Consider the following 144,179-nt stretch of genomic DNA (forward strand, 5'->3'; position numbering starts at 1 on the left):
CTCTCTCTCTCTCTCTCTCTCTCTCTCCCTGTCTTGCATAAAGAAAATATGAAAATAATATTTTGCCTTGATTAAGAAAAATTGAAAATTTTATCAGTATTAAACAGGGAGAAGGAAAGGGGAGGAAATTAATCAAAACAAACACTGAAGAATCCAATTCAGTGTTCTTTCGTGATGCATAAGAATGAAAGTACATTAAAAGGTGAAATAATGAATTGAAGAGCAATGATGAATCAATTCTTTGACGTTGATTGATTGAATAAAAAATAATGAAACAATATGGTCTGAGGATCATATATCTTCGAATATTAGAAAGTTTCATCCACCATCGTGTTGTTGAACACTATTTGCAATTTAATTTTAATGCGGTGACTTGTCGGTTACGAGCGGAAGGTCGTATCAGGCTTCTATATTTTATAGTACTATCAAGAGATATCTGGATAGAGACACTTCGTCACATCAAGCTACGAGAAAATATATCATCATCTCACAGAATTCTACTCGAACACGGCATCCAAATTCTTTTCACCCTTTTTTTCTTCTTCTTTTTGGTCACTTTTAGCTCTCCTTTTTTCCTTTTCCTTCCTTCTCTCTCTTTTTTTTTAGCGGGGGCGGGGGAGGCAAAGGCCTTTTGCCCCACCCCCATCCGCAACTTGTTGGCGGGAAAATTGCAAGTGATATCTCCCTTCTTTTCTTTACTTCTTCCTCAATTTTCCTTCCCTTTATCTCCTCTTTTCCTTTTTCCCTTCCATTTCCTTCCTTCTTTCTCTCTTTTTGTTTTATTGGGGGGAGGCAACAGCCTGGGATGCAAGGCCCTTTCGCCCCCCCCGATCTCCTTCTTCCCCATTTTCTTCTCTTCTTCCTCTTCTTTCTTTCCCTTTCTCTCCTCTTTCCCTTTCCCTCTTTTCCTTCTCTCTCTCTCTCTCTCTCTTTTGGGGAAGGCATCGGGGAGGCAAGACCCGCTCACCCCCGCTGGATCCGCGCCTGCATCTACCTTATATCTACTAACGTTAGACCCTAATAATGGATCTAGAAGATTGATTGACCTGGTCTCAGTGACGGGTAAACTTTTTTGTTCTGAATTACTTGGTCTAACCATGAAAACCGTCTAATTTTACTTTAGATTTTCAAACAGTAACAGTTACGACCTAAATTAGGCCTAAGGCCAAGGGCTGTACTCTACGTTTAAATAACAAATTAACGTTAACGTTAGATTTAACTTAAACTGTTGTTTCTCTGTGATACAAGTGGGAAAGGAACACTTTTTTCTCCCCAAAAAAAAATCTTTCCCCTCCCCCCCCCCTTTTTTTTCCAAGTGAGGGGGGAGGCCGGAAAAATTGCGACTGATATCCCCCTTCTTTTCTTTACTTCTTCCTCAATTTTCCTTCCCTTTATCTCCTCTTCAGTGACTGGTCCCTCAGAAACTAGTGCTAATCCAGTCACAGAGAAATCATGATTTCAACTGATGCCTGTCAGTGCATTGTAAATTTGATTTTTCTTCAAATTTCATTTAAAAATCTTTTCATATTTGATAAATACGGTGCATTGGCATATGGGCTATGGTTGGAGCGTTGGTGTATTATATGGATTTATCATATTCATACTCTAAATATATTTACAGCGAATTGAATAATATTGAAAAGGATGCAATTCATAGTTGTACTTGATAATTCTCACTTAACATATTCTCTCTCTCTCCCTCTCTTGCATAAAGAAAATATGAAAATAATATTTTGCCTTGATTAAGAAAAATTGAAAATTTTATCAGTATTAAACAGAAAGAAGGAAAGGGTAGGAAATCAAAACAAATATTGAAGAATCCAATTCAGTGTTCTTTCGTGATGCATAAGAATGAAAGTACATTAAAAGGTGAAATAATAAATTGAAGTACGATGATGAATCAATTCTTTGACGTTGATTGATTGAATAGAAAATAATGGAACAATATGGTCTGAGGGTCATATATCTTCGAATATTAGAAAGTTTCATCCACCATCGTGTTGTTGAACACTATTTGCAATTTAATTTTAATGCAGTGACTTGTCGGTTACGAGCTCAAGGTCATATCAGCCTTCTATATTCTATAATACTATCAAGAGATATCTGGATAGAGACACTTCGTCACATCAAGCTACGAGAAAGTATATCATCATCTCACAGAATTCTACTCGAACACCGCATCCAAATTCTTTTCACCCTTTTTTTTTCTTCTTCCTCTTTTTTGGTCTCTCTCTCTTTTTAGCGGGGGCGGGGGAGGCAAAGGCCTTTTGCCCCACCCCATCCGCAACTTGTTGGCGGGATAATTGCAACTGCATGATATCCCCCTTCTTTTCTTTACTTCTTCATCAATTTTCCTTCCCTTTATCTCCTCTTCAGTGACTGGTCCCTCAGAAACTAGTGCTAATCCAGTCACAGAGAAATCATGATTTCAACTGATGCCTGTCAGTGCATTGTAAATTTGATTTTTCTTCAAATTTCATTTAAAAATCTTTTCATATTTGATAAATACGGTGCATTGGCATATGGGCTATGGTTGGAGCGTTGGTGTATTATATGGATTTATCATATTCATACTCTAAATATATTTACAGCGAATTGAATAATATTGAAAAGGATGCAATTCATAGTTGTACTTGATAATTCTCACTTAACATATTCTCTCTCTCTCCCTCTCTTGCATAAAGAAAATATGAAAATAATATTTTGCCTTGATTAAGAAAAATTGAAAATTTTATCAGTATTAAACAGAAAGAAGGAAAGGGTAGGAAATCAAAACAAACATTGAAGAATCCAATTCAGTGTTCTTTCGTGATGCATAAGAATGAAAGTACATTAAAAGGTGAAATGATAAATTGAAGTACGATGATGAATCAATTCTTTGACGTTGATTGATTGAATAGAAAATAATGGAACAATATGGTCTGAGGGTCACATATCTTCGAATATTAGAAAGTTTCATCCACCATCGTGTTGTTGAACACTATTTGCAATTTAATTTTAATGCGGTGACTTGTCGGTTACGAGCTCAAGGTCATATCAGCCTTCTATATTCTAGAATACTATCAAGAGATATCTGGATAGAGACACTTCGTCACATCAAGCTACGAGAAAGTATATCATCATCTCACAGAATTCTACTCGAACACCGCATCCAAATTATTTTCACCCTTCTTTTTTTCTTCTTCCTCTTTTTTGGTCCCTTTTAGGGGAGGCAAAGGCCTTTTGCCCCACCCCCATTCACAACTTGTTGGCGGGATAATTGCAACTGCATGATATCCCCCTTCTTTTCTTTACTTCTTCCTCAATTTTCCTTCCCTTTATCTCCTCTTCAGTGACTGGTCCCTCAGAAACTAGTGCTAATCCAGTCACAGAGAAATCATGATTTCAACTGATGCCTGTCAGTGCATTGTAAATTTGATTTTTCTTCAAATTTCATTTAAAAATCTTTTCATATTTGATAAATACGGTGCATTGGCATATGGGCTATGGTTGGAGCGTTGGATGCGTTGAACAGCGTTGGTGTATTATATGGATTTATCATATTCATATTCTGAATATTTTCAGCGAATTAAATAATATTGAAAAGGATGCAATTCATAGTTGTACTCGATAATTCTTACTTAACATATTCTCTCTCTCTCTCTCTCTCCCTGTCTTGCATAAAGAAAATATGAAAATAATATTTTGCCTTGATTAAGAAAAATTGAAAAATAATATTTTGCCTTGATTAAGAAAAATTGAAAAATTTATCAGTATTAAACAGGAAGAAGGAAAGGGTAGGAAATTAATCAAAACAAACATTGAAGAATCCAATTCAGTGTTCTTTCGTGATACATAAGAATGAAAGTACATTAAAAGGTGAAATAATAAATTGAAGTGCGATGATGAATCAATTCTTTGACGTTGATTGATTGAATAAAAAATAATGAAACAATATGGTCTGAGGGTCACATATCTTCGAATATTAGAAAGTTTCATCCACCATCGTGTTGTTGAACACTATTTGCAATTTAATTTTAATGCGGTGACTTGTCGGTTACGAGCTCAAGGTCATATCAGCCTTCTATATTCTATAATACTATCAAGAGATATCTGGATAGAGACACTTCGTCACATTAAGCTACGAGAAAGTATATCATCATCTCGCAGAATTCTACTCGAACACGGCATCCAAATTCTTTTCACCCTTCTTTTTTTCTTCTTCCTCTTTTTTGGTCCCTTTTAGCTCTCCTTTTTTCCTTTTCCTTCCTTCTCTCTCATTTTTTTTAGCGGGGGCGGGGGGAGGCAAAGGCCTTTTGCCCCATCCACAACTTGTTGGCGGGAAAATTGCAACTGCATGATATCCCCCTTCTTTTCTTTACTTCTTCATCAGTTTTCCTTCCCTTTATCTCCTCTTCAGTGACTGGTCCCTCAGAAACTAGTGCTAATCCAGTCACAGAGAAATCATGATTTCAACTGATGCCTGTCAGTGCATTGTAAATTTGATTTTTCTTCAAATTTCATTTAAAAATCTTTTCATATTTTTTCATAAACGGTACATTGGCATATAGGCTATAGGCTATGGTTGGAGCGTTGGATGCGTTGAACAGCGTTGGTGTATTATGTGGATTTATCATATTCATATTCTGAATATTTTCCGCGAATTGAATAATATTGAAAAGGATGCAATTCATAGTTGTACTCGATAATTCTCACTTAACATATTCTCTCTCTCTCTCTCTCTCTCTCCCTGTCTTGCATAAAGAAAATATGAAAATAATATTTTGCCTTGATTAAGAAAAATTGAAAATTTTATCAGTATTAAACAGGGAGAAGGAAAGGGGAGGAAATTAATCAAAACAAACATTGAAGAATCCAATTCAGTGTTCTTCCGTGATGCATAAGAATGAAAGTACATTAAAAGGTGAAATAATAAATTGAAGTGCGATGATGAATCAATTCTTTGACGTTGATTGATTAAATAAAAATAATGAAACAATATGGTCTGAGGGTCATATATCTTCGAATATTAGAAAGTTTCATCCACCATCGTGTTGTTGAACACTATTTACAATTTAATTTTAATGCGGTGACTTGTCGGTTACGAGCTCAAGGTCATATCAGGCTTCTATATTCTATAATACTATCAAGAGATATCTGGATAGAGACACTTCGTCACATCAAACTACGAGAAAGTATATCATCATCTCGCAGAATTCTACTCGAACACGGCATCCAAATTCTTTTCACCCTTCTTTTTTTCTTCTTCCTCTTTTTTGGTCCCTTTTAGCTCTCCTTTTTTCCTTTTCCTTCCTTCTCTCTCATTTTTTTTAGCGGGGGCGGGGGAGGCAAAGGTCTTTTGCCCCACCCCCATCCGCAACTTGTTGGTGGGAAAATTACAACTGCATGATATCCCCCTTCTTTTCTTTAATTCTTCGTCAATTTTCCTTCCCTTTATCTCCTCTTTTCCTTTTTTCTTTCCATTTCCTTCCTTCCTTCTCTCTTACTTTGTTTTATTGGGGGAGGCAACAGCCTGGGAGGCAAGGCCCTTTCGCCCCCCCCCCCCCGATCTCCTACTTCTCCATTTTCTTTTCTTCTTCTTCTTCTTCTTTCTTTCCCTTTCTCTCCTCTTCCCCTTTCCCTCTTTTCCTTCTCTCTCTCTCTCTCTCTCTCTCTCTCTCTCGTTTGCGGAAGGGGGGGGGGCAAGGCCCGCTCACCCCCGCTGGATCCGCGCCTGCATCTACCTTATATCTAATACCTAATAATAATGGATCTAAAAGATTGATTAACCTGGTCTCAGTGACGGTTAAACTTTTTTTCTCAATTATTTGGTCTAACCATGAAAACCGTCTAATTTTATTTTAGATTTTCAAACAGTAACAGTTACGACCTAAAAGGCCAAGGGCTGTACTCTACATTTTAATAACAAATTAACGTTAACGTTAGACTTAACTTAAACTGTTGTTTCTCTGTGATACAAGTGGGAAAGGAACACTTCTTTTTTTCCCCTTCTTTTTTCCCAGGGGGGGGCCAGGGGGACGGGGCCCAGGGGGGGGGGGGGGCGGGGCGGCCCCCCCCCCCCCCCCCCCACCCCCTGGATCCGCCACTGATTACGGGGATAAAAGTATACAGCTATGTAATAAGTAAATTTCTAAGAGGGAGAATGCCGACTTAAATAAATGATAATGATAAAATACCAAGGAATTTAGGAGTTTCATAGGTACCAATCCAATCGAAATTTGTATTAAAATAAGAGCCCCCGTGAGAAGGTTCACGGGTGCTATTTTTTTTGGAAGAGCCCCCGTGGACAAAAATTTAATTTGAGCCCTGGTGGGGAGGAACTTTAACCGGACCCCCCCCCCCCCCCCCCCCCTTTCCCCCAAAAGAGGGAGGGGGAATCCGGCCACAAACTTTCAGATAGAGTTGACCTTAATGAATGCGGCCGAAATCATGGTCGGAGAATCATGCATGATCCGTTTGCGTTACTCTCTTCGCAGGAACAATTTACATTTATTTTGTTAATATCTACGTTAATTATAAGTACAATCGCTATTTGTGTTTTATAATAGTATTTCAACGAAATGTTGAGTCAAATAACCTAACCATTCGTAGATAAGAAAATACTAAATACGGGATAACGTGCTTGATCGTTAAAAGCCAAATATTTCCTTAGGTTTGAATTTAATCTAGTTTAAAATTTGTTTATATTCCCATTATTTAGCAATTCATGAACAACTTTCTTCTTTTAATTCAGATTATTTAAGTAAGGAAATTCAACTATATCGAGTAACGTTGTATACATGAGTTACTTTTAATAGCTTTGAAAACTAGCAATGCGTCTGTCAGTATTGAGAGCAGATTTACATTTATAATATAAATGATCCTAAAAGTATATTTATTATAAATGTCATTTCTGTTCGATGCTTCTGTTGGTAATTTTTTTTTTTTTTTTGGGGGGGGGGGGGCTGGATGAAATAATACATTTGTAAGCATATTCTATTGTATATGTATATGTATTGTGTGAAGAAAAATTATGTTTTTGCATTATATTAAAGAGTCGACACTTGTTTTCAAACACAATTTGTTCAGGAAAATCAAAAAAAAATTCTACAAAAAAAAAATCTTCTTTATGATCAAATGCATATAAGTGGTCCCAGTCTGAAGAACATATTACATGTCATGTAGTGTTGAAATAACAATTTCAATCTACCTACAAGTTAGACCTGAACTATATAATAAATGGAGTTACTTTTAAGAATGCACATCAAAACACAAATTCAAATTTAGATGTTTGTTTCGAGGAATGAATTTAATCATTTATTTATTCATTTCACATACAAATTCATGAAAAAGCATACTTTTGTTTTAATAATTTTAACAGGGGAAAACAGCCACACACATCATACAAACAGATGTGCTATAATAATGTTTATGTTTTTATGTGGATGGAAATGTTTCTTGTGAACTAACTCCTTTAGCATTTTCTGGACAACCTGAAATCCCCATAGATATTTATTTTTGATAGAATAATGCATATAAATACAAAACATAGTATTATTTACATAATAAAACTTTCATCTTTTGTTTATTTACTTACAATATATATACATACAAATATAGATTGATATTTACATACATTAATTCAGGTATGGTGAATACATGTCTGAAATGCTTAAACTAATTATTTGATTTAGCCTTAATACTAGGCAGTTGAATGGTTAAAAATCGAAAAAGTCGGTACCACTTCAGTGCATTGTCAATTGTCATACACAGTGAGTTAAATGTAAACAGTTTGCATGGTTAAACGGAAGTAGTGATATTCAGTTGACTAACAATAGGAGTGGAAATTAAATATACATCAATAACATTTCTCTCTTTGGTCAACAAATTCATTGTCTTCCCAGAGTATTGGATACAAGGTGATAAAGGGGAATACAAACATATAACAATAATATTAATAGCTACATTTATTTTCTGCACCATCCCAGGGGATGCCGAAGGCACCTACAAACTACAAAGTATTATTATTACCCTGGCTTTAGCATTCAAGGAATACATTCCTACCAGGTACCCATTTACTACACCTGGGTGGAGAGTGGATAATGTAGGGAAATGTCTTGCCTAAGGACATTAGTGCTGTGGCAGGACTTGAACTGCGAACCATGTGATGCACAAATGCAGTGACGTATCCGCTAGACCACAACACCTCTATAAGATACACTTCTTGGTGAGTGTGGGGCTCAATGAAACATCATATTTACAATCAAGCATTACACACAAATCCCAAGATAAAACAATGCAAAAAATGTCTGAGCAAGCACATCAAGTTTTTATATACACTCAACTTATAAACCATAACAAATTGGGAATTCTTTGAATATTCAAATGCATGTGATTTATCAATAAGACACCTCAGCACAGCTTTAGCAGTAAACCTGGCATGAATATTCTCTGGAAATTCGATCCCTCGTATTCAATCTCAGTGTAATGAATTCAAATTCCTTTAAAAAGTGTCAAACTTGATAGTTTGGGCTCAGGCATGAAGAAAAATCAGAATCCTTACGACTATCTCTTAGGTGTTGTTCCATTTATATTCTTGTAAAAACCTGACCAGGTATTTAATTCAATACTTATCTCAGAAAATATTAGTATTTAACTCACTTTCCGGCTTCGGTAAAATGTTTAGCCAACTTTGGTATTCAGTTGAAGCTTTTGGCTAAGTATTTTACCCTGAGTTTAAGACAGCTGTCTTAAGCCATCAATTTCGGATGCCTTGATTGACAGTCCTGTGATTTTCATACACAGTCATTATAAGCTGCGCAAAATTGTATTAGCGTGCATTAGTTGCACATTATTTTTGATTGACCATGTGAGGTCACAAAGCTAATCAGTAAGTATTTTGCCTTAAAGTTGGCTAGCTTATGCTACGGTCACAAAGGTTTGTACGAACAATAATTTTGTACGAATTTCCATGTTTTTCCATTGTCTTCCGAATTTCCATTGTCTGAAAATCGTTCGTACGGCGTTCGTAGCCTTTCGTAATGGCATTTGTGACCGAGGCTTTAGGTAAAATTCTCAAATGTAATCTGAATATGAGTCAAGATACATTACTTAGCCAAGGAAAGTGCTAACTGAAATAATGACTTAATCCCCATATTGAACTGAATATGGGCCCTATTTTTTTAAATATCAGTCGTTTATAATGAAATGTTATGCTTGAAGTTCCCATATGATAATCTGGATAGTGTTGGCTTAGTAATCTAGGTGCAAATTAAAGCCCACTCCTCTTAATCCAGTAGTTATGTTTCATCTGTATTTTCATTTCCTCTGCATATGAATCTTAGTACTACATATTTGAATGTGATGTATTCAAGGGTCCTTTATGACGGTATTCATAATGTTGGCTTAGTAATCCAAAGCACAGATTAAAGCCACACCCCTCTTAATCCAGTGGTTCTGTTTCCTGTCTGTAGGCACCTCCACGGCAATGACATAGTTGGTTGAATGACCAGTGGTTGAGAGGGTACCTGTAGGGCAAAAAGAAAAAAATATAATAGCATAAGCAATAGAAAGATTAATCAAAAGAAAAAAAATTCAGGATTAAAACAATACTTCACTGTACACCAAATTATGCAGCCATCGACATGCTGTCACGCATTTTTATGACAATTTTGTGAAAATAATAGATTTTTAGAATAAAGCAATTATATATATTACACACTTTAATTTAAAAAGCATTATTACATCAAAACCCTGCAGCTATGATTACATCAAGGGCTCTAAGCTTGTGCCAGGGCGTATGTCAAGCAATGGCTATTTAGCTTAGCAACACAAGGGTAATGTCTATATAAAGTCTTCAGGTGGAACTGTAACATAATAGATTTAGGATGGCCAAGCGCTGGAAAATGTAATTTTTTTTCTTCTTTTGAATATTTCTTTCTGTATGTCCATCATTTAAGTTTCCAATATTAATATAAATATATCCAAATAATGGAGCATTTTCAAATGTATCACCGGATGATGATTATAGTCCAGGGGTGACTTAAATATGAAAGCCAAATGGGATGCCCAATCATTTTTAACTGCATCAACTAAAATTGAACTGTGCAGATGTGGATACATCCTAATTATAACAAACATGTTTAATGCAAAGTATATTTTTGGTCATAATTTAATTGAGGTTATTGGAAATGTAGTCACACTTTGTTAAAACATCAGGAAAAACTTTGGGCATCCTATCTGGCACTTCATATTCACGTCGTAACTTTACGAACAGCTTTATGAAACACCCCCTGGCTGAATGACTATATACACACCTGCTCTTGTGAGAGTCTTGTAGACTGGACAGACATAGATCCCACTCTCAGGTTCCTTGCGGTTGGCTGCCGGGATGAGCTGCATGACAGGCATGTCGGTGTAGAGTTCCTTGGGCCGGGACTCTGCCAGGATGTGAGAATCATACTCCCAGCGAGCTCCTTCAAGATACAGGCCTCGGATGAAACAACCACTCTCAGGACGTTCGGTCAGCTGCTCAGCCGGTTCTTTCCTGACCTATAGATTTCATCAATGAATCAAGAGGATACAGATTGACTTAACAGCAACTTACAAAATAGCCCTAGATTTAAAAACTGTCTAAAGCTTTGTACACATATAGCTGTAGGAAAACAACACAGCAAAGTACAATGCCATATAGGCCTAATGTGCTTCAAATGTATGTATCTTGTAACACACCAATAATTGATACACACATCAATATTTTTGGATTCCTGATTTATGGATATCAAAGAGGTAATAAAGATGAAAGGATTAAGCCATTCTCATTTGCAAGTTTATGAAACAGGGATCTGGCAGTCAAGTAAAATAACCACCACTACATACACTACAAAAGCTGAGAGCAAATTCCTTACAGAATGTTGGCATTTGTTTTTTATCAGAATGTTTTATGAGTCAGCGGGTGTCCTACCTGGAAGTCAAATCCAATGGTATCGATGGAGATGATGGCACGACGGGCGTAGTTCTGCAGGGTTCCAGTCAGGAAGGCTTGAGGGAAGAAGAAACCAGAGATCCAGAAGACGCTGGGGATGCCTTCGTAGATCCAGGACTCGACAAACTTCATCCTCTCCACCAGATCGGTTACCCAGGAGGACAGTGGCTTCAGGGATGGGTACGCCTAAGCAAGGAAGATGGAGAGAAAAGACTGTTGGTAATCTTTCTTGAGCTTATAGTTCTAAGCAACCCGGTGACTTAAGCCCACGCAAGCCAGCTATTCCCACTCCCGACGAGGGATAGTCAGCCTATTTGAAACGTTGAGCCACTCCTACTACCCATCCTCTCCAACCGGTGCTGTGAAGTAACAAAAAATGTTACCAAAAGTCTTTTTCAAGACTACCAACAGCCATTTTTAGGACTCCCCAATCCCCCCCCCCCTCTCACATGGTGCAACCACAAGCCTACTGTATATCTACATCATCACGCAAGCCGATACTTATAAGCAGCATATAAATAATATTGATGAACGTTTTTTAGTAGAATTTTAACTATAAACTATCTTTATGCATATTTAGTCAGATGAATAAACCCTATCCCTTACGCTAACCTTGTCTGGATAAGTCTGAATCTGAGTCTGACTTAGAGAACAAGTTAATGTGCCAGTGTCTTAAGGCAAAAAAAAAAAAAAAAAAAAAAAATCGTCTTAAGGCAACAGCTCTACATAACGTAGTATCTCTTACACATGTAGAATCTCAAACTGTGGCGGGTCATGTAGAGTTTACTTACAAACCTATACTTGCTATCTCAGAAAATATTCATGTACCATCAACAATCAATTGTGAATTAAGACAATAATTAAGACAATAATTAAGACAATAATTAAGACTGAAACAGCTAATGAAAATACTGAGCTACAGCAAAGCAATTTGATTGGCCTGTATGGGAATCTCCATACAGGGACTGCTGGGGGGTGTTTCACAAAGATCCTAAGTAGAACTTAACTCTAAGTTGGACTTAAAAATTATGGACAGCCATTAGCATCCTTGAAAACATTTTGTAAAAGTTATTTTAAAAGGCATTAAATGTTGATTCAAATCAATCATATTTTCTATTATCAAAGAGAGTTCATGTTCTGGATGAGGAATTTATAAAAAAAAGTCTAAAATACTTGAATTTCTGATTTTGAATACATTTCATTTTAAGACTCCAATGGCTGTCCATAATTTTTAAGTCCAACTTAGAGTTAAGTTCTACTTAGGATCTTTGTGAAACACCCCCCCCCCCCCCCCCCCCCCCCCCCCCAGGTGTGACCAGCAGGAAACAGTTATATGTTGATACCTGAAGTGGCTATTTTTTGCAATTGCACAGTAAATACAACAAAAGTTAATGGTAATACAAAGTTTTGGGAAATTTTGAAAATTGGCTGGATAGTGATTCTTAACAATTTTGATATATTTGGATGCCCCTGTGGATCTATTATAAGCACTAGAAAATTTAGCCCTTACAATTTAATATCAAAATTTACTGGTGCTCCCAGTAAATTTTGATAAATTTCTAATAGCGCTTACAGCCATAAAATTGTGGCTGCGACCATGAAAATCTCAGAATATGTAGTTGTGATTTATAATTTCCAAACGGAAATAGCCAATCGGTCGATTTTAGCCAAAGAACATTGTTTTATGGCTTAATTAATGTCTTGACCTTGAGAGGGACCTATACAACATAAAGAGTTTATTATATCAATTTCATAACTTTAGACTCAATTACAACCACGACAACGATCACTTAATATTGTAGGATCACATAATATATGTTCATTTAAACCAAATTCATGACCCCATACCAAAACTTTGTATTACTTTTAATCAGTTAGTTAGTCAAGTAATCAATGTGTGTCTGACACCTACCTTGCCAGCCCACATTTCTGGGACAGTGTTGTTGAAGATACTGTTAGACATGGTCTCCAGCTCCAGAGAGAGAACCACCAGACCCTTGAGAGCCTTCAGAAGGTTCTTCACAGTGCTATGGATGGTTGTCAGCAACCGGTTGTACCTGAATGAATATAAATAATAATAATAAAAGTGGGTTCTTGTATAGCGCTCATGTCTGTCAGACTTGACACTACTGGCGCTCCCGATTATTACCCTCGCTTTAGCCCGGCTGCCATTACGGCGCTCTAGCATTTCCAGGAATTAATTCCTGCCAGGTACCCATTTACATCACCTGGGTTGAGTGTGGCAAATGTAGATCAATGGCGGGACTCGAACCGCGGGCCTCAACAGTCCGATAACATATCCACTCAACCACGACACCTCTACATGAAGGTACAATGTACAAGTTGATATCTCCTATTTTGAAGAAGTACAGTGTCCATGGATTCCTCATACATTACAAGATGATTCTTGTTACCTTAACAGATAGCAGAGCCGATGGGCTAGGAAATCTTGAATAAGAGGCAGAAGGAGAGATAGAAGGGGAAGAGGAGGAGGGATGGATGAGGGAAGTGGGATAGTAGAGGATGCTCAAGGAGGGGGTAGACAGGGAGGAGTGATTGATTTATTTGATAACTTCTTTATTGAGTACAGTGTCCATGGATTCCTTCTTGGACACCATGACAGCATCGATGGACTGGGAAACATTTGCTAAGCGGGAGGGGTGGAGGAGGGAGGTGGGATAGTAGAGGGTGCTCAAGGAGGGGGATAGACAAGGAGGAGGGAGAGATGGAGGGGGGAGTGTCAGTGATTCATTTACCTGATTACTTCTTGAATAAGTACAGTGTTCATGGATTCCTCATACATCACAGGATGTTTCTTGGACACCATGGCATCGTCGATGGGTTGGGGAACCTTGGCTAGGATACTGATAGCTGACTCCTCAATAACCTAGGGTTAAAAGGATACATTACAAAACACAAAGTTCTCAAAACCATGTTGTCACAGTATCTATGCAATGTGATCATAGGCAATTTTTTAAATGTAAGCTAATTCATGCATATGCCTTTGTGAAACTCCTTGATACAAATTATTTCATTCACCTGTTCACGAATAAATGTATCTCAATAGTCAAAATTTGTTGCTAGGTAGGACAAACAGTATGGCTTGCCCTACCTAACAACATGTAACATATACAATACAATGATTCATGAAATAATTTGTATCGAGGCACTTAAGTATAAATTTTATTACATTATTAAAATGGTAATTTTTATCATCATGGTGATTTTGTTACCATCAATGGTAAGTTTTATGCAACGGGACCCTGGACTGGGAGATCATATTGCACTCATATCCCTTTTTCTTATGTTAATACAGAGCTGATTTGATGAGATAACTACATGTCAGTGACCTTGCAGGGAGGTCTAATCCCCTGGCCAAACTAGTGCAGATGGGCTTTAACAGCAACATGTTATATGAAAGAAGAAGACTGTGTGTCCCTACATCGCATCTAAGGAATCTCTAACCTACCTCTTCCCGTGACTTCCCGCCTCCCGATGCTGTCTTGGGCTGGAGCTTCATGATGTTAGTGAGGGTGGTGAAGGTCTCGTTCTGAGCGAAGGTGATGTTGGCGTTGTCATGGAGAGAGAAGATCTCCGGGGTATCGTTGATGGGGAGGCTTCGAATGAAGGCCATGTAACCCTGTCAAGTGAAACAGTCACACAGATATTATACAAAGATATGTTAACATTTTTCTTTTAAAGCCCCACTGCACTACTTAAAGCTACTTGCGCCCTCTATAGATCAAACAATGCCCAATCGGTGCCTGTTGGTCACCCATGATCCCCTTATTCTTATGTTAATTGAGAGCTGATTTGATGAGATAAGCACCTGTCAGTGACCTTGCAGGGAGGTCTAATCCCCCTGGCCAAACTAGTGCAGACGGTCTTTAATACATCAATCTTGTCTGAAAAGCTTTGTTTTGAAGTTCAAAAATTCAATAACAAAAAAAAAAAGGTAAAGGTAATTTATGATATCATGGTATGGTAAAGAATAAATATATTTGTTTCTCATGGTTTGAAGGTTTATCATTGCAATCGTAGAGAATAGAATGAATAATTCAGCGATATGACTGGAAAAACAAAAATTCTTAAACATGCAGGCATGTAGATAGAGCATCTTTTCCTGCATCCGCCCATTAAATTTCATATCGATCTTCCATGCAGTTTGGAAGAATCATTGCTAATCACTTACTTTAATACATACATACATTTACATATTTCCCATATTGACAGATCTGCATAGAAAATATTTCACTAGATTGCTTGCATGGCGGCAGCTTTTGAAAGTGCACAGTACCTGAAGATTTGAATTATGTAAATTTGGTATCAAAAGATGTTCATGATTCTACACCACAGTCATGAAAGCTCAAAGTATATATTGTATTTAATTCACTGACATATCATGAAAGGCATACAGGGGACAGATTCTGCTGCTCCACAGCACTTTAAGGGTTAAATAAGAAACGTCTTGACTATAGTGACTCACGTTGTGATCGTGGTTGGTTGGGATTTGATTGTAGATGCCTGACTCAGAGTACTTGTGGCCTTCCTCCAGAACATCATCACAGTAGTAATCAGCCAAGATGTTCATGATGCAACGTCTGTCTCGATCGTCTGTCACACGACCACCGTAGTTGATATGACCAGCTGTGTACTTCAATACCTACACATAGGGGTTGGAAATTGAAGTATAAAGATGATTAAGAATGCATAAACTTGTCACTCGACCATCTCACTGTCAGCTGACCGGTATATACTTCTGGTGAAAAATTAAATGTTCTTCAGTTGTCACTTTTCCCATTCTCGACCCATTGTATTTGCATGGGAACCGGAATTGCCTTTGCAAAATATACCCATGATCTGTGCTGCCCTCTAAGGCCAAATACCGTTGCGGAAGCGAAAATTAAGGTAATGCAGTCAAACCTGCTTTAGTGACCACCTGTCTACAAAGACCACCTGTCTACAAGGACCACACTTTTTGTTTCCCTTGAAAATGGGTTTATCATTGAAACGTGTACTAAAGGAATCTGTCTACAAAGACCACTTTTTGTGTTTCCCTTGGGCGGTCGCTGTAGCAGGTTTGTAGCAATATCCCATTTTGATGTAGGACTGAGTTTTACCTTGAAAGGCACATGGTCCTCGTACTCCATGAGGAACATCTTGAGCTGACTGATGCAGATCCTCAAGTCTCCGGTGGTGAACTCATAAGGGATGTTGAAACCGAGGGGGCCAAACTTGCGCCTCTCTAGGGCGATGGCATGGAAGAGAGAAAGGGACAGCAGCAGACTCTTGAACTCATGTGTCTGTAAAGAAGAGATAAATAGATTAAGGCTGTGCAAGACCATGTAATGAGGTACCCGAGTACACTCCCAGGCTTACAAGCGAATACTCGAATATTTGGACGCCATGTTTTTTTGTTTTTTTTTTTTTAAATTTCAAACAGATATCTGGACATTTGGTCCCAGTTTCTGAGTGGTGAGTTTGACAGTGATTGAGCTGGGAAACATTTTTACTGACGATACCATGCCGGCAGCCGGCGATCTCCCTGGCACGGGTAAGCGTCGGCCTGGACAGTGCCAGGTGACCGGGATTTTTTTTTTTTTTTTTTGCGGTCGAATATTCGAGTACGAGAAATCGTACTCCAGTATTCAACTACCCGTCGCAGCCCTAAAATAGATCAGAACAAGATTAACGGATATTGTTCTATCATCCACACAATAAGTTAGTTTTTGCTGTCCAATAAAGTAAACTTAACATAAAAAACAGCCAAAGAGGAAAAATCCTGACAGCTTTGAATAAGAGAGAATTTTTTTTACAAATACATTTATTGTAAACCACATATCTGAACTGTAAACTCTTCTGACACTATCTGTTCCATTTTTCACTAGTAAACAGTTGAGTATAACATGCATAATTTATTAGCACTTAGGGATTAATGATACAAACTAAGAACGTTGTGATGATATTCGTATGATAGTATCATCCATAAACTGACAACTGCAGGGTACTGATCAAGCAAATTATCATATGCAAGCAATAATACTTGCACAGTTTTCCTTCAGACAGTCAGGTGTATTATGATATCTTCAATGTAAACAAGCCACTCTACTCACCTTGCCAATGCATGAGTTGAGGAAGTCATCGTTCAGACTCGTGTAACTCTGTAGGAGGTTAGCCTTGAGACCTCTAGGAGGTTCAATGGTCATCTTAGAGCTGTTCTGAAGGATGGCTACTGGAAACTTGGGGCTGGGCATACTGGTCAGCCACAGACGGAAGTCACGATGGACCTAGCAATAATCACAAGAGGAAAAGATTTGTTTAATTGAAATGAAATATGACAGATTTTCGAGTCTCACCTACAGTTTTTAAATCTAAACCGAACAATACAAATGTAAGAATTTTTTAAAAGATTTCTTTTTGATAAAAAAACCCTGACATATCAGATTATTCATGATTGTGATTGACTACAAAGATTTGATTGATCTAATATTATTCTCAAAGTCCAAAGGCTGAAAGGCATTGGATACAAAGTGTTAATACAAGAATCATGGTGTTCAAAGCAATAGAAAAGACCTGTTGAGGAACCTTTTGCTTATCACTCATTCCTGGTAATACAAAGTTTTGGTATGGGGTCATGAATTTGGTTCAAATGAAAATATTGGATGCATATGTGATCCTACAATAATCAGTGATCGTTGTCGCGGTTGAAATCGAGTTTAGAGTTATGAAATTGTAAATAATATACTATTTATGTTGTATAGCTCCCTCTTAAGGTCAAGATTTTAATTAAGCTATAAAACAATGTTTCTGGACTAAAATCAACCGATTAGCTATATCACAACTATATATTCTGAGATTTTCATTCTCGCAGCTACCATTGTACGGGAGAACCGGTAATTTTGTATATTCAATTTTTCTCAAAAGCAGAAGTGTTTTAGGGGCTAAATTTTCTAGTGCTTATAATACATCCACAGGGACTTGCAAATATATCCAAATTGTAAAGAATCAATATCCACCCAATTTTCAAAATTTCCCAAAACTTTGTATTACCTTAAATATGGAGCACAGTGACAAGTTCCTGCCAGGGTGGCTTTTTCTAAAATATGACAACTATAATGACAATGCTCCCCCCCCCAAAAAAAAAAAAAACCCTGATGAGCTGCACGTGGCAAATGTGGCTTAGAGGAATCATCTAGAAGCCCTGCAAAGTTTGAAAGCTAAACCACTTGTGATGTAACTCACATACTCTGCAGGGTCACATACCCCATACCTGCCAACATTTGAAAATAAGAATTAGGAATTTCTAGCCCGGTAATGCCTTCGAAAATAAGAAATCTGTACCTTTAACAGGCGTTCGCACATGCAGCCACAGTGTACATGTAACTGGCAATACGTGGTAAATCTGTACAAAAAACAACAAATACTAATTCACTGCTCGATCATGCAGCCATTTAACGGACGCAATACGTGAACTCTCAATTAGGTCCTAAGAATCCAGAAAATCAGAATATTCTGGATTATTCGAAAGAGTTGGCAGGCACATACCTTGTCAGAATCAATGTTCTCAATGAGTCTCTCAAGGGCAGGCATCCAGGAGGGTGACAGATGGCAGTTCTGGAAGAACACCCATTTTCCACGATCCATGGCACTCCTTGCAAGAGCCTCTGCTCTTGGTCCCTGTACAGTATAAAGAGTATAGTAGAGCTGGTTGAGTGATACTGCACAATAACAATTTTCCACCATATTCATTCAATCGACTCGCTTTCATTTTTATTTGTGTTCCAGGTATTCCATTTCACTTCTTTACTGAGAGAAATTCACATACAAATGGGAACATGTTTGAAATAACTCTGAAGGTGGTCTACTCATATTTGGTCCTCTGTGTCTACCTCCTATGCTGACTTGCTTCCATAGTCATTAAACTGTTTTCTTAGCAAGATAAGGAAACCTCACAGTTGAAGAGTTTTTCTTCTTCAGAACATCGAAAAGTGGAGCCAAGTTAGATACAGTAATTTGGGCTTCAACACAGTCAAAATGTTAGGAATTTACCATGAGAATTTGTTTCACGATATCTTGGTACAAACTGATGTGTATGCAACATAAGTGTTAATAGCAATGTTTGAATACAGCAGATATATATTCACACCAAATCCACATTAAAAGACAGAATACATTATAATTTAAACTCTGACCTGTCCTTGACCCAGAGAGATAGAGGTCAGCTTCTTGGAGAACCTCATCTCCTCAGCAAACTTGTAGAGGTCGGCAGCAGGGTCAGTTCCCACGGACAGGACGAAGACCAGGGGCGTGGTCGGAGATGACTCCTTGTACGCCACGCCCAGATCGGCGGTCTGCGGCTCGATGAAGCGTTGGCCGAGGTTGGTGGCAACGTAGTCCTGCATGGCATTGGTGACACGGTCCGCCCGGATGCACTTCAGGACCAGGATCTTCTGGAAGTCGTCAAGGTCCGTGTTCCAATTTCCCGGTAAAGGTTCCCTACAAGAAGAAAAATGTGCAATATTTTGTCTAAAGTATACTCTTAGAGTCTCTAAAATAACACTGAATGTAACCTGTATTGAGATGGCTCAGTGGCAGAACAGCGAATTAGAAACAAAGGCAAATTGTTAATGCCCTTTGATGAGATACTCGTCCCCAATTACCTACAAAAGCCGTAGATCCATTGACTTACCTTTTAAAAAGTCAAGATAATAAAAAAAGTCATCAGTCATCATAATCTTGTATATAACGAGATTTGAAGACGAGATAAGCCCTTGTGAATTTTTAATTTTGTGAGATGCATTCAAACGTATAATGTGTTTCATACAATTCATTTTTGTAAATTCTTATCAGCAATAAGCATGAGCAGAAATAAACATCAATCTACATACTTGTGGTATGGATACAAACATTCATAAGGTATTTTTGCAGTGCATCTCTTTACCCTCATGTTTTCAGAGAGCAGACGAATCCGACAAATTGCACAAAACTCATTAAAACTTCAAGCATAAGATAAAATTGCAGCTGATTTGTTTACCTGTGTGGCTCAGTACTGTCAAAGATGGCTTTGTAAGCTGCAGAATGGTTTCCAAAGTCTTTGGCAAACTCTACAAATGTATCCTGAAAGAAGATTGGAGTACGTGATTAAAAGTGAATAATATCAGATCTATGGTATAATGGAGGTAAAATTATGATGATCTCACATACAATCCCTTGGACAAAATATCCTTTCTATATCTCTATTTTCAAATATACACACACTATTTTCTCTCCCTAACTACAGATAACTGATAATCTGTTTTCTATGAATAGGAATTATATCACATCAGGGGTGTGAGCAATAACCCCCCCCCCCCCCCCTTGAGTGATAAAAATGGCATCTAACAACATATTAGAGTGCAAAAATTGGGGAAAATCAGGGGAAAATCAGGAAGAAAACAAAAATGGGGGGAAGATAAAAATTTGGGGGAAAAAAAATCAGGAAACCCACTTAAATTGGGTAATTATCAGGCCTGCATACAGTATGTGCATGTACTGTATTATGGTCAAGTTTTCTTTAAAGAAGTGTTTCCCTCCATATTTCGATCCATCTTTGTCCTTCTACAGTGTACCTCTACCTCTCTCCAACATATCTTACCAGGGCACTAAGCGAGAGAATCTCCATCCAAGCTCTCTCTGACAGCCAATCCGGTGTTGGGTTGGGAAGCTCTACTTTGATTGGGCCACCAGATAACAGGTACCTCCACTCATCCTATACAAAACAAAACAGCATACAAAATAAATTAACACAACAAATCTAAACACTTAAATACATGTGAACATTGGCACAGCTGAGGGCATCCTATGAAGAAAATAAAGCTGTGTATTACAATAAACATAACCTAAGCTGTGATGTAGCTTGGAGCATGAGGAGGCACCCCCCCCCCCCCCCTTTGCATGGTGACAAGATGAGTAGAGGAAGTGTGTGTGTGAGAGAGAGAGAGAGAGAGAGAGAGAGAAGGGAGAGAGAGAGCCAGAAAGAAAGAAAAGGAAGAACATGAAAAGAGGATTGTATGACTCTTTCCCACATTTTCCCCTAATAATCTCATCAATCTACCATTATCTTACCCACTATGAACTTCCCCACGGCACTACTGCATGTCATATTTACATTTTTTATAACACAAGATGTAAAATTACTTATTTAATGGAGAGCCAGGAGTGACAACGTGCCAGACAAGAGCACTATAAAAACTCTTTTATTATTATAATAATAATAATAATAATAATAATAATAGTGGGTTCTTGTATAGCGCTCATGTCAGTCAGATTTGACCCTCCTGGCGCTATTATTACTTTTATTATTATCATTATCATTAGTATTATCATCATTATCATTATAATTATTACTATTATTAATATTACTACTACTCATATCATTTCACAAATTATTATATTATTACTATTAATATCATTATTATCATCCTTATTAACATTAAACATTCCTATCCTTCTACATCGACTCTAAAACAATTGATATAGTTTCAAGATTTTCTTACTTCTTTTCTCATTTGTATCTTCTTTATACTTACCATGTTAATCTTTCCCTCATTCTGTAGAATCCTGACACAGAGCAGGAAAGCAAACATGAGCTTGTGCTTCTCAAACAAGCTACGACACACATTGGAGTAGAGACTGAAGGTGAAATATTCATTGATGTTGATGATACGCTGTGGCAGGTTGTCTGTACATAAAAGAAAATAAAGAAAACCATATGGTTGACATTTTATCAAAGAAAACATTAGCTTACCTATGACAATAATAAACATACAAGAAGCGCAGGAGAGTATATTCAGTGCAGTAGGGTATATTTCTATAATAAATGCACTATATAAATTGATTTGAATATTTTTATTATTATTATACATGTAGGTGTGAATAAATGCTTTATTGAATATCAATAGAAGGTTAAATAGGAACAGATTTAGTGATAGTATTTTGACATTATTTTCACATCCTGAAATGGTTAAGATTTGTATTTATTTCACTGTTCACACTTCTGTTTTCACTGTTTCACTTTTCCCTGTCTTTATTTATGATAAATAACATGATAAATAAAGCAATAAAAAGAATCTACATCACTCCTGGGCCTCGTCTTATAAAGAATTTTGATTGATCCAAATCTTTCGAAAGTCTTCCAATCAATCGCAAGTTTGCAGTCTCCTATCTCTTATTTACACAATTGCAATTGATGCGATTGGAAATAAGTTGGGATTAATCGCAACTCTTTATTTTTAAAAACACCATAACACTCATCTATTCTTAGCTCCCATTCACCTTGCTTTACAATTTTCATGGTTTTGTATTGTAAAGAAATTACAAATAAATATTATTGTAATATGCAGTCTTACCTGCCCTCTCTGAATTGGCAATGCCAGCTAAGAAGATACCGATGAACCAGCCGAGTGAGTACTGGTACATGGGATCCACACTGGCCAGGTCCGTGGTACAGAAGAAGAGAAGCTGTGTCCTCACAGCTACAGGGATGTACTGAGATCGGGTCTCGTCAATCTCACGCTCTGTCTGCTCAGCAACAACCACTTTAGCCTGAAAGATAGATGAAATTATAGTAATAATAATAATAATAGTTGCAATTTATATATACCGCCTTTTCCCCCGGTTTAAAAATTAATTTGAGATTCCATCCATGAGTCGGTGCTCGAGTTAAAATATATACAAGTTCCACTATGCAGTTACAGTGTGAGTTCAATGAATGAATACACTCTCAGGGGGGTGTTACACAAAGATCCTTAGTTGAACTTATCTCTAAGTTGGACTTAACATTTATGGAAAGCCATTAGCATCTATGAAAATATTTTGTAAAAGTTATTTTAAAAGGCATAGAATGTTGATTCAAATCATTCATATTTTCTATTATCAAGGAGATTTCATGTTCTTGATGTGGAATCTATAAAAAGTCTAGAATACTTGAATTTTCGCTTTTGAATATATTTTATTTTAAGGCTACAAATGGCTCTCCATAATTTGTAAGTCCAACTTAGAGTTCAGTTCAAGTTAGGATCTTTGTGAACACCCCCAGGTTAGGTAGTACATCTTATTGCTACATGCTGACCTTGATCTCCTGGGCCTTGACCTTGGACGCCTCAAGCACCTGGATGAGATCCACATCGTCCACTGGGTTACCCTCAGACGAGCTCAGTCGCTCAAGGATCTTGTCCTCAATCTCCTTCAGTTCGCTCTTCATCTTGGCGTTACTGACGATGAGCTGGTTCTTGGCCTCTTCAAGATCGGGCCTCTCCTCAGCTACCACACGGGCCAGGAGCTGATCTTCAAGACCACTGCACACGGTTAAATTGAAATGTAATTGGACTATCAGACTTGGTATCTTGGATTTAGCTGCACCGATACTTATCCAAGCATCTGCACCACTGTACTAGATCTTGGCCCTCTTCCATACAACTAACAAATGCTAAATATTTACGTGCAAAAAAAAAAAAAAAAAAAAAAAATTATGAAGAAAGAACGTACCCCTTCTACCATAATTGGGAGAAAAAAATGGAATAATTTCAGGAAAAACGTAATGGTCGGCAGCTCTGGCCAGGATCTTACCTTGGTGACAGGGTGAAGTTGACCAGTGTGACCTTGGTAGAGACCTCAGGAGTGTAGTGAGGATTGGGAAGCTTGGTGGTGATGTAGAACTTGAAGTCTTCATGGTAAGGGATGACAGCATCTCCTAGCTTGATAACGGTGCTTCCTTGCTGCTTAAAGGTCTGTATGGATCGAGGCAAAGATGAAAGGTTGGATTCAGTAAAGGACATTCAGATAGTAGTCACAATGATTCATCAAAATCATCATGTAGGTCAAGTAACATTTAGCAGAAACAAGTTTCCATCCTCATTAAAGAGAAAAACAGTTTTTATTCAACAAAGAACCAGCCAACAAATGTTGGCAAATTGATGTTAAATAAATATTTTTGATGCAATCTCAATAAAATATAATAAACAAATCATCATAAAAATCAAGTGACACAAGCAAAAATCTATTAAGCCTCAAAAAGATGCAATGCTCTGATACTTTTTTGAAACATTTTACAATCATGCATCCCTTCTGTACAATATTAAAGACATCAACCATATAAGGAAATGAAACAATTATAGACTTATTTGAAGGCTAAACATGAATATAGAAAGAATCCTGAACCTGTAAGAGACTTTCAAAGTAAGATTCATCTGAAAGCACTCCAACTACAGTCAACCTGCTTTAGTGACCACCTGTATAGAAAGACCACCTGTCTACAGAGACCACATTTTTCTTTCCTTTGAAAATGATTTCTTATTGGAACATGAACTAAAGGAACCTGTACATAAAGATCACCTGCCTATAAACCGAGACACTTTTCTTGTGTCCCTTGGATAGTCCTTATAGGCAGGTTTCACTGTATTAACAAGTTTCTTTCATTATATTTAGTCAAGAGCAAATTGGTGAAGAAGGTCTGGGGGGGTGTTTCACAAAGAACCAAAGTTGAACATATCTCTAAGTTGGACTTAAGAATTATGGAAAGCCGTGAGCATCTTTGAAAATATTTTGTAAAAGTTATTTTAAAAGGCATAAAATGTTGATGAAATCATTCATATTTTGAATTATCAAGGAGATTTTATGTTCTGTAGGTGGAATTTAAAAAAAATCTAAAATACTTCAATTTTTGCTTTTGAATATATTTTATTCTAAGGTTACAAGTGACTCTCCATGATGTTTAAGTCCAACTTAGAGTTAAGTTTGACTTAGGATCTTTGTGAAACACCCCCCTGTTCGTAAAATTACTGAAAAGATCTCTCGGTATATACCTGTCTCAAGAGGATAGGCTCCAAGGCAGGGTCCAACTCCTCCGCAACATTCTCCAGGAGACAAGGTTTGCCAAAGCGGACAGCATTCTCCAGACTGCGCAGGAAGTCACGATCAGACAGCTTGATGATATCAATGCCATTGTCTTTTTCCTGCAAACAAAACAGAGAGATTGTCATTAAAGGGATCCAGTAACTTTGTCTCAGATTCTGTAACAAAATCCGGGATTTAGCTCATGCTGCAATGATAATTATAAACCTTTAGGTCAGTCAGGAACCCCATGTATTTTACAAGCTGATCGCCTGTCTGATTATTAAGATATTTATGATTGGAAATAGAAATCAAATTTTGCGTTTTCCTAATGGTATTCATAACACTACAGTCTAATGGGAAAACAAGTATGGTAAAACCGGTCACTCAAAGATTTTAAATTTTTGGGGGCACTTCTTGATGATTTTGAAGGGCCATATTTTTTTAGGGCTTCAATATTACACATCACAGACGCTGATAACACGTAGGGCCGTGCACCTCAGATTTAACATTGTTAAACAATGCTTTTAAACACTGTTTTTCCTTTCCACATTTTATCGGTTGAAGTTACAAAGAAACCATGAAAAATTAGTACTGAATGAATTCACAAGCAAGAATATTAGTAGCTTCAAAGGCTCAGAGTTAAAAGTCACATCTACACTAACAAAAATTTGTAGCACGTTTACTGAGAACTTATAAGGCTTGATCACTATGTAATACTCTCTTATCAGTCTGGACAAAGTCATTAAAGCCCAGAAAAGAAGAATGTAAAAAGTTGGGGATAGTATATCTAGCTTTTAGGCAGAAAAGGTTTTGGTATGTGTTACTTTCAATGAGTAGTACATTATGTATCAGTATACCAAAAAAAAAATTCAAGGTGACATTTGACGGTTTTGTCATAGCAAAGGCATGATGGCTTAATGGTAGAAAAATGGAGACATAACCAGGAGGTCCTAGGTTCAAAATCAAATTGATGAGCTACTTCCCTTTGGTATGATGCAAAATCTTCAGTTACCAAGTGTATACAAAAGAAATTATGGGACTACCAATCATGGGTCCTCTCTGTGCCTATCTTTGAGGCCAAAGCAGAAGTAGGTAGAGTGAAGAAGAAAAAAAATCATCACTAGGCCTGTCCTCATCAGCTCGAGATTGTTAAATATCCCGCTATTTCAACTATCCCGATCGCAAATTATCCAGTTAATTTGCGTCTTCATCAGCTGGAAGTTGCAATTAGCAGGATATTTGGTGGAGAAAATCACCCCAAGATATCTTGGGCTAGTTTGCAAAATATCCCGGTATTTGTACGTTGTGTCTTTACCAGCCTGAAGACTCGCACTATGCGCGAATGCTGAGCAAAATATCTCAAGCTCGAGTTTCAAGTTTCGAGGTCGAGTCTCGAGCTGATGAAGATGCGATTTGTAACTTCTGGATTATTTCCCAAATCAGAAATAGCGGGCTATTTGGTAATCTAGAGCTGATGAGGACAGACCTACTATCTAATTCTTACCATTGCTTTGATCCATTTGTTGGCTTGACCTTGGGGGTCAATGAAGAGCGGCCAGCGACGTGAGAACTGCATGATGACACCATTCTCTATGGAGAGATTGTCACGGGGGAGACCAGCAATCTGCCACGTCCTGATCTTTACAGGGTCCCCAAAGGCCTGGATGAAGCCAGGGTCGGACGTACAAGGCACCTGGTATTCACCGCACTTAGACTGCCACTCCTCTGAGAGGGATGCTCGGTATTCACCCTGTGAGAGAGAGAAATGGAGAGAGAGGGGGGAGAGTGCAAGATAATGAAAGAGAGAGAGAGGAAGACAGGGGAGTGACGGAAAGAGGGGAGTGACGGAAAGAGGGGAATGAGGGAAAGAGAGAGGGAAAGCGGGAAGGAAAGAGAGACGAGAGAGAGGAGAGAGGAGAGAGAGATGTACGGTGTATGGCAAGAAATTGTTTAATACTCCATGGTTAATTTTCATAAGTGTACATTACTACTGATGAGTTATATAGCGTAAAGACTATTATTATCTCATTGAGGTATAATAATCAATTCAAAGTTTGGAATAAAAAGTAAACAGGACATCAAATCTTTTTCATAATTTGGTACAAATAACTATTTTGCATGCCCAGATGTTGTTATTTAAATTTGGAACTACACAGAACTTTGGGTAAAAGTGCATCACATAATTTGCCAAATCTAAATATAACAGAAAGAAACATTAGCATTTAAAAATTCTAAGTGAAAGATCCTGTTTTACCAGCTTGATTCTATCTGAAAACTATCAAGCATAACAATTTTCAAATGTACTTTTTATTTATTTTATTTAACATGTAGGTCCACAATCTACATGAAAATAATCCATAACATATTGACCACATGCACTCTTCTACACAAAAACACTGTGAGAGCTAGAGGAAAGAGATAATGAAGAATAACACCTACTGTGAACGGTCCCAGGTATGCTATATAGCCGGCCGATATCAGCACATCTCCCGTGATCTGGTTGATGACCTTCTCCAAGAAGTCAACGGACTCTTGCCATCGACCCTTCTCATCAGCTAGACCACCGATGAGCTGCGAAAAGAACATCGAGAAATTGAAATTCACATCTAAATAGTCATCAGGAATTAATCCTGATATATTCATTGCTCCAAGAGCTAGCGACTTTTTAGAGTTCAGAATGGCAGGCACATTTCTGATATCTTTTATTGACAGAGCATGGCCACTTTTGTTATACTTTTAAAATGACCTCTTATGTATATATATATATATATATATATATATATATATGACTTCATGTGGGCCCCTGTAATGAGTTGTATACATAACATTAACCTATATATTCACAATGCATATAAAGGCATTGGATAGGTCAGGTTTGTATCCTCCACTTTTAATCAAGTTTTTTTTAACTGTTTCACAAGTGTACAGTACCAAGTAGACTCTTTACTTGGTATGTTAAAGGGATTGGGTAACTTTGTCTCAGATTCTTAAACAAAATCCTGGATCTAGCTCATTCTGCAATGATAATTATAAACCTTTAGGTCAGTCAGGAACCCAATGACTTTAACAAGCCGATCACCTGTCCGATTATCAAGATACTTAAAGATGAAGTTGAGTTGTGGTCATGCGATTGCATTATGAAAGAAACGGTGTGGAACCGACCAGAACAGGTTGATCATCTAGCATATAAGAATGTGTGTGTATTGCAAGGTTCTGGAATCATCAAAATGATAAGAAATTTGGCCAAGTCTTGGTTAAGTTACAAACACTTGCACAGAAAGATGTATATGGGATTATACGAACACGTGGCTTAAAAAGACGGCCCCCCGATTTTTACGATGTTACATGCATATTTAGAATATGAAGGCATTTGAAGAGCCATGCTTTTCAGGGAACATGTCTTAACTGATGTTCTTCCACACTTGCATAATAAGAATGAGTAATGCTCAAAAATTATTTTTCACCTCTTCCCAGAACTCAACCTTCTCTTTAAGATTGGAAATCGTAGTTTTTTGTAACACTACAGTCTATTGGGGAAAATGAGTACTGGTATGGTAAAAATGGTCACTCAAAGATTTTTTACTCTTTTGAGGCACTTCACGATCATTTTGCAGCACAAGTTTTTTTTAGGGCTTCAATATTACACCATACCACAGACACTGATCACACGTAGGGCCATGCATCTCAGATTTAACATCGTTAAACAATGCCTTTAACTTAAATTAAGACATTTGATCACATCCTTATTTTTTTGTATAAATAATATGTGATCAATCTGGTATTAAAGCTTCTGGAAGAGGAGGACAGCTTGTATCTACCTTGTCAGCCCTGACAAGCCTGGCCTTGCAGAGATCACACTTGTTCTCGAGCTCCTCCTTCTTGGCCACGGTGTCCTCATACTTGGCCTTGAGGGTAGCGATACCCTCCTCTACCTCTCTCAGGTTAGCCTTGGCTGCATCCAGGATGCGCTGGGTCTTCTCAAGGTCCTCTCGAGCAAGACGCAGACTTTCCTGTGGGAATTAAGATAAGCAGTAATAAGATTATTTATTATTGATAATTACTGATCATAACAACAATAGTGATAATAATAATAACAACAATAATAGTAATAATAAGATTAAGGAGGAGAAAAAGAAGAAGGAGAAGAAGAAGATGAAGAAGATGAAGAAGATGAAGAAGAAGAAAAAGAAGAAAAAGAAGAAGAAGAAGTAGGAGGAGAAGAAGGAGAAGAAGATGAAGGAGAAGAAGAAGAAGATGAAGAACAAGAAAAAGAAAAAGCAGAAGAAGATGAAGAAGAAGAAGAAGAAGAAGAACGAGAAGGTAATCCAATCCAATCCAATCCAAAAGATATTTGATATAGCGCCTTTTCCTTGCAGTTGCAGTAAACCATAGTAAACCATATTTCTACAGCATATATCTCCTATGATGCATTCACTGTCAGATAAGAGAAAGGGGTATAAATGGAGAGACAGGAAAAGGGGACAAAGGTGAGGATAAAGATGATGAGAGAGGAAGAGAGAGGAAAATGTACATATTCAGAGTGTGTATAAAAGAGAGACAGACAGACAGACAGACAATCAGACAATCAGATAATCAGTCAGAGGTGACAGACGGAGAGAATTAAGGGGAGCGGAAATAGGGGGATCAGTAAACACAAACAAGAGTTTTAGCAAAAGGAAGCGAGGGTATACACTACAACTTACCCTCTTTGGTGCCACGTTCTTGGCCACAAAGTGGTACTTGTGCATGGCCCTGGTCCACTGGCAGAGGGAGGTACAGGCCTTAGAGACCTTAGCAATGACTGCAGGAGTGAACTCTTCGTTGTCAATGAATGGCTGGATCTTGGTGATGACTGAGTCAGGAATGTTATCCTACACAATCAATCAAAAGGGGAAACAGAATGTTTTATAAAAAACTTATATAAAGAACATTAAAAGTATATAATGATATCACTTTGTACAGTTTGAATGGAGATTCATACATGTGCATTTATACTGGGAATCTCGGTCAACAAGCCTAGCTTTTCTGAGATTCCCTTTTTCCTCTCTCAGTTAAATCAAGCAATATAAAATATTTTGTCTTATTCTCAAACTTAAATGTACTCTGTAAACTTATTTTATTACGTACAAACTTATCAGTATTGCGTTACTTGAATAATTCATTTGTTCTTTTATATATTGTAATACTGTATGGTTCATATATGTCATTTTAATTTGTGGATATTTGAGTGGAAAAATAAATCACATCAAATCAAGAGACCAAAAATTGGGATTTTCATACCACTCTTACTGATTTGTGTTGTTAAAATATCTGGGTCCTGTATGTATATCTTACATTGTTAGTGTCATTACAGGAGAATATATTAGTCCTTTTTTCATATGACAATCATTTAATCAAAAATACCCCAGTCATAATCTGTGATGAAAACTCTCACATTGGAACTGCAGCCCAAACATAAATTTGATAAATTTCAAGACATTTCAAGTGCAGATTTTCCATCATAAAAAGGGTACCGTAACTCATAATTCAAATGGATAGATATGGAGCATATCATTCAATGTGAACAGACATATATGCTTCACCAACATTTGATCTGGGGTTTATTTTATCAAAGAATGAAGGTTGCCTTTGGTTATTATCTTAGAATTTGTTTCAGGGTCAATGTTAGGTATAGTATTAGGTCCGATGGTACAAAATCAATTGGTGTAAGAAACTATATTCAGAGCATTTGCCGCTGGAGCATGTATCGTACAACCCATCATCCTCATCCAACTGGGGGGTGTTTCACAAAGATCCTAATTCAAACTTAACTGTAAGTTGGACTTAAAAATTATGGAGAGCCATTTGTAGCCTTAAAATAAAGTATATTCAAAAGCGAAAATTCAAGTATTTTAGACTTTTTATAAATTCCACATCAAAAACATGAAATCTCCTTGACAATAAAATATGAATGATTTAAATCAACATTTTAAGTCTTTTAAAATAACTCTTACAAACAAATTTCAAGGATACTAATGGCTTTCCATCATTGTTAAGTCCAACTTAGAGATAATTTAGGATCTTTGTGAAACACCCCCCTACCTTCAAAATATTGAACATAACAGGGAATTGCTAATGAAGATACTGACCTTATCATATCCGAAAAGACTCTCCAGAAACTTGCCCGGGTCCTGCAGGAGACCCTTGCCTGCATCCCAGTAGTCATCGATCTTGGAGCCTGGCTTCTCTCCAGCCACCTTCTTAGGCTTGACCCCTCTCATGATGCAGACGGCGTCAATCACCATACGCACACCATTGGGTGGCCGCTGAAGAGCACGAACCTGTCATAGAGAGCAAAGAAACAGAAGGAAATTATTGAGACATGAAGTAAATGTTCTCAAATGAGTTATTAGATGCTGCTTGTAAGTATCGGCTTGCATGGTGATGTAGATATATAGTAGGCTTGCAGTTGCACCATGTGAGAAGAGGGGAGGATTGGGGAGTCCTGAAAAAGACTCTTGGTAATCTTTCTTTCTTGACTGTGTGTAGTCCTGAAAAGGACTGTTGGTGTAGTCTTAAAAAATACTGTTGGTAATCTTTCTTAGCTTATAGTTCTAATGAGAACTATAGCCCCGATTGGAGAGGATGGGTGGTAGGAGTGGCTCGACGTTTCAAACAGGTTGACTATCCGTCGTCAGGAGCGTCGTCAGGAGTGTCCTTTATTCTCTACAGGCCATACTCACTTACAAATAAACCAGAAAGCCAAGTCAAAGTCATGTAATACACACTCACCTCTACGACGTCGTTACGGTTGAGCGATTTGAGTGAGGCCAAGGCAGCATCTAGAGCAGGGAGGGCTTCATCCAGGTCTCTCTGGGCGTCGGCAGCGATCTCCTGGGTGTCCTTAGCCTTGGCCATAGCCTGCTGCTCCTCCTTCTGGACAAGCTCCATCGTCTCGTTAGCTTTCACCTGCAAACAAAAATCAATTAAGAGGGATTGTCAATTTCAAATTCAAAATGATTTTTTAGTGATATATAGCCAAAGGAACAAATAACGACGAGAATATATTATCTCTCCCTTTGACTTTCAGTTATTAAAAAGTTGGAGACTTGATTCACGTGAGAAGCTTATTTCCTTGAAGAGAAGCTGAATATTGAATTGCAATTGTCTCTCTCCAGCAGAAGTTGTAAAAATGCCTGACATAAAGATACTCCTGGAATCTGTGAGCAGTATATGGCAATTAAAAAAAAAAAAGATAACTGAAAAAAACAATCATCTTTAATAGCAAAATGTGCTTTCATCAGTCCAATTATAATTTTGTTATCGAAGTGATGTTGAAAATGGCAGACTTGTTACAGGCTTTTGCGTTAGTTCACCGATGGAAAAAAAGGGACTGCCTGAGTCACCCAATGTCACACATATTTTACCCATGTATAATCTATTCTAATTGATGCGGCAGCCCAGGGTTTTAACCTATTGCAAAAATAGAAACAATAACTACATGCATCTAGTTGATTGAAAGGGCGAGAAATTCAGGTCCATTAAAAATAGAGAGAATATTTTCCATCAAAGCCCGTCTGTACTAGTTTCGCAAGGGGGGGGGATTTTACCTCCCAACAAGGTCACTGACAGGTGGTTATCTCATCAAATCAACTCTCAATTAAAATAAGAAAAAGAGGATCATGGGGGACCAATAGGCACCGATAAGGCATTGTTTGCTATACAGAGGGCGCAAGTAGCTATAATTAGCGCAGTGGGGCTTTAATTTAGTGACATGACTTACGGTATCCACTTTGATCCTCTCCATGGTGACCAAGGTCTCCTTGGATGCCTCCTCTAGCATAGGCTGCATAGTCTCCAGCTCCTCCTGCATGGCGGCTACGTCATCGGCTGTCCTCAGGAGCTACCAGGGAGAGATGGACATTCAAGAATAGTTACAACTCAAATTCAAATTCTGAAATAATAAAAATTATAATAGTGGGTTCTTGTATAGCGCTCATGTCTGTCAGATTTGACACTCCCGGCGCTCATGATTATTACCCTGGCTTTAGCACGGCTGCCATACGGCGCTCTAGCATTTCAAGGAATTAATTCCTGCCAGGTACCCATTTACATCACCTGGGTTGAGTGTGGCAAATGTAGATCAATGTCTTGCATAAGAAAATAACTGGAGCTACTCTAGAAGAATAAGATAGAACTTACAATGATAAGCATCTTGTCATCATGAGCTACCGGGAGAGATGAAAAATTCAAGAATGACGTTATCTGAGAGTATCTTGATGATCATCAACTAAAACCGATAAAAACTGATAAATCTACTTTGAGCTTATCACTCCTGCGTGAGGTCTTTAAAGTTTTGTCATCTACTTGAAATTCTGCTAGGAAGACTTGACATTTTGAATCATGTAAATTTATTTCGTTAACAGTCTTCATTTTATAAGCAACTAATTGGCTTTGGAAACTATGAAAGGACTCAGAAGAATATCAAATGCATGGTTTCCTACATTGATATACTGCCAGCTATATAAGACCATGCAAACGTTTCTTGTGTCAACAACATCTTACCTTATCCAAACCAGTCTTGGTGCGGTTCCTGGCCGTTTTCAGTTCGTTCTTCTTGAGCCCGAGCAGCTTGCCGTAGATACCCAGTAGCTCCAGATAGCTGGTGGGCGTCACGTAGTTATGACGGGAAAGCTCAGCCAGGAACTGAATGGACTTGGTAGCAACAGACTGATGGACCACCACACACATTCTGACCTGTAAGTAAACAGTATGGAATAGATCAAGAGAATTTGTCAGCTTAAGTAAGACCAGAGCCATTGATAGGGACAGTTTGGCCAACCCGTTTTGAGTTGAGCCTAATATGGCGAATGCTGCTTTGTCGGGACCAAGAGAAACCAACTTGGCCAAACTTGGCGTACAGATGGCTCTGAGTACAGGGCCTTCAGAATTCAGATGCATTTCATAATGTAAATGGCAAGAAATACACCTTCCATTACATTTCATAACAAAATAAGAAGCATGAGATAGCATAAAAGTATAGTTCCATGGTGTTTTTTAGGTGAGGCAAAGCTTCCTACTTTAAGCTAATGAACAATGTAAGGTAAAAATCAGATCATATATAGCAGCATTAAAAGGAAGAACTACATCTATCCAACACCCCTTTACATATAATGTCAAATGTAGGCAAAACACCTCGTCAAAGGATGTACATGTATGCACCAAGCAAGGTTCGAACCCGGAACCTCTTGTATGAAAGCAAACAGCATTTACCAATATATCATAATGCAGTATGGAACAACAATTAAAAAACTTACCAGACCATCTACAATCTCCGGACCTTCATCTAGATCCGGGATGTCATTGAGGAAGTTCCTGGCTACAGAGAGCAGGGCTTCATCCGGCCACTCACTGAACCAATCTATGGTACAGCAGTTGACCAACGATGGGAACTGACGCAGACGGGCTCGGAAGACCTCACCAATGGGACTAGAGAGAACAAATAGGGTTGCATTACACGATTACAATCTTAGTGATATCAGTTCTATGATCAATGAGACTCAGTCTTGATATGTTATGCAATAAAAGTCCTCTTCAGGTTCATTTTAACTACTGTACTTTGGTCCAAATGAGTTGAATAGTATGTGGAATTTAGGTGCTTGCAATTCACAAGTTAAAACTATTTGAAAATGATATTCAAAATCAAACACCTTTTCTTTTCATTCTTGGCTGGTAAAAATTTACCTTTACACCCTGCGTGAAATTATAAGGAATGAAACAGGTGCTTCAAACAAATGTATCACTGCAAATGACTCCTAAATAAGAGTATAGAGTATCACACTCCACTAAGGGGTGCTTTAGATTAAGGACAACATCAATGAAAGTTTCAATGGAAGGAGTGTGTTCCATTTGATTTGATTTGATGATGTGACAGTATGATTCCTACATGTGCATGTATATCAAATACATTGTATATTGTCACCATGGTTTCAGCTGATCGCCATGATAAGGCACTAAAGCATTCAAAGAATTACTTCCTACTGGTTACCCATTTTGCTTCACCTGGGTGGAAAGTGGCAAGTGTAAATTAACGTCTTTTCAAAGGACACAAGTACCGCAGCAGGACTTGAACCATGAACCATGTGATCAACAGTCCAGGGACCTATCCGCTAGACCATGACACCTCTGCACTGATAACTCCATATCGATAAAAGGAACAGGATTCAATAGACTTTGTGCATGAATTTTAAATTACCAATTCTTTAGAAATAAAGCTTTATTATCTTTACCTCATACAGAGCACAGTATGGATGTTGGACTTGACTCTCTTGGTGTAGGCCGAGAAGAGATTAGCCTTGGTTGCTTGCATGCCTGAATCCAAGACAACGGGTTTCATAGCATTGTAGATGGAGTCCAGCTCATCAAAACCGTAGAGGTTGGGGACATCCCCAGAGTTCAGGATGTTGTTGATGTCTTCTAGGAAAGACTCATTCTTGATCTGTTTTGTTTTGTAAACAAAAAGAGATATGAAGTTTGTAATTCTTTTTTTATTTTTTATTTATTTATTTCGGTTTAAAAAGACATATAAATAAACATGATTCTAAGGTCCAAGGACCAAAACTAATCATGTTTACAAGTTATACAATAACGAGTACACCATCATCCTTGACTAAAGGGAACTCAAAGTCATTTTGGCACCCGATGTACAGTCAAACCTGTCTACAGCGACCGCCCAAGGGAAACAAAAAGTGTGTTGTAGACAGGTGGTCTTTGTAAACAGGTTCCTTTACATGTTTCAATGAACAACCATTTTCAAGGGAAACAAAAAAAATGTGCTTGTTGCAGACAGGTGGTCTTTATAGACAGGTGGTCACTAAAGCAAGTTTGACTGTATAATCCTACAGGATATTGACTGGACAAAATTAAGGGAGAGAAAAAGAGATAAGCAGAGAAAAGGCTTATTCAATATTCAATATTCAATAGGCTGTCTGGTAACCTTAGTGTCACCACATTACAAATGACCACAGCTATTGGTGCCTGGAGAGCCATGATCACCAGTGTCTGAAACAGAAAAAGGCGCCTGGCAAGCAATTTCAAGCCCAAAATAATTCATAGATTTATGTTGATTTGTGTGGCTTTTATTAGTAGATATAAAAATACAAATTTTATATTTTTCTTTCATTTTTTTTCTTCTTTTGTCTTCAAAGCAGGGATTAAAAAGGAAAGTCCTCCTAGCTGTGATCCAAACTATTTTGTTATTGTTGTTGTTGTTATTATCATGTCTTTGAATTTTCTATTCAAAATTCTGTAGCGGATTCAAGGAAATAACCTTTAAACAAGTTTTCTTCATCCCAAAGATGAACATCATCATAGCCAGAAATAAAAGGCAATGACATTCATGCATGAATATGTATTAAAGGTTGCCAGCTTGGCAAAAAGACAGGGATGACAGAACAATTTACACACCTGGGTATCACTGAAGAGAAAAACAATGGCCTTGTTTTCCAAACCAGCCTTGAGGAGGATTGTCTTCAAATCTTCCCTCCATTCGTTCACACCATAGTTCTTAGACAGCTCAATCTGGAAGAGATCGTACTCAGCGCTGAGGAAAGAGAGAGAGAGAGAGGACAGAATGATAACAGTGATAGACCAAGGGGGCGTTTCACAAAATTTGTCATCAGTGACAAATGACAAGTTGTGTTATAAGCTACTGAAATCCTTGCTTCTGATTGGATATCAGCAGATTTGTCACTGAATGTTGTTATTTGTCATTGAAAAAAGGCTTTGTGAAACGCCATCCAGGACCAACTGCAGAACATGAAGAATATCAGAGTGACAAACAATTTGTTTGTATTTTTTTTTAATGAGATTACAGGGTTTTTGTAGTTATACCTTAACATAACATGATTGTTTGGGGGCTCTTTACTCATGTTTAATTGTTCCTGGCTATAACATGTATACAAACAAATATGCATCTAAACAGCACATAGACAAATTTCTCATTCTAAAGTTCTGAAACAAACTAAAATCTCTATCCTAACCTATTACTGAGGCAGGTTAAGAACTACGTTAACTTACATGCAGACTGAAATTAAAATATTACTCATATTGCCTGGAAAATTATGCTCATTATAATAGACTCATGAGAAAGATTTTTTTAATAAGTTTTTTACATATGAATATCACCCACTAAATGGCAAACTTTGCTTCTCAATGGTGCAGAAGAATTTTGATTAAATGAAATAAAACAATAACAACAACAACAAAAACCACTTAGGCTTAAAGGCCGGCTGTACAAGTTTGGCCGGGAGGGATTAGACCACACAGCGTGGTCAATGACAGGTGGCTATCTGATTAACATAAGAAAAAGAGGATCATGGGGGACCAATGGTCACCAATTAAGCATTGTTTTCTATATAGAGGGATCAAGTAGCAACAAGTAGGACAGTGTGGCTTTAAGACTTACATGTGAGCAGCCAGTCTTGTGAGACTCTGTCTCCCGCTACCACCCACTCCGAGCAGCAGAGCATTGCCCAGGGGCTGACGGATGACACGAGTGATACGGCAGACATGCTTGGTTGCATCCTCAAACAGGACAAGCCTCATGACAGCGGTATTGACTTGGTTATAGTCCTCTAGGTACTCCTCCATCACATTCACCATCTGTGGGTAGCAAAGAAATCAGGTGAGGTTACTCATGGGGTAGCATTTTGCACTTGCCCTTCCTGCCCATATTAGGTAATTCACTTTTGAATTGGCAAGCACTTTGATGATGAATATGTAGTAGTGTAGCGGTGGTTATTTTACCCGACTGCTAAGAAAGCGTAAATGCTTGTTAGTAAGCAACCAGAGGACCGACGGCTTTAGGTCCTCTCCGAGAGACCTGGTAATGAGGATTACTGCCTCACCAAAGGGCACTAGCGCATCGCCTTGGTTTCAAACCCGGGTCGCCGAATTACGAGACCGCTGCTCTACTAACTGAGCTAACGCACCATCATATTTACATTATATTTCCTTAGTAGAAGAACCAGCTATAAATTACAGACAAATGGCATGGATTTCATATTCAATTTAACTTCTTTATTGTCTATCTGACATCTTTGCCTCAAGCTTCTGAACTTTTACTCATTCAAAAACTATGAGACATATATACTTGTAAATTCTTAGTGAAGTGTGAGATTTGAAGAGAAACAAAGGACTCTGACTTGCGTAATTCTTTCTCTGAGAGACAGGCACAAACATCACATCAAGGGTTCAGTGACACAAAGACGTAACTCCATATTTCTCCCAAATAAGTATTTGATATCAAAATGTTAAAATAATGTGGGCTTTCCAGGAAACACAAAGACTTAAAACTCCACCCAACACCCCATTGAAGTCAATGGCTAGTGAAACATAGACTTAACTCCTTAAGGCCCAAGAGCTCCGTGACACATAAACCACTTTTTCTTAAAATGGCCAAAATGGAGTTACGTCTTTGTGTGACCGACCCCTCAACATTACCTTTTCTTGATCAGTGACCTCTGCATAGACCTTGTTGTCAACATTGGCGATCATGAAGTCACCATAGAGCATGGGCTGTCGGGGGTTGACCTCGTCCATCTTGCAGCCAAAGTCCTTGGTGATCTTCTCCTCGAGGTAGCCAGAGAACCACTCCCGGTCAGAGTTATTGACCAGACGATCCTGGAAGACGCGGCAGTTCTCGTGATGCCACAGCCGCAGGAGCTGGCTCACATCCTCAATCTTAGAACTGTCAGCCATCAGCATGCCTGAAGTGGAAGGTGTAATGAAATTATTAAAGATCATTGACAATATTCAAGACTCAATGTTGTGTTGATTCATTTAGTTACAAAATTATGGTGATTAATGAGGAATACAGAGACTGATACGTACATGTAAGTCATCTTGGTTTGGCCACTACTTATGATAACTACAGATTTCTGTAGTCTGATGCAAATACACCTTCCTTAACAAACTGTCACATATTGGTCTACGATGTGCAATATTTATTCACGTAGATTATTCTGGATGCAAGATTAGTACTTTTTCTACAGACCATAATGGTAGAACAATAAGGGAGTTTACAGATAGCACATGGTACAAATGACCCCAAATATCCACAGATCTTTTACACATGGAGAAGTTCCACTTTGAGCATCTTAGAATAATAACTGCCAAAGTCCTAGATGTGCTTCATGAATACCTTTTGTTTGCCCTCTTGAAAAGAATACTTCCACCTGCGTATCTTAGAATGTACCGTTGGTGCATAAATGAATAATGTATAACTTTCATGAGCGCATATCAAGTATTTATCTCTGTGGGTTTTACCTTTTTGGTACAAATGACCTTTATCTGCTCATGCTCGGACTGCAACCGTAAGCTGGCTTATTAAGATATCAATGTTGGCAATTTTCAATTCAAATTCCTTCAGCCATTCAAAAAATCCTTTTGCGACCGAGTGTATCCAATTCATCATGACCTTGTAGGCCTGAAGATGAAGGTGACGGTTTCATTCTAAATGTTTGATCTCTTTCCTTTTTGTTTTTGTTTTGAAGAATCTAATGTAATGGTAGAAAAAATATATAAATGTGGCCAATTTGAATTCTGAAATTCCTATTTTACGGCAAGTCTATTGATCTTTTTAATTACCTTGGAAGACCTTGGAGAGATCTCTCAAGTTGAATGTGTAGTGACTCTTAGCAGGGGTTGGTAGAAGCTGGGTGATGATGGTCTCATACACATCAATGGCTGCATTCACCACCTGGTGGGCATGCTCTTTCAAGGAGGGGTTACTTGCTGCATTAGTGAGAGATCCAGGTTACAAATCATAGATGAATAATTTTACACTGCCTCCTATTATGCTTTAACAAATGAGAGATCACGGTTACAAATCATAGCTGAATCATTTTAAACTGCCTCCTATTATGCTTTAACAAATGAGAGATCACGGTTACAAATCATAGCTGAATCATTTTACATTGCCTCCTACTATGCTTTTGCAAATGAGAGATCAAATGCTGTCATCTTCATCATCATCAGCATCATAATCATCAAAATTAAATATACTTTTGCAAACATGTAAAAGCCATATACAGATCAACTACCCTTGTCATCATCAATATCAATGAAATATCAAACGCTCTCCATTTCCTCACCCATGTTTGACTTGTTGTTAACGAAATACCCCAAATAGTTTATATCAATCGCAACTATATAAGAGATGGAGACTGCGATTGATTGAAGGCCTTACGATTGATTTGGATCAATCACAAATCTTTGTAAGACAGGGCCCAGAAATTGGCACAAAATGTCTACACAGTTTCATGCTGATAAACCTTACATCTCTCTCATATATTTTGGGGTTCTCATAGACGAATAGGTAGAGCTACAATGCAACTATCTACATTGCATAATTGTATTCATCTGGTGCCGTCCCAGGTCAGGGTCAGCGGCATTATATGCACATCCATTGTCATCGATCATGAGAGCTTGCTCTGACCTTTAACAAAGTCCAGTCAACTGCTTAATTGTGTCAATTAAACCACGTTTCCATTTTATCTTCTGTAGTCCTCCTTCTCTTTTTAAATGTCTGGCTTATAGAAGCTTCCTTTTTTTTTGGTACCGTCTTCATCAGCTCCCTTTATCTGCTTGCTCTTTGTAGCATTTCTATATTGCTGATGTTCATAACCTAGCTAGAATTCTCTGCATTCTTTGTAAGCGCCACATTTCAAAGGTTTCTGTTCAATGTTCTGTCTCTATACAACAGAGTTCTACATCATTTACTGGTATTATATGTTTCATTCAAAAGATGAAAGCAGTCACTACTCACCAAGCCAACTGTTGAGAATGGTGGAAAAGATGCGGATCTTGCTCTCCCTTTGCATCTCGAGGAAGGAGATGTAGTTAAAGTGACGCATCAGACGGGCTGTCACAGGATTACGACCTCCACCAGGTGGGCCCATGGCGCAACAGAATCCGATATCCACAAGCTCCCTGAAGGCACCTATTTACAAGAGGAAAGAAAGATAAAGTGTTTTGAAAAGTTGTATGTCATCAGTAGTATTTCATTATCATTACCATCCTTTTCGTCATTATCATCAATACCAACATCACCATCATCATAATCAAAACCTACATCATCATGATCATCATCACCACCATCATGAGCATCATCACCATCACCATCATCATCATCATCATCATCATCACCACCATCATCATCATCATCATCATCACCATCATCATCATCATCATCATCACCATCATCATCATCATCATCACCATCATCATCATCACCATCATCACCACCATCATCATCATCACCATCATCATCATCACCATCATCATCATCATCACCATCATCATCATCACCATCACATCATCATCCTTCTATGTATCATCAAATCAAAACCAACATCATCATTATCATCATCATCACCACTACCACCACCACCACCACCACCATCATCACCATCATCACCACCATCATCAACATCACCGTCATCATAACCATCATCAACTGACCAATCTGTTTTCTGTCATACCAGCCTTTGTGGTCCATCCACTGCCTGACCAGCTCAATGGGAGGCTGAGCTCCATACACCTCCAGACCAGGCATGTCCAGGTCATCCACGAACAACATCAACATCATCATTATCAACATCATCACCATTATCATCATCATAATCATCATCAACTTACCAATCTGTTTTCTGTCATACCAGCCCTTGTGGTCCATCCACTGTCTGACCAGCTCAATGGGAGGCTGAGCTCCATACACCTCCAGACCAGGCATGTTCAGATCATCCACGAACAACATCAACATCAACATCATCACCACCATCACCACCACCATCATCGTCACCACCATCACCATTATCGTCATCATAATCATCATCAACTTACCAATCTGTTTTCTGTCATACCAGCCCTTGTGATCCATCCACTGTCTGACCAGCTCAATGGGAGGCTGGGCTCCATACACCTCCAGACCAGGCATGTTCAGGTCATCCACAAACAGGATGAAATGCTTGCCAAGAGGTGGACCAAACACTCCTTTGCGCCTTCACAAAAAGATGAACAAATTTTTCTTTTAAATTAAGACTAAACATTAGATGATAAACTGCTTCAAAATCTGTGCAGAATTTTCATCAGCGGACTCACAAAATATCCAATGCTTAAATGTTTAGTCAATGACATATGAGTAAAAACACTTCTCACTTGTACAACAAGAATCAGCCAATAGGCGTATATTCAACATAATACAAGTACATACAACCTGTATTTTATATCACAAACACAACTACCTTGGGAATCCCATCATTGCTAGGTAATTCCTTTTTTGTTTTACATCACTAAATTATCTTAATTGTCTAAAAATAGACGTACTATGAATTTTTTATGAATTCTTTAAGATAACTTTATCTTTACCTTTTGTCAAGCTTGCTGTCAATGAGATCCTGTGTTTGATTGGCACTGGTGCGAGCAGAGAAGGAGATGAAGTTACTGATGTACTTGGCAGGCATAGACTTGAGGAGCTTGTCAGAGATGGTCATTGTCTTGCCTGTACCCGTGTCACCTACACAGATGACCTGAGGTCAAAGGTCAATAAAAGGGGGTGGGGAGAGCACAGAGATATTGTTCAGAGTACAGATTGCAAGAAATGAAGTATGATTATTAAGTTTCTACTTCTTACAAACTTACAGATGAAAAACAAATCACCCAAATCTTGTTTGTTTCCTTATCTCTCTCACCACTATCTAACACTTCACTTTATTTTATCTTCTCTTCTCTTACACCCCCTTCTCTCTCTCTCTCTCTCTCTCTCTCTCTCTCTTCCCCTCTCTCTCTTTCTCTCTCTCGTTCTCTTCAGGTTCTCTTCTCTTCCCTATCAAATTCTGTAAGAGAGCAATTCATTCTTTCTATGCCTTTCTCCTCCCTCTCTCTCTCTCTCTCTCTTGTTCTCTTCAGGTTCCCTTCTCTTCCCTATCAAATTCTGTAAGAGAGCAATTCCTTCTTTCTATGCCATTCTCTTCAACCTTCATCCATCCCTCGTTCACAAACATACACTGATAAATGACTAGTTTAGATGCTCTGCAATTCATTTTAAATGATATACCGACCTGTTTTCTATTGGTGAGCAGCATATCCAGAAGATACGATCCCCTGATGCTGTCACTGGTTGGTACGATGATGTCAGAGTACTGCATCTCATGCGATATTTCAACCTGAGCAATACCACTCATCCAATTCTTCCAGCAGATCTATCACCAAACCAAACCAAAAATCATTATTGTCAAAATTAATTATAATAATATTCCAATTTTGAATGACCGGTATTCCTTACAAAATAATGTGTTTTTTGTGCATTTTGGAAAAAAAGTACATAATTGTGTATTGTATCGCCAACATATAACGCATAGCAACAACAAAAACTCCCTCATACCCATGTGCTACCCCTGGGTAGAAAGAATCGGCTATCAATGAAATACCCTGTCTATAAATATAAGCACATGGCAAGGATTTGAACCCTATACTTTATGACTGAAAGTTGAGTTAATAAATCACTTTGCCTCTGAAAGGCAGCTAATCTACATATTTTATAGCAATTACAGTGGAAGTAATTATAACAACTACCCTTCCTTTGCTATGGGAAAATTTCTTTAGAATGTCTTACTGCTACATTGACCCCCTAAAATGAGAAAAACAACAGAAAAAATCGAAACAAGAATTCAAATAAAGGAGAATTTATGTGATTGTTCTCAAAAAAGAAAGTTTTAAAAGTTGAAAACTGTGTAATGTGTACAAAAAATAACCCCCCAAAATGTTAGTGCAGAGAGTGCATATATGAAATAGGAAAAGTGGACTTTACATAAGTAAAGTGATAACTTTATGAGAACCAAACTTGAAAGCATGCAATAACACCGATGTGATACCCCCAACCACAACACCTTCAAAATCAACATGTACGACTCTCAATAATGTTATTTTACATAAGCATGCAAATTGCCATGTACATATACTACAGATTTCACTTTAATAACAAGAAGAACATGACCTGCCTCATGATCACCTATCTTTTACCATCTTTGTTCCTGTTAAAGTGTGATCTTATTTCTTGAATTAAAAAGTTCCAGTAAACTGCCAATGTTGCTATCCAATATTCGATATCTCTGGATACTCATGAAAGTCCAAACATCAAATTAATGTACTTATATATGAAGAAAATGAACTTAAACTGAAAGTCATTGATTTGTAATAGATGAAAAGAAAGGAAAACACCTAAACTCAATTCAATGATTGTGATATGCAAAACTTTGTTATTTTTCATTCATTTCATGACGTCATTATTTTTACCCGTAGGATCTGAATAGAAGTAAAAAGGCTGAGTTTTGTGTCTACTGTACATGCAATCCATGGTGCAAATATGAAATGCAACACTAATACACTAATAAGAAACAAAATATGTATATATTACGATGATGTTCAGGCAGTAATGGGAATATCTTTTTAAATTATGCATTTTTAATGGGGAAAAATGACAAAATACAAGTGCAAAAGGGTTTGCAACAAGACAATGCTCATTTCATCAGGATTTAAATTGATCTCGCCTAAGTTGACTGATATTTGCCTCTTGAGTGAATCTCGAAAACAGTTTCATTCAATAAATATCATCCAAACTCTAATGTAAGACTTATTCCAAAAATAACAAACAAGATAAGAAAAACAACAAAACAAAGTCTGAAAGATAATTATTGTATTGACATGACAGCACAAAAACAATGAACCTGAGAAATTTGTAAAACAATTCAAACCCTTGTCCCAATAGAAAATAGAAGACAACAATCTTTCTTTATAAATTCAGAAAAATGATTACACAAATAAACCCTCAACTTTGAGAAAACTTTGAATCAATTCCAAAACAACTTCAACTAAACCTCAAGTCTAATACTTCATATTACAAACCTCTGTGAAGATCATTTCCTGATCAGAAGTGTGTTTCTCAACCTGTTTAATACATGTATCAAGATAAGCTAACATAGTTATCTCTTTAATGTAATGCTGTAATTATGAAACTTCTGTGACAAGTTGCAACGTACCAATCATGCAAATAAGCAAAAATTGGCTCCTGTTGGCCTAGCTTATAGCCAGAGTGCACGGTCCACAAACAAAAGTAAAGAAAATGTAAAATTGGAACTTGAAATGAAATGATGCATGCGAAGAGTGAAGACCACTGTGGCAGGGGCCCAGGGCTAGCTTAATTGATTATAAAGGGTTCTTTGCTGCTCTCTAGTGCTATCTGAGCCATTTTCACACAAATGAAATGACCCATATTTCATAGATAATTTTGGTTGAGAAAGAATATTAATCGGTTGCTGATTTTTCAAACCATTAAACGTGTCACCGTTACTTGGTAAAACACCTTGAGGACCACCCTGCTATATAGCTAGTGCTTCTGAAAATGCTAAGCAATGTGTACTGAGGAAGCTGCTGATGTAATTGTACTTAGGTTGTACTGATAAAATATACCAATTAGCATGCCTTTGAAGGTTTCAATAGCCCATTAAGTGATGGAATGAAATGACTGTTGACATGCAGTGCAAATAGTGAGGGTGATGTGGATACCAATAGCGATAATCATGCTCAGGTCTTAAGAGTTAATTAGAGCAGTGAGGAGTTTGTCAGGTCTTGGGAACTCAACAACCTGTGAATGTTCAAGTCTTGGTCTTTAATAATGGTAAAAGTTTTGATCTTGGATCTAAGTCCAGTGTGTAACAGCACTTTGCTCATTATATCTACTGGTTAGGTCCGAGTCTATTACGTTCTACAAAGTCTTTAGTTTAGGTTTTGGGTCCAATCTGTCAAGGCTTTGGCCTCACATACAAGGTCTTGGTTTGGGGATATTTGCGTCAAGAAGTTTGTCTAAATGGTTAGGTCTTGGACTAGGTTTTGAGACCCATTTGTCAGGATGTGGGAACTGTTCTTTGGGCTCACTCTTAAACCTATATATTAGCAAAGGTCCTGGATCTATGACACAATGATTTGGGTCTTGGTCTGGGTTTTGGGACCTCAACTACATCATGCTCTGCAGAAGTCTGTGCTGGTCTACATTCTGATTACCGGGTCTGTAGAACATTGTTCGTCATCCAAAAGATAGAAGGCAAATCCCTTAGATTTAGAATGACATTTGGCAAGGAGGATGAAGAGAAAATGTTAGTATTAGAATAGAAACATCGCATTATTTAATGAAAAATAGTAAACTCAAGTCATTTCAGGTTTAGACGATAGGGAAATAACATTTTCAGATTGTCTCTTTTGTACATCTTTACACACTGCCTACAGTATTTTACAACAATCAATGTAAAAAGAACAAAATACAAGGAACTGAAAATCAGATTTTTCTTTACATCTATGCTCTAAAAAGAAAGTTTGAGGTTATGAAAAAGAGTACTTTACTTTTCGACAATAAAACAATCCCAAATACTATATACAACCAATATGAGAGGGAAATTGATAAAAGAAATTGGTTAACTCATATTTTACAGTTCATGAAGTATTCAAGTTAGTTACACAATAGACACTGAGAGAATACCTACAGAAAATATTGATTACATGATATTTGCTGGGAATCAAGATTACTGGAAATCATTGCAAAGAAAGGAAAGGTTAAATTAGATGGACATTACAAACGATCAGATTTACATTATGACTATTAATTTCTTTGATAAACTAGATGAAAATAGTAATCAGTCTGAAAACACTAAAACACATGCTATGGAATAGATATTCATATGTATCATAGAAAAGTATATCTAGATTTAAAAGAATAACTTAGATGCACATTAAATTTGAGAGAGAGAAAATTCCATAATATCAGAATCATGTACACTAGAAATATTCCTGGGGGGGGGGGGTGCTTTACAAAGATCCTAAGTCAAACTTAACTCTAAGTCGGACTTAAAAATCATGGAGAGCCATATTCAAAAGCGAAAATTTAAGTATTTTAGAATTTTATAAATTCCACATCAAGAACATGAAATCTCCTTGATAATAAAAAATATGAATGATTTGAATCAAAATGTTGTGCCTTTGAAATAACTTTTTTTAAATATTTTCATAGATGCCAACGGCTTTCCAAAGTTGTTAAGTCCAACTTAGAAATAATTTCAACTTAGGATCTTTGTGAAACACCCCCCTGGAGCTATACTGTACGTATGTTCAATAATTAACTTTTAGATGAAACAAGTCATTTGGATGATATAGAAGACTTTTTTTTTCTTACCTGCTTATTTGCTCCCTCCTCCTCCTCTTCATCGTCATCCCTCGAGGGACGCTTGCTTATTCCTCCATCATCAAGTTTGTAGTCAAAGACCAAACCTTCTTCTGGCATCAGTAACTGGATCTGGATTGAAGAAAAAAAATAATAAATCAAGCAATGACAGTTTTAGAAAACAGAAATTGAAGGACTTTTTAGTGTCGTTGTTTATAAGCTTTCATTTTACCTGTTATCAGTGGCATCTGTATCATCATCATCATCCTCATCATCATCATCATCATCATCATCGTCATCATCTTCATAATCATCATCACCATCATCATTATCATCACTATCATCATTATCATTGTCATATCATCTTCATCGTCTTTATCATCATCACCATCACCTTCATCACCATTATCATCAACATCATCACTCTCATCGCCATCACCATCATCATCATCATCACCATTATCATCATAATCGTCATCATCACTATCATCATCATCGTTGTCATCATCTTCATCGTCTTCATTATCATTATCATCACCTTCATCACCATTATCATCAACATCATCATCATCATAAACCACTCAAAACATATACTATGTACGAACTTACATTTTCCTTCTTCATTTTCTCCCTCATGAAACCATTGAACTTTGTCCTTCCGTCCATGTCAACGGCTCCTCCAACGGTCCAGATGAGAGCAAAGATGAACCAGGGTTCAATCAACTCACCGATGCGATCCAACTTCTCTTGGGGCAGAGGTGCATCACCCTAATAATACCAACAATACAAGGCATATAGTAATAAAGAGATCGGGTAACTAATTTGCCTCAGATTCTGAAACAAAATCCTGGATTTAGCTCATGCTGCAATCATAATTATAAACCTTTAGGTCAATCAGGAATCCCATGACTTTTACAAGCTGATCGCCTGTCTGATTATCAAAATATTTATGATTGGAAATCTAAATCAAATTTTGCGTTGTCCTAACGGTTTTCATAACACTACAGTCTACTGGGGAAAACAAGTCTGGTAAAACCGGTCACTGAAATTTGTTTACTTTTTTGAGTCACTATTGGATCATTTTGAAGCGCAATTTTTTTTTGGCTTCAATATTACACCATATCACAGACACTGATAACACGTAGGGCCGTGCGTCTCAGATGTAACATTGTTAAACGATGCCTTTAATGCTCATTTTGTGGAAACATGATTATTACCAAGTATGAGATATTGTTCATAACTTCAAATACCAATGATTGCAAATCATTCACAAGAATATTGATGTACATGTATACCGTAATTGTTGCTCTGGAATTGACAATATTTTGATCAGTAACTACAATCTAAAGGGATACTACATTATTTGAAGTAAAAAAAAAAAGTAGTGAATCTCAAGCTGTGCAATGATAATGTTAAGTGATGAGTAAAATTGGCTGCAGGAATTGTATAAGTATTATTGTTAAATTATTGTTAATTATTGTTATGTGACCTGTTACATGTACAGGGTTTAGAAAAAACATCTTCATTTCTAGAAATTTTAGTTGGGCTCAATATACAACCCCTTGGAAAAACATGTTTGTATTATTTTTTAATTAACTTTAGATTGATGTCCATGATGTATGCGTTAATTTTTTATTATTTTTTTGTGGGGGGGGGGGGGGTTACAATTTCAAGAGGCATACTTTATTAAGTTATTACTTAGCTTTTGTTTATGTGACTCTCACTAACAGGGGGCTGTCTTCAATATGATATTTGACATCACACAAGTTTCTATTGCTGTTGTATTTAATACACCGGGGTGAATTATCAATTGGGAGATTATTAATGGCAATAAAAGTTTAGCTTGCTTTAATTATTAGAGGCACAAACATGCTGGACACTATTAATATGCAAAATTGAACACCACAAGCATGCATTAGGGTGTTAGTATGCTGGCTTAGGTGATGTATTAAGTTAGGTAACAAAATATTGAACAAAAATGTAATGTCATTAGAATGAATGTGGAAATTGTGGACATGAACTATGGTCCAAGTTTAATTAATATGATGTTAATTGTTGTGATGTGATATTAATCAAACCAATGATACAAATAATTTTGAAAATAAATTTTGAAATGGGTACCAACAAAAAATAGGGTTTTCTGTGTATCAAAATTAGGAATTTATCGTGGTAGGTTGATAGATTAATCGATCACATTAGTTTCCACATGTTCCTTATATTGAAGTCACACCACACTGACTTGCTTTAAAAAGCTTGTTTTAACTTACATCATCTTTATCCTACAAACAAAAAATCATGAGGCAGAATATGCAGGGAAGAGAGATAATTAGCAAAGGGAATCCTTGTTTTTTTTTTCATTCTTAGGTACGTCAGTACATACAGCTTTTTTTAGCATAGGAATTTTTTTCTTTCATTCATGGGTACAAACGTAATAAGAACATGCATTTTATTTATTTCTTTTTGCAAAGAAATATATAACATAACATATATAAGCATTGATTACTTTTTTTAAGATACATGCATTTTAGGGAGGGGGGATGGATCAAATCACATTTCATTTCGAATACAGTTATCATTGCAGTCTCTATTACGACTGCAATTTGAGTGAACAATATAAGGAATTCATAAACGTTGCTTTAAAAAGGCAAGAGATGAATATTGCATTGTTGATGCAAAACCGAGAGTAATAATCATACATTGTAGGTCAATTATGATCATTTTTGCGGTATAAAGGATTTCAACATGACAATAATGAAGAAAACATACAAATAATGACATCAAATAAATTCAAGCAATGAGAAAAATGTTCTATTTGTCCAGCGTAACAGAAGCTTAAAGCAGAATTAAATGCCACTAAATACTGATTATTCTTCTAATACACTGGGGGTTTGCAGGATGTATTAATAGCTGGCGATTTGGAGAATTGAAAAAAAATGGTTGGAATAATAACATGAATGACCACGATATCAGATAAATACAACTGAATAAGATAAACATGACTACTGAGATCCAAAGTGGAGCATGTGATGGTGAGCAAACAAAAACCCCTCTTGGGATTCCGTGATAAAGACTCAATTAATGTAAAAGAATAAGTCCAGACATTATATGAGGAAATCAATACAACTGGAATGACTACAGCTATTGCATATAATCGACAAAGGATTGTCTACATATATCACTAGATGAACGGATAAAGAGATGTGAAAATATGTAATGATAATAAAAAAAAAATTGCATCAATTGCCCTGTACTAAAAACGATTATTGCAAATATATTTTTATACAACCTCTGTACGAAACAAGTCTTTTCCATCATCAATAACTAAGAAAATAAAAGTTTATGAAATTTTCTGTACATAGCACATTTGGAGAGCAGCTCGCAAGTTACCTCACAGAGTCCCCACTTTGTGTTACAATGACAACTTTATAAAATTCATAACTTCCGCATTTCAAATCAGATATTGCTGAAACTTTCAATTATTTGTTTCTCTCACTTTTCTACTTGTATTAAAACCAAGATAATATCAGGGTGGACTTCCCCTCTAAAGCCCTATCGAAACAGAGCAGAGGATGATGATGATACTGATTAGTTTGAACATACCTCTCTAGGTACAAATGGAGTGAAGAAGCAGTCTAGAAGCTTGAGCAGACTCAGAGTTAGGTTACTGTCGATGGACGACACAATCTCCTTGCAGTGGGCTCGCATGAATTCAAGAGATTCCTGTCAAAAGGATAATAATAGTAGGTCCATTTATATAGCGCAGCTACTATATGAATATACTCTACTGGGCATAATACAAATTATCACATTGTTACCCCAGCTGTAGCTGAGCCGCCATAATAAGGCACTAAATCATTCAAGGAGTTCTTTCCTACTGTGTACCCATTTACTTCAATTGGGAGGAGAGTGGCAAATGTAGATTAATATCTTGCCAAAGGACATGCATTGGCGCCGAGGCGGGACTCAAAACCGGATCAATAGAGAACAAAGAAGCTGAATGTCAAATTCATTCACAGAAAAGAGCCTTGGCAAATTGAAAATCAATACCGGTGTGTAAGTATAAATAAGCCAATGGGAGCACAAAAAGACCCCATGCAATTTCTGTAATCTGTGTGTGAAAATATACAAAATTGTGACACTCTACTTTGCAGTCGCTGTTGTTTTGAGATGATTTACTGTGTCATTTCTGAGCAAGATTTGAATTAGTGGAGACCAACATACCTCAAGGAAACCATCAAAGAGAGCCTGCATCTGATCTTTGTGAGGGTAGATGGCATCAGGAAGCTTCTTGAGCCAGCATTCAACGAACGGATTCAGGCCCAGGATACTGGGCTCCAGGTAGACCATACCACAGCGACTGACAGTAGCAGGAGAGGCAACGGCCAGATCAGCTACCTCGAAGATCATCCGCTGGAACTGTGAATAGAGATGAAAAAGGTTAGTTAAGGGAAATTCAATCACAGTAGCAAAGTGCTCTAAAAGAAAGGAGAAAAGTCAGAGATGCAGACTGTTGAAATTGGAAAAAACAATAAGAAAGTTAAGCATTTTTAAAAGTAATAATCACTATACGTATGAGAACTTTGCCACTGTGACGTGGTGCAAGACAACTTTTCAATCCGTTCCAACACACAAAATGACTACAATTTCAACCAAAAAAGAAATGTGTACCTCCGGAGAGTATTTTTCTCTTTGTAGGACCCATAAAATATGCTATCCATAATATATTTTAAGTAGTGCCCAAAGGGAGAAGGCACTCAGGAGAAAAACAAAAATTAATGATATTTTTGCACACTACAAACAGGAGAATTGTCCATGTCACAATCCAAGGACCAAATTGCCAATTTGATATTCATACTTTTTTAATGATCTCATATTTCGAACATTCAGAATTCTCTTGTTATTGGTCCAATTTATTTCAAACTTTCGCAATTCTGTTTCGCTTATTTTTCTGCTTTATAGAAATGAACTAGGGTTGCATTGTGCTTTAAGAGTGATGTACACTGTACGTTGGTAATTACATGGGCGCAGTACGGGCTAAACACATTAAATTTTACCAATTAAACTACAGGCCAAATCTAAATACGCCCAAGAAAACAAATTAAAGAACTCGATATGATCCTCTCATAAAATTCTTTTTACATCAGTGAGTTTGATGATTTCTCCACTGCTGAGACAGAGTTTCTTGTTGTCGTCCAAGACGGTATTCATGTTCTCAATCCAGACAGCATCCACAGGACCGTCAAAGATATACCAACGAGCATCTTCGTCCATCGACGAAGAGCCGATTCGGATCAGGGATGACAGGATGCCGTCAGTCCTATTAAGTGGAAAATATGTAAAAATTATTGATAGGAGTGATTTTTAACCTCATTTTTTACCTTAAGTAAAAAAAATTAAAAAGGATTCAGGAAAAAAAATGGCATCTAACTTTTGAGTAAGAAAATTGGGAAAAAATAGGGGGAGAAAGTGAAAAATAAGGAAATAAGGGGAAAATCAGGAAAAAAAGATCTGGAAAAAATTAGGGGAAAAAAAAATGGGTAATTATCAGGCCTTTATTGAGAAACTTGAAGGAATAAGGAATGACAGCAGTTGCAGTTATCCTCTAATTAAAGCCCATTTAAAAACCCATCATCACAACACCACAATCTATACTTACGAACAATTGTTGATACTGTCACTACTGCTTTTATTACTGGAAAAAAAAGCTTAATAATTGTTTTCAAATACAAAATCAAACTGCATCTGTTTATGCCACTTTTTCTTCTTGATCAATACACCAAAATATGAACTAATCAAATGTGTAATTCCTACCATTCATGGGTGAGAGGATCAAACTCTCCATAGAGCTGCCCCATGGTGATAGACTTGGGGTTGACGATGTAGGTGGTGACCGTCTCGTAGTTACCTCCTCCTACCGCTTCCTTGCCTTTCAAGAAGGTCAGAGCTCGCCGTAACACCTCATAGCACTACAAAGGGAAGCATACAAGTAGAAACTTGGAGTCAAAATGCATACAAAGTCATAATCATTTAAATAGCTAGTTTATTGATGTAAGACATTATATTCCAGATACTGATAATCTTGCTCTATGATTGGTCAAAAGTAAATCATGTGAGGAAAGATAGTTCAACCATCATTGATGGGAGAAGAAAAGTTTGTTACACTGTGTAGCTACATCCAGATCACCTCGGAAGTGATAGTTTGTCCCATCACCTTCACCAATGGTAATTATTTGCTTACTATCAAGACTAATCAAAACACCATAAAAAGGAACAGCTACAGATCATTCACTAATTGATCATCACTATCTCACATATTTAATCCCACAATTGATTAAATCATAAAAATAAAGACTTGTATGGAAAAGATATCAATGTAGCAAGCAATGCAAATTCCTAGCAATCAAATACTTATAGCTACAGTGCCAACTCTGTCTAATAAATACAAAGAACTATTTTCCGTTTCCTGATTTTTCATTTCCTTTAAATTTGTTCATTTATCTCCAGGACTGCATGAGCTTATATTTTGAGGCAGAAAAAGCTTAATCCTTACCATAGTTTTTCCTGAGCCAGCAGGTCCAACTATCATGAGACCGTGACGTACGACGGTGGTTTCGTAGAGTTGAATGCACTTTGTGACAAAGCCGTCCACGTCCTTGAGACTAAGCTTACTGCAGTGCTTACGAATGGATGCATCTAACTCACCGTAGTCTATGGGCTCCTCCCTGATTACAAATAATAGTTTGAAATACTTGGAGTGATATTTTGATATAGATCGATTCATGTTTATTTAAATCACAAGTGATAAAAATTGCACAAGTCCTAATATACAAGATATCTGCAATGCTTAGAGAAGAATATTATTCTTGTCATTGGGGATCTAAGATTTTACAGGTATTTTTGGTTACCTTTATAGTAAAAACGTCACTGTTGTATAGAAAGGTCTACATAGGCCTAACTAATGAAATAAGATGTAAAAATGTCCTTATAGACATTCGACAGCTGAAAGTGACACGCTCAGCTCAGTTGCGTAACGTGCATTCACGAAACCAAAATCGTTCCTCGCACACACACTCTCGCCACTTTTGGTGGGAAGCTGTCGGGCTGGAAGTTTGCCAGCGAAACCGATGCACCCTCGGAATTTTACCGGGACTCGAAACGTTCGTCTTGGGAAGCTGGCGGGGTAGCTTTTTGAAGCGAGGTCGGCTGGTGGCAAAATGAGAGTAACTACGATCGAGAACATCGTAGGTGTTCTTAACTTATTAATAAGATAATTCTAAATTCTATTTGAGATAAAATAATAAACTAGGCCTACAAACAAACCTCGACAGATCTCTAATGACTATTTGAATGCTTGTTTATTTCTCCATTTGACGATTTGTTTTCTTGATCCTGGCCTTCGATTTGTACGTACGTGCGTGCGTCAACAGCATGCACCATATGCATATCATGCGATCGCATAATATGAACGTACGTACGTACGTGCGCTAGCGCATTGCCTATATAATAACAAAGGGCGCATTTTCACGGCACTTGCGCCTTATTAAAGCACTAAATACGAAGCTAGAAGAGAGCTCGTGGGCGGCAAACTGTTTGTGATTCGTGTATTTTTACTGTTCTAATAATTTATGGGCGCATTTTCACGGAAAACGCTAGCGCCTTGCCGTCTAGTTTTAGATGATTATGGGCGCAATTAGTGGTTTTATGTGCGCAAATTTAAAATAAAAAGGGCACGTCCAGTTGGAAAAAAAGGCACGTCGGCCAGTTGGAAAAAAAGGGCACGGCCTTTTTGGCCGTGAATATATCTTTTTTTGGGAGGGCACCGCGGCCAGTCATAGGGGCATCGACGGCCTGGCCGTCGATGGCCGTCGATAATTTAAGGCCTGATGTAAGGTGAGATGGTTTCTTTTTTAAACACTTTCATTAATTCAAATATAGCAACAAAGTTTTATAATTTACAGGTCAAAATTAATTTTGTTAAATGACCATGCTTGCAGAAAAGATTATACATAGGCATCTACAGTAATTGTATGTAAAAATTCAAAGCATCGAATCTGTATAAATATCAGAAATAAAGAAATATATAAAATACATACTTGATCTTGGGGAAGAGATCAGACACGATACCGTTGAAGAGCTTGAGATCATCCTGGAGGAACTTGGGCACGTTCACATCACGGATGGCTCTCAGAACGATAAGATCCTACAAAGAATGGAATGAAGCATAGGAATAAATATGCAATAAAGGTGGTATTCTCGAATGCGGACTAACTTTAGTCCATGGTTTAATCCACAGACTAAGTATGGAATGCCAAGTGTCAATATGAATATTTTTTTGAATAATTTGACATTTCCCTAAATTACCATGATAACATAATTATTTCATTGTTATATTGTTTCTTGAATGAAAACATTTTATTTTAATTTAGTGACAGATTAAATTATTCAAAAATATATTCATATGGACACTTGGCATTCTATACTTAGTCTGTGGATTAAACCATGGACTAAAGTTAGTCCGCTATCGAGAATACCACCCTAAGGTTACATTAAGTTACATCAGATACAAGAAGCTTTGTGCGCAATGTTTTATCAATACGTTTGTATCATCGATTCATATTGTCTGTTTGGAGCCAGAAGGGCGTTAACTTATATACTTTGACACAGAAAACAGAAAACATCATGGTGCACAAAATATACATCTGCATGTCTTCAAAACTCAACCGATGGATGCATAGAATATTTACCTCAGCCATAGTGGGGTTCTCTCTCTTCAGATTACCAGCAGCTGAAATGACAGTCTTGACAGCACGCATACCAAAATCATAATGGTCCTGTAAACAAGAAAGACAACAAAACAACAACGAAAAATGATCAATATACATCTATAGTTACTGTACGGAGTACAAAAGCTGTAGTACTAGGTTACTACTTATCTTACTAACAGATGTAAGCTCTTTCTTACTATTCGGCGATACCAACTGCTGTAAATGCTGTTATTTTGCGTGATTAATTTTTCGCGCTCAGCGACCCCAAAACTATTCGCTAGTTCTTAAATTCCAGTTCTAAAATTCGCACTTCATGTTTATGTACATGATTTTAAGGAGTGATTAACTTTTAAAAATCCTACAAATTTGTATTTATGCAATCATTTATACCTACACATAACTGTTTTAAAGGGATCATTTAAAAATCTGAGATGCACGGCCCTACGTGTTATCAGGGTCTGTGATATGGTGTTATATTGAAGCCCTAAAGAAATTGCGCTTCAAAATGATCAAGAAGTGCCTCATGAAAGTAAAAACCTTTGAGTGACCATTTTTCCCATACTCATTTTCCCCAATAGACTGTAGTGTTATGAAAACTATTTGGCAAACGCAAATTTTGATTTTGATTTTCAATCATAAATATCTTGATAATCAGGCAGACGATCAGCTTGTAAAAGTCATGGGGTTCCTGACTGACCTAAAGGTTTATAATTATCATTGCAGCATGAGCTGAATCAAGGATTTTTTTTAAAGGATCTAAGACAAAGTTACCGGATCCATTTAAAAAACAGGTTCTGACATACCGGTACATGTATTTCCAGTACTTAAAACCGAAAAATAAAAATATATCATACTTTGGAAGTATGCTAATAAATGTTTTAAAAGTAAGCCTACAATTTCCTCATTCATTTTTGTTTCTTTTCTGTTAATGCATTAGATTTTTCACATTGGAAGATGGTATACCTGTGAGCTGAGCTGTTCTGAGGAGAGTTTGAAGGTACTGGTGATCTTCTTGGAAAGTACCTTGGCCTCGTTGAAACCAAACGAGTATAGGGAGATCTCGGCAATCATAGCATAGTCAGGCACCATCATGGCCACTGGGCGGAACAAAGCCTGCAAGAGACAACAACATTACAATTTAAATAAAGAAATATAATAATAACGCATCAATGTCCCATCATTCCTCTTTACACCATCAATGCAACTGTTATGAGCACAGGGTTGGTGCCTTAATTGACAGAACCCTCAAGCTTCTTTTGCTACCAACCCTTTTAATTCCATCTTTATGTTTTTTTCCATTGCATAATTCTATTTTCTTCTCCTTTTTTCCCCTATTTGTAATTTTCTCATATTATTAAATGTGTGGAATTGTGGGAAGAAAAAATGGCATTCACTTTAATCCCAGAAAACATTAATTGATATGGACTGAAGTGAGATCTTACCTTGAGGTTATCTGGTAGTTCTGTCCTACCAGCATAACCAGGGTTCATGGTGATAAACACAGCGCACGATGCCTTCAGAGCAATCTCTGCTCCCTCAAATACAAAGCGATCAACCTGTGGTCAAGTGAAGAAAGAAAAAAATTGACTGATATGAAATATTTTTACTAAGACTTTGATAATGGCAACAAATGGTTCATATCAGTACATAAAGCAAGCCTCAGCAACAAAACAGAAAGTCAGATTTACATATACATTATGTAGGTGAAATAAATCTTATATTTGATATTCAAGCAATGGAAAGTCAAACAGATTTAAAAGAGAAATATTTCATGAGACATTACGCACCATATAAATAATGTATATGTGAATACCATAAAACAAAAACAAAAATCATATTTGATAATCTGATGAATCCTATGAATAAGACTTTTCTGTGCATACCGGTACTAATGTGACTGTTCTTTCACAGTTATTTGAACTTCTTTGTAATCATGTTTATCTCCTCAGATTGCTGGGCTTTTTGGATAGTGTGATATGTTTAACAACCACAGACAATACACCCCTTCATGGTTAGGGCCGCCATTTTAATTTGCGCATAAACATCGCGTCATCAATGTTTTCAGATGCGCATGTATTGTTGCGTCACTGCCTGCGCTGTGCGCTCACATCATATTTACATGGGCGCCATTTTATTTTACGAATAAACAACTTTGTGTACTCCTAAATTAAAATGGCACCCATGTCTACGCATGCGCACTCTTGTAACCGTAAAAGGGTGTATTACACTTCAAAGTTAATCATGTTGACTCATCAATATAAGCATATCCATGTAACCTTCGACCCACCATGACCTTTTTTTCTCTACACTTGCCCTCCGTTGCTGAGCTTTCTGTATTACCCACGACAGACACACACTTTAATCTCAATTATGTTGAATTCATCAAAACAGACCTACCAACAAGTATGCCTCTAACCATCCACCATCTGACCTAACCTTTGACCTACTATGACCCTATTCCTCTACACTTACTTACCCTCTGTTGCTGAGCTTTCTGTATAGTGGCGATCTGCTGACCCACCACCGACAACACTTCAATGTCAATTCTGTTGAACTCATCAAAGCAGGCCCATGCACCAGAGCTGGCCAATCCCTTGAGGAACTTGCCCATGGCCATGAAGTCCAGCTGGTCAGAGCAGTTGAACACCACAGTCTGGATGGCTAAGGCCTTACCAAGATCCTGAGAACAGAAACAAAATGAAGGTTAGCAATGACAGCTTACTGGAGTTTAATCAATAGATTGTGACGTAATATCTCAGCTTCATTACGTCATGAAATAGGAAAATTTCCATGAAAACATGAATGATTGGCTCCTATTTCAAATATAATAATAATAATAGCTAGTTTCAGAACCAAAGGCCCTCTCACAGATATATATATATATTATTACCCCGGTCATCGGAATCGGGCTTACCCGCACACAATGTATGTACGTTCACCACTCCCTGGGGAGCATTCCAGCCAGGCGTCATGTTTACAAGCGCACTAGCTTTCGCATCCTACCGGGTACCCATTTAACACCTGGGTGGAGAGTGGCAAATGTAGATCAATGTCTTGCCTAAGGACATTATAGTGCTGCGGCGGGACTTGTAATCCAGTCCGGTGACATATTCATGTACAATATTCTTCAATTGACGACCAGACCTACCTTGGTAGTCTCAGTCTTGCCAGTACCGGCTGGACCAGCCGGAGCACCACCAAAGTAGAGATGAAGAGCTCCGGTCAGGGTCAGGTAGCACCGATCGGTCAGGGGCGTGATGACAAGACGTCCACTGTTACCAAGATACTCATAGCCGTAGGAGAACTCAGCATTCACTGCTCGTACAAACAGGCCATTGTCAACCCAGTAGTACCTGCAAGAAGAAGAAGAATCATGATCAGAAACATAACACTATTTATTCTGGTAGCAGAACCTATTATTGCAGTGATTTATTATAAACATGCCAGAAATGACCATGGTAATAATATATATCTGTAAAGCGCTTTGAGAGAGCCTTCGATCCTGAAAAGCGCTATATAAGAACTAGCTATTAATATTATTATTAATATGCCTGGATTCAGACAATTTGATATCTCCTGTTCATCATTCTAAGGAAAACTAACAGACTCTTATAGTAGTGACATTCCGCTTTGTGTATTCTGGGTCTATTATCGTGCAAAACCATTTAATTTACAATAGCAATCGTTGAGAACAGGGGAGCGTTTCACAAAGACTAAGATCGACTTTGAATTGGACTTAACTATTGTAGGCCATTTTTGCCACTGCATGGTCTCTCAATTATGATCTTTAGATAATATTTTCTCCTTCATGAACGGCTTGCCATTGTTAAGTCTAACTTAAATCTTATCATTACCAGAACTCAAGCTTATCTTCAACTCTTTACTGGCTTTTGTTGTATGATGATTAAACCATGAACTGCCATGGTAGACTTTCGGCACAGGTATATACACCAAGCAATTTGCCATTCTACAGTTTTGATCCATACAAAATAAAGAGTTGATTCCCCAAAAAAATCACACATAGTTAAAAAACATGACATAAAATACCTGAGTTGACTGATCCATTCAAAGTCGTTGCTGTTCTGGACTTTTTCTTCCACCATTTTGGCGATGACGTCCCTGGCGTGAACCTCTATAACAATGAGAGCAGACAGGACCGCTCGTTGGATCTTCTGAAGTGGACCTCGAACCAAGGCTACAAGGTCAGCAATCTGTCAAGGGTGAAATTCAATTCAATTAGAATTTCTTTCCACTGTATGCGATTCATATAATAATCATTTTTAGACATCGTTCACATGATAATCAGATGAGCTATGTAAAGTCATGAATAAAGCAAGATATTTAAAACTTTCCTCTAACTTTTATTTATTCATCATCCAGTATTAATCTACATTTGCCACTTAACCCGGGTGTAGTAGTGGATACCTGGTAGGATTTATTCCTTGAATGCACTGGGCGCTACAGCTGCAGGAGCTATAAACCCAGGTTAATGATATCCAAAGTCCTTTGGAATTGCATAGAGACGTTATATCATAATGTGATACGCGCTATACAAGAACGGCATTTTAATATTATTGTTTTTCAGTGTGTCTGCAGAGCCAGAGTGTAACTAACCTGTTGGTACAGTTTTTCTGAGAGATCGGGCAAGACTTTCTTCTCTAGGGCCTCTTCTACCATGGTTGTCCAGAAAGTCTGACAGCCAGCGATGACCACCTGACCAGGCCAGTTTAACACCCACTCTGTTCTCTCCACCTGGTTCAGAAAGGAAATATGTGTTGACAAAAAAACATTGGAAGAAGTAGAACCAAGGACATGGTAGCACTTTTTTGGGGGGAGGGGGGTGATTGTGGATGAAGGCGTATTTACTGCTATGCCATGTCTTGTTACATTTACAAGATTCACTTGGGATCCTGCTGTTACAATCATTGTGTATTCTTTATTAGTACTTGTACATATCACATTGCTAATGCAAGTATCGTAAGATAAATCAATGACATATACATGTGACTATATTGAGTAATCTGCGCTAAAATGAAACACACGACTGACTAGTTTGAAGAGTAATCATGCACACCGAATGCATGCAGCCACCACCTTCCTGATATCCCTTTGCCTACAGGGCCATCAATAGCAGTTACATTACAGGATCTTTCAAAGTATTCCCCCATATGACCCTCTCCATCTCAGAGAGCCCAGCACCTCCTCCCCTCCCCAGGCTACCCCATCAGGGACCTACCGCCGGATACTCCTCCAAAGACTTCCCCTCCTCCCTTACTCTCTCCCTCTCCTGGGGGGCGTTTCACAAAACTTGTCATCAGTGACAAATGACAGTTTTTGTTATAAGCTACTGAAATCCTTGCTTCTGATTGGTTATCAGCAGATTTGTCACTGACTTTTGTTATTTGCATCGAAAAAAGCCTTTGTGAAACGCCCCCCAGGTCTAACTCATTACCCACCCCTTCCACTCCAGCTTCTTCTCCTCAGTCTCCCATACTCCCCTCCTCTCCCTACAATGATCCCAAGCAGGGTTATATACCTCAGGGTACGTACTGCTCTATGGGTTTGCCAAGAATTTCTTGGAGATTCTTTCTCCTGAACCTTTCCACACCTCCAGGAGCTAATCCTTAATGTTAAACCACCCCTCATCCCCTCATCCCCTCCAACCGTTCCTCTCCTCCTATCCTCCCCTGCCCCCCCACCCCTCATCCTTTCCGACCCCACCTTAACCTCCCATGGACTATTATCCCAGCAATGACTTACCGTTGGATACTTCTCCAGCGATTTGTCCAAGATCTCTCTGAGACTCTCTCTCTCATGACCCTTTCCACACCTCCAGGACCTAATCCTCAATGTTATACCACCCCTCGCCCCCTAGCTCCAATCCTTCTCCTCCTCCTATTCTCCCTTCCCCTCTCCCCCACCCCTCATCCTCCTCAACCCGATCAATGACTTACCGTTGGATACTGCTCCAGCGATTTGCCCAAGATCTCTCTGAGACTCTCCCTCATGACCCTCTCCACCTCCAGGAGCCAATCCTCCACGTTACCCTTTGGATAGAGGGTCTGTTCGAAAGGCACCATCTCACCGTCACTGGAGAACATCTGAGTAATCTTAAGATCATCTTCAAACCGCAGCTGCAAGGAGCAAATGACAAGAATGACATCAACATGACAATGTTTTACCTTTTCAAATACTCTTCCAAAGTATTTTTACTTTGCTAATTGAGTTTGCAAGACTTAATCCTTTCAAAATTTGAGTATTACAGTGATAGTAATTAGCACTTCTTTCAATTAAAACAGATCAGCAAATTGTTTCTAAAGATTACATTCAATCTTGAAAATTTCACTCCCCCCCCCCCCCCAAAAAAAAAAAAAAAAATTAATCTCAATATTGCAATTGTTTCCATAGTAGTATATCAGCCTGAATTATGGATAGAACATTTAAACCTAAAGTTGTATTAAGAAGACATAGGGCCTGGTTTGGGTTATGGTCAATGACGGCCCAGCAATTAACGCAGCTAACCAAAAACAGCTAGGACTCACCCTGGCGATGTTCTCAAAGCATTTCCTGAGATGGGGCTGGACAGCCGTGGGATCTTTGGTCTGGGAGAGGATCTCAAGCAGCTCATCATCGGACAGGAAGTAGAACCTGGGGAAGGAGGCCCTCTTGGTCTCCAAGTACTCACTGAGACCCTTCTGGACCTGGTCCAGGAGCTTGTTGCACTCCTTCAGGTTGTCCAGGAGCCTGGCATCAGGACACAGGGAGATGACCTAATGGGCAGCAAGAAATACATATAACAAATTCAAGAGACGAGACTAGAAATTATAAAGCAAAAAAAACAATCAAATAGTGGAATCTTTACCCAAAGTTTTACAATATATGTATATATACAGTAGCTAGGTTCAAAGACCAACCTGAGGATTTTCTTTTGCGTTCTTCATGATACGCCTCCACATACGATCCATGGTCTGGTATCGCTTGCCCTCCACAGGAAGCTGTCTGTTGATATCATCTGAGCTGAAGATGGGCTCCAGGTAAAGCCAGGAGCGCTGGCAGAGAAGCCATTCATCCAAAACATCCTGGAATAGAGAGGAATAGTAGGAAATGAATGAAACAGTGCTATCATTGGCTGCAGACAGTAAGTGGGCAGTCTGTGAAAGTTTCCCCATGTATTGCTGATTGTGTATGTAGAAGAGACAGCAAGGGTTACAATGTTGCCTCACAATGCGCATTAGTTAATTTATAGAGTGTTACATGTAGACTACTTAGCACTGAAAATAGATTTCTTACTACATGAACTAATTTCAAGTTTGAAAAAAATTAGATCAGGTGTTCTAACAACTGTGGGGAAACTACTCCCCTACAAGATTTTGTACTTACTTATGGTTACACAAAAAACACATTTTCATTAAAATTGAAACCTCAGGAAGCATTGGCCTTACGATCTTAGAATACCTGATCATGCCTGTTATACAACAAGTTTATGCCTAAGGGACCTAGTTATTAAGCTTAGGGACCTAGGTCTATAGCTAAGTGAGTAGGCAGTACGTAGTTTGGACATGCATGTCTCCTAAAACCCAATACCCTGGTTCAAAATTCCAGACTGAAACTCTTTCAAAGTTGAAAATAGGTGGTCCCTAACAAGAATGCCAATCCCTGATTGATGCATATCTAACAATCTAGACAATAAGCAAAAACAAACATCTACAGAAGGTCTTCATGCAGCGTACACTCTTAATTACCAGATAAATAATCACATTACCTGTTTTAAGGATACTTTTCACTTAATGGCCAGTAAAAACAAATAAGGTAATGAAATCAGAACGACATAATTTCCCTGTGATTTGGAACTCCATCCCCAAAGATGTTTATGAATGCAAGTCTGTTAATTCCTTTTTAAAAAAGTTGAAGCAGTTTCTTTATCTCAAATGTGTATAGTTATTTATCCTTTGTTTATATTTGTGTTATATGTTTTTTATTTTTTTATTATTAATTTGTGTTGTTGTTGTTTATCTTTGCTTTACATTATGCTATGAATGCTTTGGGAACAACACTTGTACAAGGCCTAAAGGGCAGTATTTATGTAGTTCCCCATTTCATTTTCTAAATTTGTTTATGAATTATTTTGTATATTTTGGATGAATGTAATTTTTAATCGAGAATGAAATAAATGAGAATTGAGGTACACACTCACCTGTGTCATCCTGAGTTTTCCTTCCCATGTATTGATCCTCTCTTCAAAGGGTTTCTTGAAGGGTGAGAAGGACATGCTCTGGGTCATGACGATATGATCATCCAGCAGCTGGGTGCACTCATCGGATCCCTTCATGATGAACGTTCCCGTGTCCTTGTATGGCATGATCTCAAACACCACTGGCTTCCATTCGCCTTCCATCTTATCCAGAGCCTATAGTTTCACAAAAATATCAGAGTTCAGTTAAAAATGGGCTTTTGGATCGAAGTTGTAAATGGTGAGAAAAAAGAAAAGAACACCTTATCTGGCAATTAGACAACAATGGAGTGATATAGGGGAATAGGAGAATATAGGGGGCTTCCATTCGCCTTCCATCTTATCTAGAGCCTATAGTTTCACAAAAATATCAGAGTCCAGTTAAAAATGGGCTTTTGAATTGAAGTTTTTAATGGTGAGAAAAAAGGAAAGAAAGTCTTATCTGGAGCCTAGTTAGCCAACAATGGAGCAGACCTGCTAACCTCTGGAGTTCGAAAACTGTATTCTTTAATCCCAAAAGTTGTATTTTACTGACAAAAATTGTATTTAAAACAAAAAACATAGATCAATGCCTCTTACAGTTCCTACATACTGGAAGAAGTTTGTTATGGATCATTGGTTGAATATGCATGATATCGTCATGACTGGTGTGTTTGATGAACCAATGAACATCCTCAAATTGCTGATGTGAGATGCTTGTAGGATACTTTACAGGACAGAATGGGCATTTTGCCATTTTCTTTAATTTTTTTTTGAAAATCATATTTTATTGAGGAAAATCATACTGTCGCATTTACTTCTAAAAATCGTACAAACTACAATTAAATCTTACTGGTTGGCAGCTCTGATGGAGTGATATAGGGGGATTCGAACACTGACTGCTAAAATGAGCATTGAACACAATTTAATTCTTTGCTGCTATATTTTTGGGGGGGCAACATTCCAATTTGCGTGGTAAAGTTGTTAACATTATTGATAACTGCTGTACCATATGATTTATCAAGCTTTGCCCGATGTTGAGAAAATAAATTTTCCAGTATTTTCAGAAACAGAGGGTAATAGGAAATAACCAAAGGATACGACTAAATATGAATGATAGATATAGAGATGAAGGGATAATGAAGAAGACACAGAGACGGACAGACATCTATGTACAGACAAATTGACAGACATAGACAGGGAGAGCGGGGATATAGACTGACAAGAAGTCGAAATGCAAGAGACATAATGACACCAAAACAAAGAGATAGAGAGTGACAGAGGATTAAGGAGTGATACATAGCCAGTGCGAGAAAGAAAGTGAGGGGCACAGAAAAGTATATAGTACAAGTTGAACATTATTCTTGAAATAAATAATCTACCTGTTCAATGGAGTATTCCTTGCCAGCAATCTCTGCCACCTTGGCGATCTTATCAATGTGAGCCTCAAGGTTCATCTCCAAGCACTTGCTGAAGGTGAGAGAGGCCTTCGGGACCAGGGTGAAGCCCAGCTCTTTGGACAGGATGTCCCAATGCCGGCTCCTCATACCAGGGTTACGTAGGCCTTGGATGAGAGGGATGAAGGGCTTGAAGTCTTCGATCCATCCCTTGATCTTCTGTGCTACCATCTGCACACCTGGAATGGAAAGGAGATAGAAATGGACAGATCAAAGTCAATGATCATAAAGTTCCACTTTCTTACGAAGATGGAGAAGCAGATGTATATGTATGCACTGGAGGCAGGATCAATGTTGGCACCCAATAAGAACCATTGCTCTTGATAGCTCATACATGCATTGCTTCCAAACTCATGAATATCCATATTTTAAAAAAACACGTAATGTTATTGCAGAGACAGACAAGAAGTCTGGAGTTTTGCAAATAAACCACTAGTCGGGTTAAAAATGACTTTTTACAAATTGATTGTGGTCGTGTGAGATAATGACCATTCAATCATATTAAATCATCATGCTATGATAATATGTGTTTGGTAAACAAGACCATAGATTTTCTCTTTACATGTGGGTATTGCAAAAAAAGTGTTCAATTGCACACTTAAAGGTACACTCTTAGTTGCTGCCTCTTGAAGGACGTGAAGATAGTCTTGAATGCCTACTCAGAAGCAAATTAAACTTTTAAAAAAGATTAAAAGATTATTTTTTTTACAGAGGTCACTTAGGTCCCTGAGCCAGTACCCCCAATGGGGTCCAAAATACAACATCCCCTTTAAAAAAATATAATTCTCTTTAAATAATAACTTAGAGTACCTAAGCACCCCTTTGGATTAAATTGAGCGCATCAATACTGCTGTTATCATTGTATGTTTGAAAATACTTAATTTATTTTTAATAAATTATCTATCTTTGTGAGCATGAAAGAGACATGAAAACTTCCTCAAACTAAACCATCATGTTGAGAGAATCTTATTCCTGAACCGAACTATCCTCCACGAGCACCTACCTGGAATGTCTTTGAAGATCTTGACACACTTGTGGATGGTCATGAAGGAATCATTGACCTGCTTGTCACACTGCTCGGAGTCGATGGTGGTCAGAGGGTCGGTCATCCAGCTCTCGTGCCACTTGAGCCAGTCGGAGATTGTGATCCAGAGGTTTTTGAAGGGGTCAAAGTCACGGACAAGTCTGTTCAGCTTGTCATACTGTAGGGAAGTGATGCAGATTAATTGAACTTTGTAAATAATGAAGACTAAATAGAACAGTCCACAAAAATGCAGAAAATGAATCATAGAGTGAAAGACAAGACAATGACTCTGTCAAATATCTCTTGTGATATAGTCATTACATCATATAATGATAATAATAATAAATAATAATAACATTGATGATGATGATCATGATCATGATCATGACGATGGTGATAATAATAATAAAAACAATGGCATCTTGTATAGCGCTCTGGCGATCCACAACACAACTCATATTCATAATGTGAAAATTATATAAAATTATTGGTATATCTTTATTATAGCAATGTCTTTTTCAATGCAAAGAGGGGGAAAACATCCAAGGAGCTAAGGCATAATAATGAGTTCTCGTATAGCGCTCTGGCGCTCCACAACACAACTCATATTCATAATGTGAATATTATATAAAATTATCTGGTATATCTTGGTTATAGCAATGTCTTTATTAATGCAAATACCTATTGGGAAAATATCCAACAAGCTAAGGCACATTCCTGAATTGATTCAAATCAGATTATAAACAAACAAAGATATGAAACAAGAATCTGTTGTCATACAGGAATGAGTAGAGGCTACAAGCATAAAATATAGTAAGGACATATTGTGAGTTGGACTATCAATATTTATAGATACATATGAGAACGAATCCGTTGAATTCCCACAAGGAAAAAACTGAAATTGACATATTCCTTTGTGTCAAGTTCAGGGGAGAAATGACCCTCTAATATCCCTACTTAGAATTGATGTTTTGATACCACTGGAGACATAAACAAAGAGAGACAGAGACAAAGACTGAAAACCTATTGCAAAGATTATAATACAAATTTAATCTTAAAAAGGCAGAATCCAACTGTACATTGACTATCAATTTCATCTTGCACCATTAAAGTCAACTGACTTACATTGGTGACAGGCATCTCAAACAGACGTTCTCTGTTGTTGTACATTGATGCAAGTTGTTGGCATTCCTTGAGCTGCTTATTGACCCGACGCACCTCATTGGCCACCTCATGGGCCTTGTTGATGTCAGTATGGGCCGCGAAACCAGCCACGACCATCTAGGGATGAAGAAAGGGGACGATCTTAGAAAGTTATTCTATGAACAGATTCCCATCATTTATTAAAGGTATAGACCAGTTTTGGAAACGCCCCCCTCTCAAAAAAATGAAATGGAAACTCTTATTACCAATCATGTGAAAGAATATGTTTTGACTAATACATGATGATACAAATTTTGCCCGGGAAACTGCCTACTAATTGATATATTTGGTAAATTATCATATCGAACCGGCCTGGATAGATATCATGAATGCACTTCAACATTGAACATTTGGGCATATACATGTATTTCTGCTTTTTTGCGAATTTAGGTTGAAGTATTGCCAACTAAACTCTGAAGGCAATATTTAAACAATATTGAATGGATATTTTGCACCCAAAACCCTTGAACTGCAAGTTTGCCACTACCGGTCTTTACCTTTAATCAACAGATATAAAATTGAAGGAGATCTCAGCCTTGGAAATTAAATGCATTGATACTGTGTGGTGGAGTAGGCTCCTTTCAATATCACATGTACCTATCACATTATAACTTAAATGTGGCATTGTATAGTCAAATAATTCATCTCACTAAAATATTCTTATCGTTTACTGTATGTCCCTACACATCCACCTATTGTCTGCTGATATATCTAATCCATATACATGTAAATGTAAGCCTTTACAGGAATATGAATGGATATATGAAGGGAGAATAGCCCACTGACAACACAAACCATGATTAATGAATTCTACCTTCTACTACCAATTGATTGCTGTTCTAATTGTATATATGTTTTACTAAATCAATATATTCTGCCAAGTAGTTGAACTTTGCTGTGGTAGCTTGTACTTCTCCCTTTATGTCATAACTGCATGTGAACGTATGCTTTGCAACAATAGGCCATTTTCGAAATGGATGCAAATTTAATAAACAAATCTTTGTTAAGTGTCTTGTTACAAATTCTTTCATTCACCTGTTACAAATACTTGTATTTCAATAGTCATAATGCAAATTTCATACATTACGTGTTGTTAGGTAGAATAAGCCATGTTTGTCCTTCCTAGCAACAATAAATGCAATTCACATTCTGACTTTTGAATTACAATTTTTTTGTTTGTTTAAACCCTCAACCACGCCCCACCTTGAGTAAAAAAAGAAAGAAGGGAATTCGGGGGGGGGGGGGCATCTAATATCGCCCCCCCCCCTTTTTGAGTAAGAAAATTGGGAAAAAGTAGGAAAAAATATGGAAGAATAGAGGAAAAATAGAGAAGAATAGAGAAAGTAATGGAAAAATCAGGAAAAAATAATAATCAGTAAACCGATTTAAATTCGGTTATTATCAGGCCTGTAAATGGTCTATTTCACCGGCCTCTCAATATTGTAAGACAGTCATATGTATCAAGAGCTGTTTGAATAAGTGATGAGTAGAAGACACGTACCTGGAGACCATCAAGACGATCCTGGAATGTGTTCTGGTCTGTGACCTGGATCTTCTCAAACCGTTCCTGGTCCTCATCCAGCTGGACATACGTATTATCCATCTGTTCAGCAATCTTATGAGGCCAGCCTCTCGCATTCCATCTAGTCAATTTAATTAAATTTGATTCAATGTTGGCTTTATTGTTTTTTTAAAGCATGGCAAAAGTCTGGAGACTTAAATTGCCATAATTACAGTAAAATACAAGAAAGCATGAAAAAAGGTTATATGATGTACATTGACATACCGTTACAGTAGTTCAATAATGACTTAAACAAAGGAAGTGACTTCATCTACGAAGCATAAACAGGGTGGACAAAAGTAGTGTTTGTTTCATCTTGTCTTGTTCTTATTATTTGACACCACCTATCACTGTCTCTTATGAACCATTCTTATTTATCTCTCACCCTTTTTTTCTATCCCATGTAATCATCTTACATCAGTCTCCACCATTTAAAAAAAGGAAGATCTCTTGACTGTTATGCATCTAAAATTCTTGCTCTACAGACCTGTTTCTTTTTCTTTCTCTCTGTCTGTCTCTCTCTCTCTCTCTCTCTCTCTCTATCTCCCTTTATTTTTCTCTTTCTCTAACTTCCTCCAATTCCCTATTTTCCCCTAAAGAACATTGCTTCAATCCATTTCAAGTAACAAGTATTGTGAATACCACATAGTTTTTTTTGTATACAGGAAACCAGTGGAATTTGTTTAGAATTGGTGTAATGGAGTCTCTTGAACAAGCTCCCACTGTAAAATGTACGACTGACTTGACTGAAAATATACAGGGGGGTGTTTCACAAAGACTCTAAGTCGACCTTAACTCTAAGTTGGACTTAAGAATTATGGAGAGCCATTTGAAGCCTTCAAATAAAATATATTCAAAAGCAAATGTTCAAGTATTTTAGACTTTTCATAAATTCCACATCAAGAACATGAAATCTCCCCTGATTATTGGACAAGGTACAAAATATTTTCAACGGTGCTAACGGCTTTCCATAATTGTTAAGTCCAACTTAGAGATAAGTTCAACTTAGGATCTTTGTGAAACACCCCCCAGGAGAAGACATCCCCCTACTTACTTGAGATTGAAGTCATCGGTGGTAAGACTGTAGTAGAACTCTTCAATGAGCTCATAGTCCGTCATGGCCTTATCAATGAGTTCCTGGTGCTCTTTGAGTTTCTCTGGGATTGATTTCATCCACTCCTTCTGCTCAGACAGGTCCTCAATGCAATTGGGCTTCTCGTACAGCTTTCTGGAGATATACTTGAACTCTTCACATGCCTGTCAAAAGTAAAGCATTTTCAACTTTGTTGTAATTTTTATTTTTTAATTTCCAACAAAATAATGAATACAATGTAAAATGTACACAAAACATAGTTAAATTTGTAATAAACAAATCTTAACAGTAATTTATACATTTGATGAAGACAAAAATTGAATGATAAATTTAACTGCATTAATATTTTGAGGAAATGGAGAGGTCTACTGAAAAGCAGAGCTTGTTAATTGTGGACCCCTCCTCATAACATCATAACAAATACAAAAAGGAGAATTGAGGCACCCTTAGAAAACCGAATCGAAGCTGTCTTAAATTGATTAGGCTATTATTATATTGTGTAATTGATAGCTATACACATTTTCGGCCCCCAAACAAATGAACCTCAACTCCTAAACAAATAATTTGTCATCCTTCCAAGCAAAAACTTCCTGGCTAGGCTTTCAGTTACTGCATCTCTTGCAAGAAATAATTCAGTTTCCAGATTTGTAAAAAATATTATTGATCAGCCCCTAAAAACTTTCTTGCTTTGTGACAATTAAAACTTACATCTTCAGCTTGGGTGCGCAGTTTCTGGGCGAGGAGTTCCAGTAGAGCGTTAGCCATGGCCTTGCGCTTCTTGGACAGTGCCTGTCTGACGTTCTCCGTGCTGATGAAGAAGGGTCCAATCATGATGTTGGAAGGGATGGTGTTCTCCAGGAACTCCTTGCGATCCAGGTGCATCTCAATCTCCTTCTTGACCTCGGAAGCAGAGTGTTCCGTAGCATCGTACTCCCTGTTTAACAAGAGGACAGAATTTTTAACTCCACCATTATAATAGTGTCAGTATTTCCCAATGCTGTGGGATTGGATGTTTTATTTTACTCCCTGTTAAAAAGAAGACAGATTATTTAATTCACCATCATCGTTTAATGTAAGTATTTCCCAATGCTGTGGGATTGGATGTGTTATTCCCCTTATGGCCTTTCTCCATGCAACTACATCTCCCCAGACAATTATCAATCTTCCTAAGACAACTATCTACACTTGAAAACTACCAACAGGAAACTACTACCGAACCCTGTTCCTTTTCTAACATAGACTTATTTATCAAATTTAGGGTAGTTGAATGAGGGTAGTTGTTGTGAGGGCAAAATTCAGGTGAATTCTTCTGGGAGGTAATATGCTATGCTGGTTGTCCAGGTTTAGATGTTTTGGCATAATATGTGATATTTATTTCTTACATCTCTAAGCAAGATTTTAAAGCTTCTAACTCCAAAGATATATAGATGGAGATGAAAATAGTGTAAAACATGCGTTGGGGGTCAATAGTAATGAAGAGAGCCTCATATATTTGATTTTTTTTTGTTTTAATTTTTAATAGCAGACAATCAAAACAAGAATAAACAAATATACATTTGTCATTATCCATCACCAAAGAAGCCCTGCAAGACTTACTTCATGTAGTCACTGAGTTCCAGGTTGTTGACCTCCAGGAACTGCTCATACGCTCTAGCGTATGCCCTGAGGGGAAAGAGGGACTTGCGGATGGCAGCTCGGATAGTGTCTCTCAGCTCCTCTACACGTGGCTCATGCTCACCAACGGACTCCAACAGAGGAGTGTCCGCCCAGGAGATGTCCTCTAGGACATACTAGGAATGGAGGTGGAGAGAGAATTGCAAAGATGTAGCATGAAAGGAACTTCATGTCACATTAAAGGTAAAGACCAGTTTTAGAAACGCCCCCTTCTCAAAAAAACGAAATGGAAGCTCTTACATGTATTACCAATCATGTGAAAGAATATGTTTTGACTAATACGTGATGATACAAATTTTGCCGTATCATGTCGATCCGGCCGGGATAGATATCGCTTAGTCCGATATACATCTTTCTGTGTACAGAGCTTGTAACTTTACCAAGACTGGGCCAAATTTCTTATCATTTTGATGATTCCAGAACCTTGAAGTACACACCAATACTGATATGCTAGATGATTAACCTTTTCTGATCGATTCCACGTTTCTTTCACGATGCAATCGCATGACCAGAACTGTTCTATACAGTGTGTACCTTTAAAGTACATGTAGGCAGCAATAAATCAATCAATCAACCATCAAGGCTCAGAAGATTATTATTAGAGTAAGAGATTTCTAAAAGAAAAGTCAGTCACTTATTTTCTAACACTTTTTAATAAATTGAAGACTACATCAAATTGTTGAGTAACTTCCTGCTGCATAATACATGTTTATTTGTGTAAGTTTAAGCTAAATTCCTCAGGACAAGGGTATTACCTTTTCAAGCTGGGGAACGTTCTGGGTGGCTCCTATGCCTTTGTCAAACAGTCCAGCCATAGACGGCTCAAAGTTGGTCAGGTTCGTACTGAAATGACTGCCCTCTTTGTCCAGAATCAGGTCAACTAGGAACAAGCTATTTCTCTTAGGCCTGAAAAGAAGTGTCATACAATACAATAATTAGGAATAAATCATTTACCTACGAAAGTTCAAACAATTAAATACATGTAGCTGCAAGACAGCGACAAATTTCATAAATGGATGGGGCCGTGATTGGTGATTATAGTAATCATTTAGCAATATATTTGTCTTACCCACAAGCATTATAGCTACAACGTCTGTGGAAAAATGCACTATGAGATTATAAACTTCCCTTTGAATTAAAAATAAAAACAAATTACTTTCTGTATCAACATGTAATTGGCTAAGTAGATGGCAGCATGTTCACACATGCAAATCTCTTGGATAAAATTGTTTTGAATTGACTAATGATACGGTCTCAACCCCATATATGAAACAAAATGTAAATGCATCTTTAAGAAATACAATGTTGTCATTCAGAACAACTGTAACTGGATTAAGCTTTTATGCGAACACTTCCAGCATTGGCCACTCAATGGCCTTCTATAGATGGCAGCATGTTCACACTTGAATATCTCTGGGATAAACTAACTTGTATGGACTGTTGATGAGGTCATCACCCCAGGTCATCTCCTCTTCAGGTAGCTCCATGACAGAGAAGGATGAATCGATGATCATCTGGGTGAAGTTCACCAGAGAGTCTTGAACCAGGTACCTCAGAGAATCCTGCATGCAAAAGGAGGATTGAAATTTTCAGTTGAAAGCCAAAACATTCATCGCTAAGTTCTTTGATTATTACCTTAAACCATTTATACATTCAGAATTATGTGACATAATCAATACAATACAATTTCTTGCCCACAAAAACATGAGAAAACTGGGCATCCATTGGAATTGAATAATCTAGAACTATACAATCATTAAGGAGAATGTGTAAAAAACACATATGGCTAGAAAAGTCAATTTGGATACTTGCATCATTGTAGGATTCAGGGATGGAGTGAGTATCGTGGATCCCCCCCCCCCCAAAAAAAAAAGAAACTAATCACATGATTGAGAAAAAAGTAATAAAGACACAGATAATCAAAGAAATAAAAGAGACAGCAAAACACAAATGCACACAGAAACAAAGAGAGAGAGACAGACAAATAAAGATGTACACACAGAAAGACAATGAGCTACAGAAAGACAGTGAAGACATGAACAAAGAGAGAGACAGAGACTGACAGATACAGATACACTCACAGAAGACAAAAGGGATAAAGACACACCAAGACAAAGTGAGAGAAAGAGAAAAACAGAGACCCTATACAGACAATAAAAATGCACAGCCAGAGATTCAAAGACATTGTCAGGAAGTCTGGAAAGGAGAGCATCTCTCACCTGCATGCAGAACTTGACCATCTCCATGAACTTCTTGAGTTTGGATCGTTGGTAGACCTCCCAGTTGGACTCATGAAGGTTGAACCATCCTTTCCCCACATCGCGTAGACTGGTCCTAATGGCAGCACGCAGTGTGGTGATCCAGGTGTCCTTCAGGAACAGTTGCACCTGGACATAGAGAACGTGATTCATGGTTTAATAATAATAATAGGCATTTCTATAGCGCCGTCTATCTAGAAATTCTATTCCGAGGCACATTTATTATTACCCCAGCTTTAGCCTAGCTGCCATTACGGAGCTCCAGCATTTCAAGGGATTAATTCCCGACAGGTACCAGTTTACCTCACCTGGGTCGAGTGTGGCAAATGAAGATTAATGCCTTGCCAAAGGATATTAGTGCCGTGTACGGGATCGAACCACGACCTTCAAATTACAAGTCAAGTGCTTAAACCACTCGACTACGACACTTCTCCATATTCATCTTCTAGTGATGGTGGTTATCAAAACTGTGTTCCTAGAGACTATGATGCCAATACTTACAATTCAGGGCCCTGTTCAATCAAACTTGTCATCATCAACAAGTTATATGTTCCGCGCCTAGAAACGTAGTATTAGTCAATATCATTTGATGGCCCGCCAGTGATTCGTAGTTGATAAAACCCATTAGTCAGATTTCATTTCCTATGTTGTTCCAACACATTACTCTCTTTCTTACGCCTAAGGCGTTTGGACAAATTTCCATTTAAAGGCAGTCTGTACTAGTTTGGCCAGGAGGGATTAGACCACACAGCTGGGTCACTGACAGGTGGCTATCTCATCAACTCAGTTCTTACTTAACATAAGAAAAAGAGGATCGTGGGGGACCAGAGGTCACTGATTAGACACTGTTTTCTATATAGAGAGAGCAAGTAGCTACAAGTAGTACAGTGGTGCTTTAAAGCCTGTAAAAGATCTTCATCACCCACATAAGAACTTTTTGAATAAACTTTGAAATTACATCAAACGCAAAGAAGAGAATGTGCAACTAACCTGAGAGCTCTGTTGACTCTGGGTCTGCTCAAACTCCTCCAATCTCATGTACTTGGTCATTGGGACGTGGAAGAGAGACATGGCCGACACCTTGTTGCATTCCGCACGCACCTTGTTGACGGCAAAGATAGCCTCCTCCCGGGTGAGCAACGAGTTGAAGGCAAAGTTGTCGTACTGCTCATCGAACGGGTAGGACGGGACATCAGGGCACATACCTGAATTATGATTATGAAGAATCAATGGTAGTATTTCTAGGTGCTTTACAAACTTAGTATTAGACTGGCTTAAGCCTAACAACCAAGATTGTACACTCAATTTCCTTAGTACCAGGTGTGTGTGTGTGTGTGTCATTGGGTTTTTACAGACGTGTATCAATCAAATATGAATATTCACGTCTGGGGACCGACCTTTGATGTCACCATCCAAAAGACGTTACCCATATACTTCTCTTTTATGGAGAGTGACTTCTAAAGAACACATACTTTTTTTCAATTTTGTTGCTCAATTAATGATTCCCACTTTCATCCAATAGATTTTTTGGGGGGGTATTTATTTACCCTGGGATGCTTTAAAGCCCAACATTTAGTTGAAGATATCCAAAAATAGTCTATAAGTTGAGCTATATCCAAGTAAACAAAGTAAATGAGAATCAAATCAAATAACACTAGCAGGAAGATTAACATATGTTACTAATGCAATGCATGGTAAATAAATACATTAATATTTAATCCGAATGTACTTACTCTATCCATCCCTTTTTCACCCCCAATTCTCCCTCTTTTAATTCTCAGCTGAAATGATTGCCTATGGCACGTAGAAATTCTTATTTTCATGGAAAAATACACATCTGATAACAATTTGCAATTTGGCTTTCTGGTGACCCTGCATTTATAAGATATAGCATTTAGGGTTAGGACTGCAACTGGGATTTGCAGTAGGTTAGGGTAAGAGTGAGGTCCAGGGTTGAAGATTGAAATTTGGCTTCTTTAAGAAATTGACAATAGAGCAATTAGCGCCGGTGAATAGGCGGGGGTCCAGTTTTTGAGGGAAAATTCAGCGCCGACTTAGGTGGTCGGTGAATAGGCAGGGGGGGGGGGGTGGGGGGAGGGGGGGGGGGGGGGTAAGAGCACTTTTTTTGTTCCCAATTCGTAAGAAAATATTTAGCAGCGATTCATCAAGCCGGTGAATAAGCGGGGGGGGGGGGGGGAGGAAGGTGATGGAGAGGAGAACCACAATTTTTAGAGGGGGTGAAAATATAATTTTCTTCTTTTTTTTTGGGGGGGGGGGGAGGGGTCAAGAGGTCCCCTTTTGTTTTTTTGTTTTAAAAAAGGTTAAATTTACATTATCACCCTATATTTTTTTTCCATTTTGGGGGGGCTTGGGGGGGGGGGGGCGGGCCTGAGAAATCGCCACATGGATCCGCACCTGCCTGAGTAGGAGTCATAGAATCTAGTTTCTTACCTGTCTCCGGAATTTCTGGAGTAACAAGTTCAGGTAATGTGACGAAAGCATATGTGTCTGGACTTTTGGAGACGATCCTATCGAAGGTGATCCTATTCATCGTTCTGCAGAACTCAATGTTGACCTCTTTCTCCAGGGTGTGCACGTAGTCATCAAGGCTGTTCACACAACAAAATGGTAAAACGATATAAATCAATAAATGAATGACAAACAAACTAACCAGATGTATAAGTACCTAAATAAGTAATAAATCTATGAATACATGAACTGATAAACAAAAAAACTTTTAAAAATAAATAATGAAGAAATATATCAAGACTGATTTGACAAGTGAAAAAAGTGTGAATTATTATAATAATAAACAATGTAGAGTCTAAGTGAAATAAAAATCTAGGCTCCCAGTTCTCAGAAATGATTGACAATGGTCTTTTTGATCATGACTTTTTTCTTTTTTCTTCATTGATTTTGCATCATAAATAAATAAATGTTTGAAAGCATCTTTATTTGTGACAATTTGGCAATTCTAAAGCATTAAAGAAGAACATAAACTATCAAAAAGCCAATCGTTGTTGTTGTTCTTGGTTTTTAAGGCTGATCAATCTAAAAAGATTATTTCTGCCTGGCTGTACCGTTTTTTTAGTTGTTCCTCTTCAGTGGGTATCATGTACTGTGCAGCTTCCGTTTATTTGATGGTGCGGGCAATAATTTAGGGGTCGACCATGAACAGGGTGCGAGGATTTTATTAATAGGGGTTAACTGTGCAGTGCTAAACTATACTTTCCCTTCCCTTCCCTTCCCTTCCTCTCCTCATTGAAGCTTGTCTTTATACTGACCTTACAAGTGATGGGGCACCTGTGGCCCACTCTACCATACGTCTGAGACTCTCAGGGTCCAGCTCACCTACACCTTCCATGGGCATGCAGTCAACATAGAGGTTGTACCTGAAATAATCACCATATTGACGTTGAAATTAATTTAGTCATAAAATTGTTTAAAAAATACATTATTCCGTGGAAATTTCATGAGATTAGCAATACATAAAATGAAAGTACCAAGATATTATTATTTTTCTAGCACAAAGACAAAAGCCTGAGAGAAATAGGAAAAGCAAAGTGGAAAAAGTGTAAGTGATGAACAGGTAAGAAGGAAAAAAGAGGGCTAACTGTCATAAAAACTCCAATTAGAAATTATGTATGTGTTACCTTACCTTGATAATGTACATGTACAAGTTTTTTTGTTGCTTATTGATTACTTATAATACATTGAAGGCATATAATCAAAATAACAGAATCTGCAGATAAATGCTATGGCAAAGGACAAAAGGGACTTTCAGATTTGCACGTCAACATAGTGGACTGCTAAGTACGACGTCCTTTTAAGGCACTATTGTGACGTCCTTTTAATGCACTGCCAGTGCCTTAAAAGGACGTCACACGTAGAAGTCCACTATGTCGACGTGCAAATCTAAAAGCCCCTAATAGTGCTCAGCCGAGGCTTGAGCCTATGAGCTTTTAATCCCCATGCAAGGGTTTGAACGATTCGACCGCAAGGCTGTACAGACGATACGATAGATAGAACTTTACCTGAGCAGTGCTTCTGTATGTTGTCTGACATGAAATGCCTTGCCCACTGCCATGGCAAAGCTTGTTGGGTCCTCGGCAGCAAACATCAGGCGGATTCTTGGGACCCAATACTGACCAGGGGATAGGACTGGCATCAACGAAGAGAACCGATCATAGAAAAATTAAAAATTATAGACTATTAAGATAAGAAGCCATTTTAATTATTTTTTCAACATTTTATTTTCGATCCAAGTATAACAAACTTTCAAATAAACATAACAAATTGTACATCTCACACAAAAAACTATACAAGTCTTTCAAATAATTGAAAGATATTCAATTCTTTTATATAATTATAGAGATGTTACATTACTGCAAAGACAAATTTAAATATTAGTTTATGAAATTGAACTTTTTCTCCTTCTTGTTATTTAGAACTCATGTTATTTATCTTCTACATCGTAAAAATACAATATGCACACAGAGGGATACATATACAGTGACTTCCTAGCACTGCCCTAGAATACAGGAACAAAGATACATCATTTATGGATTTGATAGTACATAGAAAATACCAAAGGCAGTTAGAAAACTACAGGACAAATGCTCTTCATGCTTTGAAGAACACATGAAATCCACTACCGATTGTTTTTTTTCTCAATGTATTCTTTGCAATAAATTGGGTCTCATCATTTTGAAGTATCATAAAAAGCCAAATCAGTTGCAAAGTGACCTCGTGCCCATTTTGTTAACAAATAGTGATTTATTTTTTTCTGACCAACCTTTGCCATTGTTGCCGCCATCAACGACCACTTTGCCGGCTTTATCCAGGATACGACCGTTGAGATCAGTCTTCTGGACCAGGTAGTGTTCAGTCTCAGGGTCAAAGGTCAGCATACCCACATCAAACCATTCATACTCAATGCTGGGGTCTTTGGGGTCCACTGCAATGACAAAAGCATTGGTGTTTTTTTTAAATATCTCCTTCAGTACTGCTACCTTGATATAACTCTTGATATAAAATCCTGACAGCATTTGAGAGTATTAATTCATATAACATATTTATGAAGCCTCCAAACCATTTTAGTATTGAATTAACATATTTCATAATTAAGCTCTGAGACTTTTTGTTTGTTGTACAGTACCAACTTTATTCAAATGTTATTGATATGAACTGAATTGAAAGAAGGTGTAATAGTCATCTTTCACAACTGTTATGAGTCTCACTCATACCACAAGAACTTTATGTTATTATTATCTGTGAGTGTGAGGATCCCTCCGTCTTAAACATTAATCTGCAGAATTTCCTTGGATTACAGAGATACAGTACATTTATTTAAAGAATCATGTGAACACTGGCTAAAAAACACAATAACAAGTATCCATTTCATTTCATTTCATTGTTTTTCAACACAGAATATCTTGCTTCAGGCAATGGCAGTTCTACTGCAAGTTTGTGCAATATTATCTAGAACGAAGCTAACAAATATATAAAAAGAAAAGAATATGAGATAAGAATGGGTCACTGAATGGCGCCTGGATGACGTCAGGATAACTTGATGCTCTTGAAAAAATTGCTGTCACATCTGATGAAAATGACCTATGACTGTGCCAAAATTGAAAGAAATTGGCTGAACCGATTTCGAGTAATTCCCAGCACAAAAAAGTGGGAGAAAGAAAAATACATAAATAAATAAATAAAGAAACCAATAGGTGCTCTGTCGATGACAGACCACCTAATTACAATGGATTGACTTACATTCCTCTGGCGAGTCCCAGGCAGGAAGGAGGGCTCTCCTGGTATTGGTTTCCTGCAGCCGTTCTCCTGTCCTAGCTGTAGCCACTCCTCTGGGGTTCGACAGTCAAACTCCATATCGGTGAAGATATCTAGGGGCAGGAAGGGTGGGAAAGGGGCTGGATTAGAGCCCCCAGCCCCATTGAGCTTCACAGCCAGGTTGCCCTGGATCTGCTTGGGCATGAGCTCGCTGGTCTCGGCCCCGACCTGCTCCAGGAGCTGTTCCAGGTCCTGGCTCTGGTAGTCCCGCTTCCGTCGCTCGATCTCTATCTTGCGGGGGCAGCGGCCTGGTGGCACGAAGTACGGTAGCTGCACTTTAGGCTTGAATGACGCTTCTGGGAAATCCTGTAATGTTTGAAGGAAGGAAAAAGAATTGCCTTGCCGTTACTTGATCATCATGATATCGTCTGTTTTTGCCAGAAGGGTGTTAACTATATGTTACAGTATATGGGTTTACACCCTTCTGGCTCTCAGCAGACTACATGCAAGTTCAGACAAGTCAGCCTCTCAAATCCTACTTTTAATAATAATAATTATAAATATAGCCCAGCTACTATATAAAAATACTCTACTGCGATTGATACAAAGCAACACATAATTATCCCAATGTCGAGCATAATGTAGATGCTAAGACTGTTGCAGACATTATAGCTCTTCACAAGATTTTGCAACAACATGATACACCTTGAAAAAGTACTAACAAACAAGAAAATACATTTGATAAAGGCAGGGAACTTACAGATTTTGCCAGGATTTCACTTGTTGGTCCATATACTTGCTTCTCCATCTCCTTGGAGTACTCTTCTTGTGCTTGAGGACCTGAAAAGTGTGTAACCTTCGGGTGTGCTGATCTTTGGCAACGTTCCACAAGACATCTTGTTGTGTTGGAGCCCCGCTAAGAACATTCTGAAATGTTCAAGGAATGAAATAATTTCATTGAAAAATAGCTAGGAATCGAGAGAAACTCAAATGACAAAGGTAAAGTACAGGCAGCCATACAAACATTGATATATTTAAAGAATGCAATGATCCCCTTCTATGCTGACACAAACTTATTGATTCACAAAAAATAACCTCAGTCGATTTCATCCGTTGAATACTTTTCGCAAACATCTTGGGATTTGCACATTTGAAATGAGTATTAATACAGGGTAAGATATCTGCTGCCTCTAGAATTGTTATTGTACCTTGTATGATCCTTCAGAAGTATACATTAGGAATATCCAAATAAATTGAGAATTTAATCATTGTTAAAAAAATAAAGTTTTCTTACCCCAACTCTCTTGGGTCCATCACCACTGATGACATCTGAGTAGTAACCCCTCTGCTTTATCTCCGGGTACTTTGGCTTATTGTCTGTCTGGATTGGGGGTAACTGTGTTCTGTTTGCAGAGAAAGGCCTCCCGCCATCCCTGCTTCTCAGGGAATCTCTTGAACTCATGGTTGAAACTATATAATGAAATAAGTTTTAGAAAAATAGAAGGAAAAAAAATTAAATCACCATCATCCTGATACTATACCATAAAATTTTAATTCTGTTTGGAATTTCAACCCAATATAAATTCCTTTGGTGTAGACATGTGGATGTTTGAAAAGAAATGCTACAATACATTTCTAATACTTATATTGTGAGAGTCTCACTGTCTGTCAATAGTGTCATAAAATTAAAGTTCATACAGGGCCTACACATTCTATGTCTAGTCTAGAGATTATTTTATATGATTCATTTAATCCACTGTTAGATCTTAATATTATCAAGCCTCTAGACATAAAAAAATATTTGAAACTTATACTATAGGCCCAAATTCGCAAAGGAGGTTCAGATTTAACCCATGGTTTAAACCCTCATTTACATATTGGTTTAAAATAAGGGCAAAATAAGCGCAACACAAGTTTATGTAAATGAGGGTATAAACCATGGGTTAAATCTAAACCTCTTTTGTGAATTTGGTCCATAAACTTTAATGCTATTACTAAAAGTCAATTGCAAGGAGTGAAAATGGCAAGGAATAAAATTGTCATGCAAAACGTGGTTTATAACATGTACCTGCAGCATCTCATACATTCACACTTTTATTGTACACATTGATGTTCTCGGTAATTTTCCATTACGCGACTCATTCATATTCATTGATTCGCGTACCATGGTTCGGCGTATTATGTTTCCACCCCACGTATCTAGACTAGATCTAGGGTCTACTAGACCTAGATAGATCTAGATCTAGATCTAGATATACCTCAATAAAATAACGAAAAGGAATACACTTTATCATGTTTTTTTTTGTTTTTATCTTTGCAACCTTGCTTCCTCGTAGCTAAAATAAAAATAGAGTTATGTTGTGTGACGCCAAGACTACATGTACCTTATTTGCCGGCGTAAAGGCCGCACCGCCGCATAGGCCGCACCCCCAACTTTGACATTTCGTTGAGAGAAAAAAAAACGGACCAAAGAAAATAATCATAATTTTCTCGTAGAACTCTATTTTTCCTACAAACTAATACCAAAATTATCAATCATTTTATAAATGTACAGGAAATTTACCTAAAAAATGATCGTAATTTAGCAAATCTTCATCGATTTTTAGGCAGATTAGCACATTCACTGGACACTAGAGGGCGCTTCGCATGCATACAGAAACATGAATGGCCTGCCATAACCAAGCTGTGGCCATAATGTTATCCGGTCTTACCCCTATCGTACCGCCAAATGGAGAAAATAAACAAGCTTTTGTATTGTTATTAGAGATCTACCGAGGTTAGTTTGTCGCTTTAATTAATTAGATAGTCTCAATTATAATTCAGAATTATCTTACTGAAAAGTTAAGAACACCGACAATTGCGCTGTGAATCTCCGAAGCTGCGTTGGATTTGTTGCAACTCCCAGCCCGGTAGCTCCCCACCACAGAGTGTGTGAGCGAGGTATGATTTTGGTTACCGGGCCATGCGCTGTCTAAGCCAAGGACATTTTTACAAGTACGATTTTTAGTACGAGTTTCTGGTCAGCTTTCTTCTTATTTCTTTGGTTGCACAACGATTAAAAAGATAACTTCTTCAAATTTGCTGTTGACGTGGTTCAGACTAGATCTTGTCCGATGTGTTTTCAAGTCAATTTTGTTAATATATTTTTTTGTATGAAGTTGCCTACAAATAATGGACGTGCTGTTTTGACTTGCGATTTTTACTGTTTCGCCGCAAAGGCCGCACCCCGACTTTTTGATATTTTTTCTTCCAAAATACTGCGGCCTTTACGCCGGCAAATACGGTAGACCTATGCAACAGCAGCCTGGGATCCCCACACAAGTAAAAACATACAGTCCATTGAAAGAGTCCAGAAGCGCGCTGCAAGATTTGTGACAAACACCTACGGCAGAGACACTAGCAAGTAGCATCACCAACATCCTCTCCTTGCTAGACTGGCCATCTTTGCAAGAAAGGCGCAAAAAACACCGTCTCTCCCGTCTCCACAAAATGATGTACGGGCACATGGACGTTGACTATCAAGACTACACCCAACCTAAAACGACCAGAGATAGAAGAGGGCATAACAGGCAATTCCAACAGACCCACTCAAGAACGGACACATTCGCGAACTCTTTCTTCATGAGAACGGTGCGTGATTGGAACCAGCTTAATTAAACCGGAGACTATCGCCCACACTGTCACTGACCCTGTCAAATTCAAAATTGCCCTACCGTCCGTCCCCCCCCCCCCCCATCTACAAATTAATACACCCTACCCGCACCTCCAGTTAAAACTCAGACGGGTATTTTGGAGGACCAACCAACCAAGAACCAAGAATCAGTGAACACGCCAAACCAATCTGCACTCACAGTCACAATACACCTCACATTGAACACTCACACCAAGTCATGAAGTACAGCACATGGGACTACACAGTGCATTTATCGCTGATTGATTGCGGTTAAATTGTGGCATCAGGCCACAGAACGTGAACAATTATCAAGAACATACCTAATTACGTATCATTCTACTTCCTGATAATGTCAAATATAACTCTGATAACGTTGCAAGTTAATTCAGGATCCAATTTCGAACTTATTTCTTGTTCGGCGATTTTTAGTCGACTTCGTTCGAACATTTGCCGATAAACGTACGCGTCGTGATCGAGTTGGTTGCTAGGTTATCAATAATATAATCGAAATCGGCATTGCGTGCATATTAGGCCAGCTCAGCTGCCGCGGTGTCGGAGGCTGATTCACAAATTAACCGTGGGCCCAGTGATAGGTTTATGATAGACTAGCAATTTCTAAGAAGAAGAAGAAGAAGTATAAGTCGACGAAAATGAAAACACTTTGGCATATTGTAATGTCTTGAGGGTATTTTGACAAAGATTTTTTATTTAAAATGACTGCGATGCCTATAAGAGTAATGCGGCCAAAATGCAAAGTTGCACCTTTGCGTCGCCGAGACGCCGAGTTTGGATCTAATTTCATTAGGTTAGGGAAAGCTTTCTGAATTGTTATAATAGCAAGTATATGGTCATTTTGGTTTCTCCAAGCGTTTGCATTTTTATCATAACCCTTTTTTCTCTTTTTAACTTAAATTTTGAAAAATTATTGTGGAAAAGAGAAGACATGAAAAGAAATAAAATCTTTCTGTACCCCTGAACTTTATATAGCTACAGCAAATGATGATCAGATAATTGACTTTATGTCAATTGATCCTCTCACTCACAGAGGGCAAAACTCTCAAAGAAATAAATAATTTAGTTCTGGTCGCAGCGAAAAGATCGCTGCAGCAAATAAGTAGTGCTTACAATGTTGATAACGATACTTAAAACATTGATGATACTGTTTTCCATACTACAATGGAATGCACAGGGATTAGGGAATGGATAAGAACTTATAAAGTATTTGAATACACACAAAAATTGCTATGATTTGATATGTATACAAGAAACATGGTTTCAGGAAAATAGAGTTCTTCAAATTCCTAAATACACATGATCCCAAGAACTTTTTAAGGGAAAATCAGGCGAGGGGAGGATGTGCGATATACCTTCATAATAAAATCAAGTATGAAGGTCCAATGAAATAATGATGTAAATTTAGAAATACAGCAAGTAAACATACACGCAGGAAATGTGAACTTTTATAATCCTTGTAAGAACTGCCATACTTGTAGCTACTTGCTCCCTCTATCGGTGCCTGTTGGTCCCCCATGATCCTATTTTTCTTATGTTAAATGAGAGCTGAGTTAATGAGATAGCCACCTGTCACAGTGACCTCGACGGCTCGCTGTGTGGTCTAATCCCTTCTTGCCCAGTAGTGGTGACGGTCTTTAAATGAATATACTATGAATGTGCTATTAAAAAACGTGAATAAAAATGATAATGTTATTATAGAAGGCGAATTTTAACGCTCATGGTAACATGTGGGGAAGTGACAAAACAGACAAGAGTGGACAAGTGATAGAACAATTCGTGAATCATCATAATCAGGGGTGTCGATTTGTATCCGTGGTTGGGGGGATGATGGGTGCCAAAATATTTTCGGCAATGGATCAAAGCAACCAAAGTGGTAGAAGCGTGTGGCAAGTTGCACCCCTCCCAAGCGCGTAGCCAGGATTTAATTTTAGGGGGGCGGTAGTGAGCACGCGAAGCGCGGTTTCTAGGTGGTTAGGTGCAGGGAGGGGGAGTCCCCCCCCCCCCCCCCCCCGCACAAAGCGCGGAAGCTTTGACGTTTCACTAAATTATTAGAGAAAGCTAGAAGACGATTCGTTGGACCGTTCTCGACTCTTACCCAGGTCGAAATTCCATTAGGATCCGATCCTATTGGACCATCAGAAACCATTAGAGCTATTGGTGTCTAATGGTTTCAATAGGGAAAGTGAAATGATGGACCCACAGAAACCATTAGAAAATATCTATTGGACCAACACAAACCCACAGAAAGAAATGCTGATGGACCAACAGAAAGCTTCTATTGGACCAGCATCCACCCATGTCTTCTATGGGTTTCTGTTGGTCCATTAGATATTTTCTTCTATAATGGGTTTCTGTTGGTCCATTAGATATTTTCTATGGGTTCCTGTTGGTCCATTAGAGATCTTTCTATGGGTTTCTAATGGTCCCATGTTCTGGATTCCCTATTGAAACCAATAGTCCAATGGCTTCTATTGGTAAATCAATAATGATAATATCGATTTTAGCAACTGTCCACCAAAAAAAGTATATTCTAATCTCAATAGACCAGTTCACGGTTAGCACATCACTGCAATGACCCTGAATATCCACAGATCTTCAAAACATGAAGACGTCCCACTTTGTACATTTTGAAATAATCACTCCTACAGCGATATATAGATAACCTTTGTTTCCCCTTTTCAAAGAATACTTCCACCTGTGTATCATGGAGTTCATTGAATGTGCATGAATGAATAATGATCACATAACTTTCATGAGCACGCATCCAGTATAACGTCTCAGTGTATTTCAAAATTTGTTCTGCAATGACCTTTATCTGCTCATGCTCAGACTGCAACCGTGAACTGGCTTATTGCATTAACTTCATCACAAAGATCACTTGAAGTGAGTTTAAGAATATCCATTATTTTAACTGAACGCTTGTACTATTCCTATATAATAAACATACATGAATTATTTCTTGGTTAGTAATCATTATAATCAATATATATATTGCTAAAACGTGAATGAAATTGTAACATGATTAAACAAATAATCGTATATTCGTAATAGTTGCCGAAAAAGATATAATTCACAAAATTGATGTACATTGTCATAAGTTGCTGAACAAATTATGATAAATGTAATTTTCTGTGAACACGTATAAAGTAATCATGAATATGCATGAGATAGATTTAGCTGTTGGTTTCTATTGGTTTCTATTGGACCTATTGGTTTCTATTGGTCCCATTGGGTTCTATTGGTCTCATTTGTTTTCTATTGGTCCTATCGGTCCTATATTGGTCCTATTGGTCCTATTGGTTTCTATTGGTCTTATTGGTTTATATTGGTCCTATTGGTTTCTATTGGTCCTATTGGTCCTATTGGTTTCTATTGGTCTTATTGGTTTCTATTTGTCCTATTGGTTTCTATTGGTCCTATTGGTTTCTATTTATATTGGTTTCTATGGGTGCTATTGGTTTATATTGGTTTCTGATGGTTTGAATGGTCTCTATTGGATTCAATTCTATGGGTCCAACAGAAACCAATAGACTCCAACAGAAACCATTAGAGACCAATATAATTTGTCTAATGGTCTCTATTGGTCTCTATGGGATTTTCGACCTGGGTAATCCTTGTTTGAATCAAATTCCCCTTCCCCCCGCGCGCAGCGCGGAAGCTCTTACGTTTCATTAGATTATTAAAGAAAGAAAACGATTCTATGTACCATTCTCGACTCTTAATCACTAATGTTTGAATCAAGTTCCCCTTCCCCCGCGCGTAGCGCGGAAGCTCTGACGTTTCATTAGATTATTAAAGAAAGAAAACGATTCTATGTACCATTCTCGACTCTTAATCCTTGTCTGAAATCATTTTTGCCCATTCCTGCGCGAAGCGCGGAAGCTTTCACATTTTATTACATTATTAGAGAAAGAAGACGATTCGTTGTACTGTTCTCTATATTAATCCTTGTCTGAATTCAGTTTCCCCACTGAAAATAAGTTGTGTCACAAATAAGATGTGACATAATAATCTTTCTCCAAAAGAAATATCAGGAAATAAAATGAGTGAAAAAAATAAAAATAAAGACAATGACGTGAGTTTTAAAAAGGTGAACGGAAACAACATAACAACTAGTGAACTATTTTATAAGTCATACTAATGTCCAAAATCTTTCTCCTTGTCTCCGATCTCATCATGAAATCGTCACAGAGTTCATTTATGTTTACACTGTCCAGGATTGTCTGATGTGCATTCCCGGCCCCCCCCCCCCCCCACTCAGTGTTATTTAGGGCAGGCGCGGATCCAGGGGGGGGCCGAGCGGGCCTTGGCCCCCCCCCCCCCCGCAAAAAAAAAAAAAAAAAAAGAGAGAGAAGAAAGGAAAAGAAGGGAAAGGGAAAGAGGAGAGAAAGGGAAAGAAAGAAGAAGAAGAAGAAGAAGAAGAAGAAGAAGAAGAAGAAGAAAAGAAAAGGGGAAGAAGGAGATCGGGGGACCGAAAGGGCCTTTCCTCCCAGGCTGTTGACCCCCCCCCCCCCCTCCAATAAAAAAATAAGAGAGAAGGAAGGAAAGGGAAAGAAAAAAGGAAAGGAGGAGATACTGGCGTACTAATAGGGGGGGGGGGGGCTTTGGGGAAATCAAATTCAAACGTGGTTTATTTCTAATTCCACAACTTACGGTGGATTACAAATAATGCTGAAATGACATAATTTCCGAGATTTGTCCTCACTTTTTAGTAAATTATACGTTTGTATATGTGTTTGTTGGAAAATGACAAATTCCTAAATTTACAGCCAGGCACGAAATATGATTCTCGAGATTCCTACATGTCAGGGCCCGAGGTACGGCAGGGAGCCTCGAGCTCCCTCACCCCCCCCCCCCCCCCCCCCCCCCCGCCACTTTATTTGAAAAAGTATATTAAAGAGGAAAAAAATAGAATGAGCGCAAGAAAGAACGAACTGCCAGTGTTAAAAAATGAGTCATCAAAATATGCTCATCTGACCGTGATTAAATGCCTAAAACCCTTAAGCTTCCGGGGCTCTGCCCCCTGGATTCCACCTAGGGCGCTACGGTGGGCCCTTAGATGCTCATCTGACGGTAATTTAATGCCTAAAACCCCGCTTTTGGGGGGATCCGCCCCCTGGACCCCACGCCAAATAGTGACCTGCCATTGTCACAAAATAATAGGTAATTAAAAAAAAATGATCAACTGACCTTAATTAAACGCCTAAAACCCCTGAGCTTCCGGAGCCGGACAAGTTATCAAAATGTGTTTATCTGACCGCAGGCGCGTAGCCAGCCAGGGGGGGGGGCGGTCTCCCCAAATCGGAAGAGGACGTAGAAAGTAAAAGGAGCAGACAAAGAACATCTTTGAAATTCAGACAAGGATTAAGAGTATAGAGAACGGTACAACGCATCGTCTTCTTTCTCTAATAATTTAATGAAACGTCAAAGCTTCGCGCAGGAGGGGAGGAGGAGGGGAGGGGGGGGGGGGGACTGAATTCAGACAAGGATTAAGAATCGAGAACGGTACAGTGAATCGTCTTCTTTCTCTCATAATCTTATGAAACGTCAAAGCTTTTGCGCGGGAGGGGGGAACCTGAATTCAGACGAGGATTCAGAGGCGAGAACGGTAATAATAATCTTTAATGAAACGTAAAAGCTTCCGCGTTTTGCGCGAGTTTGGAGGGGGAACTAAATTCCGACGAGGATTATTTTCGAGAACGGTACAACGAATCGTCTTTTTTCTCTATTGATTTAATAAAAATTAAAAGCTTCCGCGCGGGGGGAACCTGAATTCAGACGAGGATTAAGAGTCGAGAACTGTACAGCCAATCGTCTTCTTTCTCTCATACTCTTATGAAACTTAAAAGCTTCCTCGCTTCGCGCGGGAGGGGGGGGGGGGACCTGAATTCAGACGAGGATTAAGAGTCGAGAACGGTACAACGAATCGTCTTCTTTCTCTAATGATTAAATGAAAAGCTTCCGCGCTTCGCGCGCGAGGGGGGGGGAACCTGAATTCTGACGAGGATTAAGAGTCGAGAACTCTACAACGAATCGTATTCTTTCTTTAATAGTTTAATGAAACGTCAAAGCTTCCGCGCTTCGCGCGAGAGGGGAAAACTAAATTCAGATGAAGATTTTGAGTCGAGAACGGTACAACGAATCGTCTTCTTTCTCTCATAATCTTATGAAACTTAAAAGCTTCCGCGGGAGGAGGGGGGGGGACCTGAATTCAGACGAGGATTAAGAGTCGAGAACGGTACAAGGAATCGTCTTCTTTCTCTAATGATTTAATGAAACGTAAAAGCTTCCGCGCTTCGCGCAGTAGGGGGAGGGGGGAACTGAATTTAGACGAGGATTAAGAGTCGAGAACGGTACAACGAATCGTCTTCTTTCTCTAATGATTTAATGAAACGTAAAGGGGGAACCTGAATTCAGACGAGGATTAAGAGTCGAGAACTCTACAACGAATCGTTTTCTTTCTCTCATAATCTTATAAAACTTAAAAGCTTCCGCGCTTCGCCCGGGAGGGGGGGGGGACCTGAATTCAGATGAGGATTAAGAGTCGAGAACTCTACAACGAATCGTATTCTTTCTTTAATAGTTTTAATGAAACTTCAAAGCTTCCGCGCTTCGCGCAGGAGGGGGAGGGGGGGGACTGAATTTAGACGAAGAATAAGAGTCGAGAACGGTACAACGAATCGTCTTCTTTCTCTAATGATTTAATGAAACGTAAAGGGGGAACCTGAATTCAGACGAGGATTAAGAGTCGAGAACTCTACAACGAATCGTTTTCTTTCTCTCATAATCTTATAAAACTTAAAAGCTTCCGCGCTTCGCGCGGGAGGGGGGGGGGACCTGAATTCAGATGAGGATTAAGAGTCGAGAACTCTACAACGAATCGTATTCTTTCTTTAATAGTTTTAATGAAACTTCAAAGCTTCCGCGCTTCGCGCAGGAGGGGGAGGGGGGGGGGACTGAATTTAGACGAAGAATAAGAGTCGAGAACGGTACAACGAGTCGTCTTCTTTCTCTAATGATTTAATGAAACGTAAAAGCTTACGCGCTTCGCTCGTGAGGGGGGAACCTGAATTCAGACGAGGATTAAGAGTCGAGAACTCTACAACGAATCGTCTTCTTTCTCTAATAATTTAATAAAACGTAAAATTTTCCGCGCTTCGAGCAGGAGGGGAGGGGGGCTGAATTTAGACAAGGATTAAGAGTCGAGAACTCTACAACGAATCGTCTTCTTTCTCTAATGATTTAATGAAACGTAAAGGGGGAACCTGAATTCAGACGAGGATTAAGAGTCGTGAACTCTACAACGAATCGTCTTCTTTCTCTAATAATTTAATAAATCGTAAAATTTTTCGCGCTTTGCGCGGGAGGGGAAAAACTAAATTCAGACGAAGATTTTGAGTCGGAAACGGTACAACGAATCGTCTTCTTTCTCTAATAATTTAATGAAACGTCAAAGCTTCCGCGTTTCGTGGAGGAGGGTGGGGAAAACTCGCCCCTCTCTGCACCGACCCCCCCCCCTCCGCATTCCGTCACTGTTGGTCATCATTACGTACCAACATTTGGCTCGCATAATTTCAAATTTGGGCCCCCCCCCCTAAGAAATCCTGGATCCGCGCCTGATTTAGGGTACGCATATGCGTGTTCCAACCGACCCCCCCTTTTCAGCAAAAGTCCGGTGTGTAAAGTCAATACGGCTCGACCTTTTTCTTTTGTATACGAGCCTTTTTCAGCATCCCCCCCTTTTCAGCAAAAGTCCGGTGTGTAAAGTCAATACGGCTCGACCTTTTTCTTTTGTTACGAAAAGGACATTTTGGCAACACGCATGCGGTCATTTTGAAACCTGAGTGGGGGGGCCGGGTGTGCATTGCAGATTGCTACTTTTGTGCTTCGCGCTTAACATTTAGCTCGTTGCTTTTGATGCTGCGTCTTTGCATTTGGCGCACTGCATTTCTATGATGCTGTTGATTGAACAAATTGAATAATCAATTCCTGATGGAGCCGTATGAGCGAGAATTCAATTTATTCTTGTCTCATATACGCATGGGTGTCGATACTTACGTAATACCTATTCATCAGGGGGGGATGAATGAATAGATCACCCCCCCCCCTGATGAATAGGTATCAGTTACGGATCGACACCCATGCATATACGGTTGTCTTATTACTTCGTATATATTATGTATGTATTATGAAAATGAGATAGCAAAATGTGTATATTGATGGTCATCTCGCGAGTAATAACCATTAACTACTCTCATTGGACTGTCATTAATTTTTTTCTCTTCATCATTTTTATTTTTTGTTATGGTGAATTATTGGGGGGGGGATGATTGTACAGGCCATCCCCACCTGAAATAAGGCGAAGGAACCAGATTGGATCCACGAACAGGAAAACTGTCATGCTTAGATTTATGTATAATCACTCCTTCACTGGCATGTAGACATAGGCGCCGGAAGTGGGGGGGGGCAGGGGGGGCAGTTGCCCCCCCAGTCAAAAAAGTGGGGGGGCAAAACGCATTTTTGCCCCCCAAAACGCCCCCCCCCCCCCTCCAAAAAAAAAAAAAAAGCAGTAAAGGAGTAAACATGGTTTGTATTTTTAATCCAAAAGAACGTAACAATAATAAAAACCTGAATTAAATCACATATACAATTCCATTCAAAGAAAAAGGTAAGTTCACAGGAATTAAATTTCATAAACATTGCGCATGCCACTTATCAATGGAGGTCTCTATAATAGCGATACGCGCATATCGTGGACATATTGTGCGAGAATGTGAAAGCGTGTCCGTTTTTTTGTTATAGGGGTGAGAAGACATGAGCCCCTGAACGCTGGCGTACTGATGGGGGGGGGGGGGTGGTGTATTTCTTATTCGAAACAAGTGATTTACAAATGTTAATGTTGTGACATGATTTTCCGGCATTTTTTCTCCATTTTTTTGTAAGTCATACCTTTTTATGCGTTTGTTGGAAAATAAGAAATTCCCAAATTACAGTCAGGCGAAAATACGCTTATTTAGAAGCCTTTATGTCATGGTCTGCAAAGTGGCTGGGCTCGAGCCCCCCCCCCCCTCCTTTTTTAAAAAGTATGTTAAAGAGAAAAAGAAAGAAAGACGGAGACAAAAATAAGTGATCTGCCAATGTCACAAATAAGGTATAAAAAATGCTCATCTGACCGTAATTAAATGCTTAAAACCCCAGAGCTTACGGGGGCTCCACCCCGGACCCCACCAAGGGATCTAAGGCGGGCCCCTGGATGCTCATCTGACCGTAATTAAATACCTAAAACCCCTGAGCTTCCGGGGGCTCTGTCCCCTGGACCCCACCAAGGGGCCTAAGGCGGTCCCCTGGATGCTCACCTGACCGTAATTAAATACCTAAAACCCCTGAGCTTCCGGGGGCTCTGCCCCCTGGACCCCACCAAGGGGCCTAAGGCGGTCCCCTGGATGCTCACCTGACCGTAATTAAATACCTAAAACCCCTGAGCTTCCGGGGGCTCTGCCCCCTGGACCCCACCAAGGGCCCTAAGGCGGCCCCCTGGATGCTCATCTGACCTTAATTAAATACCTAAAACCCCTGAGCTTCCGGGGGCTCTGTCCCCTGGACCCTAACAAGGGCCCTACGGCGGGCCCCTGGATGCTCATCTGACCGTAAGTAAATACCTAAAACCCCTGAGCTTCCGGGGGCTCTGCCCCCTGGACCCCACCAAGGGCCCTATGGCGGGCCCCTGGATGCTCATCTGACCGTTATTAAATACCTAAAACCCCTGAGCTTCCGGGGGCTCTGCCCCCTGGACCCCACCAAGGGCCCTAAGACGGCCCCTGGATGCTCATCTGACCGTAGTTAAATATTAAAACCTCTGAGCCTCTGGGGGCTCTCCCCCCCCCCCCTTGGAACACGTCAATGGCCTTAAAGAGGGCCCCTGGATGCTTATCTAACCGTAATTAAATACCTAAAACCCCTGAGCTTCCGGGGGCTCAGCCCCTTGACCCCCTGCCGAGGCTCATGCCCTGGACCCCACGCCAATTTACGCTCTACCTTATCGATAATACTCCACTTTGAAAAACGTTCCGCGGGACCGGCATGTAACGTGTAAGACTGGTGGTGATGCAGATTTTTCGTCTGCCCCCCCCCCCCTTCCGAACTTTTTTTTTCATTACGTCACTGCCCCTGGAAGGTGAGCCCCCTGGAATGTTTGCCCCCCCAATCCCAAACTGCTTCCGGCGCGCCTGCATGTAGAAGTACTTGGAGAGTCATGGAAAGCCTTTTTGGAAGTGATCACTTCCCAATAAATATCCAAACAACTTTAGACGGGAAAAGCTCTGAATATAAAGATGCTTCAATAAGAAGTGCAGATGATTTTATCTCCTTTAAACATATAAATTTGAAAAAATTTGCTAAGAAATGTGAAGAGATGATTACAAATGATCTCATACTTATAAATAATGATATACAATATGATAATTTCATGAAATATTTAAAACTGTGTATAAAAGAAACTGTACCGAAAAGGAGAAAATGTCTCTAAAAATCTGGTGCCTTGTGGACCAAAGAATGCACAGAGAAAATCAAAGAGAGAAATAGAATGTGTAATAAGATGTCACGGAAAATAACTTTTGAAAAGGTAGATGAGTACTTAAAAAAGAAAGAAAAAGCACAGCGTGTGCTCCGCTAAGCAGAACGAAATTACTGGCGAGCATTTTACACGAAGCTTTTGCAAAGAGATGGCGGATTTCCACGCAAAGGCCGCATTAGTAAAGAAAATAGAAGTCAATAATAATCTAAATATGTCAGAAATGAAAAGCTTAATTATTACAAGTTCCAAACTCCTTTGGCAAGAAAGGTGGAACAAAACCAACTCGTATTTGAAAACATTTCAAAAAGATGTTAATAAACAATTATATGTTCATTAGAGAGACAACATTCAACATTATTCATCGACTCCGCTTTGGAGTCCTTGGGGCATCTAAGATCTCCTTAGATTGAGAATTCATGCTACTGGTTTCTGTAATAGATGCCCCAGTGAAATAGAGACTGTAAAACATTTTTTTAGTACATTGCCCTAACTATATTATAGAAAGGGCTATGTTTTTAACAGAAATAAACGAATCCCAACCGGAAAAAATTATGGAATACTTAAAAAAGAGTGAATCCAGTATACAAAAATCTGTAGTACGGTTCGTTCACAGAACGAAACGGTTCCCTATCAGGAAGTAATACCTCCCTTGATGAAAAGTAAAACATAATACAATACTATAAATATGCTAAATTACACTAGTACATTAAAAATATAATAACATAATGTAATAAGAAAATAAAATAAGAACAGTAAAACATAATACAATATTATAATATGATATATTACACTCAGTACATTAAAAATATAATAACACAATGTAATAAGAAAATAAAATAAGAACAGTAAAACATAATACAATATTATAATATGATATATTACACTCAGTACATTAAAAATATAATAACACAATGTAATAAGAAAATAAAATACTAACAATAAAACAATATTATAAATATGCTAAATTACACTCAGTACATTAAAAATATAATAACATAATGTGATAAGAAAATAAAATAAGAAAAAGTAACAACAATGATAAATGGTATGATAAGATTATTGAATATAGAGGCTTATGTAGGTAATATGTTATATACATATTTATGTATGGTGTGTATGTGATATAACAAATAATCTGCACGTATTGTTAAGAAACAATAACAAAGCCCATGAATGTTTTGCTTACGATATTATTTTTCGATACTATCTTAAAAGATAGATAAATATAAAACGAAATAAATATATTTTTCAAAAATACAAAAATGAGAGATTCATTCACCCTATATTTAGTAGGCTCCTAAAGATATCTCTCTAGGGATAGGTCTAGGATATGGGTATATCCATCATCCACCCGAGTCTAGATATTTCTCTATATTATCTAGCCATCTATCATTTTCATCTAGTTTTCCCAGACTCTCATTTTATTTTGTTGTCCGGCATTCCAATTTATTTGGAGGTCGTTGGGGCAATAATGTGATGGATTCCCACCCCCCCCCCCCCACCCCACCCCCAACCAATCACCAGTTGCGCCTTTTGCCATCATGCGATTGCGTGATGATCGCGAACGATCACATTGTAGCTTCTGCTGAATGAGGTTCTTCGTTCTTTTGGAAGCATACAAACTGTGAATTCTGCTCTTCTAACATCCACATCACCAGCGCTGCTACAATTGTAGCTGAGGTAAGAGCAACTCTGAATGATAATTCCTCACAGTGAATAAAAGGAATCGGTCTGATGGACAATGTGTGAGCTAATTCACTCAATTTCAGTCCCACATGTTCATTTTTACGTTGTTGACTAGCTGGCACCTGTGTGTTGCTGTTGTTGCATGTCGTTACTGTTACAAAAATAAGGAGCGTCCGCATTTTCGCAGACGTTTCATATTTCTGCATTGCATTGGCGATGCGAAAAATAGATTTTGTGATGATTTTCTTGCTGCATTTTTATGATTTTTTATAGAGACTTTCACCTTATGAGCAATAAATCCTTGGGAAGACGGACAACCCATAAAAGTAGACGAAAACTGGCTTAACTGGGGTTATTTTCTGGTGCGGAATCCGTTTATCGCATCGCCAGCCAGCGGTTTGGTAACCCAAAAGCCGCAGAACGTGTAGTTGAATGCTCGAGTACCCGTACGGTTGACAACTACTCGGGTACGATTTCTCGTACTCGAATATTCGGCCGCAAAAAAAAAAAAAAAAATCTGTCCAGGCGACGCTTACCCGTGCCTGGGTGAGCGGCGGCCGCTGGCATGGTGCCGTCGGTAAAAATGTTTCCCAACTTGAGCACTGTCAAACTCACCACTCAGAAACTGGGACCAAATGTCTGGATTTCTGTTTGGACTTGTAGGAAAATGGATTATTCTGCCATCTTTGGTTTTTAAAACAAAATTGTTTACTGTTATTATTATTATTAAATCGGCGCCTTCAACTGCAACTCGAAGTAAAATTGCATGCGTTTTCGGCGACAGAACTGGTATACTGCTCCAAAGGTATGGTGGTGGCAACAAAAAAAACAAAAAAAATCAACAAAAATCAAAATAATTCAAAAAAATTCAAAAAAATGATAAAAATACATGGCGTCCGAATATTCGGGTATTTGCTTGTAAGCCTGGGAGTGTACTTGGGTACCTCATTACACTGTTGTGCACAGCCTTAGTTTACATGGATATCCTTGTTTATATGGACGATCCTCATTCTCGGACCAGCGCCCTTAGTACTGGTTAGCATTCACACACATAGCAGCATTAGTATACTTTTTGTGTATTAAAAACTGTTTAGAATTCTGTTGATTCTCCACATTTCAAACACCGCTGTTAAAAAATCGACTGAGTACACTCAAAATCTGTACTTTAGTGACAATTGATGACACCTAAATAGCAGTAAAATACAATCTTTTCAAGTTACCGATGTTAAAAAGATTATTTTGAAAATTCAAATCGTGAGTCTACTGTCAAAATTGCCGATCAGCCACTTCGTATTCATAGTGTGCAATTGTGTACAATTTGTGTATTGTGTGCAATTGCTGCCTCTCGGCAAGTATACAGCGCTAGAGGTCAATACGCATTAGCTTTGACTCTATGCTTTGCTAGAGTGAGCATTCACTGATTCAGTGTACCTCATACTCATAGGAGCATTAGCATAGAGTACCGAAGCTGTGAAAATCTATTTTTAGAATTTCTAAACTTGAACTTCATTTTCCAAAAGAGCATCAAAAATAATGTCCAAATGTAGAAAGTCAGTGGCAATTGAGATATGACCATCTGAATTAATATATTTCAATGGGAAATCACTGTTATTTTGCCTTGGTTCATAACATTACGAGCCAGAGCAAAATAACTGATTTTCTATTGAAATCTATTTGATGCTGTTTCAGAAAATGAAGTTCAAATTTGGAAACTCTAACAATAGTTTCTTGATGATGTCACACTTGACATCACTCTATACTTGTTGTGTATTTCAAAAAAAATGTAACACCCTCTGGCAACACTGTACAAATCTCAACAGAATTTACTTAAAATCTGCACTTATATTAGTGTCAATTGATGACCCCAAAGTAGCAGTAAAGTAAAAAAACAATTAATTTACCCCACTGATGTTGGACAAAATTACTTTGAAAATTGGAATTGGAATCTATTGTCAATCCTGTCAAATAGCTGTTTTATATCCGTGTGTGCATTAATTGGTCGTAGCGAGCGCTGAATCTGCTCTCTCTTCCTCCTCTCTCATCCTCCGTTTGGTCAACAACCTCTATAATCTTAAATTTATTTTGAATATATTTTTTCTTCTCAGGAAATATTCTTTCATATTCTGGAGGCATGCCTGGTGCTATTGGCACAATGTACAGGACTGGGCAGAGCAAGGGAAAAGAGGAGATTGGTGAAGCAGTTGACCTTGAATCACAGGGATTGTCACATTTTGACATTGGTGCTCTCAGGGTCGCTGGAACTTGCATCAGAAACATCACAGAACTCAATTTGAACTACAACAGCCTGTCCACTCTGCCCAATGATATTGCCAGTGTTCTTCCAAGAATACAAATTCTGTGTTTGAGTGGAAATGATTTGAAGGAATTGCCTGCTGTTTTAGGGAGCCTTGAAGAACTCAGAAGTCTGTCCGCCAATGAAAATGAGATTTCGCTGCTTCCCGTGTCCCTCTTTCACCTTCCCAAGTTGGAGGACCTTCACCTGCTTGGGAACCGATTAAAACAGTTGTCTCCTGATATCTGCCACCTTAAAACTCTCCGGAACCTGACCTTGGAAGACAACCAGCTATGTGACTTTCCTAGCACGTTTGGTGATCTGGAGAGCTTACACACCCTTGAGGCAAGCGAAAACAACCTCGAAGCCTTGCCCAAGAACTTTGGCAACCTCAGGAATTTAGCAGTGCTGAATGTTAGCAGGAACAAGCTTTTGGAATTACCTGACAGCTTTGGAGATTTGCCCTCCTTGCAGTACGTAGACCTATCCAACAACTACCTCCCGGAGCTTACACCAAGGCTGGCATCGGCGTCCAGGTGCCTGGTGAAGTTTTCTGCTGCTGATAACCTCCTCAAGAGATTTCCTCCCTGGATTGGAGAACTCACCCACATTCAGGAAATCTACCTGGGAAACAATTACATAGAACATGAGCTTCCAGAACACTTTGGCACTGTAAGTGGGAACACTTTAAGACACATGGATGTCGGTGCAAACTTCCTTGATCACCTTCCCTCAAGTTTTGGGCTGCTCAGAAATGTTGAGACACTGCATTTTGGGAGCCACATTATGGAAATCGAGAGGAGGGCTTTCCAGAATGGAAATCGCATCACACATCTGCCAGAATCTTTTGGACTAATGTTGAACCTTAGGTGAATGAGTTTTTATACATTTACATTTTGACCAAATCGATTGAAAATTATGCCTTATAATGTGAAAATTACAAATGAAAGAAACCTACCAAATATTGAAGAAGAAATGTATGATAACTTAGTAACAAGCGAAGCAGGGAAAAAAATATTTAAATCATTTCGGGGGCTACTTTTCAAGCTTGCTTGCATGAAAATAACGATCTTTAATTTGTTTTGCGTTGAACTCTATGCAAATTTTAGATGGCTCTTTTATGACTTTCGGGGGCTCTTTTGGGCATTTCGGGGGCTAATTTGCCCCAAGCCCCTGTGTATTTTTTTCCCTGAAGCGAAGAAAAATGAGGACATGGTGTGTATTTGGGACGGGATTAAAAAAATTCATTATTTCTTTACATCTTCTCTTATTTGCAGAATCAGCTGTTCCATACATTGTGTGTCTAATCTCCATGCAGCCCTTGCTGTGTCTCTTTTACAGATACCGTACATGTACAATTTGTATTCATGAATTTTTTGTTGGGTCTGAACTCTGAATCCCAATTGTAAAATGGTGCTTGCCTGCTTGTTCTTGTGCAATAAACAAAGTACATCATTACAATGTCTTTCATTTGCAGTAGTTTATAGTATACAGAGAATTAGGAGACCATATTGCTTTCAAATTCATCCAGCATAGTTTTAAGATAAATTCATATGCTAATTGTATTTAATATCATGTTTATGATCCACAGACACTTGAGGCTTGATGAGAATTCCTTGAATTGTCTACCGGAGAGCTTTGGTGATCTGTATGCGTTGGAGTATTTTGATGTCGGGCAGAACGTCCTCAGGAAGCTACCCGCATCTTTCAGCCGCCTGGGTTCACTGAAGACGTGTCTCCTGTCCAAGAACAACATAGAGCGTCTGCCGGAGGACTTTGGGAATCTGAGGTCTCTAGAGAGACTGAGAATCAACAGAAACCAGGTAGAGCGGGATGAACAATTTTTGATTTAAAGTTCTGATACGTTAGTCTTGTTTCAGTCAAATGTTTTTTTGGAACTTTAGGACAAAAAGGTAAAAATTCTATGTTTGCAGGGTTCTTGCTAGTACATAACACACTAACACACTTCCTTCTCAAAGAAAGCATTGGAATTTTTATAGACAGAGAAATACCAAGGGACAATTGTATCTAGAGTGTCTCCACACATTCTTTTCAAACAGCCAAAATGCTTCTTAATAAACCATTATATTTTTTAATGTTACGTTTAAAATTGTTTTTATTGTGGAACTGTCCTATTGATATAGTGCAGCCAAGGGTGTAAGCTCTTTATGCACACAAGTACATGTTGGTATAAAAAGTATAATTTTTGTTTCTGATAGTTGAGAGAGCTTCCAGCATCCTTCAACCAGTTGGTGAATCTACAGACCCTTGATCTGGTTGAGAATCGTCTCCGGGAGTTCCCAGCATGCCTTAACCAGCTCACCAATCTCGTCAGGGTTGCTCTAGATGATGTAAGTCTAAAGAACTGAACACACCTGGGGGTGTTTCACAAAGATCCTTAGTTGAACTTAACTCTAAGTTGGACTTAAAACTCATGGAGAGCCATTTGCAGCCTTAAAATAAAATATATTCAAAAACGAAAATTCAAGTATTTTAGACTTTTTATAAATTCCACATCAAGAACATGAAATCTCCTTGATAATATAAAATATGAATGATTTGAATCAACATTCTATGCCTTTTAAAATAACTTATACAAAATATTTCATAGATGCTAATGGCTTTCCATAAATGTTAAGTTCAACCTAGAGATAAGTTCAACTTAGGATCTTTGTGAAACACTCCCCAGAATAAATACCTGGGGGTGTTTCACAAACATAAATCTTAGTTGGATTTAAAATTTTTGGAGAGCCATCTGTAGCCTTAAAATAAAATATATTCAAAAGCAGAAATTCAAGTATTTTAGACTTTTTATAAATTCCACATCAAGAACATAGAATCTCCCATGATAATAGAAAATATGAATAATTGGAATCAACATGTTTTTGCTTTAAACAAAAATTTTACAAAATATTTTCACAGATGCCAATGGCTTTCCATAAATTTTAAGTCCAACTTAGAGATAAGTTCAACTTAGGATCTTTGTGAAACACTCCCCAGAATAAATACCTGGGGGTGTTTCACAAACATAAATCTTAGTTGGATTTAAAATTTTTGGAGAGCCATCTGTAGCCTTAGTATTCAAGTATTTTAGACTTTTTATAAATTCCACATCAAGAACATGAAATCTCCTTGATAATATAAAATATGAATGATTTGAATCAACATTCTATGCCTTTTAAAATAACTTATACAAAATATTTCATAGATGCTAATGGCTTTCCATAAATGTTAAGTTCAACCTAGAGATAAGTTCAAGTTAGGATCTTTGTGAACCACCCCCCGGATGTAGGAGTATGCAATGCAATAATGCATCTTTTTTTATTATTGTCCAACGGAATTAATTTTACCTCCGAGAAATTCTAATCCATTCCTAAAGACAATTGGATCCATCAAGTGGAGAACGAGATGATCATTGATTAATATTACACTCTGATAATACGGTGCAAATGCCCCAAACATATCTTCATTCATTATTTCAAGTACCGGTATGATTAGATGACTAGCAAAATTTTCAAATTATTAAATTTGGGTAATGCGAAATCAAAGGAATCGTAGTGTTCTGACATATGATCTGATGGCCTTATTATTAATATTATTATTAATTTGGCGTCACCTGTACCTGGGAGGCGAAAAGCGAACTGAATCACTGTAACCCTCAGGTCTCTCCTCCCGGTATAACTGATTGGGGGTGTGCAGGTGGACCACTACACCGGGGTTTCCCCCTACTCTTATACGAATAGTGCAGTGGGTTCTTAACGTGCAAAGGTGGTGACTCTCCTCTACACAGGGCCTCCACTTAATGTCCTATCCATGGGACGTTTGCTATGGGCTAGATTTCATCAAATTAGAGGTTTATTAGGGCTTAGATTCTGTTGTTATAAGATTGAGTATAGGTGGTTTTGTTGTAGTGCTCTGTCCCGGTAATGATTTGGAAATTGGAATTCAATGAGTAGAAGTGATAATGGACCGATTGTAACTAGAGCATGGTTGTGCAATCAGAACCGCTTGTGTAAGATAGGTTTCTGTGCATATAAATGAATGTTTTTTAATTGTCATGGTATTGCACTCATTATTAAAGTTGATACTCTAAGACAATCCCAAATACTGAGATAATTACATAAATAGAAAGCTTTTAACCCCCATAATAACACCAAATGGTGTCCACCCGACAAAACAAGTTTAGAATAATGAATTTATTCGAGTAAACTCTACCAAAATATCTAAGTCTGAAACCCGGAAGTGCACGTAGAGTCGGGCCTCTATCCGTGACGTCACGAACGGGACTCATGGGCTCAGTGAGAGTGAATGGCAGTGATATCCCTACGTAAATGCTATCCTGTCAGAGCTTAGATTTGTTGTTGTTAAGGAGTATATTTGATGGATTTTCTGTTTTCATTTGAATGAAGAATAACGAAGCAACATTTTCCAGTCGCTGATTTCTTTTTATATCCTCATATTCACCTATTTGGTAGAGATTTAAGTCGAGTTTACTGCTTAGGAATTAAAGTTAAATCGTGCACGTACATGTATGAATAGGCGGATGCATTATATTGTCATATTGTCATCAGATAATTGTAAAACGAATAGGTCTAGAACTATGATAGTACTTATCATAGATGTGTGTGACTGCCTCAAAAAAGGATACAGTACCTGTTAAACATTTTTTGTGATATACTAAGTAATTGAAAAACTTAAAAATAACATATACCTAGGTAACAAATTAAGGGACATTTATTTGCTTAGAGTATCAACTTTAAAGATAAAGACCAGTTATGGTCATGAGACTCATGCGTTATATCTATCAGGCCCCAATAGATATGATAATTTACCAAATATATCAATTAGTAGGCGGTTTCTCGGCAGAATTTGTATCATCACGTATTAGTCAAAACACATTCTTTCACATGATCGGTAATAAGAGCTTCCATTTCATTTTTTGAGAGGGGGGCGTTTCCAAAACTGGTCTTTACCTTCAAGTTACTTTAAATATGTTCACTTTCCATGACCTAGAATGACTTTGAGCTTGATATTCCTGAAGTGAACAACCTGGACGCCAGGGCCAAGTATCCCTCAGATGGTATCCACAAGTTTGTCAAGACGACTGAACCTCATCCAGAAACCAAGTCAGACAAGATGGTAAGTGTGTGGTTTTAGGTGATGTATTTTTTTCTTTTATCATCGAGCGAGGTTTTTATTTCCATATTTCAATACATATTAACATTAATTACTCAATGATTGAGTTAAACATAACAAAGGCAAAAAATTAAAGTATATTCAACAATTCTTCCAGCTTAGTATTATTTTCTCTGCTAACAAATTCATACCTTGGTTTTATGTAATGGTATATTATGCACAAGTCCGATCTCAGCATTTGATTGTAAGTGGATTTAGCACTGTATAATCTTATAAACAATAATTATTATATACCTCACTTAAGAAATCCAGCCATCTGATTGGTCGAATTGCATTCATAAACTTCAACTGTTCCTGTAAAATTCCCGGTAACCATGCTTAAAACATTTCAATATTTTTAATAACCATGGTTATTAAAAAAATAGGTCAGCCTCCATGGTTACCCCATAGGTTTACATGTTAAAAAATGGTTTGAGCGATGGAGGATACCGTATGTGTGCGAAGGATTGGTCGGTAATTTCAATACAATTGAATCTCGATCGATCTTACCGACAATTTTATCTTGCATTGTTGACATGAAGACGAAAATAAACTTCCAAAAACAAAAAAACAACATCTGCCGATAGATCTTGATCTAAGTTCGTGCCAATATGCATTGCAAAAGTAAAAGAAGAGTCCGTATATGGAGCTTTTGCGAAGCATTCATCACACGCGAAGCCGGTTTCAATCCATTTTAATGTATATATTGTACAAAACTGCCAAGCATGTGAATAGTGCGCGATGGCCGAGAGGTCTGAGGCGCTGACTTTAGATACATCACCTTTTGTACGCAAGAGTTCGAATCTCATCTTCGACCAAAAAAAAAAGTATTTTTTATTTTTTATTTTTTAGTCTATTTTTTTCGGCATATAAAAGTATTAATGACTGCTTTAATATTCGAGAAATAGTTGTTTTCATACGCTCTCGGGAAGGTTACAATTGGGCTATTCCCTTGAGCGTAATAAAACAACTATTTCTCTCAAAGCAGTCATTAATACTATATTATTATACGGTTGTTGTTGTTGTTGTTGCTATTATTATAACTGTTGTTGTTATCATTATTTTTATTATAAATATTATTATTATTATCATCATCATCATCATCATTGTTATTGTTGTTATCATTATTATTGGGTAAGATACATTAATGTGGTTGGTTAGTAGATAAAAAAGGAAAGATTTAATAAATTATTCACATAAGCAGCAATATGTGGTAATAAATGTCTTTTTCCAACTTGCTTTCTGTGTATTTTCCTAAAGACAAGTGCACTGGCCAATGCTGTCAAGAAAGGAGACTCTATTTGGAAGCCACATCTCTCTAATGATCAAGATATGGTTACTGCCACTAACTTGGAAGATGAAGGTAAATTATTGGACAATAATTGGACAGTGGTTTTGATTTTAAAGATAAAAGGAATATGTAAAGTTGTCAGGAAGAAAGAGAGTAGTGAATTTAAGAAAATTGAATTTTAATGTAATTGTAAAAGAATTATTTCCTACATCAGTTTGCTTGTTAAATCTTTACTTACATTCAGAATGTGACATGCTAGGTTGATTATAATTGAAGATAAACCATAGCATCTATTCAGTTGAAAAACAACATGAAGGTACAAATATTACAAGATTAATTGAAATCAAGAGCAAGTCTTATGGTGAGTATAATCTCTTGGATTGCAGGAACATTCAAAGCTATTGTGCTAATGGCAGACGGATGAATATTAATAAGTCAGGGTAGTAGAGTCCCTACCCGGCTGGCTCAAAGATTCTTCTGATTTTCAATCACAAGATCGAGTATACGGTCTTTATTAACCTGAAGTAAGCCAACAAATTTCTTCACAAAAATTGAAATTACTCCTAGGAAGCCTAACATATTATTGGTTAAATGTCCCAAATCGACACTATCAGTGTCCTGAGGTTACCTATTCCTACTACAGTCCAAAGCGATTGGTTTTATAATGGGTAAACCCTCTACTGAGATTTGATCCACCTTGAGTCGTTCCTTGTAGACTTCTTCTTAATAAAATGTTATACTAATATAAATTGTATTTTTAGAATTTCACAGTTCATGATTGCATTATGTGAATGACTTTTCATAGTTTATATCTCTATTTTCTGAATTTCTGAATGTTTCTTGCCATCTCCCCTCATCTGTAATGAGAAGGACCCCTTTGTCTCTCTCTTGCCCCACTTCATCTCTCTCTCTGTCTCCCTCTTTTGTCCCCCTTCTCTCTCCCTCTCTCTTTCTTTCTTTCTTTCTCTCTCTTTCTCATCACTCTAACTCTCCCTTTCCCACACCTCTCTCTTTCTTTTTCTTTTTTAACAAACATTTGAATTTGATCAATGAATTTTTATGAAATGTCTATATGTTTAATTTGTTATTCATGTCATATGTTGTGTTATTTGAATTTGAATTGCAATTGTATTGTATCTACTGCTGATATTTTTTTTACAGAAAGTGACCGAGGGACGAGTGAAAGCTGCAGTGACCTTGACCTTTGTCACACCACCGACGGAGAGTCGACCCACGGTCTGGAGGGCATCGACGACGACGAAGCCGAAGATTGGGACATGGAGGTGGAAGACAACAATCCTTTCAGTAAGTCTCTGGCCTGTTTGTGGGATTAGTGACTTGGCATTTGATCTGGGGGGTGTTTCACAAAGACTCCAAGTCAAACTTAACTCTAAGTTGGACAATTTTAACAATTATGGAAAGCTAAGATTTCATGTTCTTGATGTGGAATTTATAAAAAGTCTAAAATACTTGAAATTTTCGCTTTTGAATATATTTTATTTTAAGGCTACAGATGGCTCTCCAAAAATTTTAAATCCAACTAAGATTTATGTTTGTGCAACACCCCCAGGTATTTATTCTGGTCACAGTTGCTCAGATGGCCTGTAAATTGAGCTGCATTGACTCCATAAAGGAGTGAGTTTGCGTAGTCAAGGCTAGATGAAACCATAGCTTGGATGGCTTTCCTGTTAAGGTACGGTTTAATGTGGGGGGGGGGGGGGTAATGAAGGAGAGAAGGGGGGGGGGATGGGATGGGAGGGATAAGTATTAGAGTTTAAAAGTTTTAAAGTATGGAAATTCGAAAATATCATTGCATATAGCAACTCTGCATATCTGAGTGAAAATGAAGAATTCAAAATATAGAATTTCTACTTTCAAATATTTTTTATATTTGGGTTTTAGTTTCTTTCATGTTAAATAAGAAAAAATTATGCAGTTACACGTTGTTGTGCATTATGTCTGTTCCTCTATATGTCTGTCTGTCTCTAGTTCTGTCTGATCTCTCTCTGTCTCCCTTATTTATTACTTTTCTCTCTTTCCCTCCAACTCCCCCTTTTCTCTCTCTCTCTCTCTCTCTCTCTCTCTTTCTCTCTCTCTCTTTCTCTATCTCTCTCTCTCTTTGTCCACTCTCCCTTGCCCTCATCCCTTTCTTCCTTCTAGCTCTCTCGCTCTGTCTTCTCTCCTCTTCTCTTCTAATAATAATAATAATAATAATAGCTCGTTCTTATATAGCGCTTTTCTATCCCTCACCTAGAGGTGTCTCTTTACTACACTCTTTCAATTTTGCCCTTGCCTAAACAAACCAGTTATCTCTCTCATACAGGTTGTGATGATGTACACACATACCGACACAACACAACAATGAGAAGTCCGATCGGAACAGATGTCCTCAAGTTCTCTTTTGTACCTTCCGATGGGCACCCTCCGTGCCTTCCCGTACCCGACCTTGACTTTCACTTTGAGGATGGCCAATTTGAAGATGCCGATTGATGACAATATTTTATTGAACTGCCCAAAGATAAATGTAATTTGTATTGTGCATTATGTAAATGATTAAAGGTAATACAAAGTTTTGGTATGGGGTCGTGAATTTGGTTCAAATGAACATATTGGAAGCATACATGTATATGCGATCTTACAATGTTCAGTGATCGTTGTCGCGGTTGAAATCGAGTCTAAAGTTATGAAATTGTAAATAATAAACTCTTTATGTTGTATAGCTCCCTCTCAAGGTCAAGATATTAATTAAGCTATAAAACAATGTTTCTTGATGAAAAATCAACCGATTAGCTATTCTCGTTTGGAAATTATATATCACATCTACATATTCTGAAATTCTCATGGTAGCAGCTACTATTGCACGGCCGTAAGCGCGATTTGAAATTTATCAAAATTTACCGGGAGCACCGGTACATTTTTATATTCAATTTTTCTCAAAAGCAGAAGTGTTTTAGGGGCAACATTTTTTAGTGCTTATAAAACATCCACAGGGGCATCCAAATATATCTAAATTGTAAAGATTCATTATCCACCCAATTTTCAAAATTTCTCAAAACTTTGTATTACCTTTAAAGTAAAAATTTGCATGGATCACTGGATTTGTCATATGCTAAGAATTGTTTAACTATCAAACAGTAACTCAGTTCATCTTGCCTTCCTGTTTTTAAAAAGGACTTGACTTTGAAGATGCCAATTTGATGATGCAGATTTACGTCAACATGCATTGATGGTCCTATCTACAGGGTTTACATTATTCTACCACCAAACAGTAAATGCAATGCATTATGTGCATTTAATATGTAGCGTATAATTGTGATTAGAATGCTTTCACATTCATGTTGACTACAGGATACTTAATTTTTCAACAGAAAGCAATCATCTTGCAACCATTTGCTGCTAATATATCCTCTATTCAGAGTCGGAAAGACGGTAGCTCATATACGTTACCATGGTTAACGCCTTTCTGGCTCTGAATGGATTTTGCAATGAGACTATTGCCTCGTAGACACTTGCACGCATTTTGGTCCAGCACTGCCCCGCTCTATAGCGTGCCAATGTGTGCTAATTAGTGGCACGCAGTCCGTTTTGGGGGGGGTCACGTCCAATTTACGAATAGTTCATGCAATGCATAACCACCATGACACGCATTCGTAGACTATGCTCATGGCATGTGAAAACTGCGCGGGAAGTATATGCAGCAAATGCGTGGGAAGCATGCGCAGCCAATGCGCAAATTGTGAGCAAATTAGTCGTTTACTAGTCGTGAACAGGCCAATGAGCACGCATGTTGCCAAACAAAATTGTGCCAAAATTTTGAAATTTCTGTCACACATTTCGCGTACGGCCCGCATCCTCCCGCACGCTACCACAAATACTTCCCGCATTGGCATGCAAGAGTATGTGTCTATGCGCAAACTATGTGCAAACCAAAATGCAGGCAAGTGTCGACGAGGCATATGTTCACACCAGAAGCTCTGTTCAGACATGAAGCAGTTAAGCCATCTCAAGAAAAGTGCTCCAACAAAATAAATCTATTTTACACATAAGTGTATGGCAAGCAGGAGTTTGATAGAAGTAGAACCTGTAACACCTCATTCCTCACACCTGCAGCAAGTTTGTCAGTTTGTTTGTCTTTCTTTGTTCATTTGTTTTGGGTATTGATCTCCCTGTACCACAATGCATTTCTAATGGGATAGTTCAACCGATGGATTCATGATTATTCATGTTTCCAGTGTTAACGTAATTTGTACAGGTGTTTGAAGGGCCATCATGTTGTAATCAAGACTGGCAATGGGTGATTTTGCAATGCTTTCGTGTCGCACAAAGCAAACCTGAAGTCAATTGATGCCTTTTTCTTGTATGTGCAAATCGGCACACGTGGCAAACAAGCAACTGTGCCAATCTGCACCTGCGACAAATGAAAGGTTAAGACATGTCTGAACAAGGCTGTGCTGAAATTGGAAGCATAAGAACATGGCTGTTTTGCTGAATCCATGTCATTGATGTTACAGTTCCATAGGCAAGTCCATTTATTGCATAAAACGAAAGGTATTTTTTACACTATATGAACAAATGTGGTGCTATTCATTGTGAACAATTATCTTGTTATAGCAATGTGTTTATCCTGTTATCAGCTCTCTGGTGCTATAACATGTAGGCTTTGGCAGGGAGTTCATGTTTTACTTTCTTAATTTGAACTATTATACCCTTGTTCTAATTGTACTAGCCAATACATGTTGGTCTTAAAGTGTCCTTCTCTTTAAGTACTGAATTAAATGGCTGTAATTCACTTTTCTTATCAGGAACATTATTTTCTTTCATTGAATGTATTTGTCATGAATTATGTTTACTCTTGATTTCAATTTTGAAAAGTGCTATTTATCCTATCTTTTTTCATTGTATTTTTTTTCTTCCATATTGCCATATTTGTTTAGCTATTTACAGCTCCCATTGTCAGGGAGAAAATTATTTGTATTAAGAGGTATTTTTCACATATATGATTATAATTTTGTTAGTATTCCGGAATTGTAGCAGTTGATCTTGGCATGTGTTTCATCATTCCTTGTTAGTATGTGTTATGAATTTGTGTACTTTTGATTTTTAAATCATTAATGTTTCCCCATTTGCAAGTTTCACAAATATTACATTAATCCATAAAAAAGTACGATTTTTTGCGAGTACTATCTTGCTATGAATTTGTGAAAGAATTTTCCTATTTTTTTTTTAATTCAGTGATTGAATGTTACCACCTTTACACAACAGGGTAGAACAATTTTGACATTATCATTGTTGAAACTAGACCTGCCCGCTTTAACCTATTATATTGATTGATGTTTACCTTTTAGTACATTTAGTATAAATTGCAATTACTTTAACAATATTGTGTGGCATTAATAGTGAGTTTGCACTCCCAATACTAACAGAAAGTATAGTTTTGTTTGTTCCTTGGGATGTGCAGAGTACACTGTAGGTGAATGTGTGTGAAAGAATTACTTCTATTGTTTATTATTTGTTATCATCCCTGGGATAGTAAAATGAGTGGCTTCGCATTGTAATACAGAAACCTGTCTTTATCTGTATTCCTTATTGTTATTTGTGCTGTCATCCATAATGTACATTGTTATTCGTGCAGTCATCCAAAACTGCACCCATACAATAACTGATTGTACTGAAGTTGTTGATTTTTCTGAATTACTTTAGGAATTTTTAATGATTTTGGTTAGTTCATTTAGTTGAATCAGTTCCAACTGATTGTTTACATTGTTGCCATAACACTAGTGTCGTATATGGAGAACCCATTCTATATTATTGGTAACGGAGTAATATGCAATAAGATTGATTCATTTAACAATAGTGCTGATATTTATTCCTTACTTTCTCTATCTTTTCTTTTTGTCGCTCTCTCCTTTTCCTCATCCTACATCACTGGCTTCATCATCTTTCTTTATCTTCCTTTTTTGCTGTCTTGCTCTTTAATGATTACAACCTCATAATTATTAAACTTCTTTGTTGTTCTTCTTCTTCTGCCAAGGGAGTCACAATATCCTCTCATACTTACATTTCTATCTTCAATCTCTCAATCTCTTTCTTACCTCCTTGTTTCTGTTTGCTTTTCTGTACTCATGGCTTTTATTTATTAAAAAACGCCTTGTTCATTAAGTAGATGCAAAGATATTCACTTTCATCCTTTCCCCCTCTCTCCCTTTTTTTCTTTCTCTCTCTCTCTGTCTCTTGTATCTCTACTCCCTCTCCCTGTATCTCTCTCCCTCTCTATCTCTCTTTCTCTTGATGATGCATTGCCATTTTCAACGTTGTATAATGTCCTCCGAGTTAAAGTTAAGCATACATCTGTTGATTTGATATTCATGTTCTTGGCATTTCCAGATGTATTGACATATTTACACTACCGGTAGTTATTTTGTAGAAATTTCTTTTGGGGGTTTGCATCCAGTAAAGAGAGATCATGTGCTCGATCTTGAAATTGGGCGCAATTAAGCCAAAAATGTCTTTACAAATTGCAATTACTCCCAGGAAGCCTAACATTTAAAGCTGCTCTCCTATTGACAGACTGATGAATATTAATAAGTCAGAATGAGTTTGGAGAGCTGACGTATTTGTTTCCAGTTCATCATGACTGTGCCATGAACCAGTGATGGCCTAGGGCCATTCCTCAAAACAATCATAAGTCTAACTTCTTGACTATCCCATTGAAATGCGTGTTAATTCTATAACACATGTTTCAATGGGATAGTCAAGAAGTTAGACTTATGACGGTTTTGAGGAACAGGCCCTAGCTGGTGGTAGAGTCGTTGCCCAGCAAGAAGCAGATGGCAGGTCTCATTTTTGAGACTTTTTTTTCAAGTACAAGATCGAGCATGCGATCCTTATTATACCGAGTGCAAGCCAAAAATGTCTTTATAAATTGAAATTATGCAGAGGAAGCCAGCTGACATTAAAAAGTATTTATAGTTAACAACTATTAAAAGTATTTTCACATTCTATCTTTGTATTGCCATAGTGATTTTGTTTACCGGTAGTTTTTTTCTTTATATGCTTTCTGATTACCAAATAATAAGATTGCTTGGTTCCCAAAATATTAAAGATATATATGTACCACTTATATGGATCAGCATGAGGAGGGAGAAAAAGAAAAAAAAGTAAAAGAAGAAATAGAAAAGAAGAAGAGAGAGATATAGAGAGAGATTTGAGGCATAGAGCAATTAAAAAAAAAAAAATCATGTTTTTACAGTTCAGTTGTGCAATAAGGATGAGCAGTTATTTATACTTAAATTGGAAAAAAGAGGAGATATGTAGATTCTCTGACAATGGTTGTTACACAATTGTTTGTTTTTTGTTTTTGGAGGTAAGTTGGGGCTGAGTCGGGGTCTAAAATAAATTGAGCTCGTAACTTCTATCCCAGGTTGGATACGGGAAGGGGCACAACGTGCCACATTTGCACCCCCCCCCCCCCCCCCCCCCTCTAATTGATACGATTTGTCTGTGATGTGGACCCCTCTCTTACTGTTTTGACCTGATAGTGATAATCCTTTTTTCATGGATTGGGGGAGACAAATGGACACCCCCAAAATATTCGCCGATCACCGACTCCATGCACCTTAGCTCCCGACACCCAGTACCGGGCCCGACACACTTGGTGCTTGTACAGCTAGCTCATCACGCATACAAAAGGAGTCTATAGAAATATCAGCTGATTCTCGAGGCCAGCCAAAAGTTGCGCTCCTACATAATACAGTCATGTAGACTACACGGCGAACATGGAGGACTGCCACTGACAAACCGGTAGATTTTTTGCTGGTTTGAAGTGATCTTTGGAAAGTGTCACCTTGCAGATATTAGGCCTATTAACATGGAGTCAAAAGGAGGTAATTATACTAACTATATTAACAGTATTTCGAAATTCGATGGTTTCTTACCGCCAATCAATGCAATGTTTTGTGCTTTTGAATGTGACTGACTGCTATGACTGCACTGTGCGCCTGATCCGCCTGCAAACAGTACAGTGCATGCAACTAACTGCATCCAGCCACGAATTGTGGCGGACCGAAGGCTGATGAATGAGAGCTCGGCTTTGTGGAGACAATTATTTTGGCAACTAAATTATGAAATAACTAACTTGTTTTCTTGTCATTTCTTTGCACACCTTATTTTGAGGTTATTAATAGATAAAATCTTCCCTATAGTCCTAGATCAAATTTGTGAGTTTTCACATTGCATTGTAGGAGTGTCAGTGAGTTTTCAATGGATTCTGAATGGCATCACATCATCATAGACCGAATTTTCCGTCTCTTTCGTTCGTTAGCCTCTTATTGGGGTAGGGTCGGCTCTCTCTTTAGAGACGGAAGCCGACTATACGCATTCCCTTGTTAACACCATGGCCATTTATGGCCATATTTTTATGCCCCGAAAATCCCCCAAATGTCATTTTACCTCGTACATGTTACATTGTAAATTAGGCCTAGAGTAGGCTATAATAAATCGGTTCCACTTACCAACTTGACTGAAATAATCAGTTAATGGTGCCTTTTTAGGAAATTATGGGTCAAAATCAAAATCCATGTTAAAATACGTCTTGCAAGATTTTTAACATGGATTTCGACATTTACAATATAACATGCACGAGGTAAAATGACATTTGGGGGGATTTTCGGGGCATAAAAATATGGCCATAAATGGCCATGGTGTTAGCAAGGGAATGCGTATAGTCGGCTTCCGTCTCTAAAGAGAGAGCCGACCCTACCCCAATAAGAGGCTAACGAACGAAAGAGACGGAAAATTCGGTCTAATTCACACTCAGTCACAGCCTTTTCTGTTTGTTTACAAGTAAGGGGAAACGTTGGAGATTAACTTGTAATTATGGACTATGTTTGTTTAGACTAGATCTATTGTGTTAAAATCTGAGGACATTGTTGATAATATTATTTTTAGGTGAAATTTAAAGAAGATCACAAATAGACTAGATCTATGTCAACTAATGTATCACCAGAAACTGGTATTGGTAAGCTAACAGATGGCCATCAGACAAGTTTTAGGTCAACTACATATCAGGTGATTTATAAAAATACAAATACAACCATCTCCATGGCAGCTAGGATATACGAGAGATTCGCCGGAAAAATAACAATGTTTTAATGACGTCAATATATGGACCAACACTGCCCAAGCAGACGACATCCCATAGAGAATGAACATAATTGCAAAGCTATTATTTCTCAAATTATAATGAGTTTAGTGTATATCAATGTAATGGCATGTCAAACCATTCAAAAGGGAATATGACCCGATTCTGATAACTAAAATCTTTTACTTGTAAATACACAGGATAGAGGTTAGTTAACAATCAAAGAAACCAGACTTTCAAATTCAAAAAACCCTGGAGTGATATTAAGGACGGCATTTGTTCCCTCTTGAAACGCCGAACATACCCTGGTGTGTGCAGCTGAATATACAATGGCATCTTATTTTGTTTACAAGCGACAGATTCCTTTATTTTTGTATCGCTGCATTTGTCATCAAAGTAAAACCATGCGTGGGGTTTAGAGTGAGGCAATATACATTTAGCCTGACTGTAGTGAAGTAAGAGAAAGAACTCAAGAGAAGATGAATACACAAGCACTGAAAATGTGTGGGATGTCATGGGACATCGTCTGCTTGTGCAAGTCATGTCCATACTGTGATGTCACACATCTCAGCAGCGTTCGGAGAGAGCTCGTCAGGTGCTATGCCGGGGCTGTATTTAAGCGTTTTGTAATTCGTAATAATCATTACTTCGAATGTTTCCAAGCATTGAATTTTGATAATCTTGTCGAATCAAAGTTTCAACTTTGCAATAATGAAAATAAAGTTAGTTTTTAAAATCAATATCTACTTTAATTCCCTTAGTTGCATAGCTATAGCCATTAGCCAGAGTGACTGCCAGACGAGTCACTAATTTAATTATGTGTCATATATCTAGACAGTTGATTTAAATCAGTGAGTTGAAGTAGTTTACAAGCAATGTTTCATAAAATCTTTTAAGAGTAAGACTTCTGCTAAACAATTTTATAAAAGAAAATTAATTATAGTGGTTAGTGCTAATTGATGCATACTTTGTTTTTAAATACTATCAGAAAAGTGGTGACTGTATTTTTGTTATTAAAGCCTCCAGACACAACCCCCCCCCCCCCTAAACAATTTTATAAAAGAAAATTAATTATAGTGGTTAGTGCTAATTGAGGCATACTTTGTTTTTAAATACTATCAGAAAAGTGGTGACTGTATTTTTGTTATTAAAGCCTCCAGACACAACGCCCCCCCCCCCCCCCCCCCCTCCACGGCCCATCAAACATGTAGAGACTGCATCATGAAATGGAAAAGTAGACTCTTACTCTTAGTTTTAACGTTACCGGTAATCATTTAATTTGCATGGTCATATACACATGTGATCTGCACTCTCTTTAGTGTCTATATTGAGGTGGAAGGTGCTTGACAAAATGAAGCACCATACCATGCATGGTCCTACTAGTCCATGATTGCACAGGGTTTAAATGAGTGGCACTTTCTTCATAATAATACTCTTGTTTTGACATCCTATTTTGGCTTCTTTGAATTTATTAATTTAAGGAAACATGGAAGGTGATTTAAACAAGGACTCCAGACCAGATGAAGAGATCAAGTTGAGCATTGGTGAATCCAAAAATAAGGAGGAGGTAACAAACATGGAGGGTCCTGATAAGAATGACAATGTGACTATTGTATTAGATCATTCTGAATCAGAACTCAAACAAGAAAAGGACCGAAAAGACAAAGAACACATTGAGGAATCAAATCACGTCAAGGACCACCACGATGCCGCTAATGGCGATATCGAGATGAAATTCGTCCTGGACAACAAGCATCTCCATACCGCCCTCTCCATACCCGGCAGTAGACCGGGGACTCCGAACACGGCCAGGAAACGCAAGAACCGCCACCTTGAGGAGATGAACATGGCTGAGATGATCTCACTTAGCGGGGTGGAAAGTATGTGCACCATCTCCAACTACGATGGCATGTCTACCCGAGGCTTTGATGATGATGAGGAAGGGGGTGAGGAGGAGGAGGAGGTTGATAAGGGCATCGGAGTGCATCATGTCTTGTCCGTCCTCCTTGCGATGATGTCGGTCGCAATCGTCCTGCTTCTCTATTTCCTGGTGCCTTGTCCAATGGAGCCTGAAAATTGGAGCGTGCAGATGGAAGGAATAGGTAAAAAGAAACATGTCAACTTTTTTTAGATTAGAAAGGTTTGTTTAAAAAATTAGAATGGTAATTAATGGCTGTATTTTAAGTTTGATAGTGTATTATATGTTCCTGTCAAAGATATTTCTGTCAAATTGCTGCTACTAAAGTTGAACTCAGACCAAAATATAATATTTTTGATTTGAAATTGATACTCAATTGATATTCATATTTAATTTTATTTAAAAACAATTTTTTTCTTTTGGGGGGGGGGGCAAAATTGTTATATTCCATTTGTCTTTTCGTAGTATTTCTGATATTTGTTTGTCATCTTTCGTTTTTTAAACTAAAAATATTAATGTATTTGCAAGCCTCTAATCCTGTCTATTGGCAGGCATTATTTTGTTTAGTCTTTGGTGCATGTGTCTAAAAATAAAACGTAATGTACCGTAGTTAAAGGAACTTGGTAACATTGTTCAGATGAGAGAAAATGGTGCTTATAGGTAGGTAGTGACTTCAATGCTACATGTTGATGTACAATTAGAGATAATCTGAAAGTTTGAGTGAAAATGGACGATTATGAATGAAACAAATTGGGAAAAACTTATCTGATTGATTTCTTAATGCTCCCAACTACATGTACATGTATATTATTACAATTTAATTACATTTGAGGTGAATGTAAATTCTCACAAAGCAATGAATTAACTCTATATATTATTCCAGACATTTAAGTGTGGAAGATTTTTTAAAGCCTGTCTAATGTCTTATTTTCATGGAAAACAGTTGGGAAAATTAAAAAATGGTTGGGAGAATTTACTGTTAGAAGGTGTCGCACAGTTACGCCTTCAAAGAAAACCATATATATCTTTGTGGTTTGAGAATTTGTTCATGATTTTTGTGCATGTTAGAGGCCGGGTATTTACGATAGAAGGAATATAAGTAACATTTCGTACAAAAATTACGCAATTTTTTCAATAACTTTCAACAATGTTACTGAGTCACTTTAAGAATGGCTTACTAGGTCCATGCTTTAAGGTAGCTACATGTAATTTTGCATACCATGTGCATACAGTAGGGTAAGTTTAACTTTATGGCTATGTATAGAAACATGCCTCTGCAGCTGATTGAACGATGCCTACCCTCTATAAATGTATTGGTTCCCTTTTTTTCTGTTTTTCTTGATATGTCCCAGTTTCATCATCTCCTGTAAGACTACTTGATGTCAATAGAGATGGCATGGACGATGTCATATTCGGCTTCTCCATTGGAAAATCTACCGACCCACCTGAAGTTAAAGCACAACTGTGTGAAAATCTCAGTAAGTGTGTAGTATTGCAAAATAAGCTGAGCTGTTGAGATATTATGATTGTATGCTTGTACTTCTTTAATAACCTGGAAGCTTCTCCAATGCATCACCAAAACCTTCCTGCTCGAATTGTAAAATGCTGTGTTCATGTGGATAGGGTATAATTAAGTTGCCCTTTACCACAAAATATTATATAATTCAAGGTCACATAGGTTTAAAAATTTGGTTAAAAGCTACCAAAGTTGGGTAGACACTACACTATGTTTGAACAATGTATACATACTATATTGGAGGCCCCTTTTTTCTTTTTCAATGGTATAATGGATCCCCGACATGGAACTAATGTCCTTTGGCAAGGCATTAATCTTCATTTGCCACACTCGACCCAGGTGAGGTAAATGGGTACCTGGCAGGAATTAATTCCTTGAAATGCTGGAGCGCTGTAATGGCAGATAGGCTTAAAGCCGGGGTAATAATTAGTGCGCCTCAGAATAGACTTTCTAGATAGACGGCGCTATAAAAAAGCCTATTATTATTACTATTATAAATTTCTCGAACAGATTTATCGTCGTCCTGCAGTGGAGGGGTGATAGCCATGAGTGGCTGGAGGGGTGAGGTATTATGGAGACTGGACATGAATCACACCAACATCAATAGCTTGGTCTGCAATCAGCTGGACGTCAACAAGGACGGTCAGTTGGACTGTCTGGCCGCAGGACGAGATGGTCTTCTGATGGCCATCAATACAAAAACAGGTTTGTAGATGGCCGGATCAAGATTATGTCCATCTATCTGTATGTGTTAGTGGCCGTGTCATATCTCAGTCATACTTACAAACCGATTCAATACCGACTCCGATCCAATCTTTCCCCATGGGAGGCAAGCTAGGAATTACTCTCTTTTTTTTTGGGGGGGGGGGTGGGGAGCTAACTACTTTTCAAAAAACCGAGGGTATACTTTCTTAAAGCCATATTGTAAGCCGTAACAATAAGTTGTGTTTTTCCTTACACTGTGACTAAATAGGTACGTAATATGTTATTTAGTCTTTTTTTTTTCTGTTTTTCGTCACTATAATCATGTATGCTGCTATTATAATGTCATGAATGCTGCTATTGTGATGTCATGTGTGCTGCTATTATGATGTCATGTCACCTGATCTCTTTTCCGTACTGGTCAGGTGCCATTCTATGGGAAGCTGATCCCTCTGTGACCGTACCAGCATGGACCTATTCTCAGCCTCAGACCTTACCTGAAGATCTAGACGATGATGGCGTATTGGATCTTGTAGTGTCACATGGTGTCAATTATGAGAATATATCGGAGGGCGCACAGGTATGTCATGCAATTGTCAAGTAATATTTATACGTTTTATTCATGTGAAATGATCTTGATTATGTGTTCTGTTATATTGAGGCAGAAGTATGCTGAAAAATGTATGTTCCAACTCAACTGTTTCGTTGTGTCGTTTCTTTTTTATTTATAACTGACAGGTTATGAATTTTGAAATTAAGAAATATAGGACATTTCCAAAGAGAGCAATTTATGAAAGGCAAGGGCCATGTTATCTTATTTTATCTTGTAAACATCCAAATCAGATGCATCAGTGCAGTTCTGTGTATGTTTGTACAGACAAGGGTGTTATTTCAAGCCTATTTTTCACATTTCTAAGAAAAGCATATCGATATACTTCAGTGTTAGAAGAAAAATATAATAAACTATGATCTGGATTACTAATAAAATAACTGTTATTATGGCCCTTAATGCCTTCAGTACCATAGGCATGTCATCATCAGCTCGGGATTGCCAAATATCCCGCTATTTGAACTATCCTGATTGCAAATTATCCAGTTATTTTGCGTCTTCGTCAGCCCGAAGTTGCAATTAGCAGGATATTTGGTCAAGATAATCATCCCAAGGTATCTTGAGCTAGTTTGCAAAATATCCCGCTATTTGTCCGGTGCGTCTTCACTAGCCCGGAGACTCGCACTATGCGCGAACGCTGAGCAAAATATCTCAAGCTAATGTGTTGAGCTTGAGTTTCAAGTTTCGAGGCCAAGTCTCAAGCTGATGAAGACGCCATTTGGACCTTCAGGATTATTTCCCAAGTCAGAAATAGCAGGCTATTCGGCAATCTCAAGCTGATGAAAACAGTCCTCATAATGGTTTAAGCCATTGCCATATTAGTGAACTATAAACAGTCAATTTTTTCTTTTAAGTGCTTTGTTTGGTAGTAAAGCTGGGGATAGAAAATATATGATCCAATTAAACTCGACCATAAAGATAAATGTGTTTCCTCTTTTTTTCTTAAAAAAACAAACAATAAAAGACATCTATTCTTAGTTAAAGCACATGGCTGAAAACTATAATTCTTTGGCGTTGCTGCAGACAGGATGATCATAAAGGGTGATCATAAAGGGTGACACATGTAAATATACACATGTAGTTATGCTGAACAAATTCAATCATCTTCAATTTCAATTTCAATTTATTGTCCAATATTGGAAAAAAAATTTGCTCACATTTTACAAACGTACAAAAGAATAAAAATAAGTTTACACGTAAACCGTACAATACATCATATACTTTGACATAGAAATTCTTCAGAATATTGCTTTACAGAAAAATTTCCTACATGATTATAAAACAAAATTAGTGAATTATGTTAAATGTTTGAGTGATCGGGATGGCCTGGAAAGGTTGTAAAAATAACATTACAGAAATAAAGAAGAACATAAACAATTATATGACCTTTTGCAGGGTGGTGATGAACTTGGAAGGCTTCTGCTGCTATCAGGGAAGACTGGTCAATCATTGGGTACTTACCTGGAGATGCTCGACGGACATGCCTCAGTGAGCCCACCAATCGTCTTTCAGGCCTCTGATGATCAAGATGACACACCCTATATTGTGTTCGGATCTGGGACAGCGTCTGGAACTGTTAGCCCAGGTAGATTGATTGATTGATTGATTGATTGATTGATTTTTATTCACCAAGCTTCCAACATACAACGATATACAATAATAATAGGTCAAAATTAAGTCAGCTTGAACAGGATAACCCACAAAAGTTCGAGAGCTTATTTCCAGTGGGTATGTAATGTATATTGATACTTGGGTGTAATGTGCAGTTACACCTGCCTTAGTGGCCACCTCTTTATAAAGGCCACCTGTCTATAGTGGTCGCCTATATTGTCTCCCTCTAGCGAGTCACGTGTGTGGTAGAACCTGTCTAGAAAGGCCACCTGGACACTGTGGCCACTTTGCCTTTTTCCGTTGGATGGCCACAAAAGACAGGTTTGACTGTATATTTGTAATATTCGGAAGGGTGTTACTTTCCCATTTTAGGACTGCAGTTCAATGGCTTGTAATTGTGTTACTATAAACTCAAAGGGACTTTTTATGTTTTCTCCTTCTGGACATCTTTTTTTGATTGTGATTGCTTAAAAACTACACCTTGAATATGGGGGAGAAACAAAAATTAAGTTAGCTTGGATCAAGTCTTATCTATACAGAATAAGAAGTCTGTGGAATATAGAAAATAAACATTCTGATCTTTAATTAGCTGCACATCTTTAATCTTGTGCAATATATGGTTTTTCTCTCCTGGACGGATTTGTTTTCCTTTTGTGCAGTATATCGTCAAAATGTCATGTAGGGCACAATATATTTTTGTAGCTTTCATGGTATCCAAGAATCATTTGTTAGGCTTTGATTTGGTGTATAGAGTCTCTATTGTATGCATATTAACAATGGTAGCAGATTCTGCTTCAGTTTCTTTTATTGGCATTCTGCTGGCCATTGTTTCAAGCTGTAAATGTGACCTTTGACCTTCCAGTGCTCACATTGACCTTTATGTATCCTGTATCCTGTACACATTTAATTGGTTTGAAAAATAAGAGTAGAGTTCAGGATGTATGGTGTTTATTATACTGTCAAGACCAAAGACCATATACAGTGCGTCCCAGAAAAAAAGAAACCGAGAATTATTGATGTTTTATCATAACTTAATCACAATTATAATTAATAAATGACACATATTTATAAAGCTTAGATACTCCTCTTTCAGTTGATACAACTCATATGATGCATATTTCATGCATTAGTAATTAAAAACAATTTGAAGAGAGGGTACCAATAGTCATTTTTAGGGCGGTATCTGAATTTCAAAGAGAAAATCACATTTCTAGAAAGTTCATTTTCTGCCCTTTCTGATTAGAATCTGGGGCAAAGATAGCCGTCCCTTTTAAAGCACTTGTAAGCTACCTTATGCTGATTTTTCTGTGTTTTTTAAAACAATAATTTGTCATTATTGTTTCAGGGTCTATGTGGATGGTGAGCCTAGAGAGGCTACTATGTCATGTGACAGGAAGTGACTGCATTACCCACAGCACTCCCTCTGGTGAGCAACAAGAGACTATCAGGACCGGTGTGTCTAGTATAGATGACCATGTCATAGAACTTGTAAGGTAAGACCAACAATGTGTGTATTAATGAAGGAATGGGTAGGTGGTAGGAGAGGAAGGTGGGGAGAAGCACAAGTTGTGTGATTGAGAACATGATAACGAGGGGGTTCATATTTAAACTTAAAGGTATAGACTTGTTCTGGAAATGCCCCCCTCTCAAAAAATGAAATGGAAGCTCCTATTACCAATCATGTGAAAGAATATGTTTTGACTATACAAATTTTGCCGGGAAACCGCCTACTAATTGATATATTTGGTAAATTATCAGGGCCTTGGATGCCCCTTTGATGGGCCTCAATGCTCCTCTCATTGGCCTTGGAGATTTGTGGTGCCCTTTTCAATTCATCCTGTTTGTGCTTAGGAATGTGCCCTACAGAAAAGTGGCCTTGCCCTAAAAATATTGAAATTTAAGGCCTGAATTATTATATCTATCCGGGATGAATAGATAACGCGTAGTCCCATATACATCTTTCTGTGTACAGTGCTTGTAACTTTACCGAGACTTGGCCAAATTTCTTATTATTTTGATGATTCCAGAACCTTGCAGTACATACCAATACTTATATGTTAGATGATCAACCTTTTTCTAATCGATTCCACAACGTTTCTTTCACAATGCAATCGCATGACCAGAACTGGCCTTTACCTTTAAAGTGTAAAAGCAGTCATTATCTGAAGCTTGAATGCATGTTTATGAATAACAGCCCGAACAGCTGTGAGTACAGTTACTATGTTGCCAGTTGTAATGATGTAATGCCTGTTTTAAACGACTGATCCTGAATGTATAACACAAATATGTAAAGTATGCAAAGAGTACCTCCCCTACAAATAAACAGTGTAAAATTGTCAGAGGTAAGATTGTCAGAGGTAGAAAATGCCAGAGGTAATTTGTTCAGAGGTTAATTGTCAGAAGTAAACATGTAAGGAGTTAAAATGTCAGGGGTAAAAATGTAGAAGGTAGAAATATCAGACGTAAAATTGTCAGAAGTAATAATGTCAGAGGTCAAAATGTCTAAGGTAAAAATGCTAGAGGTAAAAATGCCAGGGGTAAAAATATCAGGTTATTTTTTTTTACCTCTGACATTTTTACACCGAACTCTATAATCGATGTATTTGAATAGTGATATAGTGTATGTGCTGATTTAAAAGAGGACATGAAGTGACACTGAAATTGCTTTTTGCCAATAAACAATACACATTGTTCAAAGTCTGCCACATTTATGCCCTACCGGTAATTGCAGGCCCGGAAAGAAAGATCAGTTAGAATTGTGAGATTAAAATAGATTGATACTGTTTAAATAGTCCAAAGTCTGCTACATGATGAAGCACTAATTGTAGGCCTTGAGTAAAAGATAAGAAGATGTTGTGTATGGAGATAAAGGGAGAATTAGGGAAACAAAGGACTTGGTTACCTGTAAAATATGTATCTATAATCATTGAGTGTTCATCACGGACCCGTTTCACAAAGCTTTTTTTCAATGACAAATGACTAAAATCAGTGAAAAATCTGGTGATAAGCAATCAGAAGCAAGGATGTCAGTAGCTTATAACAAAAACTGTCATTTGTCACTGATAAGTTTTGTGAAACGCCCCCAGGTGTATGAAATGTTATTGACCTTCCTGAAGGCAAGGTTGATATTTCAGACCATCAGTGAGACTAAATATAAGGGAAAGTTTGTTATCTACTCCTGTAATTATTTACAAAACAGAAATATTTAGATACATGTAGAAGACTTGAAATTAGGCATTTTCTAGCAGCCATTACTACTGCTTCTACTATTACTATAACATGTTATTACTAACCAATAGTATGCTGATTACAACTTTAAGCAAACAACAATAAAAAAATGCTTAGTCATTTTAAATAAGAGGTGTTTTATCTTATCTCAGGCTGTTTCAGTGTAAACAGTCTCCTCCGTTTGTTGGTTTTGCTACACCTGTACATGTACATGTAGGTTTTTCCAACAAATACTATTGTAATTCAAATTCAATACAAAATCAATATTAACATATCTGTCTGAAATGTAGGAGGGCTATCAAAAAAACAAAAAAATTGAGTTTGTCTGATTGTCAATCACCAATTAATAGTGATCAATTTCATCCGAACCCAGGAAATCATGGAAATAACCATTGTTTTAGGGTCAAGTGAATTTGAACAATCTACGACAAATCACCTCAGGAAATTGATTTTTTTTTTTTTTTAAATTTTGTAACCTAGAATCAATTGTTTAGGGAGTGTTAAAAAGTGTAAATCTGTTGTATATAGGAACTGGGTTTTTCTTGTATTAGATCTGTAGACAACAGGTGGATAGTACCTGCAATAGAATAATGATGATGATGATGGTGATGATGATGATGATGATGATGGTGATGATGATGATGATGATGATGATGATGGTGATAATGATGATGATGATGATGATGATGAAGACGATGATAATGATAATAATAATGACAATAATAATGATAATAACAATAGTGAAAATAACAATAATGATAATTATGATAATAATAATGATGATAATAATAATAATGATGATAATAATAACAAGAATGATAATGACAGTGATAATAATGATGATGATAACGATAATAATTATAACAGTTATACTACTACTACTACTACTACTACTACTACTACTAATAATAATAATAAGATAATTATGATGATAATAATAATAATAAGAATGATAACATTTTTATCATTTTATTCCTCCATCATTGTCATCATCACCATGTATGTTTATTTTATAACAGAGGAAATGGAGATGGTTTCATCCTCCCCGCAATCGTAGTTGACATGACGATGGATGGGGTCAATGACCTCATCATCATATCCCATGATGCCTTAGTCACTGCCATCAATGGATCTAGCTTCAAGCCTCTGTGGAGTATACAGCTTGATGTCGACTCTGAGTACAGACCATACAGGTGTGTAGAGTAATTTAAAAACATTTATTACTAATTCATTAGCTTAAATCTTATATTTGCTCATTGTGACTTGTTCTATCTGAAATACTGTCTGTGACTCATTTATTATCTATTGCATCTTTCTCACCTAGACACATGCATATTTATATTATCTTTTTTTACGAGAATACACAACATTAAAGTACATGAATTGCTTGGGACCCCATTGTGCTGCATACAATTGACTTTTTGTCCAACTTTAACTCTTAAGATGAATTTTCAGGGGAAAAGGCTACTAAATATGATTTAAATATCTGCTTTTTTAGCACTTTTTGAATAAGGTCACAAAGTTTCATTCACACAAATGTATAGCCTTGTTTCGTGTATAAAGTTTCCAGCTTGATGCAAGGACAACTAGATCATATACTCAGACTTAGAAGTGATTAAGGCCAAATTGTCTTTATTTGAAATCACAACTCCTCTTTTTCCTTAACATGTATGTTGTAATGATGTTTCAGTGTGTCAGCACCTGGACACTTCAACGACGATGAGATACCAGACCTGATGGTACAGCTGGGTCCACATCAATCGGCATCCAACACTAGCCATGCAAACAAGGTCAGTGTCTTTATAGGCCTGTCTTCATCAGCTCGAGATTGCCAAATAACCCGCTATTTTAACTACCCCGATCGCAAATTATCCAGCTAATTTGTGTCTTCGTCAGCCCGCAGTTACAATTAGCAGGATATGTGGTCAAGATAATCATCCCAAGATATCTTGGGCTAGTTTGCAAAATATCCCACTATTTGTCGGGTGCGACTTCACCAGCCCGGAGACACCAGCCCAGAGACACCAGCCCGGAGACACCAGCCCGGAGACACCAGCCCGGAGACTCGCACTATGCGTGAACGCTGAGCAAAATATCTCAATATTTGAGTTTCAAGGTCGAGTCTCGAGCTGATTAAGATGAGATTTGTAACTTCAAGCTTATTTCCCAAATCAGAAATAGCAAGCTATTTGGCAATCTCGAGCTGATGACGGCAGACCTTATGTTACTTCCAAGGTGATAAGAAATAATGATATGATAATGTGGATGTCTTCTTGTATGATAGTGCTCATATCTTAGGTGCATCAATATTACCTTAACAGCCCTACAGTATCCCCTTTTCTCTTGCTATAAATCTCTCACTCTCTCATTACCTCTGCTTTTATCCCTTTCTCTCTCTCTCTCTCTTTCTCTATCTCTCTCTTTCAAAATTATAAAAGATGAGAAATAATCATATTCAGATGTAATCTGCAATCTGAAATATTTTCTTTGTTTCGGGGGGGGGGGGGTTAGGGGCTGGGAAGGAGAAGAGAACTTACTTTGTTTTGGACTATACACTCCCTAGTCTCATTTCACTTCTCTATCCACTCCACTTTGTGTCTCTTCGATATTAGACTTTCAATATTCCCCCTCTCCCCCCATCAAATATTTTTCAAATATATGACAGGCTTAGTTTATCAGGGGAGTGTTTCACAAACACTAAGATCGACTTTAAGTTGGACTTAACTATGGCAGGCTGTTCATGCCACTGTTTGGTCTCACCATTTACTGGCATTGGTCTCATTGGCATTGGACATACAAATCATGGTCACAAATCTACAGAATTTACATTTTTTGATAATTCATTATTGAAGGAAAAATTATTATCTAAAGATCATAATGGTGAGAGCAACCAGTGGCATGGATGGCCTGCCATAGTTAGGTCCAACTTAAAGTCGATCTTAGTCTTTGTGAAACACCCCCCTGATCTTTATTCAATGTATATTGTAGATTGTCATACTGGATGGAGTGACTGGAGGAGAACTGTGGCACACATTGACAGAATCAAGCTTTGAGAACCAGCCTAGAGACTCTAGACCATCACCTCTTAGTCTACGAGCTCGGGGGGAGAAAGATGCGTTCACATTTTGGATAGAACACCATCCCATAAAGGAAGTGGGAACAACTACACAGGTATCTCGTCTGTCATGTAATTCACTAGTTTGTTTTGTTTACAGATGAAGTCCACCTTGTAAATGAGTTATTTTTTATTGAAAGCAGAAAAACGAGCGAAAGAGATCTGTGAAAGATTGAGGAAAATCTGATAACAAGAAAGTTATTGTTTTATAAAAAAAGAGGTGTTGTGGTCTAGTGGATAAGCCACCCGACTTCAGATCACAAGGTACGAGGTTTAAGTTCTGCCGCTGCACTAATGTCCTTTGACAAGACGTTTATCTGTATTTGCCACTCTCCACCCAGGTTTTAATGGGTACCTGATATGCTTGAGCGCTAGTTACTTTGGCAGCTCGGCTACGACCAGGGTAATATGTGTAAAGCGCCATGAGCGTCACAGCCGTACGGATACCGGCGCTTTATATATAACCATATTATTATTTATTATTATTATTGTTAATAGATGCAACTTGGTAACTCTGTGTCATTCCTTTTGAAATCGTAAGTCCAGTCATATATCCAGGGCACAAGTATAGTGAAATATTTTCCTTGGGAAAATGGAATTTGATGAAATTTTAGTAATAGAACAAAAAGGAGTGGCTGGAATACTCCCCAGGGAGCAGAGCATGTGCAATTTCATGTGCAGATAGGCAATTGAATGCAAATGACCGGGGTAATGATGATTGCAATGTAAAGCCACTAAAAACGTAGTATTGCATAAGCCAGAGCTGCCAACCTCCAGAACAGAAAAATCAGTAATCACGAGGCTCAAAATCAGTAATTTTGGGAATAAATCAGTAATTTCCTACGCCAACACTGCGCGGACGCATGCGCGCATGATTATCTGAAATTATTTGGTGATTTTACCCACACAAAAAAATGGCTAAATATTGATTTCAGGTCATCATAACACATCAGTTTGCCATGAAAAATTGGCTTATAAGTTCTATTAAGAGAATACTTGATACTTTTCCGTCTTTCTCTGCGAATATTGGATGGCCGCTATACTGCACAGATTTAAAAATCGTTTTTTGTTGTTAATCCCTTATTTTAGAAAACATTCCGTGCAGATCGTTAATTTCCGTACCAATTACGGGAAGTCCGTACTAGTTGGCAGCTCTGAGCGCTAATCAAATGTGACTATTATTATTATTTTTATTCCATAATGGAAGAGGTTGTTGTACTTAAGTCCAAACATACCTTTAGTATCTGCTATATGTGCTTTTAAGTCAGCTGCAGTCAAGCATGTCTTAGTGGCCACCTGTCTACAGTGGGCTCATTTTCCGTTCATCTTGGGTGGCCTTTGTAGACAGATTTGACTGTATTTGGCTAAATATGTGTTGTGCTTTCCACTAATACAGAGTAACATAGACGGGTGCTCAGATCTCATCTCTAAATACCCTACTCTCAACCTTGTGATGATGGACAGAGATATGGCCATGGACCCACCCAGTCTCCTCTCAATACGACCATACAAACCCATACGCAGTAAGTCATAATGCTGGTATTCCTTCATGCACTGTTTAGTTAAAGATAAACTTCTGGTAAAAAAAGAAAATGAATTCTCACAGAATCAAACGAAACTTACATTGAATGTTCAAGATTACAAATAAACATCATTTGCCAAACAATTTTGGTAGAAAATGTATACTGGCTGAGTAATGAGCATAGAAAGATGAGAAAATCAAGGTTAGTAGCCCAGACACCATTTGTGTAGTCCCATATACATCTTTCTGTGTACAGTGCTTGTTACTTTACCAAGACTGGGCCAAATTTAATATGATTCCAGACTCCAGAACCTTGCAGTACACACCAATACTTACATGCTACATGATCAACTTTTTCTGATCCATGTTCCATACCTTTTCTTTCACAATGCAATCGCATGACCAGAACTCAACTTTATCTTTAATATAAATAGCTTCATTCTGGAAATAAGGTAATTGTAACCAAATATTAATTATCTGAATTTTTATGCTTTCAAAAAATATCTTTACTTGAGGGATCATCAGGCATTTGAAATTAAACAAGCAACTGATTATCTAATATTCTCCATACCATTTAAAAAAGATAAGGAATCTATAAGGCCAAATAATTAAAAAAACATGTTTAGCGTCCTGCTTTTTTGAAAAATAGAAAGGAAGAGACCCTTTTTTTTTTTTTTTAAATGGCCGCTCAAAATGGCCTCTCTGTACATTTTCCCTGACAGTCTGGCTATTTTTCAAGATGGCCGCCAACATTTAAAAAAAAAAAAAAAAAAAAAAATTAATCAAAAATAGATCCATTTTAACAGTATTTTTCATGTTTTTTTTTCTTTAAAAAAATACAATCAAAAATCAAAATAAAAAAAAAATAAAAAAAAAATAGGTGATGGCCCCCCAAAAGGAAGCGGGCGGGAACATTAATATTTTATAAGGCTATTATCAGGGTATATTACTGGTTATTTTTCATCTTGATTTAAAAAAAAAAAAACAATAACTGAAATTATACATGTAAAAAGATTTTACCTGATTTGTTGAGAGGTTCATGTATCTCCATTTCATTTGAACAGCTACACCGAGCAGTCAGCCCTCCAGTGACATCACTACAAGTCAGCCAATCAGCATTGGAGCTTCTAGTCACATGACATCTCCGCCTGTTCCCGAGGCCTCGAGTCCCACGGTGGTAGATGTTACACCATTGCTAAGTGATTTGACTGCCTCCAGCTCTATTCCACTAAATGCATCTTCATCGTCATTGTCCTCGTCATCGACATCGTCACCTCAAAGATTGAGGAGATCAAGCTCCGAAGATTGTATGATGATGGAACCGATCCTCGAAAGCACAGGTAAGACACTTTTGCAATTACAGTCAAACCTGCTTCAGTGACCACCTGTCTACAAAGACCACATTTTTTGTTTCCCTTGAAAATGGTTTCTCATTGAAACATGTACTAAAGGAACCTGTCTACAAAGACCACTTTTTGTGTTTCCCTTGGGCGGTCGCTGTAGACAGGTTTGACTGTACATATTTTGTTGATTTTCAGGTACATTACCACTTCAAAGTAGAAGTGCGGTCATACTGCTTTCGTTTTGTTTGCCGGTCTATGGGTATTGATTCATTTATAAAAACACAGAACTTTCCTATGTTGTATTGTTAACTCAAGTCTTGGTCAAGGAGAGTACTAGCTGAGTAGTACCGCAATATCACAGTATTCATGTCCATGTAGTATTGCAATTGGATTCATGAAGCCCCCTTTCCAGATGATTTTCCCCATCTTAAGCGGTACTGCCATGAAGAGATGCTGAAACATCCTAAAGTATTTGTCCTATTTGGTATCATTTATTTCTTTACATTGGTACAGACTGGCAAATTAAGATTTAGTTGTTTAGCCAAAGGACTTTTCTGTTTTATCTGTACAAAGCCGATGAGAGGGTATAGTCTGTATACTTGGTTAAAGGTAATACAAAGTTTTGGTCTGGGGTCATGAATTCGGTTCAAATGAACATATTGGAAGCATATGCGATCCTACAATATTCAGTAATTGTTGTCGCGGTTAACATCGAGTCTAAAGTGATGAAATTGTAAATATTAAAGTCTTTATCTTGTTTAGCTCCCTCTCAAGGTCAAGGTATTAATTTAGCTTTAAAACAATGTTTCTTGACTAAAATCGATTGATTTGCTATTCCCGTTTGGAAATTATATATCAAAACTGCATCTGGCCGTTTTCAAAATTTCCCAAAATTTGTATTACCTTCAAGTTCATATCTATGGGGTAGGGCTGTTCTCCATCCACATTGGACCTTGTAACAATGTTATCATTTATATTTCCATTCTACAGGTATTATAGGTGATTTTGACGATGATGATTCCCTGGAACTCATTGTTGCTTTCAACACAATGCCGACGTACCTTGGGTCCCCTGCCAGTCCTACCAACCAGCCCCAGGCCTATCTTACAATCCAGCGTGTGAGTCTAGAGCAAGCCCTGGACCAGAATAGGAGGATCAAGCTAGTCCTGGCCGACTCCTTCCTTAGTCCCAGCATTGAGAACTCAACCGTCAGTGGGAACATCTTTGATCATTTTGACTTGTTGGAGACCAAGTTTCAGACCTGGTTGGGGTACTTGGGTACCAAAGCAGATGGAAGGTATACTTAATCACATGTCTGTCACATGATGCATACAGTCCAGTCTGCCCCTGGCTAACTTGATCACAAATTGTTCTTCAAATTGTCAAAAATTATCTTTTTCTTTGAATGTAACATTCTTCTATTAAAATGCAATGTCTCTGAAAACGATTTCCATGGGTAGAAGTTTGGTTGGAATATTGAGACAAGTTGCAAATTTTATCGAGAAAAAAAATGATTTTGAATCTCTCAGTGTCTTGCCAATTTAATGATCTTGTAGCTTGTTTGCCTTTATAAATTCCCTGTATCAAACGCAATTTGTCCATGCAATAAAAACGAACTCAATATACGCAGAACTTTTTGCCCTTTCTTTCCATCCATTTAGTATGTTTTTAATGCTCTTGATCAAAAGATACTCAGCAAAAACAAAATTTTTTAAATATATGTCTCGAGGGGTTTAATTTAAAGGCCACCTATGCTTAAAGGCAACCTGGTCATAATGGTCTTTTTTATTCTACACCACTAAAGAGACATGAATACAAGACCAGTCTGCCTTATCACTGTTTGTTTTTCTTTCAACTTTTTGTGTGGAAGTATGTATGTTTTTAATGCTCTTGATCAAAAGATACTCAGCCAAACCAAAAAAAAAATGAAATATATGTCCCGAGAGGTTTAATTTAAAGGCCACCTCTGCTTAAAGGCAGCCTGGTCATAATGGTCTTTTTTATTCTACACCACTAAAGAGACATGAATACAAGACCAGTCTGCCTTATCACTGTTTGTTTTTCTTTCAACTTTTTGTGTGGAAGTATGTTCTTGTAATTGCTAACTCATTTACAGTCAAACTCATTATATAAAAAAAAAAGTCACTTTTCTATCTTAAAAGTTTAAGACCAACTTTAACCAATGATAGTATAGGAATTTGCATTCGTAAATTGACTGCCATATGCAATAATGAAAGGGCATAACTATACATGGATGTAACAACGATGATACTAGAAACATAATGTTGATGACGTGAATGGTGATTATGATGGCAATGGTGATGGCAATGGGAATCAAATTGTACATTGTGTGAATGGTTTGGGCCTATTTATAGACATTCAATGCTTTATAATTGCTTAAATTACTACGATTACTTGGTTAATTACATTGATTTTGGTGATGACTATGATAGCAGAGATCGGTGATTTTAAATGATATTTATTTTATTGTAGTGGTTACACCCAATTGAGATGAATAATGATGTTAATGATGATGACGTTTATAGTGATATAAAGTATCTCTGTGTTGAAAATCGTGATGTTCATAGAGAATATGCTAAATTTAATTTTAGCTATCGCCAATACCCCCAAATGCCCGGATGTTATTTTCAAGCCTCCATTTCAAATGCACTCTGTGATAGCTAGGTGACTCAGTCGCTTCCAGTCTTTTGTGCAGCTAAACTGTACCGTCCAGTCTCACCCAATGCAGAGCAGCGTAGCAGCCAGCAGTCAATAGTCACTGTGCTAGCTGTCTATATTATAGAGATATTGACTGCTTTGAAAAAGCACTGTATGGTGTCCGCTCGCTCAAAGAACTTTTTAACACGTAAACCAATGGGTATCGCAGCACAATTTTACTATTTTCATGGTAATCAGAATTTTGAGGGATCTCACTCTTGGACTATTAACCAGTAATGGCATTTTTCGCTTCTTTACGGGAATGGCTAAAATCAAGAGTTCAAGACTCCAATTTCGACCAATCAGATGGCTGGATTTCTTAAGTGAGGTATATAAAGTACTATGTCGTAAGCAATTCTCTATGTTTTACAAACTGTGAATCTGCTGTGTGCTGGTCGCAAAAAATAAATGAAAGAACCTTCAGAGATATCCCTGAATGAGAGATGTGTCTTACTTGGGTAATCTTCCCAACAAGTCCTATACAGCGCGCACGCGCGCGACCTGGAAAAGGTTGATCCAAAGGCAAGACCAGTTTAAAATCACTGCACAATCGTGACTCGGTTCGCAGCATTTTTACAAAGAACAATTACAAAATGATGGACATGCAGTGAGATTCCTTAAGTATTTCTTCTCAAAAAATCATGGATACAATCAAAATCAGAGGGAGTCGGTAGCAGCCGACCAGAGAGAAATCTAGAATTGGCTTTCGGATCAGTATATTATGCATGCGTGATATGTGTATCTTGCGCGCGCCGCATGCACCATATACCGGATGTATAGGAGTACCGGAAGTGGCTCAAAATTACATCCAAGAGGCGCACATCCTGGTATTTGGGGGTATTGGCGATGGCGAGAATTCTTTTGGGGCATTTACTATTTCAGTATTTGTATTTATTAACATTTATTTCCTTCTCAACAGTACAATATGAAACACGATGTATATATAAATGATATATGTAACAATTATTTCAACATAGAGTATACAGTAAATAATTCAGATACGGAAGGAGGCGAAAACCCGGAAAGCATAGCTTGAGTTGGGAACGCCCATAATAAGTTAACATAGAGTTAATGCCCTTCTTGCTGTCAACAGACAATATATTATTCATTCCATCATTTGGTAAAGTATTTCAAAGGCAATTTATGAATAAGCCATGTTCACAGATGCTGTTAAGGGGTATGAAAAATATTTTTGTAATTTATTTTTATGAAGCTGTTTTAAGTGGTACACTTCCCATTATAATGGATATAGATGAAAATATTTGTCGACTATAACAAAATGTAATTATTTATTACTAATTTTTACTGATTGAAATTGATGGTGCTTAATCTTTGAGTTGTGGAGGACCAAAGATATTTATTGAGTCAACAGTTTTGTAAATTCTTGTTTCAACGGAGTAGCTCACATGATGCAATGTTTTAAAGATATAGACAGGTAGTGGTAAAATTGCGGTTCAAGGGTTTTGGGTGCAAAATATCCATTCAATATTGTTTAAATATCGCTTTCAGAGGTTTAGATGGCAATACTTAAACCTAAATTTGCAACAACAAAAAAAGAAATATATGCCCAAATGTTCAATGTTAAAGTGCATTCGCGATATCTATCCAGGCCGGATCCATATGATAATTTACCAAATATATCAATTAGTTGGCGGTTTCCCGCATGATTGGTAATAAGAGCTTCCATTTCATCTTTTGAGAGGGGGCGTTTCCAAAACTGGTCTATACCTTTATCAAAAATGAAATGATGGTGTCATACAAATGCTGTGAATGAACTGAAGGAAAACATTAATTGACGTACATGTATAGATATAAAAAAAAAGGTCTTCTCTCAAACAGTTAACATTTATATGATTTAAAGTTGAAGGGAAATGAAGGGAATCTACTCATTTACCCCTTCCAATTCTACCAACATTGCATCGTGGGAGCATTGTGTTGTATCCTGGATCGATGACTAGGCTTAGATCTACAACATCGTGTACTAAAGTAAAGTAAAGTAAAGTATATTGGTGAAGGCTCTTGATTCTCATATTAGAGTTTTCTGGGTTGAATCCTTGCTTGGTGGCTTACAGGATCGACCAGGGTGTTTTATCCCTAATTGTTCCCTCTAGATCCAGGGGGTATTTCACAAAGACTCTAAGTCGAACTTAACTCTAAGTTGGACTTATAAATTGTGGATAGCCATGTGTAGCCTTAAAATAAAATATATTCAAAAGCAAATATACAAGTATTTTAGACTTTTCATAAATTCCACATCAAGAACATGAAATCTCCCATGATAATTGAAAATATGAATGATTTGAATCAACATTTATGCCTTTTGAAATAACTTGTACAAAATATTTTCAATGGGGCTAACGGCTTTCCATAATTTATAAGTCAAACCTAGAGATACGTTAAACTTATGATCTTTGTGAAACATCCCCCAGGTGTATCACAAGGGTACCTGGCAACGCAGGGAGTTACTGTCATTACAGGGCCTACAGAAAGAGCAGTATTAATTTGATTGATGAGGCTGCTTTGGGTAAATAAGACCTCATCGTATCATGAAGTATTATCAAGTACCTCATTGTAGTGTGTCTGCATATTTCTTGTATAAGATGTTGATATTACTCAAAAGTTTTTCCTATATTAGGAATATACTTGAATGATTCTGAAATGAATAGGTATTATATGTGTAATTCCTAAAGGTATAATCTTCTGTTGTAAAGTGATGATCATGAACATCACAATAATAAATAGTGCAATGTATAATCTGTTGTATTACTGATCTGTATAAAAACGTATGTTTACAATTGTATTTGTTCATTTTGTAATGTTTCCATAATATATATATTGATCTTTCATCTCAATTGAATAAATGATTATATTGTAATATACATGTGCTGTATACTTATCTTTAGATTGTATTTATTTTTTCTGTAGAGTTGGAGACAATGGTTCCCAAAGTTTAATGGGAGAGAAAAAAAAAAGATTGAAAGAGATAGACAGAGATAAATAGAAAGACAACTAAAACAGAATAGTTTTGAAGATATATATACTCCAGGTAATAATAGTAGTGATGTTGAAAGTGATGATGATGATGTTGTTTCACTGTCGTACTGAAGGGGAGTTCGGGGGCAGTTGACCCCCCCCCCCAATAAAATTCAAGCATGGTTCGTTTCTAATTCAATACCAGTGATTTCCAAATGTTGTTGAAATGTCCTGATTTTCCGGGTTTTTTTCTCTCATTTTTGCCCAGTATGCCAGAGGCATACTGGGCCCCTTTTCCTTTCTAATAAGTACCATATTTCCTTCGGATAAGTGCCCCTTTTCATTTTTTTATATCAGCCCCTCCCCCTTTTAACATCTGATAAATGCCCCTTTCAAAATCTGATAGGTGCCCTTCTCCTCCCAACAGATTCCTCATTTCCATTCTCACAAGTGCCTCTTTTCATTTCTGGTAAGTGTACCTTTTCAGGTGCTAGAAGTGCCATTTTTACCTCTGAAGGCTCTGATAATTGCCCTTTTTACTTTGACACGAGCACTTTTTCTTTTTGAATAACTTTCATTTTCCCTTTTGATAAGAGCCTAATTTTCCTTTCTCTATAACATGAACCCCTAATTCAAGGCGACTTAGAGCCCCTTTCTTCTTTAATTCTCCATAGACCTCGCTCGCTCGCATTTATAGATGGTATAATTATATTACTTATAAAATTCTTTCTTCGTTAGATTGTGCTTAATACTAGTCAGATTTTTTTTTTGGTCTTCTTTATGAGATGTAAGTTTTTGGACTGGGACCTCGCAAATCTTTAAATGCAAAGTATGTTGCTTAATTAAACAGTATCTTGTATCATGCACGTAAAGGAAGAAACAAATATTGATATCATCCCTGGCAGTGTAATCACAATCGTGACGATGTAGGGGTATATGCCAATGTCTAAAAAATGTGTAGGTTTTGTTGATGTTTCCCTTTTGTACTTAATGGCCCTTTCCCCAGTAAGTGCCCTTTTTGTTGATGCCCCCTCCCTACTTTTGGAAGACTAGGCGCCATTCATGCGACTGGTTGCTCTCACCATTGGTCTCTACTATCTCAATTATGCTCTTTAGATAATATTTTTTCCTTCAATAATGAACTATCAAAAAAGGTAAATTCTGTAGATTTGTGACCATGATTAATACGTCCCTTGAGAGACAAATGCCAGTAAATGGTGAGAGCAAACAGTGGCATGAACGGCCTGCTATAGTTAAGTCCAACTTAAAGTTATTCTTAGTCTTTGTGAAACACTTCCAATGTCCTCCTCCCGGTTGTTTCTTCCCTATTTGGTCTAGTACCTTCTACTTTTCCTTCTAACATATCCTTCAAGAGACTCTGATTTTTTTCAATATGACCAAAATGTTTCGCCTTTCTTTCTTTCACTTTTTTTTTACAAGGATATCTTATTTAAGCCCCGCCATATGCAATATTTCTATTTCAGTGTTCAAATCTTTCCACGATATTCTCATCGTTCTCTTGTACCCCCAAATTTCAAATAATGTGATTTTCTTTTCCATAGCCTTGGTTTATGTCCGTATTTTCTGCTCCATACAATAGAAAAGACCAGGCATAACAATTTATCAGTCTCATTCTAAGTTCAAATTTCACTTGTCTTGCTGTAAATAAGTCTTTCTTGCCAGAAATGTATTCTGTGCGATTTCAATCCTACGAAAGACCATTAGTGCCACGAAGAAAAAAAAACACACTTTCTACTAATCTGTTTAAACAGATTACGATATTTCTTCTAATCTGTTTAAACAGATTATAATCTGTTTAAACAGATTACGGTATTTCTACTAATCTGTTTAAACAGATTACGGTATTTCTACTAATCTGTTTAAACAGATTACGATATTTCTTCTAATCTGTTTAAACAGATTATAATCTGTTTAAACAGATTACGGTATTTCTACTAATCTGTTTAAACAGATTACGGTATTTCTACTAATCTGTTTAAACAGATTACAGTACTTCAACTAATCTGTTTAAACAGATTATAATCTGTTTAAACAGATTACGGTATTTCTACTAATCTGTTATAACAGATTACGATATTTCTTCTAATCTGTTTAAACAGATTATAATCTGTTTAAACAGATTACGGTATTTCCACTAATCTGTTATAACAGATTACGATATTTCTTCTAATCTGTTTAAACAGATTATAATCTGTTTAAACAGATTACGGTATTTCCACTAATCTGTTATAACAGATTACGATATTTCTTCTAATCTGTTTAAACAGATTACATTACTTCAACTAATCTGTTTAAACAGATTACGGATCCTACTTTTGTCACTTCCCCTGGCCTGCGCTGCGCGCGCGGCCCACGTACGTTTCTCATAGACTCGCGTACGTGCGCTTAGTGGGCGATGCCATGCTTGCTATGACGTCACTCGTAAACAGTTAAAATGCAAAGCCGAACATAACATTATGCTAATATAATTACCTCACTCTTTACCCCCTAACCAATCAAATACAAGTAAAAATATGGAAAGAAAAGTTCCCCTACCCCCAAATGAATATTCATATTGCCAATTTGATACATAGTTTTCAAATAATCATTGAAGATAACTTGACGTATATTCAAATTTTAATGGACCATAATTTTGGCAAAAATCACGGAAATTTACATTTTGTTGTAAGGTTGTAGCAAATTTATTATAAACTCTTCATCTCAATTTTTGTGTGACGTAATATTTTTAAAGCATATGAATGAGGATGTTTCCTGAAATAGTCCATTGACCTTATTTTCGTTCCAGTTTTTTTTGGCATTATGGCTTAAGTTTGAACACGAGAGACTTTGAGGTATTTTTTAATTCATCGGCGCTAAGCGCATTTCGAGGCCGTGCGCGTCGGGGTGGAGATTTTGTCCCGCATTGTATCAAGGATGCGTGATTTGCGTGCTTTTGATAGCTAGCATGCCATTGTGTATACAGCAGCGGTAAGTGAATCCAAGTCGGTCATATTCATATTGATCCTGAAAGGCCTAGTTAGATCTACAGTTGACCGAGAACATCTCATTATAGCTATAGACTAATAGACTTTAGAAGATAGTCTCTAGATTTTGTTGTTTTTTCTTTAATTTATTAAACTTTGCTTGGCCTTGGTGATTGTCAACTGGGCACAAAATCAAAAGTTGTATTTGATTTAACATAGTCTAGACCCCTGCAAGTTGTGGAATTTGTTTCTGCATGAGAAAATAATAATAGATCCTATTCCTAGTCTAGATTTAAACCTAGTTATAGATCTCGTCTCTAGATCTAGAGTGGAGCTAAAGAGTAAAGTCTTGACTCTAGTGGAAAATATAAATTAAAGCCATGATTATCAATTTATTGCGCAGACTCCTCGAAGAAAAAAAATTCTTGCGAGATTATGAGAAATCTAGACTCTATAGTCTAGATCCTATCTAGTTTTTTTTTTCATGAAGTAATGGATCTACCTGAAAGGTGCGAACTAAATTCATCATTTTCCAACATAAAAATTGTCTAGCATTTTGTAGCAAGTAGAGTAAAGGAGCCCGTAATCGGCCAGCTCCCGTTTTCGGCCGATTGGTTGGATACAAGGTAAAATCACTCTAAAATACATCGCATAATAGCATAACACATATCCCACACATACCATACCATGCCAGTGTCACTGAAGAACCACATTTGCAATGGAAAATATATCCTAAAATATCACATTTTAGCGATGTAATCGCCGGTCCCGCTACCCAAATCTGAAAAATCGAGTATCTTACGCGTGTCTGTAAGAAATATGGGTACCATAAAATGAGCTTTATTTCAAGTATTTTTCAGATTTAAAGCCCGATTTTGTGCTAGTCGCAAGCTCAAAAGTATGTCATCGCATGTATTAAATCAATGCAGCCGCACACCGCGACGCACACACGATATCTCTATCTAATTCAGATTCCAACCTCCGATCACCGCTGTGCCCGTCTTCGGCCAGGCGAGCACCAGGGAGCTCCGGCGTGGGATACCTGCTCCCTTTGCCTGCTCCGCCCGCTTGTGCTGTACATCAGCGCGGAAACGCACGGCGCGCGCGAGCGCTTCCTATTGACTTTGTACATGCGGCCGTAAACTGAAACGCTCGGCCGATAACGGGCTCCAAAACAGTGAAAATTGAAATGGATATTGTCATGGCAATTCGTGATTTTTTTCTGGGATTCTTTTTTTGTGTAAATAATAATAATATTTGCTTCATGATTTGAACAAGAAATGATAATAAATAGGAAGTAAAGAGTCCTAAAAATAGGATTTTGTCTTAAGTGGCCGAAAACGGGCTACTTTACTCTAAAACAGTTTAAATTAGAGGCCTAAATGTGTAAAGCTATTGAGCTCTTCATGCAGCCCTTATTCAGTATGTTGATAAATAAGGAGTCTGCACAATAAATTGATAAACATGGCTTAAGATTAATTGAAGCAAAGTTTAATAAATTAAAGAAAAAACAACAAATTCTAGAGACTATCTTCTAGAGTCTATAATAGCTATAATGAGATGCTCTCGGTCAACTGTAGATCTAACTAGGCCTTTCAGGATCAATATGAATATGACCGACTAGGATTCACTTACTGCTGCTGTATACACAATGGCATGCTAGTTATCAAAAGCACGCAAATCACGCATCCTTGATACAATGCGGGACAAAATCTCCACCCCGACGCGCACGGCCTCGAAATGCGCTTAGCGCCGATGAATTAAAAAATACCTCAAAGTCTCTCGTGTTCAAACTTAGGCCATAATGCCAAAAAAAACTGGAACGAAAATAAGGTCAATGGACTATTTCAGGAAACATCCTCACTCATATGCTTTAAAAATATTACGTCACACAAAAATTGAGATGAAGAGTTTATAATAAATTTGCTACAACCTTACAACAAAATGTAAATTTCCGTGATTTTTGCCAAAATTATGGTCCATTAAAATTTGAATATACGTCAAGTTATCTTCAATGATTATTTGAAAACTATGTATCAAATTGGCAATATGAATATTCATTTGGGGGTAGGGGAACTTTTCTTTCCATATTTTTACTTGTATTTGATTGGTTAGGGGGTAAAGAGTGAGGTAATTATATTAGCATAATGTTATGTTCGGCTTTGCATTTTAACTGTTTACGAGTGACGTCATAGCAAGCATGGCATCGCCCACTAAGCGCACGTGCGCGCAGCGCAGGCCAGGGGAAGTGACAAAAGTAGGATCCGTAATCTGTTTAAACAGATTAGTTGAAGTAATGTAATCTGTTTAAACAGATTAGAAGAAATATCGTAATCTGTTATAACAGATTAGTGGAAATACCGTAATCTGTTTAAACAGATTATAATCTGTTTAAACAGATTAGAAGAAATATCGTAATCTGTTATAACAGATTAGTGGAAATACCGTAATCTGTTTAAACAGATTATAATCTGTTTAAACAGATTAGAAGAAATATCGTAATCTGTTATAACAGATTAGTAGAAATACCGTAATCGGTTTAAACAGATTATAATCTGTTTAAACAGATTAGTTGAAGTACTGTAATCTGTTTAAACAGATTAGTAGAAATACCGTAATCTGTTTAAACAGATTAGTAGAAATACCGTAATCTGTTTAAACAGATTATAATCTGTTTAAACAGATTAGAAGAAATATCGTAATCTGTTTAAACAGATTAGTAGAAATACCGTAATCTGTTTAAACAGATTAGTAGAAATACCGTAATCTGTTTAAACAGATTATAATCTGTTTAAACAGATTAGAAGAAATATCGTAATCTGTTTAAACAGATTAGTAGAAAGTGTGTTTTTTTTTCTTCGTGGCACTAATGGTCTTTCGTACAATCCTGCATTTGTTGGAAAATATGTAGTATTTGGCATGAGGGACCTTGAATCCACAAGCCTTGCTTTCAACCAAGGTCACCCCATCTTTCTATTGTGACGCCATATTCTGTTCACTCCTTTATATTCATGTCATATTTATAATGTGTGTTATGAAAGAAAGATAAATAAACTTGAAACTTGAAACTTGAAACTTGAAACTATAAAATAATACAATTAAATTGAACTCCAACGTTTCCATAAAATCCAAATAAGAAATGAATTGTATTCAACGTAACTTTATCCTCTAAAATGAAATGTTGGCCATCCGCAATAAACCTTCTAATGATTGGGCAATCCCGAAATAAATATTCTATAGATTCCTCGGACTTATAACAAACTAAACATAAGTCTAATTTCGAAATATTTGATAATTTAAGATATTTATTAACACACCAACTATACGATGTATAATCTTAAACTGAAAATAACGGATCCGTGTAGATAAACATGACCTAGCTTACATGAACTAAATTAGAACATTTTAGCCCAGTCTATGTTTGAGATATTTAACAGAGAATTCCGTTTTTCTATTGATTTAGGGGGGGGGGGGGTAAACACTTACAATACATCGACAGATCCTCGTTTCCTTCGTTATATTTGTAATCTCTTCCCCTTGTAATTATTCACCTGTTCGATTTAATGGCCATCTAGACTGTTATAACTGTTGGCGGGAGAAATGTCTATGCGGCAGGGAGATGTGACTTTTAAAGTCACATCTCCCTGGTTTAGGGGGAAATATTATTGGACGTAGAAATCTATATATAATAATTATAATAATAATAATAGTGGCTACTTGTATAGCGCACAGGTCCACCTTTCGGTGCTCATGGCGCTTAGAGAAAAGGACATGTAACAGAAAGAAAGAAAAAACACAATAAACCGAAAAACAAAATTCGAAATTCTCCTAGACATGGTAAATTAAAATATTACAATATTTACAACGAAATGAACAAATAAGTTTTCAGTTGTAATTTGAATGTTTCTGTTGACGACAGCTGGCGTATTTGTAGAGGGAGCTTATTCCAGAGTTTTGGCCCCATTGCAGAGAAAGTCCGATCGCCCCAAGCAAGTTTTATCATGGTGTATTAAGTAATAGCGTGTCTGATGAGGAGCGAAGACTAATACGTGTGGGGGTGTATTTTGAAACAGAGTTGCTCAGGTATATGTAGGGGAAGAAAGAGAGTAAACTGAATGATGAACTAATAACATAATTTAAAAAATAATCCTATTGTCAACTGGCAACCAATGGAGAGAACGGAGAATTGGTGATATTGAATCAGATTTCTTAGTGAATGTTAATAGGCGGGCTGCAGAATTTTGAAGTCGTTGAAGTTTTGTGACATCTTTTTTTGGAAGGTTACAGAACAAAGAATTTGCAAAATCTAAACGCCCCTATCGAGAATGAAAGACAAGCATATAAATTAAGCTTGCACCATTGTAAGATATATATTTCACTTTCCTGTGTTACTTTATAAAGCACTGCTGCCCGGCATTGTCTGTATATGGTTTCGGCTTAACCCTTGACTACTGTCAACCCGATGTGACTTTTAGCATTCAGAAAAGACACCACTCCCATCCATAGTAATTTCTTTACGCAATATGCACAAGGTGAATTAATATACAACACACATACTCGTGAGGACTCGTGAATGGACATGCACTTTTACGATCATCATGCATGCATGGATGCATCTCATCAAAAACTCAAAATAACAAAAGAGGTATCTTTTGTCATTGAAAATAAAAGAGAGCAAAATTCTTTGTACATGTGGCTTAGCAGCGTACACGCCCATCGTAAGCCCAGGGTATGTGAGTTAAAACACCTCCCTGGTAAGCCTTCGCTTTTATTTGCAGAGGTTAAATTACATAAAGCGTATACAAAATACTGCATAGGCATTCGCATCAGAGAGGAGGTTAGGCCCAAACAAAGTTGAAACTTTCGCGACATTGGTTTGAAGACGGTGGATTGCTTGAAGTTGGGATCGAGGTACAGACTGAAAATGGCGCGAGTGGCATTTTTTGTTGTTTTCGTGATCGTCTGCGCAGTGTCGGTTGCGTCGTCGCCGACGGAAAGGGAGATATCAGAGAAACAGGTAGGCTACCGGCACGAACCTGATGGGTTGGAAGTCCATCAGGCAAGGCAACAAATTACTATGGGCTTAGACTCTCAATAGATAGGCCATTTTAGATTACCCATGCTAATTGGATTTATAGTCCGCTTTCGGATTTAGTAGCTTTCTTCTTTCAATGTCAACGGGAAACAGAACCTAAAAACGCCCCAAATCACAACTTTAGCAGTGATAACATTAATTATAGTCATTTCATTGTAGTGTGTATGTGTATGAGTGTGTATTTATTATTTTCAAAATTCAGACTATGTGCCAACTGCCAAGTGTCATGGAATAGGGGCCGACCGGGGACTGGAACCCCTCCCTCAAAACAATCCTACGCTCCATTTTCTTCCAATTCTTTATCTCCTCGCTCTACATCTATAGAAAGAAATGGAAATCCACTCGGTTTAGGTGTTGTCTGTTGTGTCGTGTTATTATGCACAACCTTCTCCCTCCACAAATAGCAGTAACCATGGAAGAATCCTGGATCGAAGAACAGGCTTAGACCTACAACATCGTGTATTAAAGTAAAGTAAAGTAAATATGCATCTCCTGAAAGGAAAAGAAGGAGAGAAAGGGAAAGAAAGAAGAGGGAGAAGAAAAGAAAAGGGGGAAGAAGGAGTTTGGGGGCCGAAAGGGCCAGTACCTCCCAGGTTGTTGCCCCCCACCCCGATCAAAAAAATAAAAGAGAAGGAAGGGGAAAGAAAAAAGGAAAAGAGGAGATACTGGCGTACTGATAGGGGGGGGGGGGGGGAGGAGGCTTGAGGAAATCAAACAAATCAACAAGGTATCAAAATGTGTTTATCTGACAGCAGGCGCGTAGCCAGGGGGGGGGGGGGAGGGGGGGGGGTGGGTGCGGTCCTCCCAAAATCACCGGCCAAAAAAAAAAAAAGGAGAGGAGAGAAAAAGAAGAGGACGTGGGAAGAAAAAGGAGAAGATTGAGA

At 37.7% G+C, this 144,179-nt stretch overlaps 4 protein-coding genes across 4 annotated transcripts in view; 3 read left to right on the top strand and 1 right to left on the bottom strand.

The window, feature by feature from the left end:
* Positions 1-7,261: 7,261 nt before the first annotated feature.
* LOC592542 (dynein heavy chain 1, axonemal) lies at positions 7,262-80,985 on the bottom strand. The gene is given in 74 exon segments (XM_030982456.1): positions 7,262-9,506; positions 10,296-10,530; positions 10,943-11,149; positions 12,876-13,020; positions 13,720-13,850; positions 14,433-14,603; positions 15,450-15,626; positions 16,084-16,266; positions 17,077-17,250; positions 18,509-18,640; positions 19,156-19,459; positions 19,998-20,080; positions 20,598-20,711; positions 21,532-21,683; positions 22,351-22,546; positions 23,073-23,298; positions 23,570-23,730; positions 24,805-24,954; positions 26,340-26,585; positions 27,275-27,406; positions 28,654-28,845; positions 29,539-29,706; positions 30,964-31,155; positions 31,607-31,783; positions 32,598-32,717; positions 33,380-33,571; positions 34,132-34,303; positions 35,104-35,312; positions 36,281-36,416; positions 37,281-37,477; positions 38,318-38,583; positions 39,464-39,610; positions 40,644-40,817; positions 41,720-41,877; positions 42,245-42,405; positions 42,937-43,077; positions 47,097-47,216; positions 47,694-47,852; positions 49,352-49,363; positions 50,685-50,804; positions 51,306-51,500; positions 52,224-52,401; positions 52,896-53,050; positions 53,635-53,806; positions 55,178-55,284; positions 55,829-55,915; positions 56,813-56,962; positions 57,292-57,405; positions 58,326-58,529; positions 58,998-59,202; positions 59,897-60,060; positions 60,464-60,601; positions 61,804-61,983; positions 62,392-62,619; positions 62,764-62,928; positions 64,044-64,256; positions 65,441-65,694; positions 66,519-66,717; positions 67,665-67,820; positions 69,244-69,385; positions 70,358-70,560; positions 71,105-71,330; positions 71,993-72,186; positions 72,826-72,976; positions 73,499-73,632; positions 74,290-74,457; positions 75,319-75,533; positions 76,780-76,937; positions 77,613-77,720; positions 78,363-78,489; positions 79,124-79,285; positions 80,101-80,136; positions 80,139-80,481; positions 80,876-80,985. Coding segments are annotated over 74 exon segments (12,333 nt in total). The 5' UTR covers positions 80,924-80,985; the 3' UTR covers positions 7,262-9,384.
* A 14,965-nt stretch (positions 80,986-95,950) lies between these two features.
* On the top strand, positions 95,951-107,408 carry LOC100888685 (leucine-rich repeat-containing protein 1). The gene is made up of 8 exons (XM_030982462.1): positions 95,951-96,056; positions 98,168-99,224; positions 99,947-100,178; positions 100,575-100,706; positions 103,369-103,494; positions 104,791-104,893; positions 105,983-106,126; positions 107,145-107,408. Exons 2-8 carry the CDS (start codon positions 98,194-98,196, stop codon positions 107,309-107,311), a joined length of 1,935 nt encoding a protein of 644 aa, XP_030838322.1. The 5' UTR covers positions 95,951-96,056; positions 98,168-98,193; the 3' UTR covers positions 107,312-107,408.
* Positions 107,409-112,612: 5,204 nt separating this feature from the next.
* On the top strand, positions 112,613-133,182 carry LOC115922796 (protein FAM234B-like). Its single transcript, XM_030982469.1, has 13 exons — positions 112,613-112,704; positions 115,442-116,062; positions 117,231-117,356; positions 117,905-118,099; positions 118,522-118,676; positions 120,102-120,291; positions 121,663-121,810; positions 124,565-124,738; positions 125,236-125,335; positions 126,534-126,716; positions 128,057-128,183; positions 129,247-129,522; positions 130,516-133,182. The coding sequence occupies exons 1-13, from the start codon at positions 112,689-112,691 to the stop codon at positions 130,830-130,832; spliced, it is 2,628 nt and encodes an 875-aa protein (XP_030838329.1). The 5' UTR covers positions 112,613-112,688; the 3' UTR covers positions 130,833-133,182.
* Positions 133,183-142,916: 9,734 nt separating this feature from the next.
* LOC582499 overlaps positions 142,917-144,179 on the top strand; it is a 5,834-nt gene continuing 4,571 nt past the window's right edge. The window contains exon 1 of the mRNA XM_795089.5: positions 142,917-143,217. Coding sequence (XP_800182.2) covers positions 143,125-143,217 — 93 coding nt within the window. The 5' untranslated portion in view covers positions 142,917-143,124. The remainder of the gene's footprint in view (positions 143,218-144,179) is intronic.

The sequence above is a fragment of the Strongylocentrotus purpuratus genome, unplaced genomic scaffold (genome assembly GCF_000002235.5).
Source record: "Strongylocentrotus purpuratus isolate Spur 01 unplaced genomic scaffold, Spur_5.0 spur5_contig_825, whole genome shotgun sequence".
Classification (NCBI taxonomy): Eukaryota; Metazoa; Echinodermata; class Echinoidea; order Camarodonta; family Strongylocentrotidae; genus Strongylocentrotus; species Strongylocentrotus purpuratus.

What these genes read in the sequence shown, in the direction of transcription:
- LOC100888685 (XM_030982462.1), top strand. Translation starts at nt 98,194, where the DNA reads ATGCCTGGTGCTATTGGCACAATGTACAGGACTGGGCAGAGCAAGGGA. An exon ending in CACTAACTTGGAAGATGAAG is followed by an intron (nt 104,894 to 105,982) that starts GTAAATTATTGG and finishes TTTTTTTTACAG; the next exon opens with AAAGTGACCGAGGGACGAGT. An exon ending in GGAAGACAACAATCCTTTCA is followed by an intron (nt 106,127 to 107,144) that starts GTAAGTCTCTGG and finishes TCTCTCATACAG; the next exon opens with GTTGTGATGATGTACACACA.
- LOC115922796 (XM_030982469.1), top strand. An exon ending in GGCCATCAATACAAAAACAG is followed by an intron (nt 118,100 to 118,521) that starts GTTTGTAGATGG and finishes CGTACTGGTCAG; the next exon opens with GTGCCATTCTATGGGAAGCT. An exon ending in TCTGAGTACAGACCATACAG is followed by an intron (nt 124,739 to 125,235) that starts GTGTGTAGAGTA and finishes ATGATGTTTCAG; the next exon opens with TGTGTCAGCACCTGGACACT.